General features: G+C 39.7%; 2 protein-coding genes across 2 annotated transcripts; one reads left to right on the plus strand and one right to left on the minus strand.

The window, feature by feature from the left end:
• Positions 1 to 19,837: 19,837 nt before the first annotated feature.
• On the minus strand, positions 19,838 to 103,996 carry LOC307259041 (contactin-associated protein-like 5; the record flags this gene model as incomplete). Its single annotated transcript, XM_080038764.1, has 24 exons — positions 19,838 to 20,046; positions 21,648 to 21,722; positions 24,802 to 25,002; positions 25,445 to 25,532; positions 26,445 to 26,578; positions 28,366 to 28,593; positions 33,570 to 33,809; positions 38,246 to 38,464; positions 39,841 to 40,011; positions 42,363 to 42,490; positions 43,924 to 44,080; positions 47,733 to 47,933; positions 51,642 to 51,761; positions 53,470 to 53,576; positions 57,296 to 57,455; positions 57,698 to 57,841; positions 64,223 to 64,490; positions 67,115 to 67,258; positions 69,539 to 69,735; positions 70,229 to 70,432; positions 74,501 to 74,648; positions 85,744 to 85,937; positions 88,217 to 88,327; positions 103,918 to 103,996. 24 exons carry the CDS (start codon positions 103,994 to 103,996, stop codon positions 19,838 to 19,840), a joined length of 3,927 nt encoding a protein of 1,308 aa, XP_079894890.1.
• LOC307259042 (uncharacterized protein) lies at positions 78,738 to 80,777 on the plus strand. The gene is made up of 2 exons (XM_080038765.1): positions 78,738 to 79,176; positions 79,956 to 80,777. The coding sequence occupies exons 1-2, from the start codon at positions 78,739 to 78,741 to the stop codon at positions 80,553 to 80,555; spliced, it is 1,038 nt and encodes a 345-aa protein (XP_079894891.1). The 5' UTR covers position 78,738; the 3' UTR covers positions 80,556 to 80,777.
• Positions 103,997 to 144,179: the final 40,183 nt, after the last annotated feature.

The raw sequence follows: 144,179 nt of genomic DNA on the forward strand, positions 1-144,179 counted from the left end.
TTTTTTTTCCCCTTACTGATTTTCAAAAGGTATGACTGTGAACAGCTGAAGTGGAAAAAGAAATTGATTGCATTAGTTTGCAACAGCTAACAATATCCAGCAAGCCCGCACACGTACTCGCTGCATCTCCTGGAAAAATCATCTGCTAATTAACGTGTGGGATATAAGGCTTGCGGGGGTACATTTACAATCGGTTCTTGATAAGTCTGCGTGAGGACGATAATGTGAAAAGAAAATTCCCCTCGTTATCTTGTGACTGGTATAAATGGTTGTATAGCAAATGTAATTTCCACGGCTTTTTCCCCCTTATCTTTGCCCTGGCGTTCCTCTTATAAAAAGGCTTGCTGATACTCGTGGAGGCAATGCGATCATGAGATGAATGACAACTATCCCTTCTTTGTTTCATCTCACAATTGTGGCAGGCAGGCAGTGTTATTTCTCTTGCAGCACTAGAACGAAAAAAGGATATTCTCAAGGAGTTCCAAGTGATGGACATGAGTAGGTAGGTGCCCTTTGCATCAGCTCTCAAAGAACAAAGCAATGAGAAAGGACTAGCCCAGACTTGCCTGATTGACAAGCAACAGCCGAGGCCCTCTGTGGGGATGTTAATCTTCCTGTGTGAGAGCTGGAATTATCTTGCTTGGACCCGGTGCCCTATTCACTAAGAATAAGGAAGTCAAGTTTGGGGAATAAGACAGCGACGTGATTTCACTGTGTTAAAAGCGGCACAAAAGGAAGAGTTTTAGGGCCAAATCACATCCGTCTAAAATAACTAAATTGGGCTGAAATTGGTCTACAATTTCCTTCAATCTTGCTAGAGTTTAAACCAACGACTGACGATGCAGTTTATTATAGAGACAATGGTTTCCTGGGGAGAGTTTAGAGGTCAAGCATACGCGAAACTTGAGGACCTCACGAATGAACTGATGCCTGTGTAAAGCCGTCCTTGGACTTAAAAGGAGTCAAAGAGAGACTTATCTAAACACGATAAATAACTAGAATTTCAGCATATTAAAGAGATTTGCATCTGATGCTTAAAGACAAATGGCTACTCAACATTGTGTTTTCTTCACTATGATATTTTTCAGATTCATGTTGTCAGTACGGACAGGTAGCCAGCCGATCGTGAGGAGATATTAAAGGAATTTGACAAAAACTGATTTTGACAACAAGCATTCTTCACAATCGCTGAATAAACCTTTAACAACATATCTTAACACCTTCCCTCTAGCCGCCTGTCTTTCCCTATGATATGTTTATTCAGAAACTTCAAATTGCTCTGTAAATGTTATGTCATGGTCCCTGAAGCTACAAAGCAGTTTAGTGCTAAACCTATTCTAACAGTTCCGGGAAAATAAAATAAATATCTAAGGCCTGTAACTGCTTGTTCCCTATACCCATTGTAATTATTATTAATTGCCATTTTATGAAGGCACCTGCTGCTGTTTGTTGAAGTCATTTCGCAGCTCTACGTAGATTGGTTCAGCTCCCATTTAATTTGTGTCTTTTGGTAAAACAAATTAAAAATTAAAATAAATGTCTTCATTTGTTCTCGTGTCCACTTCCTTGTTATGTCATGACCACAAGAAAAATCAGTCGGGTATTATTTTGAATGAACTAAATAATTATTTTGTGCTTGTGAAACAGAGCTGTGCTGCTTGCTGTGGTGATCACAGAATAATGACTTTCTTATCACATGCCGGCAGCCTTGTTGTGAAGACAAAATGACTTCCTGGTGGACATTTAGAGAAATAAACAGGGAGCTGGGATTGAGCCACATCCTATGCACGAGTGGATGCACAGTAGTTTGCAAATAGTACGTGACTTTTTCACTTCAATCAACCGTTCTCGTTGGATAATTGACTGTTCATTGAATACAGTCATCCAGTAAGCCAGACAGAAGAAAGCAAGACATTAACTAAACATTATGGAATTTTATTATGGAAACAAAAATGAACAAAAACAAATGAAAAAACAGTGTTGTGATAATCAGATATGTGATGATACGATGTCTAGTTTCTCTGCATTATTCAGTTGTTTATGTTCTTTTTTTGTTTTGTCTTATTAGTTTTGTGTTCTGGCTGTAGTGTAGCATTAACTGACATATTTATACCTGACACAATCTGTCAGAGCAATAATTGTTCTTCATAGTCTCTTGAGTTGATATGTGATTTCAAGTTGATCCAGACTTGATACGCCAAAAACACATGAAAACATTACTCTGTACAGGCCAAATCTAAACCCAAGGGGAGATCACTTAGGTACTGTAATTTTAGTTGTTCACTGATTCCTGCATTTACTTGACATTACATTTAGTAGAGCTCCCAGATGCAAACAGTTAGGCCTTTTTCACGGCTCATATGTTGTCACGTCACATGTGAGAAAAGCACAACAGTACAAAACAAAATGAACTGTGTCAGAATGTCTGAATACATTTGGTTTAGTGTCAGGGTCTTGGTATTGTTTGTGTTGGTTCAAGTCCAGACTCGAAGAAAGGAGCCATCGTCGCTATTGTTGAGCTAAAAAAAAATTAATTAGACCGAGGAGGCTTTTTTAATATTTCAAAAGAGTCTCTCCTGCCATCAATACATTCATATTCTGTTAAAATGGAAATGGAAAATAGTTAGGGACCAGCCTGAAATCATTCCCTTGCTCATCCACCACCACTCACCTAATAGGTTCAATTATGAAGTAATAGTGTATATAGTAATTACATCAGCAACATTTGTCATCACTAACGGCTGTTGAGTCGCCCCAACTGTAATTTTCACATCAATGTGAGGCCCATTGTGGGAATGTTTGGTCCATTATGGATTTGTGGAGGGCACTATAGTGGATTGTGGAGATGTTGTCACACTCATTATTTAGTAAATGGTGTGCACTATAAAGTAACTAGGGAGGGATTTGGGACACTGAGGTAAAAACCAAAACTGTTCCAGACGAAAGAAACTATCATGCAATATCCCATTGACATTTGTAAACAACAACAACAACAAATCCAACCATTGAAACTAGCTTTTAACAACATTGTTATGTGATCAACGGCATATCTTCAGAGAAAGACAGTTATGATTAAATATATAAATAAAAATAATGCTGTTTATAAAATATTTAATGGACACCATTTCCCATCAAACTTGGAAGGCATCTAGTTCAGACTTTTCTTTTATAACAGCAGGATAGAGAGGAGTGAACAGTGCAGACATTTTAGGCAGCAGAGATAACAGTTAACACTAACAGTTATCACTGCCAATGTCACAGTTGAATAGTCGCTAAATTTTACATTACATTTTCGTTTAGCTGTCGCTTCTATCCAAAGCGACTTCCAATAAGTTAATTCAACCTTGAAGGTACCAAGTCAGAAAAGCAAGAATCAGACATTTACGGTTATATGGGCTCTTGGTTTCTCCCAATAAATCATAGGTCGCCTATTGTGGTATAAATATCATCCTAGTATAGCCTACAGATAATACAATTTGAAAGCCCATTATCCCGACAGTCTGACCTATTTCCACTGCTGTGAAGTTGGTTTCAAGTTGGATATTTCACAGAAATTCATCAGCATTGTCTCCTTACTTAGTTTCAACCTCAGTAGGCAGCAGGATGACTGTTATTGCACCCACCAGCCCTCACATGTAACCAGCATATTTGTATAGGGATGTCAATAATATAGTCTTTAGTTTACCCAAAACCAGTATGGTCGCTGAAAAATGTCTGTCGAACATCCAACTTAAAGCTAACTTCACCTTTCGTTTCAATGGGAAATATGTCAGAATGTTGAACTTTCAGATGATGGGGTGTTAGATTGATTCCCTTGATTCAGCTAGTCTATCCTGCTACTGTTGGTGCTTGGCTTGCTGTTTTTTTTTCCCCAATTAGCTTTGCTTTGAACACACACCCCATTATCCAGTCATCCATCACAGCACACATTACCGATTTTAATGATTTAAATAAATCACATTGTTCTACTTAACTTATCTTTAATTAAATAAATGTAAATTAAATTCTCAGTCATGTATGGTGTTCCTTTGTCTCTCCCTTGAGCCGGGCTGTGGCAATATACAGCTCTGGAAATAAATAATGAAGACACCAGCGTGTTAGGATAGTGTGGAGTGGAAGGAGGAGAATAAGATGGAGGAAGAAGAAAAGCAAAATGTGGAAGAGGAGGAGTGAAATTCAGGGATCACAAACTGTTTTAGTTTTTTTTTTTATACATTTTTTTGCCATTGTGCTTTTACATTTCCCATCCAGAGGTTGTCAAACATTTATATTATCAGAAATCTATCCATTTGTTCCAGTAACAGCTGAAGCAAGCAAGGCAACAGGAATAGAACCCAATGATGAGGCCAGAACTGATGCAGTTTGATGATTTATTTACAGAAAATATGATGCAAAGGCTTACAGTTACAGGACCATGTTATGTGCATCATGGACCTGCAAGCCTTTTGCATTATACCTAAAGCGTGAGTCCAGAACAGGCAAACACATCCAATAAGAGCAACGCAGGAATCCAGACAATCACACATTAGGTCCAAAAGACAGCAACAGGCATATAGAAGGCAATAGGCAGGACACACAACACAATCTGGCTGGGCGAACAATGTATCTTGGTCGGTCAATCATTATACATAGTGAGTTTCTGATGAGGGAATGCAGTGCAGGTGGAAAGATTGGTGAGAAAAGGACTGTTGATGGATAGAATGTGATTGCAGGGCAGATGGGAGGGCAGGATCTGAATTCTGGACGGAAAGGAAGAAAGAAAATTGCTGTGAGGAGGCATCTGGTGCACAGATAAAGAATAATTTTGACAGGGCTTGGGCATGTAGAAAGTCTTGTAGCGAGGGACGGAGAGGCGGAATGGGGCCGGAATACATTTAAATGAGGCGGACATTGTGACAAGAAGTGCTGCATGATTGAATTAGTTTGTGTGCGGGAGACATAACAGGAAGTCAGCCAGCAGAAGTCTCAGATGTGCATGCTCGTTAATATGCTAAATTAATATTTCCATGATAGATACAGCCAGATGACAAGGAGCAGCACTGTGGCATTCATTTGGAGTTTTGCTTGTGGTCCAATATTCACTCACCCCTTTTATCTCTTCTTCTCCAGCTACCCAGGGAAATATCCGGGCGTTCAGCTACTAAATGCTAATACTAAATGTTTTTTTTTTTCCGTTGGCCACTAAACCAAACAGTAGAACAATGAAAAAGGCTCAAGGATGCAAATACCCTTCAAATACAATGTCATAAATAGGGGTAAAGTTGAAGTTCATTGTTGTCCTCCATGGTACAAACGTCACTAATATATCCCCTATAGGGCATTTATTGGAATTCAACCTCTAGAATGAACACAAATGTGTTCACAAGTACGCTCTTTCTAAATGTTAAGGTAGAAAGACTGTTTTGTGCCCCACAAAAAAGTTTAGCAAATATCAATTGTATTTCAAGATTTGAAGGTTTGACTGTTTCCTCCTTTTTTAAGGTCGATTTTTAAGTGTAGGCGATAGATGGGGAGTTTTTAAAAACCAGAAATAAACAGTTAGCAAGTAGATTTGTGGATATGAAAGACAATGGTACAAATAAGCACCTAACTTCAAGGGTGCACCGTTGTACCTTATATGGTACTGCCCCAGTGACCCTGAAGGTACAATAATGTGCCTTATTTTCTGAGAGTGTATAGCTGAGTAGATTTCAGTAGCTTTGTCTTGCATTTGTTGGTTTGCAATGAACCTTTTTCATATTATCTTTTTTCCATTGTTCATATAAAATATTACATGCAGCATTACTGACAATATTGTGATTATTATACACAGCTATTGTCAGAACAGGTTACATTTTTCTTTTAGTGCCTGCCAGGTAAATAATGCTTGAATGAAATGTCTCGTAGCTCCAACATTTCTTCCCAATGATCCGCATTGTTATTCTGGTCTGTTCTGTGCCTATGCTTTTGTCTGAGTTTCTCAATCTCTCACTTTCACTTGAGAGCAAGCTGTTGGTTAATTGGATTTTTTTTTTCACCCTCGGCTCGTGAAAGGAGACGTGCTGTGACAGGGGTAGGGCACACATTCACACGTACACTCCCAAACACACATGCACACACACACATACACACATGCACACTCGCCCACACATGCAGACATACACTGGCACAAACACACACACACACACACACACACACACACACACGCACATGCACACACTGAGCGGAACACACAGAAAGTAAGACGCACACCCACACCCACCCAGATACACACAGGCACACAGACACACACACACACACACACACACACACACACACACACACAAACATGCACATGCACATACACTCATACACACACACACACACACGCACATACACAGACACACACACACACACACACACACACACACACACACACACACACACACACGGCACTCTCACACACAAACCCAATGCCTGCGGATCCATTAGTATTTGGCTTTCAGAATATGCTAATTATCATTGTTGTCCACTCTGTACTTGTAATTACTATCATTATGGCGATGGAGTTGATGGAGGGCTAAATGTGAGGGTGAGAGAACCAGAACCATTAAAACCATTCACTGATTTTTGCAGTAAATATGCTCCATGCTCTCGAGCATTTAGATATGCTCCCTTTCAGAGAGGCACATACATGGGGAAATTAAAAGGGAACATTTTTAAAAATCGGCCATCCTGTTTGCTGATGTTGTGCGAAAACTTTTGCAGCTCCATTTTGTGTGAGGCTTTCATGCAATAATAAGATTACTGTAAAACATAGTTAATTAGGATGTAAATTCCCTTTTACTATTTTTAAAATGTACGTACAATGATGTGGAAAAGTATGTATCAATCTAAATGTATACGATGACCAACAACGTACAATGTCAAAAAATACAAATAGTGCAGATACATTAATATTAGCAGCTAGTAAGATACGATAAGATAAGACAAGAACATCTTTATTGTCTGTCACAAGTGACAGAAATTCATCTTTGATAGGGCAGGTTCAATTTACACAAAATAAATACATACAAGACAGAGACAGTCCAAACAATGACAATAAATGTACGCCAAAACATGCAACCAGTGCAAAGGGATGACTGAATGGAGTGAGATATGTTGCCTATTTGTGACTGTTGAACTGTTCAGTGTGGTGATGGCAGTGGGGATAACATATTTTTTGTAGATGTTTATTCGTGCCAACAGGACTGTAGGTGTAGACTTCTGTTAGGGGGGTTTGAGGAGAGCCAATTATTTTGCCGGCCTGATTTAGTAGTAGATTATTTTACTAATCCACTAACTTCAGTTTTTCATAACCTTACCTTTCATTACTCTTCTTGATATCTTCATTGTGCACCTATGGCATGAGTAAAAAAATAAATAATTGGACCTTAGTATTGCCTTCCTTGAGCCAGTCCAATCAGATGCAGCTCCTGCATAAGACTGTTTTCAGTATGAGCTGAAAACAAAAAAAAATGAAAACTGTGAAAGCGGAGTGCATTTGGATTGACAGCTCTATTGATCTGCCCACAGGCGGCCGAGTGTAGGAGTATAGTGGAACGCTCCACGGTGTCCCTCACAGCGTTCCGTGTATTTCTGAGTGAATTTCTGATTCTCCACGGGGAATTTTTTCGTGCATGGAAGTTTTGCAGGCATACTCTACTATATACCAACAAGTTCTATCCTGTCACTTGGCTATAGACTCAGTTATACCTTGCATTAATATATTGAAACATGTATATTGCCATTCTCCCTGAACAGAACGGAAATATAATCCGTGTAATTTTCAACCTGTCCGTGTGTATGACAATTCAGACACCCACATGAGCCTGAATTAGTTGTACTTGGTGTTGCATATTTTAAAATATAGACTTATAAGTTTCAAAAAGTTGTCCTCACCCTCAACCCTTGCTCGAACACTACCCACAGCCTGTCATGATACATACAACGAGTATGGACAGCCTTGGAATAATTTTTGCACACTAGCAATCCCCCAGATCCTTGCTTAATTATGTGAGTCACAAACCTCTCCATGATCTAGCACACACATATGCTCCAACTGAATTATACAGTATCTGTGTAGCTGTGAAACTACAAGCAGTGTTTCTGTAATTATACACATCATTACATTGAATCCTCTTAATATTTGACTTTTCAAACTCAGTGGGCTTTTGTACAGGAAGTTGAAAGTGTGCATAAAAAAGTGTTTCCCATACACCACAGCACACACACAGCTCATTAACTCTGAAGTTTTGGAAAGAAGAAGCTTGTCTTGTCTCCAACTTTTTCTTAATGTTAAAAAAATACCTGGCCTCCCCGGGGTTTGTGTGTAGGTGGCCCTGAAGTTAAAACAGAAAAAGTGTGGAAATCTAATGAATGTGATTCTCACCACTTCATCTAACTTTTCTGGTGTGTGAGACAAGTGTGTCTATTTGTGTGTGTATTTGTGTGCTTGTACAGGCATCTTTGTGTGGACCAGTTTTACCTTTTAACCATCGGAGTGAGGACATATGGAAAATGAGGACATTTTGCCCGTTCCTCACTTCTTCAAAGGCAGGTTTGGGGGTAAATACTTGGGTTTAGGTTAAGTTCAGTGTGTAGGTTGGGGTACGGCATTTATTTAGTGGGGATGGTTAGGGTTAGGGTTACGGTAGGGTTGCTATCTCCCACAAGGAAAGTCTGACACCCATGAAATGTACTCCACTTACTAGGATCAGACCTACAACTAAACCCACCAAAGCATTTGATTCTGGGATTAAGATAAATATATTTTAGTGGGGGTGCTCTTCACAGCACTTTTTTTTGTTGGGGGGGGGGGGGTGCATTTCACAGCAAGCCAGTTATTTACATTGACTTCGATTCATTTCTCTGAGGGTTAGGCTAGGATCGCTATCTCCCACATACAAAGTCTTACGTCCATGAAACTTACTCCCCTTACTGGAATCAGTCCTGCAACTATACCCACCAAAGGATTTGAGTCTGGGATGAGCAGAAACATATTATTAAGGTGGTGCTTTTCACGGCAAACTAGTCTGCCAGAAAGTGCACCCGTCGCTATCTTCCACCAAGAAAGGCTCACGTCAATGAAACTTACCCACCAAAGTATGTGATGCTGTCTTAAACAGAAACAGATTTTTAGGTGTGTGTGTGTGTGGGGGGGGGTACTTTTCACAGCAAGCCAGTCCATTTTTGGTTTAGGGTTAGGGTTGGGGTTACTCTACAGTATTAATGTCCTCTCAAGTGATGAAAACACAACGTCTGGGTGTGTTTGTATATTTCAGGGGCAAAGGAAGACGAAATTCAAATACACTGAGGGCACCATTCAGCGGATGTGATACATGTGAATCTGCCGGGATGATATGAAATGAGCACCAGCTGTGAGGATGATCCCAAACATATCATTAGTTTACTTCTATCATTTTTATGTTTACTTCTTGTTCTTTTCTCACAACGGGTGTCTGCGATTGTATACTCTCTGCTCAATTTAGCATAATAGATATGGATAACTATGCATAGTAACATGTTTAACAAGTGGAGTCAGTGATTCTGGAGAATGCCAATGTCAAAATCAGTGAATACCTCCTCTTGATCCGCCAACTGTCTGCACTGTATGTGAACTGAAACTGGTAATTAATACACAGCCTAGGCTCTGTAAACTAGTATGTTAACAAAGGTTATGAACACAAAAGGTTACGAAGCTAGCAACAAATCCGTTTACAGAGCCTTATCTGTGTACTAACACTGGGTTTTTCTTTTTAGCGCACATACATACAGACAGGTAGCGGATCGGGAGAAGATATTCACTGATTTTAAGAAAGTGAATATCAGATAAAAGACAACCATAAATATTAAGAAGTGTGTTGGAAACGGCTTTAACTCACTAAATAATGCAGAGTTCATGGTAATTTCTGGCAACCTCAGGCTACAGCCGAGCAACTCTGCCAGTGTCTCTCAATCATGTAATTTCAGCAGACAAACATAGAAAGCTGTTTTAGTCTGCTTGTATTCTATTTTATATGTTGTATTTAATTTGTGCAGTTGAATTATTTGCTATTCACTTGTACATCTCTTTGTATGTGTCAGTTGATTTTATTGTGATGTGAGCATAATACATAAATGAAATCATATATTTATTGTGTCCTCCTTAACTTGCGAACTTGAGATGTGCTACCATTTTCTTTTAATTTTTGGAACAAGCCTATTGGAGTTGGGGGTTTAGCACTCCACTGAGAATCTCAACTGTTGAAGATTGACCTCCTTTTTCAACTGATGTCTTTGCACCATTCGTCTTTGATATGTCTTGGATTCTTGTGTGTGTTTTTTCTTAATATTTTTGTTTTCATAGCTTACATTGTTGGAAGAAGCCTGGGATATGAGCATTTCATAGCCAACGACTGGGCCTGTATTTGTGCACATGATAGATGGATAAATAAAACTTAAGACTTGAGATGCCATGCTGAAATGCACAGCTAGATAGTGACTAAGTGGATGGCTATATATAAAACAAATATATATATATATATATATATATATATATATATATATATATATATATATATATCATAATTAAATATGATCCTGAGGGACCAACGAAAAATTGAATAAATAAACATAATGTAAAAAGGGTAGGCGCAATAAGCTAAGGCTTCAGCCTACACCTTTTCGATCAATACTATTTATAAGAAATTAATATATAAATTACGATGACAACTTTGTGTTATTTTGTGTGTTTTTTATTAATTTATTTTTTTAACTTGTGTAAGTGATGTTGTGAATATGTTTTGATCGAAATAAATAAACTAAACTAAACTAAACTCTTTATTCTATAGGTCAATGTGACTGTAAGATAATGGTTAAATAATAATACTTTCAACAATGATATTTTGTGATCGGATGTTAAAGCTATAGTGTGTAACTTCTGCTGCCACATCAGGAATTCTGAGTAATTACAACACTGCCAGTGCATCTAAATTACATGAGGTAAGCTTTTGGTGATCGTGCATGGATTTGATTCCTATGCTGTACTTCCAAGTTTTTTACAAGCAGTAGAATCAACAACTTGATTTCTTGGGATCTTCTTGGGATTTTTTTTGAGCTCTTGCGCCAGTGTCAGACTAGAAACCAGTGTTTGAAAAACCCTGCCATACCGAGGAATACAGAAATAGTTGGTTGGAGCTTTGTCAACTCGCTTGATGACGGCTTGAATGTTACCGACATTCATTCATATGAAAAAGTGACACTACTATAGCTTTAACCTGAGTGTGACAGAGTTGCAAGTAAACCCATTTCTTGCCTCAGCTTCCACAACCCTCCCGATGTTGCCACATTTAACCTAATTAATAATGCAGAAAAGCTGCATGCTAACGTAATTAGTAGCAGGTTGCTCTGTTTCAACAGCAACATGTCATGCTGCTAAAATGGCCCCCAGGGGGATACTAGTTTGACAGGAGGAGAGATAGAGTGAGGGAGAGAGAGAGAGAGAGAGAGAGAGAGAGTGTGTTACATGTACACAGTACACAGCCCATCAACACTTGTGGTGGGGTGCAGCAGGTGGAAGGCACAGTGTGACACCAGCGGCAGAACAAACCCACACATCAAATCTGTCACACCTGCAGAGAACCAGCAGCTTATCAACGCTGCCTTAGAGGGAAAGAACAGTGTACAAGACTTAAAGGTGGAGTCAGTGATTCTGGAGAAGGCTTGTTGCCAAAATCAGTTTTCTTCTAAATCAGTGAATACCTCCTCACGATACGCTACTTATCTACTGTGTGTGTGCTGATTAAACACATCTGGTGTTAATACACAGACTATAGGCTCTGTAAACTGGTATGTTAACAAAGGATAGTTAAACAAAAGGGGGCCCATCGTAGCTAGCAACATGCCAGTTTTGGAGCCTAGGCTGTGTATTAACACTGGATTTTTTTTCAGTGCACACACAGTTGGGCGATCGTGAGGAGATACACTGATTTTGACGAAAACTTATTTTAACTACAAGCATCCTCCAGAATCACTGACTCCACCTTTAAAAAATGTAATTATAATGTAGTGTCGTAGGCTACAGTCTTGGTCACTGTTTAAACTATGCTGCTAACAAGGTTTACTCACACAGAACATGCTGTACACTTACTATTTCTTCTAAATTATGATGCAGAGCTGTATCCTTGAGACCAAATACCTCTTGGACTTGTGTGAATGAGAACTTGCCAACCTTTCACAGACTCTTCCGTATTGAGACTTGAAGACTCAAATTGTCTCGAGGGCTTTGAGCTGAGTAGACTTGACCTTGGATCGATAAATATTGAAATATTCCGGTACGTGCATAGTTTTGCCTCTTGCAGCGCTTGCCAAACTGCCATGAATATTTAATAAAGTGGGAGGAATACACATGCAATGTTTCCGTAATGGTGTTTGTAATGTTATGTATGCGTAGTGCATTTTATGCTTGTCGTCTTAGAGATTGCAGCATACTTAATCCAATGAACCCACATGTCAATACACTGTGTGCCCTTGTATAATTGTTCCAGGAGCTTAGAAACATCCTGTTACTGTAACTGTGAGTGAACAGGGACGGGAAAAGCTATCAACTGATGATGATCACTTCGTCTTGAGTTGCAACTACTTGACTTGACAGCAGTATATGAATGCCATGTTGAACAAACAAGATCGGTGCCAATGGAAATATGTACAATATATCAAATATATTTATCATAAAAAAATGTGTTTTAAGATTCTGCCACCAAGATTGTTCAAACAAGTTTTGTTGTATATCATGCATTATCAAATAAAGATTACATCTATCTATCTATCTATCTATCTATCTATCTATCTATCTATCTATCTATCTATCTATCTATCTATCTATCTATCTATCTATCTATCTATCTATCTATCTATCTATCTAGTTCCTTGACTCTTGTTTGAACAGAAGTTTTACTTTTACTATCATCTTGTTTTACATAAACTGGAATCCTAGTGGTTTAGTCATGAGGTCCACAGTATACAGTACATGGTTATACCTGTATATACTGTATACTAAATTTGTCTTGAGAGCTGCTTTCAAAAAGGCCATTAGATTAGTTGACAGTCTGTCATGTGCAATGAGAGAGGGTACATTGGTTCTATGGTATAATTCCTACTGACACTAATAGTACAAACTGCTGAACCTGCCAAGTTTGGATCTGTAGTTGCATTTTCCCCCTGCTGAGGTACAAAGTGCCCTGCGTGTTGGAGACAAGTTTAATGTCACAGAGTACTCCAAGCCTTCACTATAACATAGCTCACGGCCATTTAGTGCCAAAGTGCAGCCAACTGCAGTCTTGCATTCAAGTAAGTTCATACTGTGTGTGCTGAAAATAAGTGGTTGATGGGAATATATATTTGTATGAAAGCAAAATGGTGACTCACTTATACCTCTTATCATTCTCAATGATAAATAACCACAAGACCTCCACCAGAGAAATAAAGATATTTCCATTTGGAGTTATGTATTTATAACGTGTTCAGTGTTTTGATTATTTTAACTTTGACTATGTATACAATTGAATTTACATATTTCAGCTCGTCAGTTCATTAGAATGCATTTAAAAAGCTACTCAGAGCCTGGTCACAGTCTGATGACAGGGGAAACACATGCTGCATTTTTACTTTGTTAATCAAAACACACTGATTTGATGATACAAATGCAGCTGTTTTGTCACTGTCATATATGGTATAGTCCAGTAATAATGTCACTTGACCGTACACAAATGGCAACACAATCTAACTCCACTGATATTGTATCCTCAATATGGCCTGAATGAGGACATTTTTTAAAGGAAATTGTATGAGGGGAAAGTCTTGAAAATAGCCTAAATATGATCCTACCAAAATACAGCCTTTTTTTGGCCATTTCTACTACAGTAGATATGCCAAATATGAAGATCACTTCGTCATAAAAGCATGAAAACGTCTGTCATATATTATACTTCTCATCAATGTTGGTTATAATTTCAAGCACAAAGGAAGCTGTTATTTGTAAAATGCAGAATAAAACCTTGCAGGAGGTAACAAATGCACTAGAATACTTTTTTTTTAAATTTAGCCTCCATCTATATTATAAATTAAAGACGCAGTACATCCAACATGATTAAAAGTGATACTTTGACATTGTGTGACCATGTAAGATGACTGTGTACAGCACAACTTGTGCATCCAATCCCAAGACAATGCTTTGCAAAAAAAAAAAAAACCCGCTTCTAAAACTGGAAGACCCAACGACTTGACACAAAAACAGTCAAATGGAAAGTAGGTCAGCAAATGAAAAATGAAAGAAGTAAGCCAATAAATGCAAAACATGTGCCATTGTATTTGTTTTTGTGTGTGTGCATTGAGCACAGGCACTAAGAGGCGTACAGAGGAGGCTTTGGGTGGCAGATACTGAGAGGCACTGCACACCAAATAGTTTTGTTTGAATATATCTGCACAGACAGTGTTGAATGGACGAGCGCTACAACATGAATACATTTACATAAGCTGTACACATTTTGCCTGCATAGTTCAGTGGGATGCTTTTCAAAGTCCCTCTGTGCCTTAAACTCTTGACATCCTGCACACAATTGATTGCCATGTTATTTCTCGTATTAAAACATTGTGCTCTTTCAACTTACAAGAATTAAGGCATCTATTTGCATAAGATTATTATGGACAGTAAATCATGCCAGACTAGTTATTGTATGAACTACATCATTTCTTAATGCAATAAATAGATGTTGCAAGTAAGGTCAACTTTATTTACCAGGCAACTTAATTTTACAAGGAAAGTTGACTTTATCTACACAATGTATTTCTTAAATTCAATCATGTATGTAGTAGGTAATACAAAGACTGGACTAGCTTGGTATACATAGTAATTTGATGCAAAAAAGTTCCATTATTTTTTTAAAGTAGATCAAGCAGGATAGTTTTATCATTGTCAAGCTACAGTATATGTGTAATCAAATGTTTTTGATGGCTGCTTTTATAAAGTCATTAAATAATTTGCCGGTCCGTCATTTTCACTAAGTGGACACTACAGTATAATCGCCCCAGGCTCTATAAGCTGTTGAGTGTGGCAAATTAGGAGTTGTAGCTGCTTGAACTTTATCAGTATGTGCCTCTCTCTATTGGGGGCAATGAATAATTAATGTTGTCATTATAGTACTCAGAAAAAATGACTTATGAAAGAGTTCATTTTAATTTCACGTGAAGAGCAGTCAAGATCATGTAAAAGCCTGCAGCTAATTTCTTGCAATTAAAGTGTGATGTCTTTTACTGTGACATCACAGTAATATTTACAAAGTACGTTTTTTTTAACCCTATATTTCTCTTTCTGTGATGTCACGAGAAAGAGAAATATAGGGTTAAAAAAAACACTCTTTCTGCCTTTTCTCAGGCTAGGATGAACCGATTTCAATTTTTTTTGCACATTTATACTACATAGGATCTCAGAATTCAATACACCTTCATATTCAAACCGGTGAAGTAGGCCTTTAAGTAAGTTCATATGTGCTGAATATGAGTTGAATGGTGGAAATTGTACAGTATTATGACAAAAGAAATATACTGGCCTACATGAATAAAATAGGTTCATGAGCACTGACAGGAAGTCAAGGAAAGTGGCATGGCTGCAAAACAATAAAGAAATTAAAAACGTATTTACTGTTGATCGTGTAGTTAATTCTCTTACTGGGTTTGGTGGTATGGTAGGATGAAAGAAGAAACAGGTTGACGCAGTCGAGGAGGTTTCCAGGAACGATTCTCTTTATTTTAAAACAACAAGCTCACACTGCAGTCAAACGAAGCCAATGAAAAGTCAAAGTATTTTAGCCAAATTAAAACAGAGGAAGATACATAGGACTAGCTAAGTAGAGAGTTCCTTGTCAGATGGAAAAACCTGTCTCAGACCTGTTTGGTGGCTGCTTTTAACCTGAGGTCTACGTAAGCTGATTGGTCGTCAAGGTCAGGCCTCCTTGTCTCTAATTGGTGAGTTTTGGCTATTGCACAATTACTCCTACTGAACATCTGTGGAATACGTTACCAGAGGGACTGTCCGGCCTGGCGCCTGTAAGTCTCCACCTGACCATTAGACCAGCAATATTAGACAGTGGCCCGTAAATTATCCCCTCTTCCTAGGGTTTGGGAAAACCCGAACCAGACTGTGCTAATTCAAACCTATCAAACAGTCACCCTATAATAATAAATATTTTTATTTTTTAATAAATATTTTTATTTTGTAATAAATATTTTTATTTTTTAATAAATATTTTTATTTTTTATTTTTTCACTGTGGAAAAGGGGTAGGATTAAATAAGTGTATACTTCTTCCTGCTCCTTTTCAGGCATATCTCAGCAATACATATAATTTGTTTTCTTTTATTTTATTTTTTTTGTGAAAACATAATTTTTGTTTATTGTATTTCCATGCTTTTCATTTTGTTTTGTATGTTTGATATGTCTGAAATAAATTGAATCAAATCAAATCAAAAATCACCCTTGAGTCTGCCTTAACTTAAACAAAGATAAGATGATTTACAGAAGTTCAGTTCTCACAGCCAACCGTCCCACATTCCTATCGAATGGGGGTTGGTCAGTATCTTAAGCCAGTCTCCAAAAATGTGTTAGGAAAATAATACACCACAATCGGTACCTATGTCTATCAACTTACCTCTTTTAACTTATTTTAGGAGTGTTGTAGCACCCAATAATGTGATAATTGGCACTGAACTTGATGGAAAATGCAAAAAAAATCAATAATGCAATAACATATTATGTAATAAAAGGTCCTGATTGATACTGTAAAAATACATTTTTATCTTATTACAAATGTATTCCATTTTCATGTTTTTCTTTGAAAACTGGTGATGATAATTGTGGCCATGTTTTATTTTCACCTGTTCACTTCAAGATACCTCAATTTGATGGTTCACATCCATTTAGTCAACAAATGTGTTATACCTAAAATTCTATTACAATATCAGTCATCGTTATTACATTATTGGATTTTATAACATGTTCAAGTTAAAAATGTTAACGCTACTCACCTGCAGTGTATCCCATTAAGAGCAACTCTCACGGGACCCTGTTTAAAATTCCTTGAAGACAAACCACTTTCACAACCGAGGATGAACAATATATTCACTTTTATTATTAAATTATACATCTGTACAATATATCCTTAATAAAACTGCAGCTATACAAATCATTTAAGAATAAATAACCACGTGATATTATAACCCATTGCAATATAACCAAAACACTCCGAGAGGGTTATGTATTCTTTCACCGATACTGGAGATCAACATACTTTAGATTGAAGGACATGCACAGATGGGCTCCAAAGGTATGGGGGCCCTATCCTTTGACCATGCCACTCTCCTCTGTCACTTTCAGTCCATATCTTTCTTAGTGGGGCTCCATCCAACCGTCCATCCATCACTCCACTGATCCAAAAATCTGTTGCGAAATATTTTCACAAATTTTCCGATTTTTTGACACTTTTCTCGAAAAATTTATGTTTCCAAGAAGACAAATTATAATGACCTGTCCAACACTTCAGCTCAGGACAACACACTAAAAAAAAACAAAAAAACAAAAAACATATTTTTCTTTGTGCTCATCCCCTTATGTTTAGCACATTTAGCTCAAAATGCTACTGATGTTGATAGAGACAGCTGACCCTGTGCTGACCCCATAGATAATGAGCTGTATGTGATATTGTGTAGCTGAGCTTGACAAGCTGATTTCAGAATGTAGGTAACATCTATTTCACTCTGGTAGCAGCCTTGAATAGTTTTACTCCACTGTTGTAGTGAAAGAAAAGACGAATAGCGAATCTGTTTTCTAATTTTTCATCCATGATTTAAATTTGCTTTGATTGTGTAGTCGATGCTCACACAACCACTAGGTTTTCTTCAGACTGGTCTTGGGTTTATGTGTATGGAAATTATGAGAGAGACGCCGAGATCGTTTTCCCGTTTACTGAACGGCTCAAGCCATGGTATGGCAGTGGTCGCCGTGGTACTGCCAAATGCCGGAAAACGATCTTGGCGCACCTGAATTATGATCTTAAATCAACCAGGGTGAGGTACATATACAAAGTATAATGATTGATATGAGAACACACCACTTATCCCCATAGTCAAAATGATATAAAAAAATAAAAATACACTTTTTTTGGTTGGAAAAAGCTATAAGTATGTCCGAGATGTTTTTTGAGTTTCACATCAGCCTTGCATTCAGGCGCCACCTACAATCTTTTGCCTTCTTCGCTTTTGCGCCAAGCGACCAATTGGGTTAAAATCCTCACACCTTATATGGAGCGGTACAGGCTCACCCAAACACTGTGACATATTGGATTGGAGTTGGATGTGAATGACCGTTTTACCCCAGAGTGTAGCTGTAATAGTTTGATACTATTGCACTTGACTCCACTCACAAAAGCAGTTTCTGTGAGCACTTTCTGAACTCAACACACCAACCTGCTGCCCTTACGCCCTAGAACACCAAAGTGACTGCTGTGTGGTTCCCCAGATTTCTACATAGACCAGGATATGATTATGTTCTGTTAAGCTATTGGATAATATAACTTTACGCCTGCAAAGTTTGGCGAGACTCTTGACACAGTTCGGTTCATAGTTTCACCCCTAACTGAACTTGAATGTAGATGCTTTGTTGAAATCTTCAGTAAATATTATAATCCTCTCCGTTATTTTTGCTACTCTCATGATACAATATACACAAGCGTTTCTTGTTTTTTATGTTCCCTAAAAAGGGTCACCAAAATAGAATGTGCACAAAATGTTTTAAAATAAATCCATGATTTCCCGAGACATCAGTTAAATATAACCTTCAACTACATACTGTACCTGTATGGTGCTAAATGCTTTCTAAGTGTTGAGAAAAACGCACCCAAGTTATTAAAGATTTCAACTTATTGGATTTCATTGACTTTTTTAACTTTTTTTTTGGCAATTTTCAGAGAAAAACTGCTAAATAAACTTTAGATTCACTCTTTGCTAAAGGTCAACTGGTACATGACTGGGAAACTGTCCTTTAATTGTATGTATTGTGGGCGGGTTACAGAGCTGAATGACAGCAAGCTCCTCTCTATGTGAATGTGACATGAATTGTGCAAAAAACTCCTAACTAAAAATATTTCGATAAAAACTTTTATGCAAATTAGGCACTCATACAGTATAGGCAGTATACACTTCCCTTTGTATCGTCTTCTAACAACATTCACCACCACTGGGAAAAACAAAGACATCAGCAAACGTGCGCATATCTTACAGGCCTGGCCTAAACATTTTCCTGACTCGCGAGTTCAATATAGTGAGTCCCACTGAAAAAAATGTGGACATCATCATTTGAAGGTTTCAAATAAAATAAAATAAAGTTTTTTTTATTTATGCACATTCAGGATGGACAACAGCTTATCCCACACTGCACTTTGTCCCTCCGTCCGTCTTCATCTGGTTGCTTTACACATTTTTGCAATGACCATAACAGCTGATAAAGCTATAGTGCATAACTTTTTCATATAGTTGAATGTCTGTTACATTCAAGCCATTGCCAACGTTCAGCCACTTTGCTTTGCACACAGATCGTTTGTTGTAGGAAATCCCGGAGCGGCAAAAGCAGCATGACGTCCATCCAACTGCTAGTCCCTTTGTAAGCGGTAAAAGAGGTAAGTTTGTAGCTCAGGGTCCATACACACACACATACACACACACACACACACACACACACACACACACACACACACACACACACACACACACACACACACACACACACACACACACACACAGACACACTGCAGTCAGATGTAGTACTCCTTCATGTTGTCCCTGACTGAGTTGTGGAGATGTAGCTCTGTCCTGTAGTCTGTGTATACGCTGCTATGTCTGTCGTCCTCTTTGATTGCGTTGCCGTTGCCATGGCTCCTCTGGGCGCGCCGCTGTTGGTAGAGGAGGCGGCTTATCACGGCCAGAGCGCACGCCGCGATGAACACCACCGCTGTTACCACACCTGGGAAACAGTAATGTTAAGTTAGTCAAGTTCCTTCTTTGTATGGAGGGTGGGGGCATTTCTCCAAGCTTCATTGACAGTTTGTAGAGACTGAAATGAAATTGGGGGCAGAGAGGGGAATGACATGCAGAGAACGACCAAGGGTCAGATTCCAACCCGGGGTTATAAATGTTTGTGTGTTTGTATAGAACATTTAATAAAAATCATTTATGGAAAAAAAAATATGTTGGTCGGCCGACTCAGGCTATAGCACAGTTGAAGCAGAGCCATGAGTCCATTTTGAGTGATGATTAGACAGCTGAAATAGCCATGGTTACAGTCAATATGTGCAATATCCTCTTTTTACAGCTTTGAAGATGCATTACTATGCACCAGGGAACACTGCTGTCAAACATGGCCGCCTTCTTCTACTGAACTATGATCCTGACCTAAGGTAGTGACAGTAATGTCCATTAGCTTTGACTCTATTGTCACAGAGATGATTTGTTAACTACGGTGGCCCTGAGAGTTCAACACTGCAACTTAAGAAAACAAATGCAGTTGACAACACAACAGCAAATTAAGAAACTATCTTCATCAAATTGACAACACGTGCAGTATTTCGAAAACTGTGCTGTGGTATTTGCAGTGCTATTTCTAAATGATGTACATGTGTTGTAGCTGAGGGACAGGAGGGTTAAATACATCTTACCTTTAAACCAAACTGTTGTGTTTGGATACAGTTCAGAACACTACACACAGTGACCTAATATAGCACAGTTTAGCAGTGGAGGTACGAATCACTAAATCACTATTAAGTATTGTTTCTTTGACAGCACTGCCCTGCTGAGCAGCATAATAAGGTCATACACCCACTAATGCACTCAGGTTCTATTAGTGTATTTAAAGTGGAGGCTTATTTCTTAGGCTCACAATGTTATTGCAGTGTCCATAATTGTTTTGTGTTTGCCAGTGTGAGTTCTTATGTATCATAGTTAAGATGATTACAGCAGATTAAAATATTTAACTGGTTGTAAAAACTGCAACTTTGTTTTAGTCGCGGCCGATTTGTTGCATTGAAGGACCAATGAAAACAGTATTTTACCAAGAGTAACGTGTATTTAGGATTTACTGCAGGACCACCGTAGCTAGCTACATGCCCTTTTACAGAGCCTAGGCTGTGTATTAACACTGGCTTTTTTTGTACCTAAATGTAGCGAATTATGATTTGGAGAAACAGGCGTTCTCCAGAAACACAGACTACACCTTTAAATGATTTTCTTTGTCTCATACTCATTGTGCAGATCAGCTTTGAGCATTTCTACTGTCAACAAACAATATAGAATAAGTGTGAGGAAAAATGCACTCCAAAGGGTCCCTGTTTAGAAAAGTCCATAGAAATGCTTTAACATCATCACCATCAAATGTAAGTGTAATTTCAAGCCGTATAAGAGAGAGTAATGAAAATGAGCGTGACAGAGTTATCGGGAACCCGTAACAAAACAAAGAATTAGGACGGAGACAAATGGAGAGAATGACAAATAACGGACAGCTGGGACTCATCCTCGATTAGGCAAAGAAAAATAAAGCAAAACAGTCGAGAGAGAAACACAAACACAGACCTGCTATAACTGCTAAGTCCTGCTGGGTGCCTCCGCCGTGCTGCTCCTTATCTTTGTTTGCTGTTACAGTTTGATCTGGAAAAGCAGAGATGAGAAAACAGAAAGTTTTAATTTTGGAAAGTGTGTTGTTGGTATCACTAGAATCAGTGCTCGAAGTGGGCTAGTACACACAGGTATGCAGTAGTGTTCACATCTTACCCCTTTGGTGTACCGTGTCTTTTACTTGCATACCGGCTGCAGGTACTCACGTTCTCTTATATCTCTAATTAGGACCCTTTTGTCGTTAACAGAAAAAACTGCGTTACCCGCACTCTTTCAGAATGTAACAATGGTTTACTGATGTGCATGATAATATGTGAACAAGGAAGTACTAGTATCTTTTCCCCAAATTCAAGCACTGTCTAGAATTAAACAGAATTATTGTCACCTGAGGAATACTTCAAGTTTAGGCTCAGTTTTGCTTCGATACAAAACGTGGTAGGAACAGGGCATTTTTCCACATGAATGTACATTTGTATTTGGTACAATATGATTCAAATGTCATCAACATAATTTCATCTTAAGATAAGATCAAATAAGATAATCATTTCCTTTATTCGTCCCATAGTGCGGACATGTACATTGTTACAGCAGCACATGCTTTTACTATCCTAGTAAGAAGTGACCTAGATTGTTGATGCCAGAAAAGCGCAGAAAAAGCTTTTCTTTATAGTGCAGGCCCCGGACTTTCACCAAATGAACAACTCAACTCAAAGCATACAAATGAGTCTTACGGTCCTCCTGTTAAACTGTCACTGTTTTTAAAAATGATAAAACTCACGTTTTGTTAAATTGCAGTCTGTCTCATTCAGACACACACCAGCTGTGCTTTCCCATCGTCTGTCTGACATTAGCATCTTAACTGTGAGGCAAATGTCTTTTTCCACTTTAAATCTTCCAATTGTGTGAGTGTGTGAGTGTGTGTGTGTGTGTGTGTGTGTGTGTGTGTGTGTGTGTGTGTGTGTGTGTGTGTGTGTGTGTGTGTGTGTGTGTGTGTGTGTGTGTGTGTGTGTGTGAACAGATGCACCATAATGGCGCTTGTTATTAAGCTGCAGTAACTAATGTTTTGACACAAACAGTGAAGTCTTCTTCAGTGAAAGCAGAAGTAGTGCCAGTATTTCTTATAGACACAAATAGGTTCTTACTGTTGCTTTTATCTAGCCAATGCAATATTGCCAATAAATATAGAAACATACAGTATGTAGCGCTGGTGTATACACCTAGGTGTTCAAACAGGTTTGTATACATTTTAACTAACTTATTTAATTGATATTGTTTACTAGAGCTGTCCTTGTAAGGAAATATAGTTTGATACTATGCCCCCCATGTCTAATTAAATGATGTTATAACCCCCCCTCATTAATTTGCATTACTCATATATAATCAATAGAACAATCGATATATTCTTAACTTGATCTAAACTTCTCTCACTCCAGAACCCGTGAGGAGGAAAGGAGGAGAGATGAATTTGCAACAAAAAGCCCCTTTGAGAACTTTACGATGCGTTTCCCATAAAGATAGCGATAGAACTAGGCGCGAGGTATCGTTTTAAAACAAAGGCCTTCTGTAATTCCGTTTTCTCAGCTGAGCAAGCCATTGATACATTCAAGGACATAGGCATAGTCATATTTCTATCCCATAATGCAGGAGATGACGTCAGCCAGAAGACGAACCATATGAAACACATGACACAAGTTATCCAATGATCAGTCTTGTTAAGTTTTGTATACAGATCTTGCTGTTGAGAGGATCTTCACTTTCTTCTTGCTTTTTGTCCTGTCAACCTGCCTTGTCAATTTACTTAAATAAATACTGAGGCCGAGATCCCGAATTTTACACCTTTCTCCATGGTTATTTTTCCTTCATAAATAAGGCTAAAAGAACACATATATTTTTATTTCTAACATCCTCGACATGGACTTTTTAAAATGTTAAGTTGTTTTTAAGTTGCGATCCGACTCCGGATAAGAGTTTGAAGATGATGATGTTTTTAAGGTATTTCCAGGTGTTGTTTGTGAACCAAAGTTTGCCAGCCAAAAGTCTGGTAAGAAATGATTCACATTGCACAGGTTGTAATTGTTCTTATGTGGCAGCTAACAGGGACATATCAAGCTATAATCAGACGTCAACAAAGACACTATCAAAACAATGATATGCAGATGCACGTACATGCATCACAACATAATCTCATAATATATACATTATAACACGAGCCTTTTACTAATTAAGAGAAAATCCGATGAGATTGAAACGTACAAGCTTTGTGTTGATATTCATGAATTTAAATTGAATTGTACTGTTTCAGAAAGGCATTTTGCATTTTATATTTCTTATTTTGCATTGCACATTTCCGGATAGAAACATGGTGCCTTGACCTCTGTCTATTGTGGGGCGTCCCATACGTTCTGACCCATGACCAAATGACTAGGTTTCATTTGTTCCATATTTAAGTGAAGCAGAGAGAAGCAGAGACGTTTTAAAAAAGCCAAAGCAAATCTTGGCACAGGCCCAAAAGACAGAAACATTTATTACAGCTGCTGCTATCTTTTTAGATCTTTTTTTAATTAATGTCAGTTATTATTTAATTAATCATTAAGTCTATGCAATAGGCTACCAGTTAATAGTGGATACATTCCCTTCCTTAATTTACCATAGCCCACAGTGACAACTTAAAATAACTTATGTTGTCAGTCATTCAGTGGACGGATAATACATGTGCAGAGATAGAAAAAAAATCAGCATAGCACACTATTAGGAAGATGAAGCTGGAAAATGGGTTTGCTGAATAAAAAATTGGAAAGATTAATTGATTAACAAAAGAGTAGAATACCCATTATTCCTCATAATAAATCAGTTTGAGAATCTTAACTAAACCTTCAAACACTGGTTTACACATCAACCACACCATGTCCACTATTTTAGAGTATTGTTGATCCCAGCATTTTTTGCTTAGCATGTAGCTACATTAGCTCAGCCTGGACAATTCTCTTTTAGTGGACTGTGTGTGTGTGTGTGTGTGTGTGAGTGAGTGAGTGAGTGAGTGAGTGAGTGAGTGAGTGAGTGTGTGTGTGCGTGCTTGCGTGTGTGTGTGTGTGTGTGTGTGTGAGTGTTTCACCTTGCTGCGTGTGTGAGGTGGACTCTGCCAGCGCTCCACAGTTTGATTGGACCAGCGGACCGCGAATTGTGACCAATGAGCTTCCTCGGTTTGTCAGCGCTGCCTTCAGCGGAGCCACGTGGTTGAACTGGACTGAGGAGAGGCAGCCCAGGAAACCTTTAGAGGACGCCTGCATTACCTCCTCATGGAAGTTCTCCCTCCCTACAGACACACAGTGGAGGGGTTAAACAATATATGTGTATGTGTTTATGACTGGTGACATTCTTAATTTTTTAGTTTTGAAGGCAAGGCACTACAGGCAAATAGGTTAACATGTTTAAGTTGTTGATATCATGCTATAGTTGTCCGGTTGATAACTTACATTAAAACTATTATTTTTTGTATTACACATTTTAAGATTTTTTCTTAAATGTTTTCATAAATATGCAAATATGGCAAACTCTTACTAACCATGCATACACTTCAGCGTAAAATAAGGTTTTAGGATACATTTGAAAATAATGGCCGTTAAAGGTGATTGTATAGGATAAATCTACAGATAAACACCTGTACTTTGTTTCTACTAGTATGAAAGAAGACACGCTATGGAAGCAAAACATCACGAAAACAGCAATCTCTCTGCACCGTGATGGGAAAGACTTACTGGTGACTTTGCCCAATGTCAGGGATCTGATTAAGATCAGCTCTGCATCGGATGACAGTGTGTACTTTGTGTGGATGTCCTGGTCGATCTGGTTGAGTGGAGAGAAATCAAATAACAAGCCAATTACAGGAACTCTAAACCCAAGTAACACCAGCAGCGCCAGCACATTCCAATACATTATAGATTGTAGAGTTGTGTTCTCTCTTTAGCCCCGCATGCACACAAAAACCATATCCGCCCACAGAACGCTTTTGAACTGAAGTGATCTCAACCTTTTTCACTTGTGCACCACCGTACCATGCTGACTCAGTCACATCACTTAACTTGATGATGTGCAATAAAACACTGCAGCATTTCAATGAGGTCCTATGTGCTTTATAAAAAAGCTATATAGACCAGCTGGTGGTACGGCAATGCAGAGAAAACATTGATTGGCACCATCTGTCTATTGTTAATTGTTAGTGCGTAGAAGGTAGAACATGTAATCGTGTTGCCTTGGTGACATAATTAATTGTGTCATTGTACAGAATTTAATTAATTACTATGTGTTACACATTGTTTGTTCGTTTATTGTGATATATTTATACAGCTATGTCAGTTTTCTTGTGGTAATTTCTCATATATTGATTGTAATGCTGACAAACGTGCTCATAGCTGGAGATGGATTATGAGTCAACACAGGTGGTGGTAATTGTGGCATGCATCAACAGTCATGTCGTATGTAAGGAGGATTTTTCTTAATTATCAAAGCAAATGCTGTTCTATTCCATACGCCAAAGAAGGATGTTAGATGAAACAATAAGTGGGAAGTAAATTAAAATTGTCAAACTACAAATAAAAAGGTTTAAATGTTAACTTTTATGATCATCAGAGGAAACATTAGACTTTTTCATGAACATTAAAAAGTTACGCATATTCTCTTTAAATTGAGTTCGTCTAAAGGGTTTGAAATGTATGATACTTCCTTATGTATTTTGAGATTTCAATTCACAGCGCTCACCTGGACATAGAGGTTGTTTCCTACTCGGTGGATCCTGATTCGATGGAGTCGTGCGTCGGCCAGGTTACCGAGGGCGGGGCTAAAGACGTCTGGACTCCTGTCTGTCTGAAGGTGATACCAGATCTGCAGGCTCCCTGCACACAAAGCATTAACACACATGTAGTGCTCTTCCTTTGAACACAGCGCTGGAGAAAATCCCCATCCAAGCACTTTACGCACTCGCTGCTGAATGCAAATTTAAAGGCCTCAAAAAGGTCTAAAAAAACAAGTCGACTGATATGAAAAGTTCATCTTTCATGAAACCTATTCTGTGTACTTTGGCTTCAAGCATATACACATTGCAATAAAACGCCAAATAGAAGCAGAGAACTCATAAAATCATGTGGGCGCCTATTTATAAATATGCTGGCCCATCTAAACTTCTTCAATTGCCTTTATGAGATCTCTATCTCAGAGCTCTTTCGCTCCCACACTGAATAAGTCAATATGTGCTCAGTGTTCCAGCCCACACACACAATTGCTGGCGGATCAGAGAGTCAGAGAGATATGCATTGTCAAGTGGAGCTTGGGTCAATATTACAATTCCCTGGTCTGTAAGGTGAAGGGCTTTGTGTTCCTATGGATGAAGGTCACTGTGGATGGAGTGTCTCCTCTGCCCTGCACTGTTTACAGAGACTAGGAGAACACAACAGGCGTTCTGATCTAACAAGAAGACAGAGTGTATTGGGACACTGACTCTGACTAACAACTGCACATGAGGAGTGGGTTGGAGCCACTGACTAGGACACTCCAAAGTTTAGGAACATCTCAAAGCTATATTGCGTAACTTCAAGCCATCGCCAAACAAGTTGACAAAAAGTTAATTAAGTTGATTCAGCTCCACAACATTTTTAATCAGAATTGCAGCGTTTACAAACTGGTGTCAATCCCTGACACAGGCTATTGTCTACACACGGTACTATTAATCTTGTTGGACTTTGGCCTTTCAAAGTTGCAGAGGAGGATAAGAATCACATGAGGTTAAATATATTCATTAGCCTATAATCAGTTTGCAAAACGTTTTGGGGCCGGCCCTCCATTATATTCATGCTCTCAGCTGTGGCACTTGTACCATATATTAAGCTGCCTGTTCTCTGTCAGACTCATTTTCTGTTCTGCTCAACACCTTTCCGCAACCCCAAAAAAGACTTGAGACTTCCATACAAAAAGTTTGGTTGTTAGGTGTTAATTACGGTGCCTAACTCACTCTCTCCCCTTGAGGCACAATGTTTGACATGCACATCTGCACGCCCTGCAGTTTAAAGACTACTGCTATGGTAAGGGGAGCGCCATGGGATTATGATTAAATCCTTTAAGTAGATTCAATTTGATTATGTTCGATCTCTGTGGGCTTCCAGTGTGAGTCACCACCGGCCGAGTTCCATGAATGCTGGAGACTAGTTGTTCACCTGTCAGGTCTACAGAGTGTTGATACATGATGACAGTTGTACATACTTTCTTGATGACTTAACAATGACAGTGTCTGAATAGTCACACCTCTGTTGATGCGTTTGCACTAACTCGGTGTGAACAGTTTTAATTAGAACCAAGGGCGCTTTCACACCTGCCTGGTTTGGTTTCGATTGAATACTCGGATTTGTTTCCACCTTTGATGACTTGTATAGTACATTCGGGCAGAGACCAGCCGTGATTGGTTCAAAATACTTACTGTGTCATAAGAACCAGAGCATAGCCTGCCTCATCTAAACCACATTTCTGTAAAGTTGATCAAACTTAAATGACAATATCTTTCATTTGGATTGATGAATATGCCTAACTATTTTCAGATGCTTATTATCATGCAACTAATTCCCCAAATGACCTAACTCCTCAAAGTGTTTTGTGGCTTTGGATAAACAGGGGGCTTTAAAGCAGTGTGTACCGTTGTTGGCGAGGATGACTGCGATGTACTGCTGGTTGAAGGTGCTGACGCTCAGCAACATGGCGGGTCTCTGTGAGGTGACGAAGCTAAACGCTACGTCCTCTCTGGCCCGGCTGCTGGTCTCCGTGGAAACACTGGAGGGGGCGGAGCTTGTGTTCTGCATGACGGAGAAGGGCTCCTGGAAGGTGTAGGTCACCGAGGACGACGGCTCAAAGGACACAGACACCTCTGGAGACACACGGACACAAGGGGAGGAAAGGTTTAGTAAAGGGTGGTGTTCTAACTGTTTCTGAGACAAGATTCAAGCGGTATACACTGTAGGTGAATAGGGTGAACAAATGTAATGTATAGCTATCGTCATGACACTTTGCCATTTGAGTACTGACATTAAACTAATTATATATTTTTTTATAACAATTTCAAATCAGAAACGTGTGAATAATTATACATATTTTTCAATATCTAACTGATACGTAATAGGGAAATTTAGATATATTTAATAACGTAAACTAGATGTTGATAAAGCCCTATTTTTTTTACATATCACTGTCCAAAGTTTTCACAGAGCATATTTGGAAAACAGCTTTTTTCATTTTATGAATCAATGAATACTATGTACTGGTCTTAAAAATGCATTTTCTACATGTTTTTAAGAAGAACATGTATACAACATCAGACAACTAGCAACATATGCAGGAATCATCTGTAATAACCCTTAGAATAGTGCTAAGAAAGATTATGGAAAAATAGCCAAACATCTATAAAATTGCCCAATGCTTGAAAAAAACAAAACAATGTTTTTGCCTGCTTTGTTTCGCCTTGAAGACTAAAAAGCAGCTAATTGCCTGAAACATTCATTACATTTCACATTATGAAATACAGAAAAATCAACACTCCCTTATCAAAAGTCTGGTTTTCACACTCAATTAAAATGTAGTTTGCCCAAATAGAGCCAGAAGGAAGTCACTGCTTTAAATGAACATCTGTCCAAATACATAATTATGCTCATGCACGACTACAAATATGAAACCAACACATCAAAGCAAATGACTTCATTATAACAAAAAGGAAAAAATAATATATTCTGGAGCTAGCAGTGGTAGCATCTCCATGAGGACCAGGTAACACAGACATACTGTAATGTTGACAACAAACCAGTAGCTGCTACATCACCACAGGGACTTAGGAGTTTGTCAATCAATGCCATTCAGACCTCTGTCAACTCAACCGCTACTGACAACTGAGATGTAAAACGTCCCTCAACAACAAAGCGTTCTATTCCTCTGTGTGTTGATGTCATAAAAAGCCAGATTTCTTCACTTTCAAATTAAAAGCCTGGCTCCTGGAGTTAAGGGAAGGGTAGAAGAAGGCAATGGAAGCCACAGGGTGCCAACATAAAAAGACATCCTTACATCACTGACTTCTTTCATATTGCACCAGCGTTTACAATGAGAGTGATTGCGTAGTGTCACTGTGTCTGCCAGCAGCACAGCCAACTGAAGCAGGTAATCTCCTGGATGAGGCTGTGCAGATGCATTTCATTGTCTGGTGCCTTGTTTTCACCCTGAACGACCAATGTTGTGTTATCCACTAAATTAAAAGTGACAGTTTGATTTGCAAAGAGGCAATGCTCATTGCTTAAAGGTGGAGCCAGTCATTCTGGAGAATGCTTGTTGTCAAAAATGTGTTTTTATCAAAATGAGTGAATATCTCCTCATGACCAATACGTACTGAAAAATAAATCTAGTGTTAATACACAGCCTAGGTTCTGTAAATGTGCATGTTGCTAGCTACATTGGGCCCTATTAATTACATACCCGTTTAATAACACTCTTGTTCTTACACACAGTACAGACAGGTAGCAGATGTGAGGAGATATGCACAGAGCTGACTCCACCTTTAATCATACATTTGCTTTTACAGTGGACTGCTTCCATGATGTTAAAAAATTCAGAGTTTTGGAGAAAAAATCGGCCATTGTACTATTATGCAGCTGAAAAAACATTGATATATACGAGCTGCATTCTACTGCCAGAAAGACTTGGATCAAAGTGAGGCGTCCATAACTTACAGGTGACATAAGCTCTTCACCACGGCAACAGTGATATAAGATCCAAGTTGTAATAAAACCTGGAATATGACTGAACAGCAGTGGGATTAGCTGTACCCTGGCATGAGACACTTTAATATGTGACACACTGAGCCAGAGGAAACAGTGCATACAGTGCAGTGTGCTGGGCCACATTCTGAAGCCAGAATTTCAATCTCTCGTCATTGAGAATAATGCCTCGTTTCCACCGAGTAGAGCGGGTCGGATCGGAGCGGCTCAGAGCGGGACAGCTCACTTTTAAGAATCTCGGTGTTGTTTCCACCGCCGACCCTACCCTTACTGGTAGGGCGGGGTTTAGGCTGGACTGCGATAGCCGACGCCAGAATGTGGGTCAAACTATCGGGCTGTGGGAACAACTGTGGTCAAGCCAGCGGTCCAGGGCCGCCGCTCCCTATACGCAGAGTACGCAGACTGCGTAGGGCACCAAGTTCCTGGGGGGGCACCCCAAAAAAAAAAAATTATAATTTTTTTTTTTTTTTTTTTTTTTTTTTTAATTAAAAAGGAAAAAGAGATGGTCCGGGGGCCCCCCAAAATACTTTTTTATTTTTTTAAAGTTCATGATCATTACATTACAAAAAATATATAAATTAGTTATGAACAGGCCCATCGTTGTTTTTTCTTAATTGTGTAACCTATCCAGGGGTGGATTACTGCACAGGCACACCGGGCACAGGCCCAGGGGCCCAAGGGCTCAGGGGGGCCCTTAGCCAGAGATACTGATAGTAACTTTTCATGTTGCATAGTCAAAGAGCTCAGTCACTGATGTCAATAACAGGGTCCAAAAAGGAATAGCCTAAATATAAGTATACTCATCAGAATGTAACAAGATAGAAATCATCATGGGCCCCTCAACTAGTAGGGGAGAAATACAAAAGCAAGTTAAAAACAACAGCATTAGTAGCTCTGTCTAAGGGGGTTGAAGGCCCCCTCACACATACACAAATAAGCTTTATATGTGTGAATTCTAAATTGTTCATATCCACCCTTTATCTGTTGAAATGGGCCCCTCCATCATAGAACATGGGTCTGCAGACCAATCTACTGTTTTTACAGTTGCAGAGTAAAGAGTGCTACCTGTTTAAGAAAAATCTGAAAAATAATGTTCCTTCTGCATCTCAGGATTTGATATCTCTCTAGTCTCTAAAATGTCCTCACAAAGTGCACCAGATTGATGCATTTTACTTTAAAAAGGTAAAAAAAATTCCGGGGGGGCATACCCCCGGACCCCCCAACAAGGTACAGGGTCCCTCCAACAATACCCCAAAATCCTGTGGGAAACACTGACTTCCTTAATATGTTTTTGCCATTAATTGTATGTATCCGTGTAGAAAATTCAGTGTACCTGACTGGATAGGGACAAGTGGGGGGCCCTTTAAGAGTGTAAGCCCAGGGGCCCATTATCTCATAATCAGTCTATGATCCTATCACTCAATTCCTTTGCAAAGGCAGTTTTTTCACAAGTTAAGCTGTTAGTAAATGCTGGCAAATGTGCCAAAAAGCAGTCGCAGAGATCTTGCAAGACCAAAAAATTTCCGCTCGCGCCCTGCGGACGCGAGCTTATTGGTGTTTTTTTTTTTTTTTGGGGGGGGGGGGGGGGGGCACCACTGACAATTTCAGCTTAGGGCACCCAAAAGCTTAGCAGCGGCCCTGCAGCGGTCTCTTGTTTTTGCTTGGTCAAACCAGCCGCTTCTTTATTTATTCCCCCCGTGTTGTTGTGAGCACAGAGACGGCTCGGTGCAACTGATAGAGACAGTGAGCGAACAGCACTGGCTGCGGCAGCTACGTGACATCGTAGCAGTGGGACACAGTGTAGCCAACTGATTCATTTAATGACGAGGAAAAACACCACACAATAAACAGTGCCGCGCTCACATTTTCGCCAAAACTCTCTTCACTCTAGCCGAGGTGACTACAAACGGCGGAGATGATTCAAACCAGCCGCTTCTTTATGTATTCCCCCCGTGTTGTTGTGAGCGTGTATTTTACTACTATCTATGGCGTAAACACACAGAGACCGCTCGGCGCAACTCATAGAGACAGTGAGCGAACAGTGCTGGCTGCAGCAGCTACGTGACTATGGGACACAGTGTAACCAACTGATTAATTTATTGACGAGGAAAAACACCACACAATAAACATTGCTGTGCTCACATTTTCGCCAAAACACAAGACTCTCTTCACTCTTGCCGAGATCTACACATGGCGGAAATGATTCTTTCCACCAATCAAATGACGGCAGTGTGTAGCTCCGCCTTCTCATGCATTTTCGGCCCGCTTTCAGGCCGCTAGTACCCCTACGGAGGAGTACTGAGATCGGGAGCGGCTCAGAGCGGTTAGGTGCGCTTAAACCGTACCCTACCCAACTTTTGGCAAATGAAAAGCCAAACTACCCGGACCGAACCGCTCCGACCCGACCCGCTCTACTCGGTGGAAACGAGGCATAAGTCTCTCTGAAAAAGTCTCAGCCATGGCTATACACTGCTCTTCTTTACTGGTTGTGTTTGTGTCTGCGCTCTGTCCGGCGCTCACATACCGCCAGAGATCATTTGGTCTAATGGATTTTAAATGTTCTAAGAGTCAGCAGCCAGGACAAGTATTAATTGCCTCTTGCAGTTCTCGCATTTTTCATTGGTGAGCTGCAATGGAATAACCTCGGCAGTGATGGATTGTTTGTTTGCCTCCATCAACATTAATCTATAAAAAAAGAATTACATTAGGTGTGAAGGTTTGTGCCGTTGATCAGCACTCAATTTGTTTGCACTGGTCAATATGAGATTATTGGCTATTTTGCTTTTTCTTGTCTTTTTGTCTTTCATACTAGTATAAATAAAAGGTTCCAAAATTAACATTTAAGTGTTAATTTCATTAAGCCTTGTCTGTTTGTGTCTGTATATTTCCCCTATACAACTTTTATGTGAAAACTTTGGAAACTAATATATTGTTGAAGAAAACAAGATTTGAACTTTTTGTACAAATGTATACATGCCCAAACACACACACACACACACACACACACCTACGCACACACACCCACACTCACACTCACACCTAAACCCACACCCACACCTACACCTACACCCACACACACACCCACCTTGGTCACAGGCGCTGCCTCCGTAGGCGGATTGGGAGCAGTCACACACGTAGCCGTTGCTCTTCTCCACACACCTCCCTCTGTTGTGACAGAGGCTGCTGGAGCCGCTGCAGTAACCGGGGCAACCAGAGCTGACCCCGGGCGTCATACGGGCCCTCTCCTCCAGGTCCACACTCCCTCCGTTCACAGTCAGAGCCCGAATGCAGCCCAGGAAGCCCCGGAGCTGGGACGCTGTGCCTCCTGGAGGGGGGTGGATGGATGGAAGGAATAGGTCAACCAGAGTGCCCACCACATACATAGACAGACGGAATGATGTGTGTACAATGTATTGACCTTTTGTTCAGAACAGACTTGGTAGAAATGGAATATCATTTCCGTAAGTATGTTTTAAAGCTTAAGTGTGTAAATTCTGTCTCCCCCATGCTGTGCCTCCTTAACAGGGGGGTTAAAGGAATAGTTCAACAAGGGTGCCCAAGCATTTTTACCAGTGAATTGTTTCAACTGTTCCATGACTATTCCATGACATTTTATCCCATTTCCATAAACTCTTTTTAAGTAGCTTAAAGTAGGTTGGCCTGATTTAGAATCCTAAGGCCACACATACATAGAGAGACGGAATAATGTGTGTAACATGTATTGACCTTTTGTTCAGAACAGACTTGGTAGAAATGGAACATATTATGCACAAGTATGTTTTAAAGCTATAGTGCGTAACTTCTGTGTCCCCCATGAGGAATTCTGAGTCATCAAAACAACACTGTCGGTGAATCTGCTGTGCATGAGGTAAGCCTTTGGTGGCCTTGCAAGGATCTACTAACTTCTACTGTATGTTCAGGATTTTTCTTAGCAGTAGAATCAACAGCTGAAACATTTCTTGTGCTCTTCTTGGGATTTTTCTGAGCTCCTTACGCCGGTGTCGGGGGGCTTACAACAGTTAATAAACGCTGCCATGCTGAGAAATACAGATAGAGTGTTGTGGAGCTGATGGGCTTAATCAACTTTGTGTCAACTCATTTGGCGATGGCTTAAATGTAGCTAATTATGTGAAAAAGTTACACATTAAAGCTTTAAATGCCATCTAATGCTCAACGGCTGTGAGGAAGCGATCCTTGATGACTTTATTACCATGATCCACCCTCAAGGCTGATGAGGATTTACGACTAACATTTACCTAATGCCAGCGCACAGCTCTGGCAGCTCTGCAGCCACTTAAGCAAGTGAAACCTCATCAAAGCTAAACATTCAGAGTAATGGACAAGACACGTTCCCTGTTGACACCACTGTGAGATGATTTAGAAATATACATGCAGAGAAGAAAAGGCTTGTGACATGGTGACAGCTGTGGATTCACACTCTAAGGAGATGGGAGACTGAGGACTTGATGGAAATGTATCACGCTGTTATGGGTCTAATTGATCTGGGGATACAATGCACAAACAGGTGGTTATTCTCTCATTGTATTACCCCCCGTGGCTAAGAAATGATACTGGTTTAATCCTGTACTGTTTCTTGTGGAGTGAAGTATGTACTTTTCAAACGTTAATTGGCATATGCCTAGAGTTAGTAACAATTTGATGGGAGAAAACAGCAGGGATTTTATAACACTAATTATTCTCGTGTTGAGCAGGAGAGAACCACCTATCGGTTTCACATGCTACTAGAAGTGAAGTGTGCAACTTGTGGTTGTCTAGGAAACACACACGTTGGTATTTCTATTCAACAAATTAAAAAGTCAATTAAAGCGGCTACGAGTAACATTTAAATATCTTTTAAACAGCCTCATGTTTCCTCTGATAATCATAAATTACCTTTAACAGCAAACGAGACCATCAGTGCAAAGAAAGACGTTTTTATATAGTTTTTATTACTGCTTTTGGTCTGGTCGAGAGTGATATAGGCTACGGGCGGGACGAGGGCGTTGCCAAGCAACGTGTATACAATTTCACGAGAGCGAAACTAGACTGCAGTGTTTACTCCTAAATGAATGAGCGGTTGGTACTAACACAAAGTTTGCTTTGCTTCACCATCATCAGATAACCATTATCTGAAATAGTCATTATTTACATCAACAACACAAACACATTACCTCATCGTGATCCATACTAACTGCCGTCTCTCGTTCATTCGCTTTCTGTGAGGACATGTAATCTTTCAGCTCCGTGAGAGAGAGTAGTTAGGTGACGCTGCTGCATCAACTCATTGCAATCAGGTGTGTGTAGCAGTGACTGACATTAGTTGATGCAGTGTCAAAACCACTCTCACGGAGCCGAAAAGAGTCCTCACACTTTCAACACACGGACATGCACTATATTGCGCCCTTCTCAGTTCACACTTGCACGCCTGGCACAAGCTAGAAAACAGCTTTGCGACAGCGGGCATCATAAAAATACTACCGCTTTTGTCCAAAGGGGACGCCAACGTGCCATGTTACTCGTAGTGGCTTTAAGTGTAGTGTTTAGTGTTATTAATGCTGCATCATCATTGGTTGTTTGCAAACAAGGAATCGGTCTATTTGTGTTCAAGTTCACTATCTTTAAAGGCGAGACACAGCATGCAAATGTACTGGTCAATTTAAAGATGTTTGGCTAGTTTGCCATAACATGTTTTCTTTCATACTTTCTGTAAAGATTGTGGACATTTATATGTTGTAAAAATTAAACAGATTTAATTAAATGTCAGTAATCTACTGGTAAAGACCCATGGTAATATCTTAGTAAAACATTTGACTCTATTCACCTGCAGTGTCTTGCCGTAACATTTTAACAGACAGAAAATGTATATGATAAAAAATGTAACTCATGCTACTTAAAACAAAGATGTATCTGTCACTGTTCATAATACAATCTATAATAAAAGACACAATAGAAGCCTTCAGATAAATAATTAACCTCTGTGCTGTGTTATATAAGATACCGTAGAGCTATTGCATATTTGAAACACATTTTCACAGTTATACTCCTGTGTGTGGAGTAGGTGAGAAAATTCAACATTCACTTGAGTGTAGTGCACTTCTATATTCCATTATAACCCGTCACAACAGTTGTTTGTGACCAGCAAGCTGCATCTGTCTTCAGTCAAACGCTGCTCTATTCAAGGGCGTTTTAAATGTGTCGACACAAGTGCACTAATATAATGCTGTTATTATTTAACTTGCTTTTGCATAATACAGATATAGAGTGCCATGTAGCAGTATGCCAGTATGCAGTGTGGTTTCTTCTTGCATGATTTCTACAGTGTGAACTTTTATTTGTGAACTGCATACTTCGGAAATGAAAGATTCTGTGATGTATTCCCACTCACTATTTGATAAATTGTTCATTTTCGTATCTAATTTTCAAAACAAGCAATTATTTGAAGTATTAAAAAGACTGTGAAAGCCTTTATATAAATGACATAATCACACATGCATAATAACTTTGCTTTCAGAGAGAATGGAGGCGTCGTCCTTTGATAGAAAAATGACACGTTTGATCCTCCAATTAAAATATTAATGACACAAAGTCCTTTTGAGGTCCAGAGAGGATTATTGCTTCTATTTGTCATTTCGCTCGTCTGATAAATTACTCCTAAAACTAAATGGCCCATTAAGAGCATGAGCTGAGGCCTAAAATGGAGAAGACAAGGAAAACACACACACACACACACACACACACACACACAGACACTCTCTCTGTCCCGTCCAGAGGAAAGGTGTATTATTAAAAAGACACATTAAAATGTCAGAGGGGACAATTCTGCTAGAGAAATGTGGGTTCGGAGGCGTTGAGGGGGCTGAACCTGAACCGTAATGAAAACATAATAAAATATATTAGTTTTTCTCAGTAGCTAACAGGGCAGCTTAGGTCTATATTAGTCCCGTACCCATAGGACTAGTGTTTAGACAGTAATTGTTGGGCTTGGCTGAAATCACTTCTCGTCTCCAATCTAGCAGTGAACAGATACCTTTGTGTAGCGGCTACATTGGAAGAGATATGGAGGAAAAAAATAGCAGTCCTTTCTGTGGGCACAAAATAATGCACTTTGATGTTCAGGCCAAACACTATTATGAGACGTCTGTAGTCTGAGTTGGTCCAATTACCAAGCTTCAAGAGGAGAAATCTGTTGAAGACGCCACTTCATTAGGCTAACTCTGTACATTAGAAAACATTTTGAGATGGACTCTGTCTTTGCCATTTCTTCCAGTGAAGCTGTGCCATTAAAATAAAAACAGCTCAAGGCCAGTTTGGAAAGGATTAAGACGACCAATAACTATTTCAGAAAAGATGTTTTAAGATAAACACATCTTTAGAAACACTTTACTTTAAGGCTGCACTCACTTTCACCCTTTCAGATTTAAAGGAGCAGTGTGTAATGTCGGACTATTCAGCAGCAAATAGTTGCACTTGCACTTTTATTTCAAATATTCACTTTGAAAAACCTTTTGAAGGTGTCAATCAATCTGCCTTTACCTGCTTTGATATCCTGTTATTATGCTTTTGAACTCAAGCGTGGAAACACTTCAAAACAGTTCAAATAAAATACTCTGATACGTTAGAATTTGATGCATTTTGTATATTGTAAAAACCGTGAACCGTCAACTGCTTTCACACTTGCCAGCCATATCATTTTTAATGTGTGATAATAATCTGGTGGAGATAGTATATGTTATATTCAGTGTGATGGCTCTAGCCCCTTACCCACAAACAGCTGACTGCTGAGTCTGAGGCGCGGTTGTCCGTCCTTGGGGGCCTCCAGGAAGCGTGTGGGAAGCTGGTTGACCTGCAGCGAGGCCTCCTTCACGTTGCGCTCTGCTCTCACATAGTGCCACTGTCTGTCATTCAGAGGGAGGTGGGACTTGACTGACAACAGCACCGGACCACTGCCCACATCAAAGGAGAACGTCACCACCGAGGGAGCTGGAGGACAGAGAGAGTGAATAAGTAATAGGCCAGACACAATACATAGAATAATACATTTAAAGAGACACACAATTAAATTTTTTTTTACAAAATGATGTAAAAATATACGGACAATAGTGAGTTAAAACAATGACACTGTATGAATTAAGATGACACCTAATTTTTTTTTATATTTATGTTATGTAGGTTATGTTGTCCAAATAAACTAAACAAAAAACAAGGCACACAAACACACACACAGAAATACAGACACTAACACACACACACACACACACACACACACACACACACACACACACATACGTTAATTTAACATCAACCTGCCTGGGACTAAAGATGTAAATCAGCCACCAGCTGTAATGTTGCATATTTACATAGATGTTCATCAATATGCACCATCCCCCATTTTAAATAATACATATATAGTCAAACACACACACACACACACACACACACATACACACACACACATACACACACACACACACACACACACACACACAGACACACACACACACACACACACACACACACACACACACACACAGACACACACGACAGCCAGGTCAGACCGCATGAAACATTAGTGTTTTCATGTGTCTTCCTCCCTTTCTGATGCAACAGGATACAATGCTACTGGGAGAACTTGATGACCCTGAATAGATTTATGATGGGGCTCATCTGACAGCTCCTCAATATTTCACAGTGTCTGTCATGCCGCAGTAATATATAAAGGATTCAAATATCCTGACAACTCCTGAGGAAGGTTTGCCAACAAAACACACCACAATCAACAATCTCACTTCTTTTTTAACACCTAAAATAATAACAAAAATATAAAACACTTTTACTTGAAGTACCTCTCTGCTGACAGGATATGTACTGATCTATCCAATCTGCTGTTTGATAAGTAAGCTCACCTGAAATGAATTCTTGTAATCCTACAAAAAATATATCTGTATCGGTGCTGTCGTAAACACGTCAATCTTGTAGGTAAATATATCTGATTTGACAAGGTCATTCCTATGAATACATGGCTGTCCATTTGGCTGTGTATTCATGAAAAAGGAGTTGGGCTTCACTACACTGGTAATAGGGAAATGCTTGTAATGACTCCCATGACATGACTGCTGTTGACTGTGTGTCATTAGGGTTACATCACACTGTGCAGACTTGACAGCTTTGCTTCTGGGGGGAAAAATTAAACTGTCAACTACACTACAGCTGGCATTTCCATTTTGAGAAAGACAACAAAAAAAATAAAAAAATAATATGCTGACAGCTTTTTGTGGGTATTCTTATGTATGGTTGTTATTTTTTGTGCATGTCCTTGTGCTGCCTCTGTTTATTGTGCTGTTGGAGCGTTGACTCACAGCTTAGCTCCACTCTGATGAAGTCCTTGAGGCCCAGGTTCTCCAGAAAGACCCCTGAAGGAGCACTAGACTTGAAGTAGAAGGAGATATCTGAGGCCAGCTCCGCCTGTAACGTGGGGAAGTAGAGGTAGGAGGACTCCTGGTAGAAAGACGCAGCGTTCCAGATGGACTCTGAGGGGAAACACAGCAAATGAAAGAGAGGGATCGTTAAAGGGACAGGAACAGTAAAGTAAGGCAGGGTCATTTACATAGCACATGTCAAATACAAAGACCATTTGAGGCTTTAAAGGTGCAGTGTGTAGTATTAGCAGTATGTTGATGTAATCTTTGGGGAAAAATCTAGATTTTAAAGCTCCTTCTCTACCCCCATCCGTTTGGATAATTTACAGAAGCTACGGTGGCCTTCAAGGACAAGAAGCTAGTTACTGAATATGGCATCATCCACCACTGCCTCAAGTCTTTCCACAATATCAAGTGATGAGGTGAAGATGTATTTAGTTATTTACAGTATTTCTATAGTACTTCTTCTTTGTCTCCCAACAGGTTTATTTCTCGCAGACACCAACTATATATAAAAAATGGCCTGGAAGCTTGTCTGTGTCTGTTCTGTGCTACTCTGTTCAAGTCCAATGTGTCTTAAGTGTCTCCATGTTTCCCTCACTTGCACATTTCCCTCACAAACCAAAATGCAAGAGATTTAATGAATCATGACATTTGATCCGTCCCTCAGATCCAGTGTTGACTTGGGGCGAGGAAACAGGAAGCAGAGAGCTGTGGTCTCCGGTGTCAAGATTCACACGTTTTATTTTTTCTCAACTTCCTCCCTGAGAGGTTTTCACATCACTACGACAACATCACACTATTTCCTTATGCAGTGAAAGAGCTGAGCTGTTTCACACAGACGGGGTCCAAATATAAAAGCTGTAATATTAAAGAAGAAACATTCAGTATTTGGCTTTAATGAGCTGTTTTATTGGAGCACATAAACAAGTTCAATGACTTTTGTTAGTCGGCTGAAGCTCTGCGCTGCGGGAGGCTGTGGTGACACGGTTAAGTTATACTGTTAAAAATACACATAAAAGTAAATCAGTTTTTCATATAAAAATGACAATGGCTGAGATTGTTTTTATTAAAAAGAACAAATGACTACTATTGAGGGTATACTATTGTCTTTAGTTTTACTGCATTATTTGGTCTGTTTTCTCCAGTTCTTGTCATGGGAATGTCCTCCAATGTTTCTTAAGTAAATGACCACACAGCTATTTGGAATATCACGTTGGTTATTATATTTTCAATAGTCTAGAAATGTTTTGATATTTGAACAGCTCCAGAAAGCATGTTTGCCCACATACTTACCAGCATGGTTGTAGGATCGTTAGCTGTTAGCTGTTATAGCTGAGGTGTTATAAAGGACCTAGTCAAATTAATTCAGCCAAATCCATATCTATGAGCTCATCTAATTTAAGGAATTATACTAGGGTCAGATCACCATTGATTTACCCTAAAACTGCAGCTATGCATCTACAATCATTTTGATTATACCATTTCATTCAGTTTAAGGATCAATTTCAACCACTTTCTAAAATAAATCTTCAATTTGTAAAGAATCTTGTTATTCAAATCCACATTTCCCATTTGTCTTGAAAGCTCATAGTAGAGCAGTGAAGCCTTTCTCTGTCCATTGTATGAAGCCTAAGTCACATTTAAATTGTTATTTATATCTATCTCTTTAGTATTCTAAGCTTGTTCTTTACAGTGTATGTTACATGAATTCATTGCACAACAGTCCATATTAAGATGACATACTGGTGACATACTCCAGTGTGACATCTCTGACGCCTGTAGAAAAGGTTCATAATCACAGAGGGGTTTTGAACTAGGTTTGACTGCAGATGAGCTGCTCAACATTCCCTGCCCTGTGTGCACCGCTCACTCTGGGACACCAGGCAGAAACATAGTATCTACCAGTCTCTTTCATGATCCAGTGCTGCTGTCCAGCTCTGATCACTAGCACACACACACACACACACACACACACACACACACACACACACACACACACACACACACACACACACACACACACACACAGAGTTTATAGTCCACGCAGCCAGTTGTCTAACTTGTAACAGAACGGACAAAAACATAAAACTCTCTCTCTCTCTCTCTCTCTCTCTCTCTCTCTCTCTCTCCATCTCCCCCTTCTCTCCATCTCTCTCTCTCTCTCTCTCTCTCTTTCTCTTTCTCTTTCTCTCTCTCTCTCTCTCTCTCTCTCTCTCTCTCTCTCTCTTTCTCTTTCTCTCTCTCTCTCTCTCTCTCTCTCTCTCTCTCTCTCTCTCTCTCTCTCTCTCTCTCTCTCTCTCTCTCTCTCTCTCTCTCTGTATAAACCAATGAGGCCTAAAGACATCAACAGAATCCCTGATTCAACACACAGTAAGCCAAGGGGGAATCAAGGCGTCCCATCTGCAGCCATGTAAAACCTGTTCACACAGTCACTTCAACACACTGGGGTGATCACCTACTGTCTCCATAACAACGCAGGGGGCCAACGTGGTAGACGGCCTCCGAGCCCGTTCGGTTGGTGTCTCCAATCACCATCTGACTGACTGGGAGGTGCTCTTTATAGGAGAGGAGGCCTGTGTCATTAGCCCTGTGGAGAGAGAGAGAGAGACACACACACACACACACACACACACACACACACACACACACACACACACACACACACACACACACACACACACACACACACACATACATAGAAACACACACACACACACACACACACAAAATAGATAAATAAATGGCACACACACATACCCACACACACAAAATAGATAAATAAATGGCACACACATACACACACACACACACACACACACATACGCAGAGAGACACACATGCACACACACAAAATAGATAAATAAATGGTAGCACACACAGGCCCTGGGGTGCTGGATGCCTTTACGGGAGTCCAGATAAAGCCCTCCATTCTTTAGCATTAGCACAGAACGCAGAGTAAACACATTAAAAAGAGGGCAATCCATCACATTGGAGACAACTGCCCCTGGAAATATGCAAGCTGAGCTGATTCAAGAGCAGCTCTGGGAGTGGATTAACATACCGTAAACAAACACACACTGTGAACAATCTAACACAAACCCAAACTATAAAAACAGCCTTTGTCTTTTCATCCAGGCCTTTGGAAATGATAGTTATAGTCCAATCATGATTGTGATATTATGTGTATGAGCTGTAATTAACTGTTTGAGAGTAAAATCTGGTTTTATAGCCAGTAATGCTGACACACATCTAAAAAGAGAATTCAGCTCCGGAAAAAATCAGAGTAAGGAAAAAAAATGCGGAAAAAATAAAAAAAAATTCTGGACTGTGAGCTGCTCTTGGGGCTCTGTGAGTGGTTTCAGCAATTTAAAAACTAATATTCTCACTGAATTGATTTTTTTTTGTTGCTTAATTATTTATCAGCCATGCATCCTCTCTGCAGTCTTTCTTTCTGTGGAATATCTCTGGGTGGTAGTTGAATATGGTGAATATACCACAGACGGAGATGATAACTTTGATTATTGTAATTCATATGTGGAACCTTATATAAAGATTAGGACTGAGCTCCTTTCAATCTAGGGTAGATCCACTACACAGAGGCTTAGGACACCTGGATCCACCTGCATGAACGTAACACAGATCATGTCTTACGTTTATTACTGAAGAATTCAGCACCAGGGACAGCGCCACACCATGCCTTTGTTGTGTTTGGCTGTTGCTATGTCCGTTGCACTTATACGTTGAATACTCTTTGGCAAAACTCATTTAAAACTACATGTATACTATATATGCTATGTGCAATATCTGCTTTGAATGAAATTAAGGAAATAACCTACTTATAATGTAACTGCAGTCATGAAACTCCACTATTTTCTTAGCAGCCCCACTTATTGGTCAAGCCCCTTCAAAGCCCCATCCTACCCTTGTTGATTTAAAAGGTTTGGACAACATTGAAGTTCCTTTGTTGACATTTTAAGACTGTGGTGTGTGTGTGTGTGTGTGTGTGTGATCACTCCGTACCATGAGTTAGTATCAGCGTCACAGTTGCAGAAGTAGTTCATGTCGATGCAGTTTTCCTCCAGGCTGCAGGAGCACTGCTGCACCCCGGGCAGGAAGCCTCCCCAGTAGCTCCGCCTCTCTCCCTCCCGGTCCAGCCACCAGGACAGAGGGCTGCCGTCTGACACACAACACACACAGACAGACAGTTTTCTATAAGTCAATTTACACAAGGCACATTGAAATTTGTCTCTTCGCATATCCCATCTCAAGTTACCACACTCCAGAGGGGGTCCTCGCACAGGGTCAGCCATGGGGGTGTAAATCGCTGGTTCATCACACAACCATATTAGATCAATTCATTAGTCAACAATAAGATATGTGTCGACATCACAACGTCTGTCGCTGTACTACCTCCATTCCATTCCGATTCAGGGGCCTACGACCATGAGCCCATTTAACAAAACTATTTTACATTTATATCAACTCACGGACAACAATGAAAATATTTAATTTAGCGTTTAATTTCCAAATATTTAAATATAAAAACAATGATTTACTTTTCTATTTAATATTATAAGGGATACGTTTGGAATCAAGCAAAACAAATAAAGAATTTGCTTTACTTTCCCCAAAAGTAACAAAAAGCAAAACGTTCCATTGGATTTTTCAGAAGGAACACACACGTGTGTTCCTTCTGATTGATCCACTGCAGTCTTTTCATAACACTCTGTCAGTGAGTGTCAGTGAAGCTACAGCAGAAAACCCCACAAAGGCACGATCCCCCAGCTCCTCTCTGGGGTTAAGTGGTCCAGCTTCAATCATCTGTCACACAGCGTGACCCTGCATTGACGATGCCAGCCAGCCGGGAGGAGACTATTAAGCTACATGTCACAATGCATAATCAAGTGTCTCCTGCCTAGGCCCTCCCTCACCCGCCTAGCATACATTACGGCCGCATTAGCCGAGGCTTTTATGTATGGATATACACGTAGCATATTAGCTTGAGTCACAGAATGGCTCTGAGACGTGTCTGTCCACTCTCCATCAATTCACTGTGTTTTGCTCCACGTCTAGTTCTGCTCTTGTGTAGATAAGACTCCTTGGGGATCTGCTAACACACTGATGCCACAGGCTGAAGTGGAAAAGACAAAAGCAAACAGTGAAACAAAAACAGGATTGTAGTTCCAGTTTGGATCAACAGTGGCCGGCCAGCCCTCCTGTTTCTATAGAAAGAGAGACTGTCCTAATGACCTCACCTTATTATATTAGAATGGAACTCTAGAGCCTATCATACACGATCCAACAACTGGCTCACATTCAAAGTGCCTAGAGCTTCAACTGTAGTTGGTAGATCTGCCTTTGGCTTCTGTGCCTCGTAGAAATACCCTGCAAGATAATCTCAAATGAAATACTTTTGTGTCCATGGGTCGATTTAGAACCTTGGTTACAGAACAGAGCACCACGATATGCACCTGTTTTTAAATTAGGTTTGTATCTCACTCTTGTTCTTATCCTATTGTTGGTTGATTTTATTCTTTATATATTTATTTATGTTTCATTGAAATGAATTAATTGTTTGTATTGACTGACTTGTTTGTTTCACTTGTGTATTATGTAATTGTAACATGCTGTGCTCTCAACGATTTATCGAGATTAAATAAAGCTTGAGAGAATGAATGAATTTGCATGACAAAAGTTTGAGAATAACACGCGCTCCATTGTCTTTACCCTCCATCTCTGTCCTTGTCCTCACCACATGTCTTCTCCCATAGTGTTCTAGCTGCTTCTTTAAACCCTAAACTCAGACACTGAACAACAGGTGCACAAATAAGAACAAGCAGCAATCAATACTTCCCGAAGGAGAGGTGAGCCTCACTCTCTCTCTCTCACATTGTCTATTGTATTGACGAGAGCTGTTCCCGAACACATCTTAACTATCCGCTTCACTGCAAACGTGTGGAAGTCAGAGTTCTGACAGTAACGCTGCACAAACCCCCACCGGCAAACCACCTGGGTCTGCAATATTCATCACAGACACAATACAGAAGAGCTGCTAGCAAACGGAGTGCTCCTGCAGGATATTCTCAGACTAGGCCAACATTGAAAATGTTAATAAAAAGTTTCAGTTGGCAGTAAGACTCTGGTGGCGGTGATATTAGATAACATGACATTCATTTGGCAGGCGCTTTCTGACTAAAAGCCATTTACCGTAATAACAAGAGCAAGGTGTCAGCAACCATTTGAATTGCATCAATCTCAAGCAGTCAACAAGAGTGTCACAGTACAAGGGTTTTCTTTAATTGGAAAAGGAAAAACAGATCTCAACAGCTACTGGCTAGATAGGCCAAACGTATGGTTCACTTTCTAGCAGGGTAACAAATAAACACTCTCTTCTCAACTTGCCAACACATGATATGACCTTGTGCTTGTTGCTGTTCTACATCACATTAGAACAGCATTCTAATGTAATAAGAATGCCCCTACATTAGCATAAGTGCAGTTTTGTCCAACAATGAATATGAATATTCCTTAATGTGTGTTTGTTGTCAACAGTGTGTTCAGTGTAGAAGCTCAGCAAAGTGAAGCACAATGACACATTTCACCTTCCACGGGAGATGTCTTTTTGCTCAAACAACAAAGGCAAAAACCATCAGAAAATTCAGGCTATTTCTGAAAGTGTTTATGCAACTGTTAAATAGGCCTGTGTGTTGTGTGTCCTTTTGATGTCTGGTGTGATAATGAACTTGTTTGTTTGCAACACGCGTGGCGCCCAGGGGGACGGCACAGAATCTGGGCCTTCATGAATGTTTCATGTTTTTAAGAGCAAACGTTTGAATCTCGGGATACCATAGGTGCCAGAGCGGTTCAAGATGAATGCACACAGAGAGATTGGAGCCTTGCCTTGCTTCGCCTTTCCAGCTATTGTGAAAATATAATAAGGGGAGCCAAGCAGAAGGCAAGGGTGTTGGAGAGGGCAGCAGCAAGCTCCCAACATGACAAAGCACGGACAGCCTGACTTTCAATTCACAATGTATCAAGAAATGCCCCACCCCCCCCCCCCCCCCCGATGCTACACAAGTACAGGACAATCAACACACAACAACAACATCCACGGCAATGTTCAGATGAACTTTTAGCCCTGTGGGAAAGACGCAGCCCGCCTCTTTCATTTTGAGGACAGTGGAAGTAGGGGAGCCAACTTAAGCACCAAACACAATGTGACGTCCTCTGGCAAGGCGCTGCATTGGACAATCAACTACAGAGCACATTCCTGGAAGAAAGCATTGTAACATTTATATAGAGCTTTTCTCCAAAGCATTTCATGATTAGCCTCTAGTTCATCCATTCAGACAGACACACACAGAAACACATTGATGGCAGGGAGCTACCACCCAAGGTGAAGGCTGACCATGGGGAGTGATTTGTGGGTCAACCTTTTATATACAGTCTATTGGTTCAACATGTGAACATTATTAGTGGATGACCGGCTCTACAGGCACTAGTGTTCCTACTGTTGCTTTGCGATCGCCTCGACTTAAAGGTGGAGTCAGCAATTCTGGAGAACGCTTGTTGTCAAATTCATTTTTTTTTCAAAATCGTTGAATATCTCCTCACAATCTGCCAACAAAAATCCTCTTTTTTATTTTGCACTTCAAATTTTGTACAGCCTAGGCTCTGTAAATAGGTATGTAAACAAAGGGTAACAAAACACAGGGGGGGGGGGGGGGCACTGTAGCTAGCAATATGCATGTCACTGTATATGTTTCAATGCTTTTGTTGGCATAAAACAATGATTGATCTCAGTTCATTTATTGAAAATTAATCCCCACCTTTAGTATTGAAGAGATGGGATTTCTTGCAGTTGTAAACCACTTCCTGTTGGCACTGCTCTGAGCCCGACACGATGGCGTGCAGCTGTTGTGGCGAGGCGCTGTAGTTGAACGTCATGACGTGAGGTTTGTGAACAGACGTTCCCCGGACTGTCACTGGAGCTGTGCTGTTGTGAGTCAACACCGTCCACACCTTTTCATCTGAATGAAGAGAAGTTCATGTGTTAGCATGAAGCCACAGTGAGAACCATAGACTGTTAACATGATCTCATCCACACCTTTCTCTGTGCATACACACACATCTATGTAAAGGAGAGAATGTAGGCTCTGTCTCACTTCTATGAAATATGTCACTGTTCTCAATTGTCACTCTACATACAGAAAAGTTTGTTATAATGTACTGTGGACATGAACCTAATGTCCTCATTCTGAACAACATGTTAATCTGTTGTTCCAAACTTCCTAGACCTTCTATAGAGAATAACCCGTCAACATTGGCACATTAACATTTCAGTATTTCCTCTTAATACAAAATTCATATTTTTTCTAAGTAAATGTAGTAATTCTAATTGACAGAAATGAGAAAAAGTGTGATTTATGATTTTCAAAAGACTTTATTACACCTAATCATTTAATCTCACACCCAGGGTTGACAGAATATAATAGGTTTTAATATAGGTAAAAGCTTGTTGTTGACTGCATTCATTGGGATGAGATGAGACGGGACTATTGTGCACTTACAGAAAATAATATTTAAAAAATAAACATATTTCCATTAATGACTCAATGCAGAAATGCATTAGTATTAGCACATGGCAAAATACAGCAGCATGCTTAACGAGAATGGGGATATAAACAAAACAGGCGAGTCTGAAGCTGCTTTCCAATGTGCACAAATAAGCCTCTGTGTGTGTGGCATTTGAATGTACATCTCAGTGGGCTACGTTCATTAGCGGGTTAGCGATGTGTTCCGTGTTGTTGGGCTGAAGCATCAGTGATGCTCGTGACATTTCAAATCACTTTGCAGTGTTGAATAACTGAAAACATAATGAGTCCACTTGTTCCCACACAACACATGGATGACCTTTTCCATCCGCCCAACCTGTCAATCTAAAACGCCGTTAACATCCAGAAGATATACCATTACAGATCTGATCTTATCACTGAGGAAGGACTCTTACTGCTGAAGCTTGTGAATACATTTGATACACTTTTTTAATCCTTTCTTTATCCCATGTGCAGGATGCAAACAGTGTGTAAAATTCACATTCACAACTATAGATATACATGTACAACATATGCGCATATATACCTCCACATACACAGTAATATATGCAATGCACTTACATACACAAAGAATTCTTAATATTTAATATATATATTTAAATACAGGGAGTCAAAGGGAGTCAAGGGTTTGTCCAGTAAAAATCAGAAGAGAAATCCATCCCATTTCCAATCCTCCGTTTACATAATGTGGATTTCATGTTTACTCTGCACCAGAGAAAATCCCTTTTCCACTTTGAGATTATTCACGTCAGGTTGGCGGGCTTAGAGTTATTTACATATCTAATAGAATCCTTAATTGAGGTCAAGATGAGGCACTTCTACCGGCGAACGATTTGGATTTGTGTGTGTGCGTGTGTGTGTGTGATTGTGTGTGTGTGTGTATGTGTGTGGGAGGACACACACACAAAATGCCAGAAGCAGCCTGACATTAACCTTACAAAAGGACAAAATGGCGGTATCAAGTTGTGACAGTGCGGTGATGAATCCTGTCTCCTGTGTCTTGTCCTGTGTGTGGCGCAGACTGTGGATCAGGTTGTGTCCCTCTCCCTGTCTGTCACATGTCAAATCCCAGGAGACAGTTCAGACGGGAGACGGAGACACATATTGCTCTCGCCATCAAAAGATCAAACTGACACTGGGTCTCAAGGGGCGATAATATAAAAAGAAAGGTCCATGTCTCCAAATTCAAAATATCACATCGCTTCTAGGCTATAAAACATGTGAAAGATGTTACACAAAGCCAACTGTGCTGTCAATAATGATATTTATTGTTTCAATTAAATATGGTATGGCTATTTGTGATGCCCAGCGCTTGTTTTTCAATACCCCTTAACCTTCGTTAACAGCTTTTCCCTGAGCAATTTATAAATACATGCCATTACAAAAATCGATGGGACAATTTCTGGTTAATTTGATGTGGATATTCATGGTCTCCAGTAGATGTAGGTCAGATTACATTAGAATTTCTTGAGAAACTTATTTACATGTTGCTCACTTTTCCACAGCAGACCTCCACAGTTTAAAAACCTAATACCTAATCATTTAATGGCAGAAGGCCATGAAATGTACTGAGCAGATTAGCGCTCCCAAGGGAAGGAACCCTTTTGACTTTAATGACCCAACGCTCTAATGGAAATGGCCGCCTCTAGAGACTTGTAATCTGGTGAAGCTTTAATCTTGACATGTCACTTTTTCATCTCATAAACCATGGCTTCAAATGATTTAAGGGGAAAACTGAAAAGCAGAAGAATTTTAATTCCAGTTTTTAAGACGGGATAATGCAGGATGTTAACACTTATGACTTGTCATGATTAAGCTGGAAGGATATTTTTATGAGAAACATAAGAGTTTAGGAACAAATCATAGATTAAATGACTGTGTAACTGTGCTTTAGCTTATGCAATGTAGTTCACTTGGACTCAGACCAAAATATAGTCTTGCCGTGTTCACACAACATCTTTACAAAATAACTTAACTCCACAAACGACTCCACTAACTAATATATTTTTCCCTTTAATTATCAACTTGCTAGTTCTAACCATATTTGCCTGTTTTAACTGTATTTTTGCTTCTCTTAACTGTACGGTGTCCTTGAGTGTTATTGAAGATGCCCATAAATAAGATGAATTACTATTATTATTATCAAACATTGATTTCACTTATTGGTTGGATAGTGTTGTTGATAGTCATCATGCATCATAAGGACATCGTCAGGGCCAGTAAGGGGAATAAAATGATGTCAACCGACAGCAGGTGATGCAGCATTTTAATGTAATAACTTATCATAACCATTTTAGTATTATGAGGCCACAGCTCAACTGCATGTATTGTACATCGACGGAGACAGGGATGAAAAAGCATCGTACAGAAATACTTGCACAAAGCACAAAAACACTGCAATCATACCATTTGCTATTGACCGACTGATTGATTTGGTAAAACCCCCTACACTCAAGAGCTGAACAGCTCACAATCAAAATATAGATTTAATAGTAGGTTATAGCTTTCAAAATATTCTAAAATCACATACAGTGTGGAATAATGCTATGGGTTTTCCCTTTTGCTTTAAACACCACAAACGAACAGTGTCAGAGTATACGCTTAAAAGTGGATCGAAAGTCAAGATTTTCAAGTGATCTCTGCTCTGTAGTTTGGTCTACTCCAGGGTTTGATTGACAGCTCTTACACCAGTCTAAACTAACTGGATGAAATCACCCTGAGATACTCAATAGTGGCACTGTAACTGTGTAGGCATTTTACGAAAGATATTGACTTCCAACAGCAATGTTCTTGACTCTGAGGAACTGTCCTGAGTGGCAATAATGATGTAATAATGGATACACACACACACACACACACACACACACAATGATTTATTACTGGATATACACACACACATAATGATTTATTGCCTGACGGTCATCTGTCAGATAGCCGTTGTGGTTTGGATCAATGCAGTGTGTTCTCTATGTGAGTGGACCCTTCACTCACACTCTCTCTCTCACACACACACACACACACACACACACACACACACACACACACACACACACACACACACACACACACACACACACACACACACACACACACACACACACACACACACACACACACACACACCTGTCATGTTGCAGTACACCTGTGCGGGCCCCAGGGGACCACTCCCGTCTGGATCGATGGAGTAGAAGCCGGAGGAGCTGCCAATCAGCTTGTAGGCCTCACATGATGACTCGTAGATGGCTGGGTGAAGCAGAGAGCACACAGGAGTCAGTTGTGTTTTTATCCAATAACAAACACCCACACACTTCAACAGCTTTCTACTGGCTCAGTCCTCTGCACACACACACAACCAAAAATCTATCTTTATTTATGAACTGTTTATCAGTTATTGTTCTCATGTTTCAGACAAAATGGAAGTGTCAGCTTTTGGAGACACAGCGTGTTTTCCAATATGTTTTACAAATCCTCAACATGTCTGAGATACACAGTTTCAACCGGAGCTCGTGGTAATAGTGAGGTGTGTTCATTGTTACCACTGTAGGGAGGATTTGAACAGGGAGAGTGAACTGAATGTCTTTTGATGTATTTTCTTAGAGAACATGTAATGCTTTCACATTAACAGTAACTGATACTAATCAAAACTGACCGCCGCCAGTTACTATAGCTTATTGTTCTTGCACAGCACATTATGCAGTTTACAGATTTGGTTAAAAAAAATGTAATCAAAAAATCTGTCCCCTGGTTTAGTTTTTGATGTTTCCACCTGACCCTCTAAAATAAGAACCCTACACAAAGGCTTTTGAATATTCACTTGATGAAAACGGTTGCATTCTCTTGATAACTCTGTTTTGATGATCCATACTTAGACTAAATAGTTTGTTTGTAATTTCAAATAATACATTTCCATTATAATGCATTAAGAAAAGCCTAACACCAAGGCTTTTAGGATGAGGACTGACACAGTGGTATGCTATTGTATTCTTTAGTTTATGTAACCGCACAAAGTCATTAAGAATGTAATCCTACTTAGCTTCTGAAGTGATGACTGCTTAGGTTACTGCTGTAGGTAGTAAGCTGGGGAGCTATAGGCTAATACTTTGCAGCTTATAGGGGAAACAATATTGTTAATCCATTCCTCACACTTGTGTTTTTATCTTGTATTGAACGGCTACATAAGACACAATACTCAACATGTTACAAACATATTATCATATTAGTACAGCGTCTATGAGTTATTGCAAGTTTCAGATAGCCAAGTTTGAGCTGCAGATGTACAGTTGACTTTATGGGTTTTGGAGAAAGTTGATCACGATTGTGTTCATAACAAAATCTAATTCTAATCAGTGGGTCTAAATCTGTCATGTTCCCCGCTGACTTGCAAAGGCAACTGTGTCTGTCTGCTGCATACAAACAAGAAATCAGTATTCTGCAGCAGGGGAATTTCACACAGAGTTCCCAACAGCCGTCACACATGGCAGGTGTCAGAAAGAGATGACACCATCATGAAAAAATCCCTCATGAATCTAAATTCGGCAAGTCTGGGCTATATATCTGTCTATATACTGTATATGGATACACCCTGGCGAAAAATCTCCCTCATGTATCTAAAGTCAGCAAGTATAGAGCTATTTGCTATATATCTATCTACTGTATATAAGGTCATGTCAGGTTGAGGACAAGTGAAGAAAAGCTACGAGCAAGAAGAGAGCTGAAGATGAGTGTGCATGTGTGTGTGTGTGTGTGTGTGTGTGTGTGTGTGTGTGTGTGTGTGTGTGTGTGTGTGTGTGTGTGTGTGTGTGTGTGTGTGTGTGTGTGTGTGCGTGGTTGTGTGTCTGAATCAAATGACACAGCTCAGTGGACCTAGAATCTCTCCGTGTTGGTGCAGAGGGTGTAATAGCAGGTCTGAGACCAGTTTGACAGAAAAGTAAAGTGAAGATGAACTGCTCACAGTTGTGACAAGTGGCTCCGGAGTATCCCGTTCCTGAACAGTCACAAGAGAAGGAGCCCCATGTCTGAGAGCAGCGGCCTCCGTGTTCACACAGGTTAGGAAGGCATCTGGACAGGAGATAACAAAGATGGTTTACAGCATATTTAACATAGACCTATACTGTATTTAAATTTTATTTTGTACAGGTTTGATAGATAGATAGATAGATAGATAGATAGATAGATAGATAGATAGATAGATAGATAGATAGATAGATAGATAGATAGATAGATAGATAGATAGATAGATAGATAGATAGATAGATAGATAGATAGATAGATAGATAGATAGATAGATAGAAGTTAAATTCCAGTTTTTAGGTTTTGTGTACTAACCATTTTCAATATTGATTATAATCAATTACAAAAGTTATCTTTAGAACGTGAGGATATAACACATTAAAAAAGGCCATGTTAGTTCAGCCTAACCAGCAGTTGAATTAAAACAATCGTTTTTAATTCAGAGGCAAATTAACACATTTAAAAAGCTGGAGCCAGAGAATTGATAATCAAAATAATTTGCTAACAGTTGCTAATTATGTGTGATGACATATCTTTTTTTTTCACTTTAAGCCTCTGCAATCAGTAGCAGAGGAAAACAAAAACACATTTCTTGGCAGCGAAACACGAGCTCATTCAAAACCTCTGAGGCTTTTCATATTAGGAAACCAGAGGAGACACTGCTTTTGTTCATTTCTGTGAAAACTGATCTTTTATTTATCAGGTAGACGAGACCCCAGTTCACTGCTCCCTTTAGTCTGGTGTTTATGCAATTAAGAACATCAGCCCTGGAACAAACCCAATAGACTCACTTTCCGGTAAAACAATTAAAATTAAAATCCAAACAGAATTTAAACGATGCTGTCTCACACTGTGCCCTTCTCCATATAAAAAGATGGATCAAATACACATTTCTATTTTATTTTTATTTTTTTAATATAGTTTTGTTTATTTTAGTAATTTTTCAACTTATATAGTATACACTTAGTCATAAGATAAACAATAAATAAACATTAAATTAATGCTTCCAGAGACTTCAAAGAAAGGAAGAAAAAAAGTGCCGGAATGTATATATATATATATTTATTGCATCAATCATGTAAATTAAATTCCTTCATGTTATAGCATTCATTGGATACGATAAGTGCCTGCATTGTACAGTGGCTATTAATCGTCATCAAAAAATAAAACAAATAAAAAATACATTAAAATGGTTTGTAACACTTCATAGCAAGATGTCATAGTTATTTTATGGAACAAACCCAATAGACTAATTTAATTCTTGTTCACGTTCCGGTAAAAAAATAATAAAAATCCAAATAGCTGTTGAATGATGCTGTCTGACACTGTGCCCTTGTCTGTATATACAAAATGGCTGACACGTCAAAGGTGTTTGTCTAAAAATAAAAGCATTACTGTCACCTTCAAGACTAAGAATGGCCGTTAATGGGATTTTGACACAATGAGTGCTTCACAGAACTTTCAAACCCTCTCTCTCTCCTGATTAATAGTCCCTTCCTAAAGCCTGCTTCAGTTTCACATAATTGCCGGCCTTTCAAGCGTGCATCTATAATTTCATACACTTTCCTCTCCCACCTATTAACTGCAGCGGAGCAGGGCTGCAGCCGCAACACGGATAAGGTTGCAGTCACTGCTTTAATTACAATCAAGCTATTTTCTGTTGTTGTTCATGTGTGCCCTTCCAAGTCATGGAATTACAGAAGCCGGCACAGTTAAGTGCACACTGACTGACCACAAATCCAGTCACAAGGTTTTAATTTCACACTAAGAAAACGCGATTAATTCTGCTAAAAACACATTTCCTTATACGCAAGGGGTCATTGAATTGGCCCCAGTAAGAGAAATTAAAGTTAACATTAATGCAATGTACAGCAGCCTCACGTCAAGTCTTGCAAATTGATTACAGCGGCTACTGTTTCGAAGACTTCAAAGAAAGAACGGCTAATAAAGTGAAAAGTGTGGGTCATTGTACCAAGTCACAAATTGTATTGGAGCTCTGCATACGTTTATTTTGTTTCTATGTACATTTATTGCATAACTTATGATTATTTGTATAATGTAAATCAGTTATAGAACAATTCCTATGCTGGCATTATACATTTCCTATTCATGATTATCGGAAACTAATCAACAAATAATACATCACACTCTTTTGTAACATTTCATAGTAAGATGTCATAGCTATATTTGTTGCTCGAACAGTAAACTAAAGTGGTGTTCTTCTCCATAATCAATACTGTTTATATTACCCATGAGTGATATGACATTTAATTCAAACACTGTCATTTTCAGTGACAAACCCACACAGAGCTATCAATCACTACAGCAGCTTTAGACAACTTCTCATCTCTATTTGCTCATGGGTTTGGTTCTATGACACATTCACTGTTGTGGTTCTGGCTCACTGTCCTTACCAACCTTGTTGCTATGCACCAAGGGTGAACTGCCCTAAGAGCTGCACTGCCAAGCAGAAAGTGTCCTGGGTACACAACATTGCCATATTCCTAAGCAAATAAGCCTTGTTGCCACAGGCAGTTATAGTGGTGCCCCCGGGCCAGGCCCAGCAGCAGACCTGGGTTCGATTCCAGCCCGCGGTCGCTCTCTGCATGTCACTCCCCTCTCTGCCCCATTTCACCTCTGTCTCTCTGCACTATCAATAAAGCATAACAATGCCCAAAAAATATCTTAAAAAAAAAATAAAAAAAAATAAAACTAAACAATATTGCCAAAGCATTATTGGCAATAGATTGACAATATGTCTACTCCGCTCACTCAATTAAACGTAAAAGGAGGGCAAATTTGGCTCAGCTGAAAATGTTGTGTACAAAACAGTATATAAATAGTGCAAATTATTTTGTGAAAAAAGTGCTAAAACAGGGCAGATTGCAGGTGCTAATTCCAGGCAAACCATAGCGCTGGCACGAGCCATTATTTGTGGATCTGGCCTTAAGTGTGGAAGATTAGTATGCAACTCAGCTGTTGAATAAGAAAACATCTCATTCTATCGTTGTGTCACTTCCTACAGTGCCCCCCCCCCCCCCCCCTCTCTGTCCACTGACATCACAGACTGACAGCGCTGTTGTGTTTGCACGTCCTCTGACAGCCAACAATCTGGACTAGAAAGCAGGTAGTATGAAACCTGACACATCTCCTCAGGGTGAATACAACGTAGGAGGGAGAAGAGAAAAACATATACAGTTTACACATGTTTGTCTCTTTCCATATAAACGTTCCCAGCCACATGCAGACATCCATTGAGCTGGTAGGTCCATACTGTCAATCCCCGTTCACAGAGCCCACAGCTGTGTGCAGTAATGAGGGATAGGGAGAGGGAGGGATGCAACACATAGGCCAGTATAGGGAGCAGCTTGTTAGCATAGTCCTCTAGCCTGGGAAGGTGTTGCTCACATTCTGCTGAGACTTAATTGGATGATCCTGTCAGCATGTTTGTCTCTATAGGACAAGATGTCAGGGACTTGCAGAGACAACACACAGCGCGCGCACACACACACACACACACACACACACACACACACACACACACACACAAACACACAAACACACACACACACACACATGCGGGCTCACAATCACACACACACTGCCATCGACAAATTAGCAATGTGAAGATGAAGAACTCCCTCCTGCTAACTTGGATAATGTCTAACAGATTTCCACGTCAGACACATTTTGACTGGTGGATGTCAACGTTCTCTGTAAGAACTGTCCACTAATTAAATAACAAGGTAAATCAGAACCCACTTTACCTGTCTCTTATATTGCAGGTGTCAAACTGAAGATCCTTGTAATTTCCCATCAGCCCTTGCTGCACATGGTTGATGTTGATTGGCTGGCTGTTGATGAAGAGGAGCCTCATACACCCCTGGAAGCCTGGAGTCAGGGACTGGCAGTCCGTGGTGGAACAGCCTGGATGGGAATGACACATGATGAGACCATTCACTTTACTATACAAGCTCTACACACAATCAAGGCATGTTAAGGGTACACTGCAGGGAGGAACATTGCTTTTTCAAGCACTGGTGAATTTTGTAGATTTTTGTCTATTTTGCTTCAATAACATGTCTTATTTTATACTAGTTAAATAAAAAGGTCCAACTTGTACATATAGGTGTTCATGTGACTTAAACACATGGCAATAATCCACACACCTCCAAAATAAAAGCTTCCTCTTGCTTCCAGCTGGTCCCACAGTTCGATGGTAGTGGCCGGTTCACTGTCCACAGTCAAAGTAATTTGTAGATTCTTTCCCTCCAGACTCACAGAATGCCACAAGCCGTCGTTGACCCGCTGACCTGCAGAAGAACATTTCACATTAAAAGCCTCAAATAGAACAAACTGTTAATAGCCTGTCGCACAGAAAGAGATATTTATTTGTCGGGTCCATTTCTCTGTAGACCCAGAGGCTGTGCAGACTTTCTCATGTGTGATATAGTCACAGTCAGTGGTTCAGTCAACAGCCACCATTAACTGTGTTACCATGGCAGCATGAAAAATACACAGAACAACCTAGAAACGTTAGCACTGTATTCATTTAACTTAAGGTTGGGATAAGTTAAAGGTGCAGTCAGCGATTATGGAGAACGCTTGCTGTGGAAATCACTCTTGGTCAAAATCTGTGAATATCTTCTCACAATTTGCTACCTGTCCGTACTGTGTGTGCCCTGAAGAAAAGCCTAGGCTCTGTAAACTGGTAGGCTATGTAAACAAAGAGGCCCACCGTAGATAGCCAAATGCCCGTCTACAGAGCCTAGGCTGTGTATTAACACTGCATTTTTTTCACAAGCACACACACAGTACGGAGAGGCAGCGGATCGTGAGGAGATATTCAATGATTTTGACAAAAAGGGGATTTTGACAACAAGCGTTCTCCAGGAATGCATAATCCGCCATTAGAGATAGACATCTGATGCTATTTTAATTTGAATGAGCTGCCAATGCTGCCTTCATATCCACAGATTTCTCCTCTCAGCGTGGTTCTTCAGTTTCCGCTCCACTGACGCACGAGACAGTCACAGGCCTTCAAGCTCCGAGCCTCAGAACTAAAAAAACTCTCTCTCCTGCGCTCAGTCACGTCAAAGAAAATCTTACTGCAGATTCTATAGTTTAGACGAAGATTAGATGGGAATTATGAGAGAAAAATCTGACGTCAATGTTTTTGTGTTTCTTAATATATTCTAAAAAATACAGCAGGTGCATCCCAAGTTAGAATTCAGCATCAACTACTGAATGTTATAATGTTATACTGTATACTGAGTGGGAAAATAATACTCTTTTTACTTCAGTTTTGTTGTGCCTTTTTATGCCCCTGTAAAATACTTTGAATTACCTTGTGTCTGAATTGTGCTATTAATACACCTGCCTTACCTGTCAGAGACATGACACCATTACCATGCAGGTGATATGCATGTCACCAAATCACCTTTAACCATTAGTGCCCCATATATAACCACTCTGATTCTCATTAGGTAAATTACCTGCCAGGTTGCTAAGAAATAAAATAAAAAAAAGAACTGCTAACATACAGTATTCTCATTATAAGTTGTGATATTTCAGCCAACTTTGTCCCCTCGAGCCATATTTCCCCTTTCTATTAAAACCTGTTCTGTCCTTGTTTCAAACAATAGACAGTTGACCCAATATTCTGATACCTGTGAAGAGAAATCCAACGGAATATCAGTAAACCCATTCAGTTAAAACATATAATAAATGTACAAAGCCAAAATCGTAATGAGCCAACTAAATTCCCAACTCATGTCACATAGCTGTGAGCTGTGCCCTCTCAACATGGCAGCTGTGAATGAAAGCTACTCTGCGTTCCAATTCCCATACTTCCATACTATTAACTATGCCAAAAAAGATTTAGAATGTCCCAATACATGCACATCAATTGTAGTATGCTGAAAATACATAAATGGCCCACTAACTCCAATAGCATTTTGGAGTATTTGTCTTTATTCTTGACATTTCTCAACATAATGAAAAAAAATCTTCCTTATCTGATTTTTTGTCTCTCCTGTGGCCCTCACACTCATCTGTACTTTAGTATGTAGTGTATTAAAGTATGTGATTTGGAACGCAGGGCTACTGAGCCAGCCACACCTCTCTCTCCTCACTACATTGGCCTGTTCCCAGACTACATTAGCATCCAGCCTGCTCTGTGCTGTGGCTTGGGACCAGACACTGGTCATGCAGAGTGAACACACTGGGACTTATTTTAGTTAGGAGTCTAACAATCACATGAACTCGTTCCAATGATGCCTTCGCTTACGGCACAAGCTTTTATCCCCAAAGACTGTGAATGCCACGGGCGCTTTGTCCTCCAGTCCATTGACTGTTTCATGGAATAAGAAGCAGTGTAGCCACGAGGGACACACACACACACACACACACACACACACACACACACACACACACACACACACACACACACACACACGCCAACACACACACACAAACTCTTGCACTTTCTATCTTTGTGAAGATGCTCATTTACTTAAGGACCTATGATACTTTTCGACTTTTATGACCTATAAACGTTGTTATAATGATTTATAGTCATGTTTAACCATACTAGAGTATCAAATAATTACGTACATGCATTTCGACGTATTCCCTGCTGACCGTCTGGGGTGGCTATGCAGAGCACTAAAAACTATGGCAGCCGGTCGAGCCGAACTTGGTCAAATTTCCGGGTTTTCTCTGTCACGCTCGGGTCGTTTCTGTCATGTCTCCATGCATGGTAATCCTGCCGCTCAGGCAAGCTCCGGCTGCAGGCCCCCACCTTCCTGGAAAATGTCCCGCCGCTGGAAGGAAGGTAACCAATCACAACGGAGTGGGGTTTGCAGCAGGGGGGGAGGGGCGGAGAAGCTCAAGGCAGTGTGTGGAGCAGACTGCTGTGCTCGCTAGGGTAAGAGGAAGAGTGTCCCGAAAATCTACATAGTTTTTTGTGATGTGATTCGTGTCAGGTTGCTCTATAGCAGTTTTTAACAAGAAATTAAGACCAGAAAAGTAGTATAATAGGATCTCTTTAAAGCTGGGTTATATGATTTCTGATTGGTCAAAGTTAACATGAGCTGTACACTTTGACCAATCAGAGCGAGGCTCCGATTCTCTGTTCCTATTGGCTGTTGGGACTGTCCATTCACTTTGGCACAACTTTGTTGGTGTAGAGCGTGTCAGGGAGGGACCATAGGGGAGGGACCAAAGAGAACAAGTGGAGCGGTTGAGGTATTTGGATTTGAATCTCTATCCCAACTGCCATTGTCTCCCCAAATCCTCCACCCCAGCTTTAATGCCTTCCTTAGCCCTTTCCCCTCACCGTAACCATCTGAACTAAATGCCTAACCCTAACCCTGACACTATACATAACCTAAACCTCATTCTAGCCTGAACCTTAAAATCTTAGCACTCAAAAGGGTTTTTGAAGAAGTGAGGGCAAGGCAAACTATTCTGCCTTTCCAAAAATGCCCTCACTCCGATGGTAAAAAGCTAAACGTGGTCCTCACAAAGATTCTTGTTCAAGTACACACAGACACACACAGACACACACACACACACACTCCACCTTTCAGCTCATATATACTGTATATCTCATCATCAACTTGCTGTTCGGCTGCTGGCCAAGCTTGAGGTGTCAAAGTGCTATCTAGGACACAGATCTTGTGTGTGTGTGACTGTTGCTGTTAAGAAAACATTTGCACATTTTTCTTCTGTCTGTCACTTTACCTATGAGCCCACTGCTGCCTCCAGGAAATACACATGCAGACTGGGCTCCAATACCCATACCTGCTATTTAGTAAGGTAGAAAATGTTTTAGGATGTCACAATACATGTGGTCAGATGCATGCTTAAAAATACACAACATCTGGACGTGATATTTAGTGTGGAAATCAGCAGCTTGTTTGGGCAATTCTGACCCATAATCCACTGCACACCGGAAGTGATGTCTCATCGACAGAGGCTGCGTATGAAAACAACCAGCAATGAGATGGATATAAAAGCAAGAGGCAAGATCAAGGTGTGATGTTATGATGAAATCAATAAGTAAAAGTGTGTCCCGATTGTAGCCTATTGCATGCACACTACATACTTGTTATGATCAGCTGTAGTACGTAGAATAGTAAAAAGAAAGTATATGATTTGGAACGCAGTAGTTGACAACCCCCAAAGTGGCCACATGCGAGAGGGGTGAATGATAACTGAAAAGGCTCATTTGAGATGTGGTTAGCCATTATAGACACAAATGTATCTCCCCTTTCAACACTGAGACAATGAGGGTTTTGCTTGTGTGAAAATGAGGCCCGTAGCGTGGGAGCAAATCATCCCTGGGATGAACAGAAGAAGATTGAGATCAATATTCTTTCCACATTAACGCTCTCATGCACTTAGCTCAAGTACACACTTTATCAAACAGGGGCCCAATTGCATTTCTCCTCCAGCTATTCTGCTTTCCATTTGTCAAACCAGAAAATAAAGAGTTTTTAAACAACGAGGGGATGTTTCTAATAAAAGTTGGAGATAGTGGGGAAGAACAGGACGTTACAGTTAGGAAATTTTGTCATGGTTTAAAATACAACTTTGCGGAGCCCTGCAGCATGCTTTAATGATTGCACTGAGGCACCTCTGCTGCGCCACGTTTTGACATTGCCGGGAGGCATGTGACACTGTTTTACCTTTGGAGGAGAGTGGAGAGAAAAGGTGCATATACTCTTTATTCTTTCTACTATAATCTGTGAAGTTGATTTACCTTTAATTAAAATGTAAGAAACATTTCTATTTTTTCTGGTTATTAACAGGGTTTGGAATATCTATAGAAATGCATGAATTTTGACTTCTAAAAAAGCGATTTCATGTAACCAATGATTATGGTAATGTTGCAGTTTGAAAAGGTACTGTTGCTCACTGTGGTTTAGCACTATCTATCAAAGAGGAGATTTCCAACAGCTCCAGGCAGCCAGCACTCTTTTCACACGGGGCTAGCATTACACTTTGATCCAAATTAAATTAAGGAATTTACAACACACACACACACACACACACACACACACACACACACACACACACACACACACACACCCCACCCTCCCAATGTCTGTGTTTGATGCGGCACAATCACACGGGGCGAATCTGCGTCTTACACACATTTGCAGACTAGATCCCAGGGATTATTGTTTTTTTTCTTTAATTGCTGCTAAGCAATGAATGTTGCTTAGCAGCTGGATGAGCCCTCCAATACATTTGCAACCAAGATGCTATCAGAGCTTTAAGCTCAATAACCATTTCAGCTGCAACCTCCAAAAATCCACCCAAGGAGGAGGAAAATGAAATATGAAAATAAGTAGATACAATTAATATACCTTATTACTGACAAGTCAATCCATATCAAACTTATTCCAGTCTACCTCTGTACTCTGTTAAGTTCATTTTCCGTCAAACTTTTACTTACTCTGGTTGTGTGTTATTTCAAAAGACAAGACGCCTGTAGGTCATACGCCTCGTGTGTTGCAGCTCTGAGGCAACTTGTGCAGATGGGTAATTTAATGCAGCCTGAGGTAAATGATATAAAAGGGAATACTGTCCCTTAGCTGTGGTTCTATCTTTATTTCCCTGAAGCCCACTGTCTGCTGAAAGCTCTGCCTTCCCTTAAAGAATCACCGTCGCCTGTGTTATCTTTGATAAGCAATCCAATATGGAGGATTGAATGATATGTTTCTCAGAATTATTCCACATTTTTTTTTAGTTTGTTTGGAAGACAGAGGTGATAAAAGTCAAAGTAAGTCAGATGAAATGACTTGAACTTGCTAACGTGTCCTGTCCCCACATTGTGTGTAAGGTCAGCACTGTCTTTTCTTTCATACTTTGTCTCTGTAAAAAGGTGAAGCAGACAAACAAGCAGCCAGGTGGAGTTGGTGCAGTCCAGATTGTGAACAAAGGGCATCTTGGGGTCAGCACGCTCCTGTGTATGTGTGTGTCTATAACGTTGCCCGCAAAGTCAGATGAAAAAAAAAAAACGGCCCATCTGTTTTCATGTCTAAGGTCAAGTTTAAGGTTAAAGCAGGTCTATGAATTTGGATTAAAGTTGCATTGCAGACCATGTGTATGTAAAGCCTTTGCTTGATTCCCACTCTTTCTTTCCTTAGAAGGTGTATTAATGAATGCAGAAAACAGCAGTTCACTGGGAGTCAGTGGTTCACTTAAAGAGGCCCTGTGGAGTTTTCTTGTCAACAAACAGAAGTTGTGTTTACATTCAGCGAGTGAGTCCTTGAGCTCTATAAGGAACGTGCTGAATGCATTTTCTCCCTAATAAAACATTTACAACGCTGACGTTTAAGGTATTCCATATCTAACATTGTTTACTTAATTGTTTTCTTGCCTGAGGTATCCTTCTTCACTGTCTTTGCTGATGCATTGCTGCATATTTAAGAAAAAAAACTTGGGATAGTGTGAAAACATTAGAAGGGCTGTGTAGCACCAAACAGGGGCCTACTCATAGAAAAACACCTCTATAGCACTAGTAGAGGCCAAACAGTATGTGGGAAACCATTGTTAACCTCCATTGCTAACCTCTCCTGTTCCCAGAATTGAGAGTGAAGAAAATCCTGCAATGTCCTTAAAACCATTCTGTAGTTATTCAATCCATGTATCCATTTTCTCTGTGTGTCCGGTGGACTCACCAGCGGAGACCTCTGACTTCTGCCTGCCCTCTCTGTGGAGGGTGAGACGCAGGCGGCTGTTGCTGATGTGCAGCGTCAGCCTCTGGGGCTGGGGCTCCAGCGTAACAAAGAGCAGCAGCCCGTCTGTGTTCCACGTCCTGAACTGGAGGCGCACAGAGAATCCCCCCTTGGCCCACGCTGAGGACGGCACAGACAGGAAGCTGCTGCTGGAGCTCAGGAAGGTGCAGGACACCAGCTGGGGCTGGGAGCACCAGTAGCTCACGTTGCCCTGGAGGACGACAGAACAAAAGAAAAATAATAAACACTTATATTTTTTTATCAAGTATTCTGTACATGTATGACATTGCCAGTTATTTCTTGTTGTCGATTACAGAAAATGAAAACAGAACACTCAACACAAGCAATAATGTTTTTAACAAAAAAAAAACAATTGCACACACGAGAAGGTCAAGTTGCCATGGAGGACAAAAAATATATATAAATGTATTTATATGAATTGTACCATGTATATTTATTGCTATATTTTTGTATAGGTATAAAGTACGCTCAACAGGATCAAAACTGTTCGTAACAAAAAATATATATATATCGGCTATTTAGAAAACTTCCACATAATTACATGCATCATCTGCTACATGTAAGGGCAATCTGGTCTCATGAATACATTAATTGTGATATGTCAGAAATTAAATGGCATATTGTGTGTGCACAAAAGCGGGACAGATGGTTAGAAGAAGCAAGAGCAAGACCGTGTCGTAACCCCAAGTGAATTAAATGTGACCTTTAATCAGTTAATGTGAATCATTCATCATCTATTGTCAACTGGTCATCAGCATTATGTTTGTCCTACTGTGGTTAAAATATGAATTCATAATAAGGGCCGTAGCATGTTAAAGTTTATGATAGTAAAACCTAATTCAATTAAAAACATTCAAAGCAATGGTTGGACATTTCATTTTTGGGTTGCACAGCTGATACTTAGATGAGAAATATACCACTGTCATGTTATCTATTTTTAACCAGGAGAATATTTCATAAGCTTATCATTAATACTGGAAACAGCTGGGACAACATCTAGTATGGCTCAGTCCAAAGCTTTCTAAATCAGCCTACCAGCTCCTCTAAAGCTCTCTAATTAAAAGGGGATATCTCAAACAACATAGAGTGTTAGTGAGCTTATGAGGTTTTTCCATTACATGACAGCGGCTCAACTGTACTTGTTTTTTTGGTTTTCCATAATGTTAAATAAGTACCTGGTACCAATTCCATCAAAGTTCCGAAGAAGTACCGTGTTCCCCTCTGTCTTTATGCTTAGCTAATACAACTGGCTTGCTGGTCGTAGCGTCCTATTTACCCTCCATGTATGAGAGTGGCATCAATCCTCATGTCACTTTTGGCAAATAAAGAATTTCCCATGATATTGAATAATAGTGATACGGTTCATATGGTCCAGAGGCTGTTTTAACTCCAAAGCAGAACTGTAGAAAAAGACCATATAGATCCAATCCAACATGGATCCGTGACATGCAGCCTATTTGCTCTAAACCAATATGGCTTTTGTACACATTACATTTCAGTGTAATTCCGTGCAGTTCAAAAGGTTTAGGTTTGGACGCGGTGGTGTCTGCTAAGGTCAGAGTCCTATCAGTGCCGGAGCCTCCAGGGCAGCAGCAGCAATCACGGCTCTTTGACTCTCAATGTGATTCTCTCCCTTCAACCTCAGACGCTCCCATTGAAACTCCATTACGGCTCTCATCATGACAGTCTCTTTCTCCACCTCTGTGATTCTGTTGTCAGTAAAGGCCTTTTTAATGCAGCAATCAGGTTTTAATGGCAGTGGGTGTCGACGGTGAGATGGGGCTTGTGGGTATATTCAAAGTCCAATCTGATTTTTGTGTGAAGTTGACTCTTCAAATGAATCCATTCACACACTTGGACTTAATGATATGCTGTAGTTAGGCTCACAATGGATGGTGTGATTGTTTGTGGCAGTATTATCTCCTGAGCAGAATACCTTAAACCTGACCAGTCAAATGTGGTCACAAATCAACACGGAGAAAACATTTGAAACCTCACACCAAGCACAGGGGAAACTACATTTTATCATGACACTAGGGGCACTGCTCTGAGGGTCGGTCAGTCCACCATTTTTGTTTCTGACAGTAACATCTTAACGAGTGCTAGGCATCCATTCACAGCACCCATATGATGAATCTTAATGACTTTGATAAACCTGACTTTTTAACCACGGCCATCATCAGGTTAACATGTTCAAATGAGAGAATTACTGCAAAGCTATTTATGTTTGCAGCAGCAGCAGTTGTACGAGCTAATCAGCTAATTCTAGCTAAAAGGCTAAACAAAGAAGCCAAACATAATAAACATCATTTGAATATTTTCCTGCAGCTAGATGATTTCCTAAACTGAGTTGACCACCTCAGTTAAAGGAGCATGTGTATGCCTCTCCAGTGAGCGCTGTAGCTCTATACTAAACCACAGAATAATACTGAAATTCAATAAATGCAATTCAGTATGCTTGCCCACTGTCCCTCTCTTTAAATAACATTGGATCAATTTCGGTCCCTACCACATACTTGGATTTTCTGTACGAGGGATTATAATCTTTCATCTCCAAGTGTTTAAACACTGCAGTAAATATTATGTTCTGCAAAGACAGTCAGAGCCCACCTCAAGTTCAATAGCCTATCATGGACATACCATCCAAAAAGTTGCTGTTAAGTAAAAAAAACAAAACTTAATATACAAATGCAAAATATTAGTTTGAAGTACTTGACAGCAAACAATCAGATCAATTTGAATGCAGGTAAAAGCAGCTGACTTACAAAAATAAACATGTTGTCTGATATGCTGACACTGAACCTTGCAACTTACCACGCTGTGTATCTGTGGCTTGCGTCTCTTGGCCAGGTCTATGATGTTGATCCCGTTGTAGTAAAGGTTCTCCACACAGCCGTGGAAGTTCTTCCTCACAAAGGTTCCGGGTTTACCAGGAAGTGGGATGCCTCCGAAACTCAGCTGTGAAGAAACAGAAGAGGTAGAAGCCCTTAGCACCAGAGACAGACATTAATCCCATTTAAACAAGAACAAACATGTATATGTATGAGTTCTATTTTCACACCAGTTACCGCATGACCATCTGAGCCAGTGATTCAGCCTCATGAACAACACCCACTCACCACATTCAAACATACACAGTACAGCCCCTGTATATAGACAGTATGTGCACTTATATCACTGTATGTATTATCACTGCACAATTAAACACCTGAAATGCATCACACCAACCTGGCCTCGGTGTCAACTGGTTAAATATTTATATTTACATATTTTTAATAACTTTTATACCTTTTTAAATTTCAACTTATTCTTAATTTGTTTTGTTTTATAAAAGATGCACTGCATATGAGAGCTTCTATCTCAATTGTGTTATACTTTGTGCAATGAAAGTAAAGAGAGATTCTGATTTATACAATAATACAACACATCTTTATTCTACAACAGTTTGGGTCACAGTGGTCTATAGAAGAATGGCATTTCCAATATTGGTATGGAAGAGCCTGCACACAGAGCCCTGACCTCAGCCTTATCAAACCCCCTGGGGAGGGATCTGAACCCCTGACTGTGAGCCAGACCTTATCATTCCATCAGTGTTGGACCTCACTAAGTCTCTGCTCTGGCTGGATGGAGCAAACCCCTGCAGCATCGCTCCAAAAGCCTTTTGACAGCCGGCCCAGAAGAGCTGAGGCTGTTACAGCAGCAAACGAATGACCATCATGGAATTACATTATGGTGCATTACAGGTTGGACATGTTGGTATATTGTTAAGGAGTCCACATGCATGTTGGTGTAAGCATGTTTGTTGTATTTTAAGAAGAGACACTGCAGGAAAAAACATTGTTTTATCAAGCACTGGTCAGTTTTTGCTATTTTGCTTCCGTAACATGGCTTCTTTCAAACTTGTAAATACGATGTCCGAAATATACATAAATATGTGTCTTTGACTAATCCTTGTCAGTTTGCGTCTATATATTTCTCCTATGCAACCATCTTTATTGGTCATAATCTAAAAAAAAAAAAATCCCAATACTCAACTCAAAAATCTCAACTTCTAAAGCACTGCCATCAACAAAACTTCCATAATCAAGTGCTAGAATATTTTGTTCAGCTTTTGCTAGATAGCTGGGTAGTTAATCTAAGCTCCTTGAGTTGTTTGAAAACAGTGAGTCAGAATGATTAATTCTGAAGGGGAAACCATGTAAAAAGACTGTTATTTATGCACTTAATGGCTACATCAATTATTTAATGTTAAAAGACGAAGCTGAGTTTTTGGTTTTTTGAAATACTGATAAAAAGCCATCCTTTAAACCCTTTATGCACAGAATATTGCTTTTAGAGCCAATTTGAGCCATCCACCTCTGTGGAGGAATATAGAGCTTGACAGCCCTACCATGCTTAGTTACCGTTGCTAAACTAGGACTGGCCGACCACTGTGTGTGGGAGTGAGAGTGTTCAATCAATTCACTGGTCTCTGAATTGCTGTAAAAAGGCAAATCTCCTAATCTCCTGTTAACATATGGTTTCAATGTGTTGTTAATGTGTCATGGCTTAAAGCAAAATGGACACATTTCCACAGCAGACAATGTAGTGTCACACAGTGTTAGATGCTGTGCAAAGGTCAACACCCAGGTTGACAGCCCTCTTGGCAGTTAGTCCTTTGAGTACAGACATACACACACACACACACACACACACACACACACACACACACACACACACACACACACACACACACACACACACACACATACACACACACACACACACACACACACACACCCACACACACACACACACACACACACACACACACACACACACACACACACACACACACACACACACACACACACATACACACACTAGACTGTTTAACACATAGCTCCAAGGCTTATTACTCACTTCACAGCTCATTGTTGTGTAATAGGTGATAAGGTTGTCTGGCCATCAAAAGGTAAACCCACCATACAATAGCATTTCCAAAGCTGCATTTGCTATATAATTTAATTCATCCAATGGCTTCACCTCACCTCTTCTTCTCACCCCTTTTCAAACATGTAAACCAAGTGTTGGACAGTTCATTTCCATTGGTGTATTTCATTGTTTGTAAATATGACTTTATGTCTGTCCTCTGGTTTGATCATTTTCATTAATTGTTTTTATGTTCCTTTATTTTCTTAACTTGTTTAGAAATAAACACATGTTCATCTCAATTTAATTCCAGTTCAGTGTCCTCACCTCGTAGTCCACCTCCAGCGAGTGTCCTTCTCCTTTGGTCTGGAAGTGTTGTGTGTGGGAGTCCACAGTGAAGTTAACCTGCTTGTTGAAACGTTCTATTTGAACAGAGTGCCAGTGCTGGTCGTCAAGCAGGCTGCCCACGGTTACGGCAACGCGCTCACTGCTGCTGCTGCTGCTGAACCTCGGTCTGCTGTCGTCTGGACAAACACAGAGAAATAAAGAGTGAGAAGCTTCACCTCTTCAACACTTCTTTTTACTGGGAGTTTGTCCCTCAGTCGATGCTAAGGGTCTAAGGGCAGAGGGTGTCATACTGTGTGTACATACAGACTGTGAAGCCCACTGAGACAAAAGGGCTAGCTGTGATACTGGTCTTTACAAATAAAACTGATTTGATTTGACAGTGAACCAGTAAACTGTGTGAAGGCAGAAAGAGAAAAGCCATCTCCCCGATGATATGAAGGTAAGTTCTGCTTTTAACGGTTTTTCGCATTAATTTGTCAACCAAAAAAATATATATACCCAATAAATTGTCATTTATCCACATACAATGTCAATGATTTTCTGATTAAAATGTTAAAGGTGACTATTTCCCTATTATTTGACTTGAACACAATTTTTTTTTTTACTTTTCTTCTAACACATTAGAAAACAGAAGTGTAGGTTTGTGTATGTGGTGAATACTCAGTGTACCCAGGTTGAGGTAGAGGTCCAGTCTGCCCCTGTGCAGCTCCAGAGTGATGTAATCCCCTCTCTGTCCCTCTCCGTGCAGTAGAACGCCCTCGGCCTGATGGCTCCTGAACCGCAGAGAAATCACGTCTTTCACCGTCGACATGGACTTCTGGTTGAACCGATACAGCAAGGAGCTTCTGCCGTCAAAGTCTGCCACATAGGACTCTGGAAGGAAAGCAGAATAAACAATGAACACAGTGCTATAAATGAATTAGAAGATGCTTTACCTGCTTGGCAATATTGCACTTTTTAAGATGTACTTACTATAGTGTTGTATATTCCATATAGTGCATTGACTGAACAAGTAATGGTTGAAAGTCAAAATTGGACAAAACCAGAAAAAATATATAAATGTATGAATATTATATTTAATATTGTCAGTCAATACAAATCTTTATTAATACAAATTAAGTGTACTTAGCGCACAATTTTTTTGAGGACTTTCATGTTTTTAACTTTAATTAACGACATGTTTTTGAATTAACAAATATGTTTTGCATGTTACAGGCTGAAATTGTGTATTGTGATTAATGGTTGCTGGAGTGGTTGGTTTAATCTTATAAGAATTCCTAATTTAATGAAATCCAAACAATCAATACAAATAAAATAAATTGTGTGTAATTACACTGAGAAGAGGCACAAAGAAACAAGACCAGGACAATAAATAGACACTAATTATATGAAATGATAAAGAGAAAATTGGTTTCGATCTGATATCAAGAAATACCACGGCACAAATGATAATGTATCATTATGTGGGAGGGAGGAAACATGTCAAGATGCATTATCTAAATACATCATCAAGAAAAGGATTTAAATTTCCAACAAATCACTTGCTAAACAAACACAGCATTTTCATTTAATTGTTCATAACTCAAAACCAGATTAAGTATCAGTGGTATCGACACTATTGGGATTGATCCGCCCGCCCATAGCGACATCAGATTCAAGGCATAACAAAGCCACTGGCAGCAACAATAACTATCAAATTCAATCAAATGAACTGCAATAACCCCTTTGGTATTATTGCTATCAAAACAAACAATTTAACATGTAATGTAGTGTCAGTAACAGTTGGCACAGTCTGTCCACAGTGGAGATAACTGTGCAGGTTAATCAGTCTTAGTACAGTGTGTGGTGAGACGTGCAGCTGTTGCAACATGTTGTTACTGTTTGAAAGTGGCGTGGCGTTGTGTGGTGTCACTGCTGGGAGCCCGGCTGTTAGACTTCATATGGGGGAGAAGAATTATGAGGAAGGGTCTGTTTGGTTCCGCTAATGGCACAAAGGCTGGACCAATATGGTAAGAATCTTGATTCTGATTATTTTTGATGAATATTGAGATCACAATTTTTTAGCAATACATACATTGACTTTGTAAACATCACGCATTTAGTTACGTTTTCTGAAAGATATTGGAAAAGCAGCTGTCTTTTTAACAGTAGATTTTGAGTTTAAATATAGACTATGAAAATAAACCATGAACAAACTCAAATGCCTGATAAAGCTTGGTAAAAACATTATCTTGTAAAAGTGGACTATCTTATTTTCGTCATTTTTGAAGTATGAATTATACTTGCTATTTAAAATTCACTGAATTGCACAGCCCTAAATGACATCCAAACCAGCTACCACCCTGTGAGTTTGGACAGAATGCCAATCTGTATTACTCTCTCCCTGAGCGAAGACATGTTATGGAAGCTAAATAGCCAAAAATCGGAAAATTGACCAGTGCTTGAAAAAAAAACAATGTTTTTGCCTGCAGTGTCTCACCTTGAACGAGCTGCATAGCAATTTAACACAACATGCATCTCTCACTCAGTCTGTTCTGGTAGATCAGTAGTGTCATTTAAGTCACTCATCATTTATATTGTAATTAACTTGGTATTTAGTAGTTGATACACGTAGGCAGACCCGTGGATCTGGCACCATATTGACCAATGTACCAGCAAAGACTATATTAGGGCCACTTTAGTTTTATACCTGATTATCCAGCATTAACACACCTCACTACTGTGTGGTTGCTATGGGCATAGAAAGTGATCACGGTGAGATATTCAGCCTGTGTTGTAAGGTGCATTAATCCACTGGCTCATCTAGTTAGTACTGCTTAACAATGCGTGGGAGAGGCGTGTCAGTGAATTCCCATTCCATGTAATTTATTGATGATTGCTCCACATATTGATGTTGAAGCATGTCTTTTTGTATCATGTACGATACCAGTCACATACGCCCAGGATGATTCTGCATCTCAATACAATTATAAATATGGAATAATGTTAATCAGTCATATGGTATGAAATGTTATTAGCATGTTATCCTGAGATAATGAAGTAGTCAAGTTGTGCCAACCTGAAAACACAATGAATACAATTTAAATTGGTGAGATTTTAATATGAACCACATTTCATTTTAATGAGACAAGGAGATGATTAAATATTGATAAACAAGTAAACAAAATTATATTTTAGAAATAAATGATTATGAGTGTGTAAGCATTGTATCAACATCAATATTAACAAACTGTTCTACATTGGGCACATTTTCTAATTATCTTCTTCCACTGTGTGCCTTTGTGAGTCATTATAGTTCTAAGCAGCAGATTCATTAAGACAATAAGCTCCAATCAACACATAGCTGCTACAGAGTCAACAACGCTATAACGGTATTAACACATGTGTAATCTAATAAAGACCCGCCAGAAATCTAGGAAAAAAACAACGAAAAATAGTCTAAAAAAGTACCGACATTTTGAAAATTATTCTATAACTGCAAATCATATTTACCCACGGGTATAAATAAATTAACTTGAACTAGAATTGTTTGTTTTGTATGTTTTTTTTTTCAGTATGCATACGACTAGCATTTTGAACATACATTGTCTTCACCCTGCATGCTCAAAATAACATCTCCTTTCATAGTGCAACGATGACACCAATGCTGATTGTGCTAGCGCCTCGCTAACTGCATCCCAAAAGCCGTCTCATATTGTGTTCCAACACCAGTGTGCCTATAGATTCTACACCCATGCTGTGTTGTTTTTTGACTCATTAGTTCAACGCTATCTGAAGGATCAAACCGAGTGTTACAACCACATGAAGAGAACACTGCTCATTAGAGCTGTACCTGTGAAGCCGGGGAAATGAATGAACAAATCCTTCTAGGAGGTGACATTGCAGAGGTGGATGAATAGGTTGACTGTGTTCAGAGAATAGTATTAACCCTCATCCTACCGTCACATTTTACATGGAACACTGACTGGGGTTGCTAGAGACCCATAAGCATAGAAATACTGGAAGAAACAAATCAACAGATCATTATCATTTGAGAATAGCTAAAGTTCAAATGTGTTTTTGCGTAACTTCTGTCGCCCCCGTTTGGAATTCTGTCAGCGCATCTTCATGAGGTGTGATCGCGCTTTGATTTTTCACCTTCTGCTGTACGTCCAGGTTTTTCAGCAGTAGAATCAAAACCTGAAGCATATCTTGGGCGCTTCTAGGGAATTCCCTGAGCTCCTGTGCTACTGTTGTGGTGCGACACCAGTTTGTAAACGCTGCCATATGTTAGAAAAATAAACTCTGATTTTAATGATATTATGCCCCCCCCTCTTTAATTGGCATTTACCAATATATAATCATTTAAACAAGTGTATATTCTTCACATTTTACTCTAATAAAGCTCTCCTTCCAGTCTGGGTGCTTGGGACCAATAGTAAGACACTAAGCCATAAAACTGAAGCTGATCTCCCAGAGATAAGATACATTCCTAAGTTAGAACAAAGACTTGGTAACTTCTCAGGGCCGGGGGAGGAAAGCATCCATGGTCTCTGGTTTCGGTCAGAGAACAAGAGGACAGACTCTGAGATCTGCCTGACAACAAGATCCAACCAATCAGAAGACATGTTAAACAATATAATACTGTCATGTGGGGAAAATCGTCTCTTCTTCCTGCTTTCCTGTCCTGTCAACATGCCCTGTCAATTTACTCAAATAAATACTGAGGCTGAGATCCCGGATTTTTACACATTTCTCCATGGTCTTTTTTCCTTCATAAATAGGCATTTTTACACGTACCTTTCACATACTTAGAAATACAGAGAGTTTTGTGTAGATGATCGGCTTAATCACCTTCGTCTCATCTCATTTGGTGATGGTTTGAATATCAAAAACATTCAGTAATATGAAAGAGTTACGCACTAAAGCTTTAACTGCAGGGCGTGTGTGTGTGTTACTCACTGTAGGAGCAGCCGTACACCTCCACTCTGAGGCCCATCCAGCCGCTGGGGTTCCAGTCCAGAGGGACAAACCTCAGGAAGCGCGTCCTCACCGGATGGGACAGCTTGTTCTGGACAACAGACTCTGAATTCACATTCCCCGCAAATCTCTGAAGGAAACAAACAAGGGACAAAGAATAAGATTATAACGATGGCCGTGTGATGGTAAGTTTAAGTTTGAGTTTGTTTGTCACATACACAATTGCACAGGACAATGTGCAGTGACATGCTTATGTACCTGTCCTGCTGTACACAATTAATGACGGAGACAACAGGATAAACTAACAGTGACAGAAACATAACCATATCAATGATGCAACTAACAAATACACAAGTTCAACTATATAAAGTGTAAGACTCAACTAATGGTTGGTTTTGGTGGGCTAAGTGACATTCTCAGTCTCATAGATATAAAGCAGGTGACCAAAGCTTCCACTGAGAGAGAACATCTGACCTCCAGATCTGAAATGAATAGTTTCATCAGGGAGTCGGAATAAAATGCTTCTTCTAAGCTGAATACTTGAAATATAAGCAGAATTTAAAAAAAAACATCAAAAATCCTTGAATAGCACAATACAGGCAACAACAAAGTGCTGTCGAGGCAAACCCAAGGGCAGCGTCTTCTCCCCTGGCCCTGGAACATACTATTTGATGTTAAGTGATAAGAATCATTGGTGCGGTGTGGAAATATGAGAATATCCGTTCAAACAAAACAAAAAAAATCTCCGGTGAGGTAGCTAGTGGTGAAATAAGGGGGGGGGCTCTCTTGTATTGTATTTCCTCCCCTGTGGAGCTAAGAACAAAACAACCTCAGAGTACAACTGTGAGATGTCATTCTTCTCTTCCTTTTCCAGCCCTCTTCCACTTTCACTCGCTCCCAGACAAAGCCAGGGGACATAAAAAGAAAGAAAACTGAGAGAGTGAAAGAGAGAGAGTGAGAGATGGAGACAGCGTACAGAGACAAACAACCTCTCCTCTCAAATGACTGATTACCAGCGTCTTCATAACCCATTCTAGGCAGGTGACACATCAAATCAATAAGTAGCCGTACTATCAGGAGCCCGAAAAAATACATCATTGACAGAGGAGCTCCGGGCTTTTGTAAATAGTTCAACACAGCCGGACAGGGGCCAATAACTCAGACTCTCCACAACACAACAGTAACACAATGACCACAGGCACAGAATGGCCGACCCACGCTTCCAATGCCTTTTAAGACCCTGCAAAAAAAAAAAAAAGCCCAAGCTTCATTAAACTGCACCAGGATGCTAGCTGCCTCTTGGTAGATAATCAAAGCAACGGTTGCCACTGTTAAGGTTGTTATTATGGTGATTTATGGCATCGTTTAAGCTGTTTCAAGCAATTTACCGAGCGGAGAATCTTAAAACACGTCCGAGTTTGGCTTATTTACACATGCATCGTAATTCACATATGCACACGGAGCGGATTAACAAATGATACAAGGGCTCGCACTGTTTGGTCAGCGCCAATGTATCACTTTGGTGCTGTGAACAGAACAGCTTTTAGAGCAAATGAAATAAGAGGAATGGTTGCCTCTGTGACATACACATTCATGGAGATATTTAGTGTTTGAATGGGAATCAGGCTGATGGAAAAATGCTACTAGGCAAGATATACAGGGCCAGGGCCATAACATTGTTATTTTCAGTCGCTACTGCAGTATAAGACTAGTTTGATTGATTTGCATTCAAAAGCTGTAATTGAAAGACCCTGAACTTGTGATTTGAAGCTTACGGCTTGTAGCTATTAATAACATTTGAATTAAATAACATTTTAAGATAAGCAACACTCACATTTAATGTTTTGAATAAAGAGGAGCCCCTTTGTAATTGCAGCTCTTGTGACCACTGCAAATGTTTCTTAAATTGGCAGCTTCATAAATACTAAAATAAATATTAAAATAAAGATAAGGACATCACTCAAAGTTGACACATTGAATGAATTGCCACACACACATTTCGGGCCAGACACCCTTCCTTAGCGTGAATTGGCAATCTCTATATACATGGCAATATTTGATTTGGAATTGGGAGACACCTTTTCAGTAGTCTCTTATATAGTATGTCCGAAAATGTTTAATTATTTTTCCAGAGCTGTATTTTGTCCATCAAAAACAGGGAAATAGTTGTCAGACCTTCTTCATCATGACTGTGTGTCTGTGGTCTGATCTGATTGGACTGATAGTAGAAATACAGAACTGTTCAAGCTGAAAACTAGGTGTTTACGTATGACCCCATCTCACACAGAGACAAAGTGATTGAAGTTGGTTTCATTGTTTTTGAATTCATTTCATTGTGTTACATTCTAATGTTCAAATGTTTTTTGGGGGGGTTTTCATATAAGCCTGTGCGCCGCAACCACATGTACTTTTTATGTTTTTTTTATATGTATTGTTATATTGTATTTGAACTAAACAAAGGTAAATGTTTTCGTGCATATGTTTGCTATACAGCTTGTGAAACCCTGCTTCCTCTTTCCACTTGACTCCCCTGTTGACTGTCTGGAAAATCTAACAAACCTCAAATGAATGATTGAGGCTGCAGTTGTTGTTCACTAGCTTGACAACACTCACACATGTCAGCATGAGTCATTAGCAGTCCAGAGCAACAACACTACAACAACTCCACAGGGTCTGTAGCCGGGACTATGACGTCTGTTTTGATTTCCTATTTGGGAAAAAAAAGAAACATGGCGACGGAACATCCTGTGTGTTCCAGCATGGGAGATGAAGTGACGTCTTTGAATTAAGGCCTTGAGGGTCTAGAAGATGTTTCCCCCTGAAAGGCCCAGAGGGGCTGAGGTCGCTCCTTATCCACATAAACAGTCCTAACCCCAGAGTGACTTCATTATTTCTATTTACGTTTATGTCACTGTGGTACAAGTCTATCTCTCTCTCTCTGTCTCTCTCTCTCTCTCTCAATGTATCTCTCTCTCTCTCTCTCTGTCTCTCTCTCTCTCTCAATTTCTCTCTCTCTCTCTCCATTCATTAAGACTTGTTCTCTATCTCTATTACTCTCTATCCTCTCCAGTGATGAGTTCCCCCGGGTGAGTGTTCTTTCTTTCCGATGCATATAGAAGAGACACATGAGTTTATTTTAATCAGTTCACTTGGGGATAAATCCTGCTGCTGGCGATGGAAACACTATAACGCTGTGTGTTAGGAAAGGTTCATTGGTCAGTTAAACAGCCTGAGGGAACTCATAGGAAGAGAAAGCTTATGAATGTGACCTCGCCATGTGAAGAAAATACTATATACTTCAATCCAATGATCGCCAGTCAGTCAGCCAGACAAGGAAGTCCCCGGACAAGGCACTGCAAAGCCCTGGGCATTTCTACAATACAATGGAGCAAAGGGTCTTGGATATTTATGTTATGGGGGGGGGGGGGGGGGGGGGAAGATTGTATGTTGTGAGTTAAATTCACAGTTAAAGATGTTGTGCATTACTATGTAACATAGGGCTGGGCAGTAAGGACCAAATCTTATGTCACGGTATATTATGTTTCCTTTAAATTGAGTGGATTACAATAACCATACTGTACTTTAATCAAATTAGATTATTTTCATCTTTTACTTGGAACTTACATTTCCATACAAAAGAGAAACTGGTGCCAAATGCCACACCAGTCTGTCTTTAGTCAGTCAGTGCAAAATAAAAATGAAAGAATCAACCAAATGTGTAGCCTACATTTTTCAATATCAAAATAATGAAAGATTTGAATTTTCCTGCACTATTTGCTCATCTTCATTTAATTTCAAAAAGTCATAACAATGAACTAGTGTGCAAATGTCTGGGAATAATTTCACTCCAGCTTCAACACAAATCATATTTTCTAGTTTGACACGTTTTAAAGTTAACATGAAACTGTCTCCACCTATAACAGCACACAGGTTAAGCCGTGAATAGACGCTAAAGATGTCAGTGTCAAGTGACAGACAGGCAGTGAAGGCACCATGGAGCTAACAGCTAGAGCCAACAGGTGAGGCTTCTTCTGTGAGGGAAGTGAAGCTGTCTTCCAGCCCATCACTCCATGCCTGGTCTTATACCAGACATGATACTCTGGATCTGCCATAACCAATCACATTCACATAACGTTTTGTCGACTCATGACGTATATCCGCCCGGAAACCACGTTGCTCGAGTCGTTTGCGCGCCGCTCAGGCTGTACACAAACAAAACCATGGAACAAACCCAGGGTTGCGTGAAGTTGCCTGTCAACGATAGCTGCAGGTTTTGTTCGTCTAATTTAAGAATTAATGGAACACTTGGAAGTTGTAAATTAATATTCGATAGTAGGGACAAAGATAATGTGTGCAGTCAACTGTCGAAGCTGGGTCTTGCCATTGACAATACGTCGTTTCGGTCGTATCGTATTTGCCGGAGATGCTGTACAACGATCACCAGGCTAATGCGCGATACAGAAGTGCTTCAGAAGTGGAAGAACGCGGAGAGAGAGATAGAGATCGAGATAGAGACAGAGACATGCCCTGGGGAAGATGACAGTTCCGCTGACGAGAGAGACAGAGAACCTACGGAAACTCCACCGTCGGAAACTCCACCGCCCGCTAAAAAGTCCAGGAAATCCACTGGAATGCCGTCGAGAAGCAGTGTGACCAAGGTAAGGAAACCAAACAAGTTGTTGTGTATCTGTCATGCTGTTTTGTCTTTGCCTTGCATTGCCTCAGATACACATCCATGTAATTGTTAACAGTGACATACCCTAGTTGAAACGAAACCTAACTAGTCTACATCAGGAATCTCCAACTTATCCCCCTGTCAGGGCTGTAAAGCTAACTGTTGCTAACATAGACATAATAAAGGATTATTTATTATCCTTTATTATGTCTATGGTTGCTAACCCTCCCCAATTCAACATGCCATAGACAACATGTGTCAAAAGCAAGGCTCGCGGGCCAAACCTGGCCCGTTTCAATTCCTGAACAGGCCCGTGCCGTGTATCAATTTAGGTGATGCAAAATACATAATTTGTTTCTCTCTTTCTCAGCCTGTGCTGTATCTGCATGTGGCTAACGCTCACGGTTAGGACAGTAGCGCAACTAACAGCTAGGAATGTCTGCTAAAAGTGCTACAAATGTCAGTTTTCTTTTCTGATGGCTGTAAATAGACCATGCTGTGAGACTAAAATAGCATGATAATATTGATGGTTGGTGGTCAAGTGTCTAAGGATGACATTATCTGGTTTCTACCTAATTGTTTCACACCCCTGCCATAGACATATGTATAGCTAGTCTGTAAAGCTAACTGTTGTTTACTCCTCCCTCCCCCCCCCATTCAACACACCATAGACCTACTCCTCTAGTTATGTAGATCTGTCATGTGAATGTGAGATTTTCAAATTTAATTTTCATGCACAATTCCCAATTGTTTTTATTTCAGGTTATGATCACCTATGACAAACAAAACGAAAACATACTGAAATGCCAATCTGACACGGCCGGCATTGTTGAGAATGTGGCAAAAAGGAAGTTTGCCAGAGCTGCCAATCTCATGTCAAGACACAGAGAGCTGAAGGAGCATTTAAAAGCCAGTATGTTGGATGTGGTGGAGGCTGACTGTGTGACCCTGTGTAAACAACAGAACCAGTTCATGCTGTGGAGGACGAGTGCTGAAGAGCTGCAATCATTCTCATTCCAGGAGTTACACGACGACCTGAAGCGACTGTCCCCGTTCCTGTTTAACATTTTATCAAAAATCACCAACGACTCTCTGCCTCACATCTGTGCTGCAGCCTCAGTGGCTCTGAGAGGGAGAGAAAACCGTCTAGCAGCCCTATCGTACTACATCAACTCTGTACTATTGAATGGTGGTGGGCCCAAAAAGGAGGTTTTCCAGCAACTGGCCAAACTGGGCATCACTACAACAAAAGACAATGCAGTTAGCAAACAGCAAGAAATGGCCAACTACTGGACGGCTCCTCTGAATCATATTGCAGATCCCCCGTCAATATCCCCCAAACACATCACTGATGATAGTTAACATCTACTTTGCATGGTCCAATGTAACACAGGATGGGTTAATGATAAGGTATGACAGGTCAAATATGTATTGACTGTGTGTCAATACTGCATCAACCAAGTTGCTGACTGAATCCAGTGCAGGCTGTATGTGAGGTGTACAGTGGATTGAATACAGTAATGTGTAGTCTTTCTGTTGTCTGCTCTGCCATGTCTAAATAACTAGCCAAGCTGTTATCCAAAGAGTGTTTTTGTTTGTAATGTTGTCGCTAGTAATACATTTCTGATGTGTGTTTCTTGCTGAGTGCCTGTGTGATTCTGGTACGTATGTAAGGGGGGGGGGGGGGGGGGGCAGACAGTAGAGACTGAAAACAGTATTTAGGGAAGAAGTCTAGTCTGGTCACAGTCAAATGAAAGTGGAATGTTTATTGTGGACAGAATGCAAGTGAAAAATAATATATATATTTTTTTTATATAATTGAAAATCTTACATAGTACAGCTTTAAGGTTGGATTGAGGAATGTTGGTGATATGAAGCTACAGACAAATATGTTTTTTTATAATGTCACACTAGAGTCAGCAGCCAGAGCAGCCCTGGTCGGCTGCATAGGAGCTCTGAGCTAAATGTTAACAGCATGGCAGCTGTCCAGGGTGCTGATTCTGCAGCCGTCCTGGGGATTCACTGACATTTTGCACCAGTGGGTTGGATCCTGCTGGCGGGGTGTAATGGCCAGCAGTTTGCCTCCACTGATCACACTCAACATTTGCCTCACCGTTTAATTTCACACTATGTAGGTTGATGTTGCAGAGAGTTATTTTACATGTTGGGTTAGTTCAGTTGTTATTGCCCATTCTGGTAAGAAAGAAATACATATATAAAGTGTTTTGGAAGTTTGGACTTGGTTACTGTCAAACAACTTCACAGTGAGGCAATATTCATCTATCTGAAAAAAAATGTAATTGGAACCTGAAAAGTAATCAAAACGACAAATGAGTCAAGCAAACAGCTTTTAATCCCCGTTAGATCCCATCTACCTGAACATCTAACAAGCGTATAAATGAATGTTTTCAGGAGGGTTCATTAGGGAGATGAATTTGTTTTACACATTTATTCATAGCTGCATCAAAAAACAAGATCCATAAATACGGCTGTTTAAGGATAATGAAGGTAATTTGGACCCCTCTTCCCACCTATGCATATTAGCAAACAGCAACCAAGCTAATTCTCCATGAAGTAGATTGCAAATATTACACAATTAAAATAGGTCAACGCAGGCTTAGTAAAAACAAAGGCTCTGTCGTTTTTTTTTTAACGCTCTACTTTAAAAGTTCCTTCAAGCTTCAAGGTTATTTGTCCACCTTAGTAAAGAAAATGAAGTCCATGTCTCAGTTAATGAGTTGTACTTTGAGGTTAACAGCATTTGAAGGAGATGAAAGTCCACACTTCATCTATTCAAAGCATTCACAGGCAGAAGACATTTTCACAGATTTTCCTTCCTGGGCTTGAACTAATTAGTTTGTTATCAGCTTGTAGAGGACCGGCGCCTTGTTGTTTCACATCTTCATTTATTGTGGCTTTGCTCAGAACGCTTCAGCAGCAATGTGAGAACAGACCGTTATGACAACACTGGAACTAGGGTCAGACTCATATGGAAAGTAGAGGTAGCAAAAAAAAGGGAGAAAATATGTATACCTGTTAACCCTTGCTCAGGAAGAAGAGGTTGAAAAATGTTTTTACTATATGTCAACACCTACATCTGATTGTATTTCCATTTCCAGATATTTTTTTAAACATATTTTAACGATGAAGATGTCCTTTGATCCATATGTCCATAGATAGACAATGGCTGCCATTGATTGCAGTGACTAAATCATCAATGACAATGTTTGCAAGATTATAATGAAAATGGTAGAAAACAGTATATTTACAAAGAAAAATTAGACCATTTCATAAACATTTAAAAATCCCTTGTCTCTTTCAATATCCAAATCATCGCAATTTGTCTGTTGTTCCATACAGTTGCATATATAAACAAAGCAGCATTCATGCTATCACAAAGGGACCTTCAATCTTCTGCAGAGTTTTTTTATTGAGCTAAATTATCCATGGAGCTAATTTGGCTCAACATTAGGTGAGAGTGGCTGAGGGCTAGCAGTCATATCAGCAGCTGCTGGTCTCATCCCTTCAGTTCTGTACCTGGCAGAGTGATGTAACCTTTGAGCCTCTCTTGTTAAAATACCAGATAGATAGAGAGTGAGGTAGAATCAGCAAGGTCCATTTGAAAGCTTTGGTCGACTGAGGTCTGAGTCTCATTAGAGATCGCAGACACATTGGCTTTCCCTCATCCTGCACCATCTTTAAAGCTAGCAACATGCCCATTTACAGAGCCTAGGCTGTGTATTAACACCAGATTGATTTTCAGTCCACTTAAAGGGAGCGGATCGTGAGGAGATATTCTGATTTTGAAAAAAAGTGATTTTCACAACAAGCATTCTCCAGAATCAATGACTTGCACCTTTAAATAAAACCTCACATGATCAGAACAAAGCAGTGGGGAGCGGTAGGGGCTGAAATACTCTGCACTATAGTGTATTTAATACACAGGCCGGTCGTTCCAGGTTTTAATGGTTGCCAAGTTTCAGAGGATGAGATGTTGTATAAATTATAATATCTGAAATGAGGAGAGCGATCTCTTTTCTCTCTCTCTTGTGAGTGGCTTACAAAGGGTAGCTGCAGGTCATGTTGGTAATATCCATACATAATGTCTGGTCTGCCCAGCGCACAGCAGTTTGATTTCCCTTTGCAGACATAATGAGATGGGCTCTGACAGTGTGTTAAAGAAGCTGCAAGCTGTTTATCATGAGATTTGAACAAGTCTGGCACCGGATAACACTTAAAGGACAAGTGTAATTGAAAGTCACTCTGTACATGTCACTGTAAATTTTTTTGGCAGTAATTGGATTTTGTTACAATGTTGTTAAAAATGATTTTAAAAAATGCAACACATTTGCCAGATGGTTTATTAAAGACATTCAGTTACTGGTCAGCAAAGCTTCAGCAGATTGGGCCGCTGATTAAAGTCCTACACCCACCAGGGTCCCCTTACACTGGGCACTGTTTGATAGATTTCAGCCCACCATAATAAAAGGAAGAAATATTGCTTGTATTATACAGTGTAATTTGTTCAAGCAATTTCTATTAAATGAAAGTGAATTACTGTTATTAAAAGTTTGTCCATTCCGTGCCACTGTAGAAACATGGCGATGTGACATGGTGGCACACCCTGCTGCTCCTATGACTCATGATAGGATAATTAAAAAAAAACTTTTAACTTATTTAAACATACTTATGAATATAATATTCCATCTATACTAAGTCAGTTCTGGAAAACGCCAATTACCTTTACACACTGCACCTTAAAAAAGGCTAAGTAGTGTTCACAGCAGTAAACAATACTCAAAGAAAAGTAAATAGTGTTGTTTGTACTCTTTTCAGTATTAATTAAAAAACTTTTTTGTGTTGGTGACACTAACATAATGTAAGATTCTGACCTCTCTCGGAACGTTTCACTTCATGATATTTTCATCTGTAATTCCATCCAGCAGATAATTCATTTTCAGAAGAAAAGATGGAGGAGAGCTATTCATTAAAAACAACACTCTAGTCATTATAATCACCCTCACTTCTCTGTGCTCTTTTAATTTCAACACTATGGAAGAAAGAAAATAGACCACTTTGGAGCAGCAGCGTACCAGTGGGAAACCACGCACTCTGCTAATTGGACTGCCAAGTCGAAAAAGTCACAGAAAAAACAATTTAATATGTTGTCAGCAGACTTTGACATAACTAGGGCAGACATAATAAATAATTAATGACATTCGCTAACACAAGGCTATTTGCTAAGACCTTGAGTCCACGTACCAACTGGCATAACACGTTCTGACATTACGTGGAGGGATTAAATGACAGTATGATAATTGCGTTGACACCAGACACCTCCCACACCTTTAAATGTGTCAGAAAAAAAAAACGTGTGATGATGTGTTATCTGAACCTGAGCTGCAATGTCAGCCATGGTTCACGGAGAACAGCGTTTAAAAAATAGATTAGGGGAGAACGGGGTAAGTAGGCACACTTTTTACTCTAGTGAGAATTGCTTATCACCTAAACATCTTTCAATAGTCATTCCTACATTAAATCGAAGCTTAAGGTGTTGGCTTGAAATATGTACCCCTCACTTTTTCTATCTTATTGTAATAAAGAAGAAAATAATCATCAAAGACACCCTTACACATTGTGACAACCAACCCCTTCATGGGGTTGGTTGTCAAACACTATGGGGTTGTTTGTCACAATGTTATCTTAATGGGAATAATCAATAATTAAAAAGAAGGCAAGAAAGTAGAACTCAATTTGAAAGTTTAATTGCATTGTCAAGTTGAAAAATAGGCCTACATAACTTACTGTAGCCTTGGCAGCTGGTCTAGTTTGGGATGCACTGGGTTGTTTTGAGGTTGTTGCCCTTTTTGCTAGCTGCCTTTTCCTGCTCTATTCTTTCCTTCTCTGGGGTGTCAGTGAGGATACAGCTTGACAATTTATTTCGTTATTGGGTTCCTTTTCTGGCTGCAGCCTTGAGATAACATGTGACAACCAACCCCCCAAAAAATGTGACGACCAACCCCAACTTGAATTTCTTGCTAGCATCAAGGCCAACAACCATCTGACAACTAATTTGCTTGCTAACCACAATCTAAAATATAGTTTACCCTTCACACTTTGTATGGGTAACAAGTGTTTTGTTATAAACCCATTGTGTAAAAGCCTAGAAGAGAAATACTGAGGAGCTAAATATTTCAATTTGACATGAAAAACACAAACGGTCGTCTCACCTCAAATTCAGCAGTCTAACTCCAAGGAAGACTATGTAGGTGATCTCTGATCCCAATTCTGGATATTTACATACCAAAATTTCATAGACAGTGCCTTCTGGTTCCGAGATATAACGATTGTGACAACCAACCCGTGTGACAAATTACCCCGTTCTCCCCTACTGTATAGCTCATGTAACTCGCATGCAAAAAAGTGACTTCCACACCTTTATGCTTTGTTTCCACACATCCCAAACATATAGAACTGCTGTCATGATCATAAATAAACTTATAATTCAGCTTAGTTTCATGTGTAAGCAGCATACAGTGTGTGGACTCACCCCCACTCCGTCCTCATGCCTGTACTGTTTCCATGCGCGGCCCGTGTCGCTGTAGAGCAGAAGGTAACTGCTGACCCAGTCCCAGCTGTCATAGCGACCCTGTGTGGCCACGGCCGTCACCTCCATCTGCTCCCTGAGGTCCACCTGTAACCATGGCTCCTGGTCCGTCACCATGGGAGACCAGCCACCAGCTCCTATGGGGGAGGTGGAGGGGGGGGGGGGATAAGTTAAATTAAGTTAAGTTGCTTTATTTGTCCATTAACAAAAGATTATCCATTCTCAAGTTACCACACTTCAGAGGGGGTCAGAGCGCAGGGTCAGCCATAGTACAGCCGCCCCTGGAGCAGTTTTGAGGTGACAGTAAGTGCCTTGCTCAAGGTCACAATGGTAGAGATGGTGGACACCGTAGATGTAATACCAGCCAGTCACCACTAGTTTTGCAAATAACACCCTGGGATCAAACCAGAGACCTCATGGTAACTGCTCGGCCCCTCTTTCCTCTAGGCCATCCTACCACCCCCACACCCATTCAGGCGGAAAGGGGAACTGATTAAACATCAATACTGTCCATGAACAGTGGATTGTTGTGGTTACTGCTCGGTTGCCTCTGGGCTCAAGAACTCCTAAAGTCCTGATGTGGTCACAGCCAGTGTTTGTACATGAAAGGCTTGGAGGTGAAATCAGTGAATATCACGATCCCTCTACGTGTCCCTACTACTGTGTGTGTACTTAAAAAATCAAGTGTTAATAATACCCTGCCAGCCTAGGCTCTGTAAACGGGTATGTACACAAAGGGTACTTTATGTAAAGAAAGGGTGCCCACCAGCTAGCAACATGCCTGTTCACACCCTGTGTATTAACACTGTTTTGTTTTCAGTGCACACTGTATAGACAGGTAGTGGATCATGAGGAAATATTCACTGGTTTTGACAAAAAACATTCTTGATAATTCCTGACTGCACCTTTAAGTGTCAACAGCTTGAAAACAATATACGGTGTGTCAGTCTTTTGTCTTTCTGGAAAACTGAAACATGAAAGTCCTTCTTCTATTACACCTGCTAGTCAGACTCACAAACCCTTTTATTAAACCTGAAAATGATTGTGTTGTTAGTATTCAGCGACTGTAGCTCTATTCAGGTTGTGATGGCGTATATGAAGTGTGTCTAAAGCTCCTGGGAGCTGGAGCTGTTGAGTGATTTTTATTCAACAGCTTTTTCCTTTTAGCTGAGAGGCTCTAAGACTTATCAGAGGAGGGACTGAGACCAAAGGAGCAAGAGATGAGGACATGACAGGTGTACAATACGCAAGTAAATCACAGGGTTCCCTTTACCTTATAGTAGTGATTTGACATATTCATCTTTCGTTTGTATATTCACTGCAGTTATGATATTTGCTTATGGGCAGTAGACTCCTTTTGCAGTTATGGGGTGGGTCCAAGGGCTGCTATAACCCTGCTATAACCCTGCTATACCCTGCTATAATGCAGTGAATGTGCTCACTATATTCAAAATAAACCAGAGATTGTTTCAGAACTTTCTTATTTTCCAATTCATTTAACAAAGTGACTTTCTTTGCCATATAACAGTATTCTTTTTCATTTATCTTGAATTATGAATAAAAGTAATTTTCCTCATTTTCAGTCTTTCTTGTGACTCACCAGAGATCTGAATAATTTCAACTTGTCCCAAAGACCACTCCATAATTTAACTCAGAAATAATTTAACAGAACTGAAACACAGTCTGTATTTTACATTGTTTCTCACTCTACATGTTTCAAAAATAGACAAACCCTTTTAAATGATAATGTCCTTCTCATGATTTAAAAACAATATTGGATACAAACAGGGATGTATGAGTTTGAATGTAACTGTGAAACTAATTTTAGTTCAGTGTACTAGTAGTGACTTACAGCCACCTCTTCAACATAATGAAACGTGTCTCCTCTGAATTGCAGCAGGTTGCAAACTCAGCAGGTCCTTAAACCTAATAGCTCACATGTGGTCTCCTTAAAACAAACCATATGACCATTAACCAAATGGTTCCTATGAGGATTAGAGCGTATGCTACCTCCCTGGTTTAAATTAAAGGTGGAGTCAGGGATACTGGATAATGTTTGTTGTCAAAATCACTTTTTGTCAAACTCAGTGAATATCTCCTCACAAATCCTCTACCTGTCTGTACTGTGTGTGCTGAAAAAAAATCCAGTGCTAATAAACAGCCTAGGCTCTTTAAAGAGGCATGTTGCTATAACTACGGTGGGACCCATTTATACGCCAATTAACAGAGCCTATGCTGTAAATTAACACCATTTTTTTTCAGGGCACACACAATAGGTAGCGGATCGTGAGGAGATATTCACTGATTTTGACAAAAAGTGATTTTGGCAACAGCTGCTCTCCAGAATGACTGACTCCACCTTTAAACATTCATACAACATGGCCTCCATGCACTAACATCCTCTCTCTGCCCTCACCGTCTCTTCTGTTGAGCTTGGCGTTGTGAGCAGCGTAGCCGACTGAGGACTGGGTGGAGCTCTGGAACGATGACTGGGCTAATGTGGAGACCAGAGGACCGTTGCAATTATCTGTGAGAGAACAAAAACAACAAACACAACAAAAACATGAATAATTCAGAAGTCATTAAACTTCAAAACAACTTTTCGTTGCATATTTTATTTCATATAATATTCCACATGCAAATCTGACTATTAGGGTGCTTTCTAAAGGAGACGTATTCTTTGGATTTTATTCAGCTGACAAAAATAAAAGAATGCCTATATGCTTGAGTAGTTAAAGATGTCGGTTCAGAGTGCATCTTTTACCTGTCAGTGGGAGAGTTTAAAAGCAAGAACGGGGGAAATAACAGGGCTGCCTCACTTATCCACTCCTCAGATACCCCAAACAGTCTATTAACCCATGTGCTGACCCTTGAAAATAGCAGAGAAAAACGCCACGACTCCTTTTGTGTGCTTGCAGGTGTGCGGGTGTGTGTGTGTGTGTGTGTGTGTGTGTGTGTGTGTGTGTGTGTGTGTGTGTGTGTGTGTGTTCCTTTATAATCCCACAGTGTGAGATTACATCACGTCCAACAGATTAAGAGTCCAGTGATCTAAAAACCTGTCAGTCTCAATGTCTTCCTCTGATCCACACACAGCTGCCCGCCACAATAAGAGCAGCCAGTCACACAAGAACAGCCCCTATCACTGTTGTTTGATTTTACTCTGAAAACCTGGTCAACTAAAGGAAAAACAATATATGATATCAGAGTTGGATGTCTTAATAAGCTTTAACTAAAATATGTATGAAAAGAAATTTCCATAGATATTATAAAATTTAGTAATAATTTTTTTTTTGTTGTTGTTGCTGTCTAGAGACTGTTTGAAAGGGCTGTGTGGTTGTGGCCGTATATCAATCAAACTGTTTCCATGGAAATAGTAATTGTTTTAAAGAATGTATTCGGGAGGGGAAATGGTTCATAATACCTACTGGGTCATAATAACCAGAGCATAGCCCGCCTCATCTAAACCAAATTTCTGTAAAGTTTATCAAACTGAAATGACATTATCTCTCATCTGGATTGATGAATATGCCTATAACTCTTTTCAAATGCTTTACTATATCATGCACTAACTCCCCAAATCACATAGTTTGAGGGATTTTGTGGATTTGGGTTTACAGGGGCTTTAACAGCTGGCGTCTGAGGACGTAATGAAAACTGGCACCGGCCTGATTACAATTATCTCCGTATTCTCTCCATCAGCGTGTGGTTCACTCCTCTCCTCGGAGTGCGAGAGGCTTTTTGTTTTTGGATTGCCTTTCTACTTTGGAGTTCACATGGATTCTGGGAACACATCTGGAGCAGTCAATTGGCCGTCCATCTGGTAGACTATAGAGAGCACAGCAGAATTGACAGCGTGATCTCGTCCTTTACCCCTTATTTGGGCGTCCCACCAAATGTTCAGACTGACCTGATTTGACTGCTTTCAGATCGCTGGCCAAGAGATTTCTCTAATCCTGATTTCAAGTGTGACTAAAGTGGATCAAGCTGTCTTGTTCCCAGACTCACATTATGAGCCGAGCTGTGATGCAGTTTGATGCAGATGTTCAAATGAGAAGAGAACAGTGGCATGCCATCGCCATCTTCTCTGACGCTACTGGAACTAGAGGTTATTATGCAAGAACAGCACAGCACCCTTAATCTGTTAACAGTCTCTCAGAGAGTTCCCTTTGATCCCTAAGGATTCTCAATCTATCTCCCTTTCAATCTATGTTCTATCGTTCCTCTCTTGCACGATGCATGACGAATACTCTCTCTGATGTGCTCCTTCATTCAGTCCGCCCTTCACATCACCACAACAATGAGACCTTGAAACCTTGGCTAAGGTGAAACAACCAACAGTATTTTGATGGTTTGAGATTCAAAGTGAGAGGGGATATGAGGTCTCGCTGTGTGAAAGTAGGGCTGCACGCTTTTGAAAAAAAAATCTAATTGCGATTAGTTGGACTGATCTTGCAATTGCAATTTGATATTCAATAATAGAGGGAATGAACATCTTAACATAATTGTTGTCCTTTTTGTAAATGTATTAAAATTATCATGTTGTGATTTTTGCAGTGATCTGTACCAAACAAATATGTTTTCTTAAATCTGTAGAATGTCATGTGTAAGCCAGGACAACTCTGCAGCACCACCACATTAGAATTAAAGTGACAATGACACACACATTTCTCCTTTGATGAATATTGTGCCCCCTGCGATTTAAAAATGGCAGTAGTCTATAATGTGTTTTCGATTAAGTTTCTATTAATTGTATGCAGCCTTTAGTGAGGGCATGCAGAGGCAGTTTCTCTGTGTGCAAAGCCCTGCGTCTCACAGAGCATGTTGTTGTTGTTGTTGTTGTGTAGAGATTTGGTCCAGAGCCAAATGCCTGGCTGTCAGTCACACAGACTTATGGATACAGGATGATGATTTGTCTGTAAATCTGCTTCTTGGCATGAGGGATAACAGACAATCCTCTGGAGCTGACTCACCATCTCTATGCAAGAGGCTCAAAGGCTTGAATCTTAAGAGCCAAATGATGAGCCCAGATGTGCATCTCAACGCATGGACACAACAAGCACATGCCAATGCCAGAGAGATGGAAGACTTAATATCTCTTGACATCATACATCATCAGAGAGAGAGAGAGAGAGAGAGAGAGAGAGAGAGAGAAAGAGAGAGAGAGAGAGAGAGAGAGAGAGAGAGAGAGAGACACATACTTAATATCTCTTGAAATCATAAGAACTATACTCAGCTACTATAGAGCAGGAGCTTTCAGTGTCAGTCAGAGACGTGACTGGATGATGTTTTCCCCTATAGACCAACAGAAGTGTCATGTCAAGTATCTTGGGTTTGTAGCCCACCAGAGTGTATCACTGATTGTGTTTTAGATTAAAAAAAAAAAGCATGGATGTAAAAGGAGGAACGCCTGCACACTCAATCCAAGCTGCACATGTATTTAAGGTTCATTAAGTGGTCGACTGTTGTTGTTATTGTTTTGCATTTGAACATACAACACATTAATGTACTATTAAAAACAAATAAGAGACAAAATTGAACTTAAATGAACAGAATACAGAACATATTTGAAAATAAAATAAATATTGTCTATTGCACTTGCCTTTCCCTGGTGTAAAATATTGCCATAAGGGACTCCTGGATTACTCTCAAACCTGCAATTATTAAGATATACTGTATATCTGGCCGGCAGTGCCTTCTGCAGACATATTTTTTAAAATTTCATAATCGTCCTTGTGAACGCAGATATCAGCCGATTATGTATATTACCTCAGATTATGTCAAAATGCCACTAATCGCCCCGATTAATCCTCTAGTTAAATTTCACTTGATATGGTTGCAACTATAATCATGATCTCTATTCAGAAATGCATTTGCTGTTTGGGGTCAGTGTGGAGTTTCATTAGATGATAAGGAAGGTGTTATGCTTCGTTTTTCATGTCTCATAAAAAGACCATAATGGACCATGTGATAGTTTATCATGTATTTATTTTCTGATTTCCTACTGTCTTTGAGGCACTTACCTAAAAGCTTCTTCTGACAACTGAAAAATATCCTAATAGCCACTCACATTCATAGACACAAAAGGAGAAGTCATTTCCAAAACAGCTAATACCCATGTGGTGTATTAGCTACAGTGAGTATGTACAGCACTAGAACAGTGGCATGTGGGATCAGCTCAAAATAAACGACTCTGCCTTTATTTCCCATAGTGAAGGAAGACGTCACGGTGCAGCTCATTGATGTGCTTTTAATAGTTATTGGAAAACAATAGAGCTTCATGGCACAGAGGACTGAGCTGCAGTGCTTCAGGCTCAGATTCACACACAACTACAGTTACTAAAATTATAAATTCTTTATTGGTATTTGGGTCTTTTCGTGGGATTTCTTGACAATAACAGAAACTTAGAATACTGCCAGACTTATCCTTTAATGCTCCTTTTCAATATCATTGTACCAGTTAAATTCCTATCATCCTTTCAGCTTTCACTCTGCTGTCTAGCCTGTTGGATGTCCATCATTGAATCAAAAACTGTGTCACACGAAATGAAAATGTCTATGATTAAATTTGCAAACAAATAATCTTTTCAATTCCAAGATGTCAGGAATATGAAAAATGTAATAGAAACATTCCCTGCGGGGCAATACCTACAGTATACTTCCCTGTTATTTAATATGGTAGAGAAATGTTTTATTTGTCCCTATACTGTACATGCGGTCAGATGTAGCATGCTGAACAATACCCGGATGCCCTACTACACCCAGTCTTGATTTTTAATGTTGAAATCAGCTATTTTTTCTGCAATTCTGACCTACAATCCACTGCACAACAGAAGTGACGTCACATCAACAGAGCATCCAAGTCTAAATAACCAGCAATGCAACAGATGTATAAGCAAGAGACAAGTTCAAGGTATGATTGTATGATGAAACTAATCATAACTAACTATCTAAAAGTATGTCCCATTTGTAACATAAGGAGCAATGTTATGATGAGATAAAAAGTCAAATGAAGTCCCAATTGTAGCATATGGCATGCTAAGTACATACTTTTGTATGATCAGCTGTAGTATGTAGAATAGAAAAAAGAGGCTATGGGATTTGGAACGTAACCATTGTCTGACTACTGGTTGGCCTTTAATGTCAGGGTAACATGGCATCTCTAAAACAACTCATTCAGCCTCCTCACTATCAGCTAAATATACTGTAAATCCAGCGCCTATTTCCAATGCTCCTTTTTCCTCATCTGCTCATTAGCAAGACCGACTTAACCTGAGCGCACAAAACAGCTTCAGCTCCGCAAAGAAATCCAACTCAATTATCACTACAAAGTGCTATTTGTAGCATGCACAGGGTGAATCCTTTAAGATCTAATTGCAGAGAGGCAAAGCCGCACCTGAATAACAGGCCCGTACCCCATAGACAAGGCTCACGAAAATATATGAGAATTTGCCTCTTGGATATCAAGTATCAGGAAATGTACAATCAGTTGAAAATGAAAAAAATGACAAAATGGATTTCCTAAAAATAGAATGTTCAATAGAGATACTGTAGGCAGAAGGGTTGAGCTGCAGACTAGAGCAAGGCTTCTCAATCAGACCTGATCCTCTTCACTGTGGGGATTCAAAACCATGTGATTTAAGTTACAGCTGCAAAATGAGAACGCAAGACACACACGCACACGTGCACACACACACACACACACACACACACACACACACACACACACACACACACACACGCACGCGCGCGTGGTTCGAATCATACAGATGTACTGAACTCCCAGTCAAATCCCAGCAGACTGTAACTGACACAAACAGCATAGTCCATTGTACACAGAGGCTAGCAATAAAAGCGGCTTATTAGGATAGAGAGATACACTGATTATTGGTTTACTGATTATTGGTTTACAGGTTTGTTGCATGAACTCTATGTGACTTCTGCAACTTCATTATTGTAGGTGTTAAACATGTTGACAACCGGTGCTTAAATATAACTGAGTATTGCACCATGCTGAGGGTATTTTGCATTTACCTTGAGTATTTCTGTTTTATTCAACTTCATATTTCTACTCTAATGTTTATTAATTGATTTGACAGCTGAGATTGTTGGTTATTGGTTAGATTAAGATTGTACACAGATAACTTATGAAAAGGTTTTAAATGATGATGCATTATAAAAGATTAGTTGCACATTATACAGGAACATATGACAGATGATTGACTTGTATTTGACGAAATACAAAATTGAAATGCTGTTTTAACTGCAGGATTGGCACAAGTAAGCCTTGGGCTTCATCTTATTCCCTTTGCAATGGTATGTAATGATAATAAATACAACAGAGTTATACAAATATTGTATAGTTGCATTTTTTACTCTTACCTCAGTAAAGGACTTCTTCAACCACTTGAATAATAAAAGCAGTTGATCTACGACACAAAGGTGTTTATGTTGGAAATATTCAACAACTAAATCATCTCCTTAGAAATAAATGTAATTCTTCCAAGGTTTGAATAATTGTAGGTCTATTCATGTTTTTCTAAATTTTCTGAAGAACAGTACATTCTCAGAACATGATGTTTGAATAATGAATGACTACAGTACAATGGATCTCTGAAAGTGCACGTCTGTCCTTGTACATTAAGACCTCCATCAGCGAAATGCTGAAAAAGCATTTGGTGTATGTGTGTGTGAGCGTGTGTGTGTGTGTGTGTGTGTGTGTGTGTGTGTGTGTGTGTGTGTGTATGTGTGTGTGTGTGTGTGTGTGTAGGCAGCTACTGTAATCAGCAGGCAGTTAATGTTCCCACAACTGCGGCTGCAAAGTATGCTGTTTTTTTCTTCTTTTAACAACAGATCAATATATATTTTAGCAGAGAAATTAGCAGCTAAATCATCCATTAATGTTTTTAAATGGGTCTGTCCAATGAGAGCAACTCAGCAGGTTTTGAATAGACGTCCTGTGTTGCAGTGTGTACAAGGCCATAAAAGAAAAAGCATAAATCCACCATTTAGACAAACTCCAAAACTGCAAATAAACGATTAGAATCAAATCAAAAGAGCTTGTAACCAAATCTGCCATACAACAATAACCGATAAACGTTTAGATTATAAAACCTCAAATGCCTTTCACAAGTCCTCACCACAGCCTAGTTTTCAAATGGTTCCATTATTCTGAAACCCAATCCCCCCACAACACTAAATGAACACAAAATAAACTGTATTTTACACTTGATAAATGAGTTAAGCCATGTATCAAAGTTGTCGTTTCATTAGGTTTTCTGTGAGTGATTACTTTGACTAATGTGACAGAGAAGAAAGTCTGCCGGCCTCAAAGAGATAATTAAAAAACAAGAAAATGAGTTACTTAGCCGTTCTCCATGCACTTGTAAAAATGTGTCTCCAGTCCAGCCATTACTTCACTGGGTATTGATCGACAAGATATACACTCCGTTGCTATTGCTAATTATGCTATATATACATCATGATGATTTTCTGCTTTTGCTGCAATAAAGAACCCACACGTATAGCACCTTTTATGGGCAGTGATAAACCCCCAGCAGAGGAAAGCCTGGACGCTGCATCTACATTCAGACAACACAGACCACATAGTCAATAATATCAAAAGGCTACAGCGATAGCATCTGGTAACGTTAGCGGTTTGAGCCCTTTGTGTGGTATTGATAAAGCTTCATATGATACCACGCATGGAATAACAGGCATTTTTTTTTTATGACCTCTGCTATGAGCCCGAGTATTGGGCCGATCGGTTGACAATTAGTCCTGAATTCAAGGAAGCACACGTCAATACAAATGATGGAGATAGATAGAGATGGCCTGGTTTACAGTAGCACTACTTCATGTATTTTGAACACTGTGTGATCTAAAGGGAACAGTAAGTATTTACAGGCCGTCTGGTCTGGCTGTGATGTCTTACTATCGACAGCTTTAGTGATTATACACATCTCGTCGGACAAACATTAATTATTCAACCCTCGTTCAAGGGGAATGTAGTGAAAAGGGATTTGTGTTAATATACAGGAATGCCGGGAGCGTTTAAAATAATAGCTACGTAAAGACAAGCAATGATGATTTGGGATATCTTGTTAACAATGACGCATTAATAGGTAATTATGGATACTGCAGTGCTGTGGTACAAACATATTTGAATAGACATGGCAGGCAAAAACATTCTTTTTCACAAGCACTGGTTAATTTTAAGAATGTTTTTGGCTATTATGTTTCTAAAACATGTCTTCTTCCATATAGTATAAATAAAAGGTCCAAAATGTACATTTATTTTTTTATTTTTTTACCAAACCTTTTCTGTTTGCGTCTCTATATTTCGCCATTGACTCAACATTACTTTTTTTTTTACAATTCTCTGAACCAAATATCTCAACTTCTAAAGCACTTACATCAACTACATTTCCCAAAATCATTCTTAGCACTATTCTAAAGGTTATTCCAGTTTCATGATGCTATCTATAAGTTTAAAGTTTTGCCTTATATACCTGCAATGTCTCGCCTTAAATTATAGGGTAATATGAGGTAGTGAAGAGCTTAGTTTCAACATCAATATACTGTTTGAGAATTCTCTGTTATTGCATGATTTTGATTGCTTTTGCTTCTATCAAACAGTGGGTGAAACTGAGGAGGCGTTTTCATTGAAATGACATCTTCTATGGAGTATCATTTGGGTATAACGGTGTCCACAAAACCACGATTCAGTTCAGAATAAAAAGCAGCAGTATTGATTCAGTAGTCTGGCTTTAGTTGAGAGAAAAGAGGAAAACATGTTTGGAGAGAGTGATTCCCACAGAGCGGTAATGGATGAAGAGAATAAAATAAAGAAATAAAAGGCTTTTGTAAGCAGAAGTTTTGTCTTGGAGGAATTGGTTGATAGAGGTTCAGGGACTTTTCACAGCACTGCCAGAAGTCTTCTATCTTTACATAGATTTGTTGAATGTGCTCGGGCAGTCACTCAAGACAAGATGCATTTATAGATATGATGCCTCCTCCGTCGCTCTGCTTTGAAATATTTACTGCTTCAAAGCTGCTGCCACAGGCTGAAAGAGCCACCAGGAGGACACACAGTGGAATCCATATCTGCACAATGTGAGAATCTAGATTGCAGGGTGAACTTGAATGGCTTAAAATCCTAAAAATGAACTGAAAAATAAGTTGTTGGTTGGCTTAAAGCTGTACTATGTAAAAACAAATATATATATATATATTATTTTTCACTAGCATTTTGTCCACAATAGCCATTCTACTCATATTTGACCTTGACTAGACAAGACTTCTTCTCTAAATACTTTTTGGAGTCTCTACCGTCTGCCCCATATTCACATCAGAATCACGCCGGCTCTCAGGAAGTTACATCAAATCAGGAATGAATTTACTGTATTATCGACAAAAATAAAAACAAAAAAATATGCTTTGCATCCTATATGGACATGGCAGAGCAGTCAATAGAAAGACTACACATTCCAAAGATGATGAAAGTCGACATAAGGAACAGAAAAAACACATTGATTTTGAATCTGTTAATATCTTGACCAATGTACAGTAGTCCATAGGCATTTGGATGTTGTGTATATGTTGCATTGGAATACTTGGACTGGAGACACTGCTGTACATATTTAAAATGTTGTGTGTTTTTGCCGATATGAATTGAACCCTTTTATGTAACATTGCAGTTTTATAAAAGCTCCTTCCTCGTCTTTGAACTCTCCTTGTTGATCCTTTCACACCTGCGCCTCCAGATTACAAAGCTTTGTTTTCACTTCCCCGTGAACACATCTTAAATCAATATCATATCACACAGTGTGACCACGCAGGCCTCTGTCTGATTCATAACCACACAATGCAATTACATCAAATAATAAACCGCTATTCAGAGTGTGAAATCTGGCTAGGGCCAATATGAATTTTTCTCCTTCAATGTAACACCTTATTACTTTCATGTCTGAGTCCTCATGTTCAAAACAGAATCATTTTTCTGGCCTAATTTTTCATCACTGATTCATCCCTTGCTGAATATTGCATCAATCTTATTGGCACAGTCGATAGAAAGTGGGTGTTGATAATCCTACTGAACCCCTCTTGCCAGTAACACTATATTAATGAATAGAGGATAAAAACCCTATACAGCCCCTACAGCCATTTGAAGCATATTCATTGCACTCTATAGACTGGACATTGGTGCACTGTCACTGTGTGACCGGCACAGCTGGAAATGGAAAGGCCTCCACTGGCGCCACATTCATCACAATGGATTTTTTTATTCTTCTCCTGAGAGAGCGGGCAGAAATAATTCCTCTAAATAGTTCTTAGATCAAGTGTCCATTTTATATTTTCTCCTCACAATCAAAAAGCATTTTGTTCTGTCGACTAAATCTGCAGTGGACAATGGTTTAAAAAGCTTCCCCCGAACCATTAGAATTCTAGAGACTGGCTCCAGACATAATAATTATTCTAAATAAAGGTATCATGTGAAGATATACAGTATGGTGCTATAAAATGGCATATGTTTCGACAAAACACTTGGGGTGTAAAAGTAAATCACTTTTCACACATTCAAACAATGAGTAGCAAAACCTGAAATAGCAGTGTGAAGGACAGCATCTGTGCATCGACTCCACACACACACACACACACACACACACACACACACACACACACACACACACACACACACACACACACACACACACACACACACACACAATGGAAGAACTCAGTAATTCAATAGGAATGCATCAGAAGGAAATGCTATGATCAAGATAAAACAAAGGCTGTAAAAGTTTCTTATTTTCCGTCTCTCTGCAAAGTCACAGTCAGTCAGTTTGAGATCACGCAGAGAACTTTCAAACGTTTCATTTGCTCAATTTAACTGAACAAACACACAGTCATCTGTTACTGCTCTCCATTCAACGTCTACTGAAGTCAATATGATGGAGATGGATGGGTTGGAGGTAGAAATACTTCATAAATATACAAGTACATACCAAATATTTTACATATCAAAATACATAATTATGACAACAGTGAGAATGTACTTCCCAAATTGGAACTGTATAGAAATGTGTCACCTGCCCAGGAAATTAGTGAAATAGTTGCTTGTTTTTTTTTTGTTTTTTTTACAAGTTTGTATAAAAATGCTGCCACTACTTATTTATTTCATATAAAGTTTGGTTAGGTTCATTTGAGAGCAACATTCAGAAGATTATTTACTACGAAATATAAAATTGTGATAAAAGAATCATAATGTACACCTAATTTAAGACACCATGTCAAGCATATTGGACAAAACTGATTTTCTAAAAGTCCACCCTGAAGGTTCAGAATGATGTCATTGGGACATAATCATATACGATCTCTGTTCATACTGTCAACACGTTGCATCATATGTCAAGCAATGTAAAGCCAACTATAGAACAGTGTGAAGCCAGGGCCTGTGGATGTTTACCCTGCACATTGCTCACAGTTGGTGTTTCATCTAAAAAGTAAATCTACTGTATGTTTGAACATGAGGAGAAAGTGGCTGTGCCGTCGCACCGCAGTGTTCTGCCTCATTTAGCTTCTGATAGATTCATCAGGCCTTGAATGTGTACAGCGAGAGGTGTGTGAGCCTCGAGTGCCCGCTTCTCATTCATTAGATGACCAATTCTGCAGCTCTCTCACACACACACACATTCCTGTAATTGTATCTTTTGAGGACACATGCTGGCGTAATACATTTCCTAGCTCCTTAGCCTAACCTTAACCATCACAACTATATCCCTAACTCCAACCCTTAAACCTTAAAACCAAGTCTTAACCCTCAAACAGGCCTTTGAAGAAGTGAGGACAGGGCAATTTGTCCTCACTTTCCAAAAATGTCCTCACTCCGATGGTTAAAAGCTACACACACACAAACACACACACACACACACACACCAGGGCATCCCTTCTGCTGCGATGCTTAGCTCCTCTACAGCATGTTTCCAGGTGCTTCGGACGGGAAATAATTAGTTTTGAAGTATCTGCGCGCTGAGCGAAAGCTGGAGCATGGAATTTTAAGTAAATACGTATATGTGTGTGGTGTTCTCTCTGTCACAGGAAACACATTCTAGCTTATGAAAGATGGATGCCTGATGCAGCGCTCTCCACCTGCTGTGAGGGAATCACTCAGAGCGGATAGCAATATATTCCTCCGACAGACCTGTGGGGAAGAGTGTCATTTATTATATTAACTATAACACAGAAGCCCTATACGAGAATGCTGCTACAACAGTGTATTGGAAAATTACAGTTATCACGTCACCTCAATAATTACTCAACAGCGAAAGCCTTGAGCTGCATTATTTATTGAAGTACTTTCCCTTACTTAGCCCATTCTGTTGTCAAGTTGCCTTCCAACAGCTCTGAAGCTGCCCCACACCAGCATGCTACATCTCTGTATTAAAGTGGTGTAGAAACAGTAAACAAGACATCTGGGTTTGCCAAGCAGTCAGCCTGATGTGATAGTTTGGAGGTATAGCTTCAACAGCTAGCTTAGCCCCAACCTGCACATTCACAGTTCACATGCCTTCCAACCAAGGCCAGCCCTAGACTTTACAAAATCCAAATTAGAAATAAAGTGAAATTTAGAGCCCTGCCGTATTTTAAGGGGTTTTATTTGAAGCTCACATATGTTCTAAATCAGCCAATAAAGACTTGCAATTAATTTAGTGATATCCCCTTGATATTTCTTCTGAGGAACTTGTAAATCTAATCACTTGTATTAACACAGTACATTCCAAACTGGTGTAAACACCCACCATGCAGCCTGATTGTTTCATTGCTACCCATTCAGCCGTATGCATAAATATATTCTCCGGATGGCTCAGAAACCAGGGACTTTAGCAGCTGCTTATATCCCCTGATTATAATACATTGGTTGGGCTGGATAAGGTTTCAACTGTGAACATACCTCCATTCAAGCTCAGAACATCAACAAGACATCTTTGGAATTATAGGAAGGCATGTTTCTTCTTTTCAGCCCAATATCCAATCTAAGCTAAGCTACTGTATGTTCACTGACTGGTCTACAACCTTAAATATGTTTGTGTAACCAATTGTTACTGGTCTAAGTAACTGTGATGTAATTCATGACCTTCAAATTGTGACCCCTTACACTACTTATATATAATATATTGTAGTGATGCTCATGTCTTCAGTGTTAGCCATACTATTCTTATCATCGTTGTCAACCTAGATGTCTACATACATGGCATACAGGACATCTCAGTTGTGAATCTAAAACCACAGTGGTCAACACTGGTGCAGAGAACTCAATACAATGCTCACCTTATCTTAAGACAAAGCACTCAACCCTTCCTTATCAGTTTCCTCTCTTGCCATTACTGATATTGGAGAGCAGCTTGTGGTTTGCTGTTGTCAGGACAAATTTCCACTTATGGATGAAAAAAAAATTGTATTTTGCTGCATTAATAAAATAATTGATAACAGAAAAAAGCCATTTTGATGGGCTACATTTGTGAAAAGCTCCTGTGTTGCCTCATGTCATTTGGCCATTCTTAAAGGTCAAGCCGATACATTATCAATTATCTCCTGCTGAAAAGTGTTAAATCGAATAGCTGACGTATTGGATGACGTACTTGTCATTGTCTTGCTTTTAAAAGCCTTAGAAAGGGCAAAAGGGAAGAAGGTGGCCACCAACTTACAAAGGCCACACACACACACACACACACACACACACACACACACACACACTTCCCTCTACTTTAGTTTCTCTGTGGTTAACACTAGACCGGCCTCTTTGACCTCCAGGAACATCTGCCCCATGTCATCTGAACACAGCACGTCTCAGCCCATCACTGCAACACATCTGAGCAGCACGGGGACTGTGTCATAAATGAGTGATGCAGCCGTCAGTTTAGCTCAGTTCCTCACCTTAATATAAACGGCTTAAAGCCTCAACACAGGCCCGGTGTCACACTCGCCCTCAGAGAGCAAAGACAAACAAGGAGAGCACCATGATGTCACATCGAGGGTGGATTCCTTCACTGGGGAGACTCACTTTTATAAACATGTTTAACACAAAATAAAGCTCTAAAGCATGAGATAGACGGCTCCATTGAGTTTTTTCAACAACATGCAAATGTATGAAATAAAAACTAATTGCATTTTTTTGTGATTATTTTCGCATTCATTCACTATTTGTATTGCCGTTGCTTTTGAACTGTTTTGTCGATCTATTTTATATTATCTGAGCCTTTAAAGATGCATTTCTCTTACTCATGACAGATAAAGTTTTTCTCATCCTATTTGATCACATCTTAATGACTGTTACTGTTATGTACTGATCATTTCTTCACAGATGAGTTCTAAAAACGTAAACTTAATGAAATCATAAGTTGTATGTATCTTCTGTGGAAAGCTGACGTGTTTGCCTAAGTGTGTAAGGAGCGAGACTCATAGAGAATCCAAGTGGAAAGGTTAATCCTCTGGGGAGCGTGAGCATCCTTAGAAAAATATCCCTGTGGACCAATTAGATTCAGTGTTACAGTGGAAATATGGGCCTGAATACCCACAGGAAAGAATACAGTGACTCGTAAAATGGTTTAATGATGCCATTACATTCCAGATTATGCTATTTGCCTCTTTTTGAACATCAAACATTTACTGTAAATTCAACCATCAAAGTCCAATCAGTTGCCATGTCATGGCACTAATGCAGGCTAACTAAACCCTACAGTGAGGAATGGTATAGTTTTTAGTCTGTGTTGAACCTTCTTTAGTGATATGTTCATTTAACTGCATTGTCAGTTTGGAGGCTGTATTGTAGTTTATGGTGCTATGTGCTTATTCTTAGAGGTGTTTCTAATATTTTGAACCAGCAACTTACATTACCACTTTGAGGATATAGACAACATGTTTTGAACAGCTCAGCTAGATGTGTGCCAACTGAATGTATTCAGTATGAACACACATTTTGCCTTAACAGTGGCCTGTGTTTATAAGAGGTGTCTATAGTTTGGGATTTGCAGACCTCTGAAACTGTTTCTAGAACATCATGGAATTAACTAAAATAGACAAAAACATACATGTGTCTGAAATGACCAAATCTCCATAGGGTTAAAACCAGTAGAGGTGGATCTAGTATTTTCACAATGTATTGCACTTCTTAATATATTTTATTAATTATTCAATCGACCATTCGCTATAGGATATAACTAGTATAACAACAACTATGTATAATTTGACTTCAAATGGCTTGTGAAGTCCATCCAAGAATAGTCAAACCCAATACTATTCACTAGTCAAAACATCAGCTCAAAACTGAAGTCTTAACATTTCATAAACTGGAAAACCGTCAATGTATGGGTATATTTCGCCTAAAAACCGACTCAAAGGATTGAGGCTTTATCCAAAGTGTTCTCACTCCTCCGCGTATTATTGGATCCCCCCTCGTGCCATTAGACACGGAGCAAAAAAACTGCACAGCTCCAAATGTTAAAATGAAAAACACCCTTGGGTGAAAGCAATCTGTCTTTATAGTGGGAGATTCAGCAGGGCTGGTGTGACGGTATATTGGCTGCTATATTCACGTAGGAGTCGAGACCGATAACAGCAGCAGCCGTAACATCTGTGGCCAGTCAGCAGTTTGTCACACACACACACACACACACACGCGCGCGCGCGCGCGCGAGACAGCATGCCCAAAAAAACACCACTGACCCTTAGAAATAATAGCATGTAGCATATAGGAATTGATTGACGCATGTCTCCACTCTCCAGACACCGTTTGACTTGTGAGTGAACACAAATGAACCTGTTTGTTTGACCTTCAGTGGAAACACAACAACTTGCTCATTTGCGTAATTCCGTACCGACACAGCCGTAATAAAGTAGCCTATAGTCTACGCGTCAAAGTGGTCAACAACAGCACATTCACATCTCTCTAACAGTCACGAGCCTCCCAATGCAACAGCAAAAGGACAAAGGTAGCAGCCAGCCGTGTAAACTTGGCCAGTGTGTATGGTGTGAACAGCTCCCTGTCTGACTGTGTGCCTCAGCGTTCACTTGAGGATCAGAGAAGAGAAGAGAGGCGCTCACAGGTGAAATACTTACAATGAGTGGCGGCGGTCGCTCCACTGAAGACGCTCAGAGTATAAAAAAGGGTAATAACCATATGCGATAGAAAAACCATCTTCCCAGCCGTGGTGTGGTAGTATCCGTGTATTCAGAGAGATGGAGAGAAAGAGAGAGATGGAGAGAATAACTGACAAGAAACGAGGTTGTCCTCCTCCTGCATGGAGGGATAGAAGTAGACTGATGAGGAAAAAGCAAACCGCTCCCACGACGAGTCGCGCTCTCTCTCTCTCACTGTGAGGTACAGCCCAACCCTCTCTCTCTCTCTCTGTCTGTCTTTCTGTGTGTGTGTGTGTGTGTGTGTGTGTGTGTGTGTGTGTGTGTGTGTGTGTGTGTCTCTCTCTCTCTCTCTCTCTCTCCCCCTATCCCTCTCTCTCTCTCTCTCTCTGTATAAGCACATTGGAGATTCGGAATGTTGTCTGTTCTGTTATTGATGAATATTTTTCAAGTTTGAACTCGATATATATTTGTTTTTGACAAATTGTCAAATCTAGAGATTATAAATATGTTAATAAAGTGTTTTTTGAACAATTCTTAAAAAAATATATTTATGATGTATATCTATTGCTATAAAAATGCAGAGAACAATACCAAAGATCCAGAGAGAAGCTGCTGTGTGTGTGTGCAGCATCTTCATACTGCTGCTGTACATGCACCTGTGAAGTCTTAATAACTGTATTGTGTATCAAAATCAGATTTATTGCATGGCACGTTCTCACACAAGGAGCTCCTTAAGTTTCTGTGGTCAGGCCGAGCACACAGTAAACATAGAATTAACATTAACTTGGAGAATATAAGTAAAAGCTATCATACATAATGTGAATAGAATATTTACAATAAAACTGCATAAGAGAGAAATATGTGCAGTTGCCCATTGCAGTACACTTGTGGAGAGTGAACAAGATCAAAGGTCTGCATGGAATACAAATTGGATATAAAATATAGATTTGTAAAACATAAAGCAGGTATGGTGTAGCAGAGTGACAGGTTGGTATTCAGTTCACTCTCATAGCACAGCACATTGGTAACTGATGTATGTGTGTTCATATGAAGCTTCTGCTTAGAGGAAGCCTTTTGTCTTGTCATATTTTGAGCTAAGAGAAGAAAGATAATGCACCGCTCTTTCCACCTCAAATTGAGATTTGTTTTACAGGCATGACCATAATTAATTACAGAACCGCTTAATATTTTGGCAAAAGCTTCATAAGATTTGTGTAAACGAGACTAAGAGAGAGGATTTCATAAGATAACATCCTAAATTTAGCATAAAAATTGATTTTAAAGTGTATTTATATACTGATTTAAAGCAGTTGCCACTGTGAGGAGATAGATAGATAGATAGATAGATAGATAGATAGATAGATAGATAGATAGATAGATAGATAGATAGATAGATAGATAGATAGATAGATAGATAGATAGATAGATAGATAGATAGATATATAGATAGATAGTCATATTTCTGCCGACGTTGCAGTGTTCCTACAGTGTTGTCTGTCAGCTACTCTCTGAAGGCTTCCCCTGACCTTCATGTTGCTTTGCTGTTTTAGTGGACGTTGTGGTCTTTAACATTTTTTTTTGAAAACAGGGTTTGTAAAGATATTGCAAAGTTACTTGGCAATGTATTTGACAGATATTGAGATGCCAGCCCGAGAGCCAAGCCTGTAGCACGGGTAATAATATGAATATTAAAAAAATAGGCTACAAATGGTACGTTACGTCACTGCATACACTATACAATGACATTACCCTTTATAAGTAAACTATAATATTAAGATGATAAAAAGGTGTAAAAAAACACTTTAATTGACTGATAAATACGTTAACGATATAGATTAAGTGATGTAATAGTGAGAACATAATCACAGCAGGAGGCAGATTTGGAATCAGTTTATTTCAGCTAATTGTCTGCATGTAAACTGCAATTCATTCTGGTCTGAGAGAGTTTTAATGTTCTTAGTATTTGCTGGAGACATTCATTCTTCAGTCTGTTTTTTCCCTGCGTTGCCAGATTTGTCCCTGACAGCCAGCTTCTCTCAATAGTCAATGTGTGGCCACTTGTGTGGTCTCTCACTCTTTTTTGATTAATGTCTTTCTGGGTTTCTGGTTCCTAACGCGGCCCAGATAATCTCCCACTCTGTGCTGTCTGATCACTGCCAAATAGCATTAGAGGCTTTTTCTGCTGTAGATTTCCAGGGACTGCAGAGGGGCTGAGCCGCATGGACAGCTGCTGAGGGGAACTTCTGTCCAGCTTTTTCATCCTTTGGCAACAGACAGCATTGTAATGGTATAGTCCACTGTTCTGTTTATGTGTGCATACAGCATACAACTAGAACAGTTCTAGGGATGTGCTAAAAAAATCAATATGGTAATATATAAAGGATATTTATTTTTGTGATATATGTATTGATTACAACCTCCAACGGCTAGTTGCGACCCCTTCCAAACACGAAGCTGAATATCGCGATATGCGTCCTATAGCAATGTATCGTGATATATCATATCGTGATGCGTATCGTACCGTGAAGTCTTTGCCAACACCTAGCGCTCAACAGTTCGACGATTTTGAAGCAGTTCGACACACTTTCATGAGGTGTTTGTTTAGTCGTCCCTCAGGCTCTGGCACATATTCCTGCTTCCCTGGCAGTTCATTCCTAAAGTAAATGTTTGTGGCGTTTCCTGGTAAACATAACATGGTAGAAACTGATCCTAAAAGAAAAAAAATATTAATAAGATAATAAAAAGTCTCAAATTTGAAAAACATGGCAATGCTGTAAAACCATGGAAGTGAAGACCATGAAAAGACCTCTGCATATCTCTCCCCCGATCACAGCCCTTTCGCCCTACACAATAGAAAATAATTATTCTCACTCTGACATATTATCTTTTGGATTCAGTGTGTGTTGTAGATTTATCAGCGATTATCGGATTAGTTCCAATTTGCTCCAGTGTGACCCAGAGAGTCATTATTCAATACCCGGAACGTCGAGGGCTGAACGGGGGAAAGAATGGGAAGGTTTTCCATCAGTAAGCAAACAAATCCAACATACATCAAGATTATTGTCAAAGAGACAATTTCTCTGGAAATCTAATTTGGAAATTCCTGTGACTCAACACTCAGAACTTTGTATTCTCTATTTTTTTCATACATATATTTACTATATTAATGTATCACTCGCTTCCATAACAAATGCACACACACTAGCAATGATCTTTAGGACAGCAGGTGCTGGTGTTGTACAAACACTACCGCTTTTTGTCCAAAGGGGGCGCTAGAATCAACAAAACATGAACGTTCCTCAAGTTTCTTTCTGTACATTATCCCTGTTCAAATAAAGTTACATTTAATTAAATCCATGCATCTTGTTTTGAACATGCAAGACTTCTGCTTTCTCTGTAATACTGTTATTTTGTATTCACTGTGAAATATGATATATTTATGTCTGAGTGTCTGTGTGTGTGCATGTTGCTGACGCTGTGAGATACACCTTGATAGCATGCTGTGCTGATAAAACAATCCACTATTAAAGTAAAGGTGAAACTGACATTTACATAGTAACTGTACTGGTGATTTCAGGAGGTGTAACAAATTAATTTGCAATGAATTATTTTAACACTCATCCTATGGAGACCCCAATAGGTTTACTCTCTGTTATATCTTACAGGTTATTTATGATATCATTGCAAAAGTTCACAACTTTGTTCCTAAGAAATATGTTGTCAGGATGAGGGTAAAAGTGACACAATGCAACCTTTGTAAGAAGAAATAACTTCTTATTTCACTACCTTACTTGATCTGGTTTGAGCAGCAGCTTGTGGTGGCTAGTGTTAGCAAACTTTAGATAGATCCTGCTGTGTAAGTGACAAAGGGGAGTCAGTTTGATGACTTTGAGATACTTCTAAAAAAATGAATTTAAAGAAATTACATCTGCTTCTTATTTCCTCCTGATACATTTGTTTCATTTGTGTTTTATCGTCGGATATTGTGTGAAATAGTTTGTTAACTTCCTTTGTGACAAATGTGTCTGGCCCACAATTTAATATGCACGGTGTACTGTATATATAACATTGGGATAATGGGTCCACTTAGGTGGGGTGGGAGGCAAGGCAATACTGGTTTCATTTCCGTTTTTATTGTCTGGTATTGCGTGAAATATATTTTTAACTGTGTGACAAATGTGTTAACGGCAACATTTTATATGAATGTTTTATAACTACAGTAGTCCTTGTAGCCGGGGAGAAGGCAGATGTCTACCTTCCTTAAAGGTGGGGTAAGCATGTTTGATGACAAAATCACTTTTTGTCAAATCAGACAAAGTGTGCCCCCTATATATTGTTTACATACCAGTTTACAGAGTCTAGGCTGTGTATCAACACCAGAATGTTTGCAGTGCACTCACATTACGGAGAGGAGGCAGACTGTGAGGAGAAATTCAATGATTTTACAAAAAATTTATTTTTTTCCAACAAACATTCTCCCAGAATCCCTTACCCCATCTTTAAATGGTAAAGTCTGCCCTTGGTCTCAGGAAAAGATTTTCATCCCAGACCTGAAAGTGTAATTGTAACTTTCTTCACCTGTTTTCTGGTTAGTTAGACACCGATTGTTGTGAAGGAGAATCACTTTGCTCAAGGACAACAGGAGCGCTCACTCGGACCTAAATGTGAGAATTCTTTGCATCCGAAAAAAAAAACCTCCTGCTCATCCATCATCCGGAAGAGTGAAACTCTAGACAGCATCTGTGTTTCCCAAATGAAATTCTCCACAGTGGCTTCAGACAGAGGACCATCCACTCAGTGAGTTTGGGTCAGAGAGAGGAAGCTGCAATCAGAAAGAGGGCCACAGGCTCAGCTGATCTGTGACCCCAATAGAATATGGACATCTATACTTTAATTTTAATTTTTATGTATTCATCAAAAATCAAAATTTGAATAATAGTCAGATGCATACAAATACACAATGTAATGTCAGAGAGCAAAACACATTTCTCATAAAACACAGTACATTCACATAAGGAACAATTAAAAGCATATTGTAAGGGATGATGTAAAGCAAATGGGTCACTCTTGAGAAATAAAAAACGTCAAGGTGAACAGGAGCCCGACGCACAGTGCTCCTTAACAGCATTATCCAGTAATAATTGCCGGTAGAATGTGCATATTGACCAATCAGAACACAGGATTTATCATGGCCTATACTGCTCTCCCTCAGATAGCCTTAGTGACACCATTACAAAGCTGCCAAGTGGACAATTCCAGCATCAGTCTCATATTAAACAGTCCTAATGTGTTTTTTTCTCTGTCTTTATGCAGACCTGTATGTCCACGTAATGCAAACAGTTTTTTTCATATTCAAATAGCCTCCAGCTGTAGTCCCTGAAACAAATGTTCTTGAATGTCCCCCTCCCTCTGTATGGAACTCTAGAGAGTCGTGGAAGGATCAAAGGAGCGTGTCTCTGTGAGTAGCCCGACATGAGCCAGTGCTACAATGGAGGAACACAGTGGCCCACTGACTGTTTTAATTGCCTGGATTATAGAGCTTGTTTCCAAAGCTAATGTTTCTGGTTTCATTGCCTTTTCACTTTCTGTCTGGCTTTATCACTCGTTCATAGCTTTAGTTTCAACCCAAAAAGCCAATTAAAAGTCCCTTCATGCTTTTCATTTGAATCACATGGCGTTTTACTTTTTGTTCACCACAAGACAAGCGGTCACACAGGAAATGTGAGAATGGTCGTCGTTACTGACTAGAATCCACTGACTAGAGGTCAGCAGAACAATATTGATGTAAAGTAATTGCAAGGATTTCTTTTAAAGCCCCTGTTAACCCAAATCCACAAATATTATAACCTAATCATTTGTGGAGTTAGTTGCATGATAGTAAGCAACTGAACTGAGTTTGATGCTTATTTATCCGAACTGAATATATTGTTGTTTAAGTTTTGATCAACTTTGCAGAAATTAGGTTTTGATGAGGCGGGCTATGCTCTGGTTCTTATGACACAATAAGTATTTTGAACCAGTGAATGGTCGTCATCACTCACTAGCATCCAGTGACTAGAGGTTAGAGGTATCTCAAGATAAAGTTGTTGGAATACTTCTTGTGTAATGTGAGGGTTTGATGTTAGGTGGTTAGATCACTCTTAATACTCAGAAACAGCAGGATGGAGACATATCGATTTGCTAAGCCAAACTTTACTCCTCTTTCCACTTAATCAACTTGTAATTGTAAAAAAAAACATCGTACATTTATTTTTTTGTAGCGAATTGACTCAGATGGATTAACTAATATTAGAAACCTTACACTTAACAATTAGGTGTGTCCCTCTATCACATGGTTCCCTGGTATTTGCAATGACAGAAGTTTCCCCTTATAACAGAACCTGACAAAACTTTAAATCTAGTTCTATGGTGATAAGACAATATCAACTGTCAAACCAGGCACAGCAGCAAACCGCCTCTGGAAGTGTTTGAAAGGCAAATCAAGTCAAGACTCGCTCTGCAGTCACAAAAGCAACTTTAAGAGAAAAGCAACTAATCAAAATATCACACAGACAAAGGATGCAATACAGCGTGAACACAATGTAACAGAAGGGAAGCGCAAGACACAAGACGGTGCACGGTGGAAGAACATAACAGATGTTATCTCTAAGAAGATGGCTTCACGTTTTCAACAAGGTGGACTGGAAGATGAAAAACAAAAATGATCTACCAATCAGTTGAGTGTGCAGCAAATCAGTGGTTCCAGATGTTAAATCAAATCAAGTCTAACACGTTATTATGTTCAGTCAAAAAGTGTGTCTCAGATTGTATAATTTTAAGATTATTACAAGATTCTGAAAGTCTGGACCTACTGTACAATCATACAGTTTAAAAAGAAATAGCAAAGGTCACATAAACACAAAACAACAACTATTTTCTGAAGCAGTATAACCTCTATATTCTCCCCTATCCCTTCAGTCATGTTACATCTCCTTGGTAACAACTGTATTCAATGCCAGGGCTGCAATAAAAAAAAATCTATAACATAACATAAATCATTGTTGGATAGTAAATACAAAAACGTCTGTACTAAATTAGAGAGGGGACCAAGCCAAAGCATTATGGGATATTGTGCTGACGTCACTGATCCATATTCCACAGGCTGACCAGTTAATCCAGGTCCATTTTCACCACATAATCTTGGATTTCAATAATGCTTTGGTTTCCGTACATTATGATAAAGCCAGACCCGATTTGTCCTGTTCATATAAGAAGCAGCCATTTTTGTTTTTAACTCATATCATCATGTTGGTAGATATTTATTTCTCTGCACGGTTCTTGCACTTTTATTTTTAATATTCACATTGAAAACCTTTTGAAGGAGTTAATGAATATGCCATTGCACTCTTTGAAATTATCTTATTACATGTTTAAACCCATGCATGGAAATAGTTCAAATCAGTTCAAAATAATGATGCATTTCATATGTTCTTAGATTTTCTTTAAAAAAGAGGTGCTGTGTGGTTGACAACAGCCTTACACATAATTCCAAAAAACAATGATAATATTCAAGATAAAAGATCCAAATACAGGTATCGATTTCGGATCAGAAGTTAAATTAAAACATGATTGGTGCATCTCTGTACTAAATCAATACAACCTGACATGACAGCTAAAGCAGAATCTTCATTAAGTGCCACATAAAGTTATTGTGACACATGCCTGAAGTCCCTCTACTTTAAAGTTCCATGGTTTGAATGCAAATTGCATTTAGGTGAAATGCCTGAAATAAGGACTGTAGTTATGACAACCTTAAAGGTCCATTCTGTGATATGAAACAAACCACTATCTGTGTCACTTCACTGGTCTGTGTATTTATTATACTCTCTAGCTAACATGATATCCACCTTCAGCACCTGCGCTGTTGCTTAGCTCCCCTCTATATTGGTTGCACTGCACCCATGACAATATGCCGCTGTACATGGACAGAGGAATCTTATTTAGCAAGGGATTTGCTGGACGTTAGATTTTTCATAACGTTCTATTGTTAGGGCTTACTGTTTGTAAAAGTCAAAGATTTCAGATATTTAATAATCTTCAAATGTGCTTTATGTGTGCTACTGTCCTCTGTTCATTGTTTCATTTATTTTCCTCCTCGACTTCCTCTAATCAATAAGCAGAAAGTCAGACATATTGTTTTATGAACACCACGTCTTTTAGTCTGGTTCACTGCAAACATTCTAAATCTTAGCAAGTATATTGGTATAATTTATATTTAAAATAGCTCATGACATTTTATATAGGACACAATCACCTAACAAGCAACATATTAGTGAGATATAGGGAATTGCAAGTCTAGTCTAGTCTAAAATACACTTCAAAATGAGTTTTTGCTAATTTTAAGATCTCTATTATCTTGGCTTAAATATTTCTCCTATTTTTAAAGACATTTTTACCAAGGCGATTGCACTTGTTCGATTGGCATACTTTTTTGAAATACTGATTTTTGAAGATGCATTTTTCCCTGTGTAATACATTTTTGCAAAACAGTTACGTCACATACTCCAGTCTCACACTCATAATGACAGCTGTGCGTTCATAAAGCAGCTAATTAAAAGGGACACACAGCAGCAAACCTCTCCCTCATTTTGATGGAACAGATATCATTCAGTGTGATAATGATGTGTTGGCATCTCTGTGTTCACTTGTAAAGCACATTAAACCTCCCATTAAAAACCCATTATCAGCCATCCAATGAGTCTCCTTGTCATCAGGAAACATTCTTCAACCATTTTCATCATTGCAAGTCACTGTTTTTTAGTCTGCTTTGAGTGACAACAATGAGGCTGTTACTTGTTTAAAGCTATAGTGCGTAAATTATGTTGCCCCCATGAGCAATTCTGAATGATTACAACAACACGTTTGGCGCATCTACACGAGGTAAGCCTTCGGTGATTTTAGCAGTAGAACCAACGACTGAAACATTTCTTGGGCGCTTCTTGGAATTTTTCTGAGCTCCTGCACCAGTGTCAGGGAAGTGACACCAGTTTGTAAGCGCTGCAATACTGAGAAATACAGAGAGAGTTTGGAGCTGATCGGCTCAATCAACTTTGTGTCAACTCATTTGGGGATGTCTTGAATTTGCCCAACATTCATTTATATGAAAAAAAGTTACACACCATAGCTTCAGGTTGTGACAAATGAGTGAATCTAAAAGATAAAAAACATAAATTAATATCTGCCATTTTAAGCGTATTTTCCGGTCTGTGGTTTGGAATTACAGCAGTTTCTAATACATTCATGCATCACTTCCGTATCTCCTCAGAAGCAGTGAACGGCTCTAACAGCCTGTGAGATAGGATCAGCTATTTTGCAGTCTGAAAAGCTGAATAAATGCTATCACACTTGAATGAATACTTTTGAATTCCTCGTTTTGGCTAAAGGAAAGAAAAAACCTCGATGCATCTGGGTAAATAAGAAAAACTCCAGACAAGGCTCAAGGTTGACTTTTTTTCATCTATTAAAATATGGAAATTTCAGTCATTTCACTTCTTAATCTCACATCAATGATGAAGACATACAATACATACAATCCCATACATTAAAACCAGAAATACATACTAAAATCAAGACATACATAATACAACATAATGGAACATATTTTTTTTATTATAACAAAAATTCAATCTCCAAACACTTATACTGTAGCTATAACTCCAGGGTTTCCTAGATGGAGTTTTTTGTATCACCAAACAAACATACGTTGCAACTTGCTACACACAAATAAGTGCTAACATTGTAATCAATGTTGATGTTAGCTGATAGTCTTAATCAATTTTGTGTCAACTCATTTTGCTATGGCTTGAATGTATACCCGTCATTCATATATTGGAAAAGTTACGCACTATTACTTTTAACATTACACTTTAGAATCCTTGTCTCAGTATACTGTACCATACCAGTCACCTACAGTGTGTGGAGACATTGGTATAGCTGCCTTTTTGAATTTGTATGTGTGCTGCTGTACAGTTTGTCTTTTAAATGGACCTTGAGTCTCTTCAATTAAGCCCATCGATTGATTGTTAACTTCTTTAAGCAGCATAAACACAGAAGGAGAAGGTATACATATATAAACTGTATATTGAATGAAGAGACTATCCTCCGGAGCAGAACTACAGCATCAGCTGTTTCAGCCTGAAAAAAAGACATCCAAGTGACAAGGGCCTTTTAGTGGCTGCAGGAATTATGACTCTGTTTCACCGGGAGCAAAAGCTCTTATATAGCCACAGAGAAAAGATCAAGGCAAACCCATTTCCCACTGATAGTCAATGTTGGTTTCTTTTTAACTGTGGCTGTGAGCGTTCTCCAAGGTTACCACACATGGAACTACAGACTTTTGGTAAATCAATATGACTGCATTGCTTTTCCCAGAGCGCCTTTGCTTTGGGAGGGAAATATGACCCGAGGCTGGATGGACTGTTACCCAAAATTGCTACCGACCTAAAAATTAAGTGTTTGGAATGAAGTGATTATGAGAGACTAAAAGGCATTAATTAAAGCAGCCACACCAATGTTAGTGTTTAGATTAGAGGTTTTAAAAGACAGATTTAGACCTGAATAGGAGAGTGTTGTTAAAGGGGCAATATGCAGATTTCAAGGGATTTGTTCACATTTGCAGAGCATGCACTCAACAAAAATATAAACGCAACACTTTTGTTTTTGCTCCCATTTTTCATGAGATGGACTTAAAGATCTAAAATTCATTCCAGATACACAATTGTACCATTTCTCTCAAACATTGTTCACAAATCTGTCTAAATGTGTGATAGTGAGCACTTCTGCTTTGCTGAGATAATCCATCCCACCTCACAGGTGTGCCACATCAAGATGCTGATCTGACATCATGATTAGTGCACAGGTGTGCCTTAGACTGTCCACAATAACAGGCCACTCTGGAATGTGAATTTTTTTGCTTTATTGGGGGTCTGGGGACTCAGAACCAGTCAGTATCTGGTGTGACCACCATTTGCCTCATGCAGTGCAACACATCTTCTTCGCATAGAGTTTATCAGATTGTCAATTGTGGCCTGTGGAATGTTGGTCCACTCCTCTTCAATGGCTGTGCGAAGTTGCTGGAGACGGCTTATGGTGGAGAAATGAACATTCAATGCACGAGCAACAGATCTGGTTGACATTCTGGTTGACATGTCAGCATGCCAATTGCACGCTCCCTCAATGCTTGTGGCATCTGTGGCATTTTGCTGTGAGACAAAACTGCACATTTCAGGGTGGCCTTTTATTGTGGACAGTCTAAGGCACACCTGTGCACTAATCATGATGTCAGATCAGCATCTTGATGTGGCACACCTGTGAGGTGGGATGGATTATCTCAGCAAAGCAGAAGTGCTCACTATCACACATTTAGACAGATTTGTGAACAATGTTTGAGAGAAATGGTACAATTGTGTATCTGGAATGAATTTTAGATCTTTAAGTCCATCTCATGAAAAATGGGAGCAAAAACAAAAGTGTTGTGTTTATATTTTTGTTGAGTGTAGTATACAAAACTAATTTTCTTTACATGTAAGTCTTAGTGTTGGATAATTATATTCATCATAAATCAAGCTTTTCAAACTCCAACAGTGTTCCAGTCATCTATTCTGAAGGGGTCGTGGTTCATTTTGTACCAAAGTCTGTTTTTATTTGCCTTCCACTTTCTTTTCTAAGATTAAAAAATGAATCCCTTGATTGCCTGCTGGGAGAAAAACAACCTATTCAGTCATACTGTGTGACCTTTTCCTCCATCATTTTCTCAAGCAGATGATGGGAGAGGCAGGTAGACGCAGCTGAATCATTGTGGGCCACGGGGCTCCCATCCAGCATTGTAATATATTGCAGCATGCTCTCATTTTGAGGGAGATTTGTCATAATACCAAGCCGGTCCAGATGCGTTCCCCGAGCTTTCCCCTGGCTCACTGGGTCACCCTGTCACACACAGGGACACACACTGTTTGTCATACTCGGGCTCACCACCATCTCACATTACAGAGAAGGGAGGGAGTGAAAAAGACCTTGGCTGGAAATCGCACAGCTGAAACGCTGCAGATTTAGTGTACCGGCGTGTGTGTGTGAGTGAAAGAGTGTGTGCGCGAGAGAGTGTGAGCTTGTGTGCGCGTGTGTGTGTGTGGTTGAGGGACTGAGTGTGTGTGTGTGTGTGTGTGTGTGTGTGTGTGTGTGTGTGTGTGTGTGTGTGTGTGCGGTAGGTGCAGGGAAACTAAACAAACACCTAGTGAATCATGAGCTGTGTTCACAAAGTATCTTATCTTTGTGAAGGGCGATAACTTAGATAACAGTCTCCTCTTACAACTTAATGCTGCTGAAAGCAAATTTAATTGTAGAAGGGAGAGAGCTGCTGAGCTAAGACTAAAGCTAAAGAGATTCACTGTGATTAGTTGACAGGGGAAATAAAATCAAAGTTTATTAATATGGGCTGTGCTACTGAAGTGGGAGTTACATTTTACCAGCTACAACAACACAGGTTGAGTGATGGATAGACTTGATATAATGGATTTGTTGAGTAACACATAGACACCTGTGTCACATCCACTAATGGCCATAACATTTCATGGAGATCCCAGATCCCAGCCTTTACAATTTGCATATCGTATTCTTTCAAATTGCAATTCTGATTTGAAAAAGTTAATAATCTTTCATCCCTTAGTGGCGGATAAATAAAGATTTATCACAGCCTTTATTTCCAGCGTTACAGTAATTTGGTTCAGCTTGTTGTAAATCCACAACTGTCGAACCAGCCTTTTGTGAAGGAGTCAGGGCCTCTTTAAAAGCTCTGTGAAGCTTTCTAATTACTGTTCCGCCCGCTGACTTATCCCCAAGCTCCCCAATAGGAGCAGGTTTTTGTGTTGGAAATGCTTTGTTAACTACACTCATAGACCAAGGAGCTCCATAAGTTTCTCTCATTGTGCCATAAAGGTTAAAAGCTTATTTCAGTCACTGGGTGTTTTGTGGTAACACCTCCGGCCCTTGAGCTGTTTGTTTTTTAATTATCACTTAGACTGTGGAGCCATGCCTAGCAATGAGCTGCTCTATTCTTCCTCACACAGATTCAGGAGGCCTTGCTTTGTATTCTCTTCTATTTGCACTTTCGCTTTTAGTTTCTCTAATGAAAATTCTCCCTGTGTCATTGCTGATTATTGATGCGACATTGCGAGGCCCTTTCTCTAACATGCTGACTGACTCACAATAACAAACACAGTGTTTTGTCACTGGTTTCATAAACAGTTTAAAACTATAGTGTGTAACTTTTTTCATATTAATGGATGTCGATTACATTTGAGCCGTCGCCACACAAGTTGACGCAAAGTTGATGAAGCCATATCAGCTCCACACAAATCTCTCTACTGTATTTCTCAGTATGGGAGCATTAAGACATATGGTTAGTATTCCTCATGGGGGTAACATAAGTTAGTTCTAAAAGTTCAAAGAAATTCACATTTAGCCTAGCTGAACTGCAAGAGCTCTGCTATAAGTATAACCTTTGTGTAGCTTCTAAATGTTCAGTTTTTTTGTTGATACAGCTCTTTGGTCATTTCAGTTTTATAGTCAGTAGGTGTTAAATTGCAGAAACAGACTGCAACGGTGGAAGCATGGGTGTCAGGTGGTGATACATACATTCTATAAAGGAAATAGAAGGTAAAAAATGCTGCCAACGTTTTACCTCAGTTGAGTGGAATAACCTTTTATCCATGCATTTTGTTTGTTTTTTGACATTGTTGGCATAACCACGTTTTCATCATCATTAATATATGTTTTATTATCTGAATACTCATCCATCCATCCATCCATCCATCCATCCATCTATTCAGTTATTTACTTTGACTTACCTAGCTTCTGATTCACAATGGAAGCTCAGTTTGAATGTGATTATCTGTTGGTGAGTTGTTGTACAGTATTGAAGGCAGAACCCCAGGCTGTCAAAACCCAAGCGACAACAACACCCGGTCCCCAAACCTCAAACCTATACAGAGTACAGTGTGTTCAAAACATTATTTGTGTTTCCTGACAGGACTGTAAATTGCCTCCGTGATGTTGGAATAATGCAGATGCAAAAGCCTTGTGTATTGTTTGAAAGTGACTGGGTGGAAGTGGAAGAAAATGTAAGAGGCAAATAAAATAAAACTAATTCTGTACTGTGTACCCCATAGTCATCTGGGTATGTTTGATGGATTTGCACTATAGCACAACATATGGTACAATCACTCCTTTACCTGACAAACTGGTGGAAACAAATAAATCAGTTTCCCTGAAAGACAACATACATACAGACGAAAAGAAAGGGGAATTTCAGTGGTATCCTAAAATGGTTAGACAGTACATTTCTTGCAGATTAAATCTAGATTCCAAAGGCCCTTTTTGAATGTCTAAATAATGTACTCTGACAATGTGCTGTAGGTGTATTCAGTCAGCACACACTGGCTGGCTGAGTGCCCTGGGACTTCATAGCGGTAATTAAGAAAGTTCACCACCGTTGCTGTAGAAACCTACTCGCTGATTGACAACTTTCCGGATGGCATCAGGGCTTTATAAAGGAAAAGGCAGTGTGCTGTAATTTACTTTAGCTTTTACCGTCTCTGGGTTGCAGGAGGAGGAGTGACACCGTCGCCTTATCATTATAATTTTCTATGTCTTTGCTCGAGGACAGGGAAGAGGTCGGAGCGAGTGCACTCAGCCAGTGGTGGAGATACAAAAGCTTCTCACACACACACATACACACACACACACACACACACACACACACACACACACACACACACACACACACACACACACACACACGCGCACACACACACACACACACACACACACACACACACAGGCTAATTCACAGTGCAGCCCCTTCCACCATCACAGTGTCCGCTTGTGGATTTAATTGAGAGCGAATAAGCTCCCAACTGGGGATTCTACAGCACGGCCAGCTGACACGGGCAAATCATACCACCTTGTCATGACTGAAGCTCTGCCTTTTCTGCTGAGACAAAAAAAACTGAGTTTATAGCGACAATTACTCTCTTCTCTCTCATGACCACCACAATTATTCTGTAATGGACATCTAAAGAAACTGGGAAACTGCTGCGCTGCAAATCACAATGTCCTACTTTGAAAAGAGTACATTTTCTTTTATCCCCAAAGTGAGTGTTGTATTGCCATGCCTTAGGGACAAACCCCCCTCATCACTGCCAGATCGCCAGTTTAAAATCTGCCTTGCAGATGAGATTATTAATCAAGCAACTTAAAGAAACTCAAACACTTAATAGAATAGTTTGCAAAGACACCGACATGTCTGAGAGACTTACAAAGTTCAACAATGGTTCAGCCCTCTTCATTTAGGATTCTACATAATGCAATAGACCTCCCTGTACTGTGACAGCTGCCCTGGCTGCTGCTGTTTCCTGCTTCCTAAGCTTAGGATATGAACAGGCAGAGGTGAGAGCCATAAACTGGTGTAATTGTCTCAATTATACACTCCATGGCTGCAGGCACATTTTAATTCAACAATATATATTTCTGACTTTGCATGTAGCACAGACATTTCCAATACAACAATCTTGTGTCTATTTGTAACCTCAGGCTCCTTTGTTCTTTTATCATCTAACACAATATGTATTAGAACATCTACCCACCACTGTCTCACAAAGGCATGGTGTCCAAGTCTAAGTGAAGCACCTGCAGTTTGATATCTCTGAAGCTGCCAGCTGACTGTGTCAATTTGCACATTATTCTGGATGAATCACCTGAACAGTCGTTCTTTTTATTTATAAACTCTGTTAAATCACTTGACACAGTCGGTTTCTCCTCAGAGACTCTCAGATTTCATCAAGAATTACCTGCAAAGTGTCGTTCAGTCACCTTCAACAATTCCCGTTCCAACTTCACAATGAGCAATTCAAGCTACGCAATGTCAAGAATAAATGTGAGAAGACCTCGAAAAAGAACCAGCATAAAAAGTTGTGTTGAGACGAAGGACGTTTTAGACTAGGATTTCTTGAGGCTTGTTAAGCTTCTCTTGATCAAGACCAGGTGCACAGTAAGGCACTGGTACCTGCTGTGTTCTGCTCATTACTGGATAAAAATGGCCTCAATCAGCGTGTACACCCGTTAAAAATGTCCCTGTCAGTGGGTCCACCTGTCACAGATATCACACATTCACATGTTAAAAAGGTGCGGACGTGATGAGATGTGAGTTCAAATTATAATGCAACATACCAGGATAATTAAAGAGGAAAGGCAAGTGTATATATAAGGCACAAACAAGTGCTGTACAGGGGCGTAAAAATACATCGAGATCAGACATAAGAAAATGTTATTATATTTAAGAGATAGTAAAAGCGAAAACATTCACACAAATTGTTGAAAATGAATAAAATTAATAAAATGAATACATTGCATTTAAAAGCATTTTGCTATGTTCTAACTCACTGGGAACATTTTCTCTTTCTAGTAAGTGTTACTTCATCTTAGAGAGTGGGTTGGTTGTAATTGAGCTGTAGATAAAATGGTGGATCTGTTTGCAGTAGATGGAATTACTGGGCCTGTCCTGTGTCCAGCTGTATAGAGAATGTGCTTTAATGTGTCCTGGTGCCTTTTCCATTACAGGGGGGTGGGGGGGGGGGGAATGGAGGAGGACATTGAGGACGTCTGGCTTTGACTCCTGCAGACTTTAAGACTAAAAACTGAATGAGTACTTTACTTTTATTTTTTCAAGATATTTTTTGGCATTTTTAATGCTGTATTGACAGTTTGTAGAGACAGCGGTGAAATGGGGCAGAGAGGGGAAGACATGCAGAGAACTGGCCTGGGCGGGATTCGAACCTGGATCTGCTGCGGGGCCTTGGCCCGGGGGACGACACCTTTACCCACTGCGCCCCAGAATACTTTAATTTTGAAGGGATTTTAAATGTTGAATGAAGTCGATCAGTTAAAGTGCTCATTTTGGCTACTTCATTGTGGAAGTGATAATTTAACATTTCTATGAATTTTACGTTTTGATCTGAATTTGAAGGACATTTGCTTTAGGTGGTTGAGATGTTTGGTTTACAGTATTGAAAAATAAACAATTTAAATATTGAAGAAGTTTGTATGCGATGCAAACAAATAAGGTTTAGTAAAATAAACACCTAAATGTACACGGACCTTTTATTTATACTGGTATCGTATGAAAGAAGACATGTGAGGGAAGCAAAAAAGCCTAAATATGTCAAAATTTACCAGTGCTTGAAACATGTTTTGCCCGCAGTGTCTGGTCTTAAGAGGAAAGTTTTCCGTTGCCAGGTGATAGAGTAGACAGACACTTTTGCTCCTTGTCATCTGAGGAATAATGGTGTTTACTTCAGCACAGTGGGTCATTACAGGATTAATGTGTGTGTTGGCTGCCTGAGGGTTTTTCTGATCTGATCTCTCTCCTCCTATAATTTCTTAATGCTGAAGAAAGCAAAAACTCATCCACACAAGGAATGGTGCTGACTGAACAAGTCTAAAACTGAAAATAACAACTCTGTGTAGACAAGTAGTTTAAGGATGGCGTCGAAATGCTTGTCAAAATCACTTTGTCTAAATCAGTGAATATCTCCTCACGATCTGCTACCTGTCTGCACTGTGTGTGCGCTGAAAAAAAGATGGTTTTAATCATAGATAGTATATACAAGGTTTTAATACACAGCCGTAGCAATCCTGCAAACAAAGGATGCCCGTCTAGCTAGCATGCAAGTCTATTTACAGAGCCTAGGCTATGTATTAACACTGGCTTTCTTTCAGTGCAGTCACTGATTTTGACAAAAAGTCATTTAAAAAAAACAAACAGGAGTATACACCACCACACAATCATGACTGACTTCCTGTATTTGTCTGATTCTTTCTTTCTGAAATAGACACAGAACCACACGGAGCATCTGATCTGAATAACCCACCGTTACACACAATGAACAAATGGATGCTGTCCTCATTAGAGCAAATGCATTGCTATTTTCAGAGTGTGATTACCACAGACAGTAGCCAGACGAAGACAGCCCTCACTGAGCCAAGAATGAGGTCATTTTCAATAGAGACCTATTAAAACAATATTTAAAAAATCCTTCAACTATTCTATACATTTGATAAAGAACAGAAAAAGACCCTCAGGAATGTGGTTTATGGCTGGTATTATAGTTAATATTATTCAGTCTGGTGTGTGACGCTGGCTTTACTTGAGTGTTTGATGACTCCTCTCTCTCCCCTAAGCCCCTCTGTTCTCCTGCTCACATGCCTATTGATCTCACAGCCTGTGCTATGTTTGCATAATGCTTTGCTAAGGTGTTTACATCATAACAAGGAAGACAAATGTCAGCACGGATTTTTGATGTACACAAACAAAACGGTGAACAATCAAAGGACAACTGGAGTCAAAGTTGGCCCGGAAGGAGATGTTTCAATCATCCTTATAAGATGTGAAAAGCTGAAAAAAGAAAAGGTATCCCGCTTCTTTCACTACACCCCTAGGAATGAGTCTTTAAAAAAACATATACCCATTTCTAGTAACACGGACAGTAAAGTTTAAAGCCCTCCTAAATGCCCCCAGAGGCTATGATGAGAGTATAAATAGACACTAACAATGAAGGTACTCAGTAAGTTTAATTGCAATCTGTCCATTAGATCAAGTCTGCAGCCATGCTGGCAGCTCTGTGAGGCTGCACTCAGGCACTGCGGTGCCTCCTGGTAAATGCTAGTGTCAGCATGCTAACATGCTCACAGTGACACAATTAACAAGTTTAATGTTTCCTGTCTGGGGATCAATAAAGGTTTATCTCTTCTAATGCTTAAAGGTACAGTGTGCTTTATTGAATATATCCCTTGCCAACCCCTCCCGTTTAGGAAAATGCACAGATGCTACAGTGGCCTTCAAGGACGAGATCATGGTGTCATTTTATTTTCAAGTGATTACACACTAATCAAAACATACTGTATGTATTTCTATTACTTTTATACGAAGTCTGTTCTGAAAATGCCAAACCTTTCTGTACCTTTCACAGGCATAACCTTAGACATATTATGAATCCTAGTGTATTGTGCTGAATGCATATATCTGCTAATTATCAATAACCCAAGGACAGCCAAGGCATTGACATACACATTCTAGAAACACATGGATATTTGAAGAGTTGAGGAGACATTCCAGTCTGGACTAAAGTTGCAGACCAACAGAGAGACAGAGCCACTCATGCCACACTAACGGCCTTTCTCCCAATCCACAGCATTTGTGTTTAAAGCTGAACACTTTCTTTTGAGCTGACAGCTTCTCTTTTCCTATAATCTGCTGCTCCACTAGCGTTCAGATTGTTTTCCATCCATGAGTGGCTCCCTCATCTCCACTGTGAACTGTGAAGAGAGACAAAAAGATTCAGCCTCACACACACAATCACAAATATAGAAATATAGGGATTTCAGTCTACATACATAATATGCAGCTGCTGGCACATCGGGCTGAAATGCAACTTTTCTGTGTCATTAATGTATGATGTGTATGCCCGCTTGTGATTGAGGACATGCACACACACACACACACACACACACACACACACACACACACACACACACACACACACACACACACACACACACACACACACACACACACACACACACACACACACACACACACACACAATCAAAGCCACCTCAAAAAGGCAAAGTAAAACAAAAAAAAACATGGCCAGCCTATAGAGAAAGTGGATCTTCAGGAGTCCCTCTAACCCAAGAGATGGGACTGGTTTCCTCCAGAAGGCAAACTCTAAAGAATCACAAGAATGCTTCATCTCCCTTTGAGGTCTTTCAGTGATGAGATATATAAACCCTGATGGCAACAGCAGAACCTCTTTGAACAATGAAAAAATCCAATCTGGGCGTAACGGCACCAAAGGCACAGAGAGGCTGTGCTTCTGTAAACAAGCTGTTGTCTCCAGTGGATGAGGCTGATGTGTCTGTGGGCTCATTGGGACAAAACTGGAACCTCCCCCTGCCCTGTAGCAACACACTACATCACTGTGTTCCCTTATCAGGAGAACAAGGCTTTTAATAACACTTCATGTTTGAATTAAGCAACAGTGGAAGGTGTTTAAAAAAGATGTGTCTCTTGATTGATGACTCATTTGACAAGTATGAGCCAGTGGATATCAGGCAGGGTGTGGTGTGATGTACTGAGTGTCTCATAGTTATTTCTCAGACAAGGGATTGTTAAACACATAATGTAAAATTGTCAAAATCACTTTTTATCAAAATCAATTAATATCTCCTAAAGATGCCCCATCTATCCCTACTGAAACAAATCTAGCATAACGTGAGGAGATTTGCACTGATTTTGACTGCTGACTCCACCTTTAAGTCAGACAATTTGGAACTATTTTATGATATTTCATGCTGAACCAGTGCAGTGACAGCTAAGCTTGACTTGAGGCATATTCTCAGAAGTGGATCAGAACAGTCTGACAGGATTTGGTTTCCATAGTAACTTATCTGAAGTTGCTTTGTGGAACTGAACATTATGTAAATCTAGTCAGTCTTCTCTGACTGGGTTCCAACCAACACAAACCCCCTGTAACCACGCCAACACAGAGACAAGGCACACAGGCCTCACCCCAGTGATCACACTCAATGTCTGCTCTCATGCAACAGTGGTGATAACAATCCTCGGCCCTCCTGGGGGAGGGGGGCGGGGGGGGGGGGATACAGGGCGGAATGGAACCTTTCCATGAACACAGACCCTGCGTTCCAATACCTTCACGCTATTTAGTATGGCAGAAAAAGATTAAGGATGTCCGGATACATGATGCTGAATGCATTATGCCAAAAAAATACCAGGGAGGTACCCAGATGTCCTAATACACCCGGTGGCATTTTGTAGTATGCAAACAAGTGTGCTTTTTTGGTTGTTCTGACCCAAAACATTACATCACATTGACTGGGCCATGGAGAGAGAACAACTGGCCAAGCAACATGTATATAGAGGCAAACGTTTCAAGGTGCGATATTATGACAAAGTAGTACGTCTCTATTGAATGCATACTGCATGCAAACTACATGGACAGCTTCGGTATTTAGTATAGTTAAAAGTACGTGATTTGGAACACAGAACATTTTTATGCATATGATATGTCAGCCATTGTTGTTTTGAGTAGAAGGGAAACTAAAAACAAAGTAGGGTAGCAGTTTTCTGCTGCTGGCTCGTGGTATAGTGCCCCTAGTGGCAAATTCAATACTTAGACTGTAGCTACAGTTTGTATTGCGTTAAGATTTTTTCAGGGAGAAACGTGTCAAATCAAGCTTGCGTAGGTCGTAGGGTCTGTATTGTATGTGGGATGTGTTCAAAGCCTAAGGAATGTTCTAAGACACTCTGTAGGTGTTGTCAGAGTATTGATTTTCATAATATTACATTTGGAAGTTAAGTGCGGATGGTACAATGGACTGACAGTGAGTTTACTTTTGAAGAGCAACAATGTTGTGAATATGTGTGTTGTCTATAATACAGCTGAACTCAACCGTTTGAAGTCAAATCTGAGAATAATGTGGAGAGCGTTCAGTTAGCTGTCATTGTATCACTGTGCTCATTTCATCTGAAAATAACAGTCCCAGAGGTTGATGCTTTGTGTTGAATATTTAATATTGTATCAAACAAATGCTTTTTGTAGATCTGCTGTACCTGTATCTACAATGGTTAGATCAGAGTGATTGTGCAATAGGTCTTTTGGGGTTAACTGGCATTGACTCACTGTTTGAATGTTCTATTGTCAGTGTGATAATTTTTTTCCTTTTGGTTTTATATTTCTTTGTTGCATGTTTTCCGTGACTGTTTTATACCTTTTTGGTTATTCAAATTTTTAATGTAATATTTCTGCTTTGAATGGCTTGTCTATGGAGGGTCCTTGTGCAGAAGACCTCTAACAAATGTAATGTCAGCTCCAAATAAAGGCTGAATGTATGAATAGAGAAATCAAATAAAGGACACTTTAGAACACATTAACGTTGCCTTCCTGTCCGGTTTGTTCTAGCCTCGTTACAGACCTGTGATTTGTCTCCTACATTTCTGATTTGTTCAGAACTAATTCCAAAGCAATCGCTATTTGCTCTGAATTTCTATTTTGATTAAAGCTAGAGTGTGTAACTTCTGTCACCCCCACGAGGAATTCTGAGTAAATAGCACAAGACTGTTGGCTCCTCTACATGAGGTGAGCCTTTGGTGATTGAACATGGATTTCATTCCTTATGCTGTACGTCCAGGTGTTTTCTTAGCAGTAGAATCAACAACTGAAGCCTTTCTTGGGCGCATCTTGTTTTTTTTCTGAGCCAGGGGGTGACACCTGTTTACCTGTTTGTAAAATCTGAGAAATACAGAGAGAGTTTTGTGGAGCTGATAGGCTTAATCAACTGTATGTCAACCCGTTTGGCGATGGCTTTAATGTAACCAACATTAATTTATATCAAATGGTACTCACTTTAGCTTTCAGGCAGTTATATATGGATTTCCCTTCATTTTGATATACAACATAGTCAAAGGGACTTCATGCAGACATAGTGCCTTACCAAGTGCATTATTTGTGTAGAAAATGCCCCCATGCAGGCACAAATAGAGATTGATTTAATTACGTGTTGCTGTGTGATCTAATATAGAGGTTTGTTGCACAACTCAGCACTCCCGGCATTCAGTGAGAATGATGAGTGCCAAGAGTGCAGCAGCTCTCCCCCAGCTCACTGCCAGCTGTAACTGTGTCACAGCCTCTTGCTCTGTCAACAGGCCTGCCTTCCAGTATCAATATTTATCAGTGTGTTTGGAGGGAGGGAGGGGGGGGGGGTTCATAACCTGCATACTACACTGGGTCCATACGTCTACATATTGTAACTTTGTAAGAAGAGTCTCCTGAGCTGATGCTGCATGCTGCTCATACAGAGAGACTCTCCACCATGGTCCATGCCAAGAGAATAAGCTAGAAGGCTGTGGAAGGCTTAGCATGCCGGGCCAGAGCCAAGCCAAATTACCACTGACTGTTAGATGATTAGTTTATCAGTTTAACCAATTGGCAAACAAGCCAATAATACATTCAGGTCAGAATATATGAAACATAAAGGCTCATCATAACTAGTTATTACCTTTTTACATTGGCATTGGAATATGTCCAAACCTAAGATAAACTAGCATTGTTAGTCCACTCGACTAGTTTGAACCAACCCGGCATGAACAAGTTGGTCAATTGTATCGTATGGAATGGTAAAATAAATATATATGGTCATGGTACCCTATCATATATCCTCATGTGAGTATCATACAGCTCTTCTTTCAGTGTTGAAAGAAGCATATCGAGTACATGTGATGTCTAGTTCTCATTTCATTTCAAAAGGGAACCTGGGTTGGTTTTTATATTATTTTATAGTTGAAGGGGTTAATCTCCCGTGGCTTACCCAGCCCGTTACTTCAGAGCAGCTCTCCTTTCCTTGTGTTCCCCGTGACCTTGATTTGTGAGCGCTGTCGGGCTGAACTCAAGCTGCTGTGTTCATGGGAGAAGTGTCTTGGAGAGAAGCTGGCACCGCTGCACCAATGAGCAGATGTCTGGGAGAATAAATTGGCTGGAGAAAGTTTTTTTTTTTTTTTAAAGGCACCTGTTCAATCCATCCTGGTCACAGACATCAGACAAGACTGTGAAAGAGCAGCCGGAATAGGATGGGATGATTTAGAAGACAGAGTGGGGTTTCTGTGCGGTGACTATAAAGTTGATCATCAATGAAATATATAATAAACCAAGAGGCAAGAGGGCAACAGCAATCTGATTATTGGTTAGGGATCACTACCTTCTTGATGTCTCTCCATTAGCGCCTTACCTCAAAGTATTCTGCATAACAGGTATTTGAATATACTGTATATACAATGCTATATTGTAGTTGTACTAGCACAATGAGATGCAGTGTGCTCTCTTTATCAATGCTAGTAGAAAAACACAGATACAATACAATAAAATAAAAACAATAAAAAGGTACTTATATCACACATAGCAATAACACAATGACTACTTACTGTACATTGAGTGCAAATGGTTCTAATTGCAATAGATACAGTACGTAGTGCAATTTTTTAGGTATTTTGCCAGGTTATTGTCAATGCACATGTTAATAAGGGACACATAGGACTGATTTTGTGAATGTATGGCTCTTAGGATGTCTTGTGGTGTGTGCATGGAATGCTCTGTAGAGTCTAACTCTCAGTAACTCCCCCAAAGAGAGAGAGTATACTGTATAGATTCACATATAACACATAGACATACGTTTTGTATCAGTCCTCCAATCTAACTCTCAGCAAGAAGTTGAGTAAACATATTTCCCAGAATATCCTTTCACATTGCTTATCTTGATGAGAAAACATGTCAAAGAGACTAAAGATGGTGTGAGGAAGTCCTCTAATTTTAGATGCGGTAGCTCATTTATTTTTAGTACTTGTAATCCCGAGGTGGCAACTTAATTATTTTGTGGCTTTTCTCATCATTATAAAATTTCAAGAAGAACATGTTTATAGCTTAAATTTAAAAGTATGACTTCCCTCATTATCACGTTATCAATAGTTCTATGAATGGAATATGTTCACATGATTTCCACCTTGACAATTCTCATATTGCAGGATACAGTATGTGTTAATTGCTGTACTGTTACAGCCACATGTAGACCTTGCTTCTTAACTCTCTTGCATTCCTGCTTCTTTCTCCTCTCTGGGGATGTCTCTCTCTCTCTCTCTCTCTCTCTCTCTCAAGGCGCAGAGGAACAACTACAATATGTTACCGACCTGCATGAATACAGGAGCTCATTATCTCAAGTTGAGGCCCAATATGTGGTCTGGATGTTAACAGATGTTTGGCACAAACTCAAAAGGATCCAGATAAATACAGGTGCTACCACTGCACAACAACAAAAAGCTAAATTCTCCCATCTCATACTGATACAGGTTTTGTGTACATCCATAACATTCATACAGGGAAATAACACCTTCTTGTGCCTGATCTTGGCCAGGTGTTGTTGGCATCAGACCAAGCAAGACGCCCCCTCTCCACTGCAACCTTCCCAGCTGTTCCTGGGGGATCCTGAGGCGTTCCCAAGCCAGATGAGATATATAATCTCAGCAGCATGTTCTGGTTCTACCCCGGAGTCTCCTTCCCACAAGATGGACATGCTCAGAAAAAAAACCTCCACAAGGAAAGATATGAGCCCAGGAGGAATCATGATAAGATGCCTGGAACTACTCAACTGGACTCAGAGTTCCCTCTGTACACCTGAGCTCCTCACCCCATCCTCTAAAGGCCCGGACACACCGGCCCGATAATCGCCGTCGGAGAGTCTGGAGGGGGCGGGGCCACAAATCTGTTTTGTGTGTGCCGTGAAATCCTTTTAGCAACCCTACAGAGAAAACGTAGCTGCCCACATGTATCAAACACACACACTTTGTGATTTAGGAGAAGTATCATCACATGACCCTACTATGGACAACTGAGTGATGGCCCTGCCTGTATTTATTGATTAAAAATATAAAATAAAATTGAAAGCTGTGGAAGAAAAGTTTTGTCACACGTAATGTTCCCAAGATCCTGGTAAACAAGAAGTGTCCTTCCAAGAAAAATGACAGCAGCAGCCTTTTCAGTAAATGCCCAAATAGAGCATCCGTCCATCCGATCCCATTACATTGACATAGAGATTAAGATTCCTGTCAGTCAGAAGTAAAAGGAGGACATAGTGAGAAATTGTCGAGTTGTTTGGATGTGTCAAAAAAAAATCTGATTTTCACAGAGGAGATCAATTTTCGCTTCACATTTTCTACAGAAAGTGAGCACTCGTTTGCCTCACCTGAACAAAGTAGACATTTATCCTCAATGGCTGTCCAACCAAGTCATTTTTTGTGGCTTTCTTTATGCTTTTTAAAGGCATTGACAAATGATGTCATCTTGCCAATTGGAACCTCGGATCGGAATACACATTAGTTATGAAGGACAATAACAAACAATGTAAGTTCATAATTTTACATAATCTTTTAATTACACAGAAATGTGAAGTAATTCCACGCTACATAACCACAACTTGAAAAGCAATGTGTACTCATGTTAGCAGGCGCAATTTTTTTTAGCTTTATCAACTAAATTAATATAGATATCAGAATAATACTAGCCTACTTCTAGTACTTTTTAATGTGATTGAGGGGAAAAAAATCCTAAAAAGCTATCTGAATGTTATATTCCCTTTAGGCGCTCTGAGATAGTTATGACCGCTGTCCATGGTGCTGAATCCGGAGCTGTCCTGCACATTGCGGCCATTCCTTTGCCACAACAATAGAGTAATGTAGTTAGTTTAGTGCAACTGTCTGTGGCTAGTTCAGTAAGGGTTAATTGCCTATTCTGGCTGAAGATTGTCTCGTTGTGTAGTGCCCTAAACAAAGAGAAGAAAAGAGAATATATGAAGTTGGAAGTCAGAGAATGCATCTGGGGACTGTTCTCTGCACTTGGGTCGAGTTAAGGAACAATACAGAGATATACCAGCAGTTGCACCACTCCCCTTTGTCTGGCAGTATACATAAACATCAAACAGATAAATTGAGCTAATGACTTTATATAGCTGAACAAATGTTCTCAATGTCAGCAGAAGGCCCCTTCACTTTGTATAACATTAGATGATGTCATTTAGCTCATTGAAGCAGTAATCTGAATTTAGACGTTCAGTTCTAAGTGTCCCAGAAGACAGACAGCACACAGACACGTAACCTTTTTGAAATGTGGATGACACTGAAGTGGTTTAGGAAGTTATTGGCATGCTAGCTCGCCTCTCATTCACACAAATCATTCCTCAACCATTTCCACTTCCCTGTCTTTACGAATAAGAAAAAACATCCAACCCGGGCTTCTCTTCATCTCCATTTCTAAAGGCTCGGCAGCATGTGTGTGTGTGTGTGTGTGTGTGTGTGTGTGTGTGTGTGTGTGTGTGTGTGTGTGTGTGTGTGTGTGTGTGTGTGTGTGTGTGTGTGTGTGTGTGTGTGTGTGTGTGTGTGTGTGTGTGTGTGTGTGGACCATGAATAATGCAAACCTGTCAGCCGGCGTTGTGTCTGCTCTGTGTGCTTCAAGTGTGTAGCTTAGCCCAGTTTAAAAGTCAGCTTTGAGTCCTCTATTATTTATTCTATTACTCTGCTATTGTCCTGCACTTCTGCTAAATTCTCTGCTCGCATTATCATCGTCGTGAAATGTGTTTTCAAAAAGTGTGCAGCCTGCCTGGTAAATATGCAAATGCCTGACAGCCAGTGTTTTGACCACTGTGCTGTGAATGCAAATAGTGTTTGTGCTTTAGATCATTGCCACATACGCACCATGCAATATGCAATATATAATTGAAAGTAATTCATAATTAAACATGGACTTGTCAGATTGTTTATGTGCTGCCCTTTACAGTACATGACCTGGTACATGTCTTCACACATGTAGCCTACTACCAAGCTAATATAAAGTGTGTTAAGGCCTATTGTGCCTGTCCAACAGCATTCGGTCTTGGTCATTTCATGCTTTCTGTCTGCATTGTGATCAAATCTGTGTTATGTTCTCTATGGAAATGAGACCGTGATCATGCTGTGAAAGTTACCATATTGCTTCATTATGTCTCAGAGAAAGGTATACGTCTCGGCTACAGCGGTGTGTGATTAATATGAAATACAAACCCACACAGCATGGTGTCGTAGTAATGGGGGAAACCTGGAAAGAAATAACTCCGAATAACTGACAATGTTTTGATGTTTGCAGCTATTTAAAGACAGAAGAGTCAGCTGCAGTCTCTTTACCAGGATGTCAGGAGAAAGCCTTTACATTGATTGAGTTTCATTGATTCAATACAGTGAATTAACAGTTTTCAAGAACACCACATGAGTACACAGGAAGAAGAAGGCTGTGTCTATGTAACACCCCCTAAAGCTACATATCAATAAACCGGAAAGCTCTAAGAGAAACTGGGGATCGATCACTGTCGATAGGATAAAAGGAAATGGAAGCCTATCGTTCCTGTGAGACAGACAAGTGATAACTTCTGTCGCAATTCTGAGTAATGACAACAACACTGTCGGTGCATTTACATGAGGTAAGCCTTCAGTGCATTGTGCATGGATTTTATACCTTCTGCTTTACGTCCAGGTTTTTTCTTAGCATTAGAATAATCAACAACTAAAACATTTCTTGAGCTCTTCTTGGGATTTTTCCAATTTGTAAATGTTGCCATACTGAGAAATACAGAGAGAGTTGTGTGGAGCTGATAGGCTTAATCAACTTTGTGTCAACTCGTCTGGCAATGGCTTGAATGTAACCAACATTCATTTAGATCAAAAAAGTTCCAAAATATAGCTTGAAAATTAAAGTTAATTATTATATGTTCCTTGACAGATATGATATATTTATATTGTCATTTCTTATCGGGGCATTTCCAATATCAAGTGTTTTAAGTAAAAAAAATATATTTTCAGGTTCAAGAGTTAATTAGGCTGTTACTAATGGCCTTGTGATATATTTCATGGCTGGTTAGTTGGTCTGTACTTTACTAATGAGAACATAAGGGTTATGAGTGGGAGGCGTTCTCACGGCCCATTACCCAACAGATTAGTTTGTGATTGTCAAACTAAACTTCTGCCTGGTGTCTGACCAGCACCAGATGGTGATACAGTAGATTGTGTCTCACTACTTTTCACAACTTCTTTAGACTACAGACAGACAGACAGACAGACAGACAGACAGACAGACAGACAGACAGACAGACAGACAGACAGACAGACAGACAGACAGACAGACAGACAGACAGACAGACAGACAGACAGACAGACAGACAGACAGACAGACAGACAGACAGACAGACAGATAGATAGATAGATAGATAGATAGATAGATAGATAGATAGATAGATAGATAGATAGATAGATAGATAGATAGATAGATAGATAGATAGATAGATAGATAGATAGATAGATAGATAGATAGATAGATAGATAGATAGATAGATAGATAGATAGATAGATAGATAGATAGATAGATAGATAGATAGATAGATAGATAGATAGATAGATAGATAGATAGATAGATAGATAGATAGATAGATAGATAGATAGATAGATAGATAGATAGATAGATAGATAGATAGATAGACTTTATTGTCCCTGGCATTAAAACAAAAAAGCTTTCCATCTGAACTTGTTCTTCTGTGTCCCTTTATTTATTTATTTTAAAAGTGTGAGGGCACAATATGAGTGAGTATGTCTGTCATCAGAAATGTTAAATATTAAAATTAACCAAGTATACTTTTGGCCTGGACTGATGGCATCCGTGTTTTGGAGAGAGTGTGTGCTAAAAGCCTGCTGTGTCCTGGGAGAAGTTGGATATGACCTGATTATGGAATGAACTTGTAGGTTTCAACAGGCACGGCATGTCAGCCAACCACGTGGAAGGGTTGTACATCAGGAAATATCCTGGTTCAACCCAATTCCAAAAGAGTTTTTTTTTTTTCTAAATCCTTCTAGTGTTGTAAAACATGTGATATTTTTCAATGTCATATTTGAAAGCTTTGAAACGCACACACACTAAATTGAATTCACCTCAAATGTTGAGGAATACATCTCAAGGGAAACACTTCACCACACCTGGTCAAATAAAACCAGAATTATCTTGGCTGGATAGACTCTACTTCTGGGAATTGAGAATTATATTTATTTTTTCCATTATTAGGGTGAGGGAACTCTTCAACTCTCTCAGCTGTTTTTTGACACTGTAGGAAGATTTTCTCATACATAATAACTCCTGCAGCCTGGTGGATGGCTCATTCATATTTATGTATTTGTATTTCTTTCCCAGAAAATGCATCACTGACAACATATAGTGCAAACTAAATATTTTTTTTCTGCACGAGCCTGACTTTGGATGCTGAGGGTGCTGTTGTTGGGCTGTATTGGCAAACTCAAATATGACACTCCTCTTTAAATTGGATTGTATAACTTATTCTATTTTAAATTAAAACTTTTAATGGAGAATCCAAGCTTTTTTCTTTAATAGCTTCCATGTCATTTCACACATTGTTTAATCCATATTTATTTTGATTAAAATAAATCTAAAAAATAAATGAATTATACACTATCAATCAAATGATGGTATTACATGAGTCTAATTTAACAAAATATATATTTTTCTATGAGCCTGACTTGAAGGCTGAGGGTGTTGGACACATTGTTGGGCTGAGTTGGCCGACACGCCTCCTCAATGTCGATTGGAGGTCGGGGGCGTTGCCGTAGGAACAGCAGATGGCGGTTGGCGGTGGCAGCCATTTTTAAAATTGTATTTAAACAGGAGGACTGGAGGGTGTGTTCCAGTTATTGGGGTTTCACATCACTCAGCCTTCCTCAGCTAAGATTGTACCAGGATCATGGAAGACTGGAAATGGCAAATACATTAGATAGAATTGATTTTACTGGTGATTTTGTATTCCAAGCAACTTTCAATAAATACATTAAACCATGCACATCCACTTTATTAAAATGAGATCAAATGTTTCTTGCTACATTTAGAATTAGGATAGAGAAAAATTTCAAGAGATTGTTTTGTATTATTACTACAGACCACAGTGCAGTCTGGTGAGTTTTAAATCTGCAACAAAAAATATGTGGAGTTTGTTCTGGCCCAATGTCAATCGCTTAAATTGTAAAGCTGAGTTTTTGGGCACATTGGGAAGGCCTAATTTGTTTAAAAACATTGTTATTATGATTTTGTAGTAGTCTCATAGTTTGTTATCCATGCTATTACAGCATGAAATGTATGTTATGACTTTTGGTCTGTTTAGATACCATTTCTTACTGAAGGAGGTTGTTGCTCTTTTGGAATCAGGTCCTGACATGTGATATGTATATTGTGCTAATGTGCATTTGTAACAATTAATTATGTTTATAATTATTTTCTCTGTTTTGAGGTTTGAGATGGATATGTCTTCTCTGTTTAGTTCATCAGATTAGTGAAGCTCTGACATGGGTAAAATAACCATCAAAGCAAACGTGATTATATCAACCAAACACTAATAAAGGAATACATATTGAAAGCACACAACCAGAAGATATTTCTAATGGACATATTATTGAAGACAGACAGACCGCTGTATAGATCCTCCGTCAAAACATCATAAGTGGACGTTCAATTGGAAACTTCCGCTCGGTATCTTAATTAGAGGAACTGTCGGCTAATCAGGTTCAATCATGTGACTGAAGTGTCTGCGAGCTCGCTTAATTCAATTAATTTGTCTACTTAATTCATTTACAAGGTGAAATACAAATTATTTCCCCCTGTCTGTACAATAGCAAAGTGATGTTCAAATCACGACAGCTCAACAGAGCCTAATAAGGACCTTCAGCCAGTGTCTCTGGAGACGATCATTTAATGCAAGAGAGAGCGTGTACTTCACTGTTTGTTTTTTCTGCTCACAAATAACAAGTATATTAACTGTATATGTGTGGTGATTTTGAGCTCTGTAAATGTGGTCCTCATAAATTGCTGGAGTTTTGCCCCTTGATGTATCATTATTTTCAGTATGATGTCTTTGGGAGCAAATTTCTAGAGTCAGTATAGTCAAGATGTTAGTTACCAGTAGTAAATCCATGTAGGCCACTTTCACAGGAAACAAATATTTGAAAACCTAGCATGAAGACCTGCAGAATTCACAAGAAAAACAGTACAAGCTTAGCAGGCATTCAGGTTTTCAATTGCATGCTACTGCAACACAACAGTATCCCCCCATGATAATGTACAGTAGCTTCAGTAAGGCTGCGATTTAGGAATATTTTCATTATTGGTTTGGAACTATCACATCTTCCTATAAATCCAATTAGGTCTTTACAATGTCTTTCTATCTTTTTTTCTGACCATACTTTTAATTTCTTATCAAATTAGAGAAGCAAAACGTAGCAAATTCTTTTTGTTTTATGAAGTTGACACCAGGGAAATGTTATTGTTGCTTCATTAAGATGCTTTGATTGAAATAGGTGAAGCTGAACTTTCTGTTGATTGGCAAATCATTCCAACAGTGTCAGCGCTAATGTAAAGTAATGCAGATAAACAGAGACAGTCCAGTGAGCTACCAGGGGCTTCACATCAGTCTGACCTGAGATCACACAGCTGGAACTGATCCACACTGTACATGATGTCAACACACTTTAGACATGTTTCTCCTCTTCTGTCATGGATGACTCTGATCAGTTAACTGGGTCATCAACTTATCTCCAAGGTCAACAGACAGGACAGGAGCCTCAGGTAAGATTCACTCATATGAAATGAAAAATATATTTAGCATCTGGTATCGTCAACAACTTGGAAATATGACATATGATATCTAGGACAAGGCTGAGTGTAAGGAAAATGCCAAAATGTATTATTAGCTGCCAATGCAACAATGAATAACACAAATATGTAAACATATGCCCAGTGTAATATTTAAAGGTGGTGTCCGTGAATCTGGAGAATGCTTTTTTTGTCAAAATCACCTGTGTTTACTGTGTGGACACTGGAGACAAATCTAGTGTTAATACACACCTACAGTACATGCTCTGTAAACGGGCATGTTGCTAGCTACGGTGGTTCCCTTTTGTTTGAATACCCTTTGTTTACATACCAGTTTACAGAGCCTAGGCTGTGTATTAGCACTGGAAAACAGAATCCCTGAGTCCAACTTTAATCTATTATGACCAAAGCGCCGCTGCCCACTGTAATTGAACCCAGATCAGTTCATTTCAATCACTCCCTTTATCTCTTCAAACAGCGCTGGGCATCTGTCCATGAGGTCCCTATAGTCTTGGTTCTTTGTTAACCAGCGCCAAACGTACGTATATGCAAATGTCTAAGCCATAGTCATGTAAAGGCAAGTCAATTTTACCTTCATAACAATTTGCCTCAGGGGGAGAAAAACAATTTTGAATGCAATAAACCTTCCATTGTTCCCTTTCCCGGTGTCTGTCAGACGTATTTATCTAGTCTCAACAAGATGGATGAACTAAAGTTAGCTTTGGGATATTTGGCTTGTTATATTGTATCCATAGCACTGTATTATAATAAGGATAATAGAAATAATAATGATAATGATACAATGGTTCTGTACTATGTGTTCTGCACTGCCAAAGGGAGAGGGCGAGCAGAGATTGTCATTTCAATACACAGCCTTAGTTCTGTAAACAGGTATGTAAACAAAGGGTATGTAAAAAAAAAAGGGGGCCAACTGTAGCTAGTACCATGTCTGTTTACAGAGCCATGGCTGTGTAATGACACTGTATGTTTTTTTTTTCACTGTACAGACACAAAGCGATTCAGACACAAAGCGATTTGTGAGGAAATATTCACTGATTTTGACAACAAGCATTCTCCAGAATCACTGACTCCACCTTTAAAAGGAGAATGCTGTTAATATTCTATATTTTGTTTACTGTTAACAAATCCCAATGACCAAAACCAATTATTCGTGCTTGTGTATATCTTATTCCTCTGTGCCATAGAGTTCCATGGTTGCCACATTATTAAAACACATCACAGCTCCACTGGTGCACTGGTTGACATGTTGCTTCATTATAATGACAAACACGTGCGCTGTAGTTCATCCTGAGTCAATATCACACACACAGCGCTGTGCTGCCGTCAATACTCACGTGTGCGTGTTCTTCCACGGCTTAAAATAGTCCCCAACAAATGCTCCTGTTTGAGTTATGTTTGCTCAAACAGTACAGTGCCCAGATGTTTGAGGACATTACCTAAGCTATAAATATAGGGCTGGAACAAATGGGCTTGTGGTAGGGTAGGGAAGTCAGACAGTGTTGATGGATGGACTAGCATATTGTTGGTGTTTGGGAGTTGTTGACAATAAAAACATTTAAAAAGCAACATATCCAGCTTTATATTTTGAACTGCGACCCTCTTTGTTCATTTTTCCTCTACATGGCTGTGATCTGAAGCAAACTTAAAAAAAAAAGACTGGCCATTTTGTTTTACTGTTGTTGTTGTTTTACTTTTTTATTTCCTGACTTTGTGTAGTCAGGGCTCTCAGGAGTATGCACTCAGAGCTTTTTGTCCGTCACAGGCCTTTGACAATACACACTACAACTCTGGTTCTGAGTGAATGTAACCACCATGCTGTGCTTTCACTTACTAAAAACACAGCACGATATCAAGTCCTGTAGATTTAAAACATGTCATTTCATGAAGTGGAAGTAAAATGTGCCAAAGCACAAGCATGAACTGAGATCTCAAGGTACATTTCCATGTTAGCTAAAATGCCTGACTGCAACATTGCACAAATCTTATAACCTTTGTTTATCTATTTGTACACAGATTTACCATTTTATTTGACATATATATTTTTAAAAAGTGGCAGCAATGTGCAGAGAAAAACTGCTACAGTGACAAACAGACTACAATGAACAATTTGTTTTAAAAATTAATTTTCTTGGGGGTGCCCTTAGCTCAGTTGGTAGGGCGTCCCCCCCCCCATGGGCCTCGGCCAGCAGCGGACCCGGGTTCGATTCCAGCCCGCGGTCGTTCTCTGCATGTCACTCCCCTCTCTGCCCCATTTCAACTCTGTCTCTACACTATCATAAAGCATAAAAATAAAATGCCCAAAAATATCTTAAAAAAATAAAAATAATTTTCTTTTTGCCACTGGGTGAGCTCTATAACGCCAAACAAGCTGACAGAAGTGTAGCCCAGGTTTGTATCATTATTAAGTTACTTAATAATCAATACTTAATAATTAACTCATCCAGCTTCACTTTCAAAAATGCGCGGTAACTGTTGAGCGGCTGCATTGACGTATTACGTAGGCCTACGTAGCCTTACTTTCTTTTCAGTAAGGCCGTGATAGGCTGTTGCAGTGTAGATAGACTCCCATCAATCAAACAAAATCACACCATTGTTTATTTATATTTTAAATGTTTTGATGATAAAGAATGCAACATTAGTATTTATCAACACAATGAGCTACTATGATCGTATAGAATAAAAATTAAAGTAATTTTTTTTTGGAGAGATCTGTGCCCCAAGTGGGGGGGCACAAGCATTTCTGGGGGCGGGCCCGGCCCCCTAGGGCCCGCCCATAGCGACGGGTATGATTAAGTACACATTTTAGCAAACTGTTGACACAGAACAATACTGGCCGCGTTTCCCAGATGCGATCGTTCTTTGGGGCCAAAGAAGGGTCGAAAGAAGGGTTCGCCAAAGAAAGAAGGGTTCGCCAAAGAAGGAGCGTTAAGATACGGGTGTTTCCCAGATGGCTTCTTAAGTCCCTTCTTTGGAGAGCCGTAAGATGAAGCGAAAGAAGCATCGAAAGAAGTACTTTGGTGGGAGCTGTCCACCGCGGTCGTGCTGAAACTGAATAAATCGATGCCAGGCGAATCGATCACCCACCTCTTTATCAGCGCATAAGTCACACACAGCGCCCCGTGGTCTCCCCCACACAGGTGGAATTAGGCTACGCATGTAGGCTAACGTGTGTGTGGGTGCGGGTGTGTGTGGCAACAAGTGTATCAAAGTAGTAATCAAGCCCATTAGCGCATATATACCCCGTGGATATAGGCACACACATGTGATGTGAGAATGGAAGAAAGCGGCAGCAAAATAAACAAGCGGGCACCGTCGTTTACCGCGGAGGAGTTGGGCGTCTTAGTGGACGAGGTCTGGCAGCACCGGGCAGTTTTATTCGGGGGAACAAGGGGCAAAAAGAACATCACGGTGAAGAACCGTGTTAGGCAGGCCATAGCCGAAAATATGTCCCCCTCCAGCCCATGTGGCCTGCGTGACAGGCGTGCTGTGAGGAAGAAGTGGCAGGAGTTCCAGAACCAAACAAAAAGGAAGAGTGAGAAGGTTTCACTAATCAATCTCCCTTCGTTGCAGGTGATGCAGACGCAGTAAAGACAGCGCGGAGTAACCCCTCCCCCATATGGTTTCAATAAACTATTTTGGTTTCTTTTCAACCATGTATTGTGTGGATCATTTTGCATTGAAATGAGGGTGTCAAACCTAGCAACAAAAAGTCCCAGGCAATTTGTAATGTATCTAAGCGTAGGTTAATGACGTGTGCGTATTGTGCAACAGCAACAGCATTCCAGTGCCAGACTTTCAGGTAAAGCACCGGACAGTGCAGCAATAATCATAGTGTGCAGGACGTTACATGTAGCCTACATCTGCTGGTTCTGTTTATTTATTCCAGCCTTCAGGCCTGAGAGTTGATATGGATGATGTGTGGTGGTTGTGGGTTTATGGTTTAGTGCTTGGTGACTGGTGGTGAAGAGGTAGGGGCTGCGGGTTGTTGGACCGGGCTGAAGGCAAAATTGCAGCGGGTTGCTCTGGATGTGTGGAGACACCAGAGAGATCAGCCGTTGGATCTCCGCACGGGGCAGCCGGTACTTTGCCTGGACGGCCCGGTCTGATAGCACGTCCAGTGGGGAGAAGTGCCGACGCACGTATGCATTTATGTAAACCGTCTGGCTTCGCGCACGGCGAGGCTGTTGGTTCGCAGCGAGAAGGTGTTGTATTGCAGCCATGGTTTCTCACACGCGCGGACTTTGGCAACGCCTTTAGCAGGTGGAGCCGCTCTGAATGAGGTTCAGCTGAGTTCAATTAAATCTGTTTCTTTGATATCTGTGAAATGCTGTTGTTGAAGGGTTGTTGATGATTTTTTTGTATGTGTAGTAGTACTATAAACTCACATGTGTGTGGAAAACGTAAACGTCTGATTCATTAAAACATTTTTTTTCTCTACTATTAGTCTATGTTTCTTGCGCCAGTGGTCCGCATTGAGCATTGTTTTATTATTTCGAAAAGTGGAGGAAATAAATTTCCCTGACGCGGCATGATCACTGACGATTTGGTCGCTAAGAAAGGTTGAAAGAGTGGGTCAGCTCCGTCTTTCAGTTCCATCTTAGTGAAAGTACTACTTTCGCTAAGAAGGAATCTGGGAAACGCATTCTTCTTTCACAGCGTTCTTAAGTGCGCTCCAAAGAAGAACTCTGCCCAAAGAGGCTCTTTGGGATTCTGGGAAACGCGGCCACTAGCATTAATCTGAAGACATTTCTCTCCAGTTGATGAATACTTCCATTAACTCTTCTTTAGTTTCTATCCATTCCTGAGCAAAAACATGTTTATCTCCTCATTAAGTTTGTTTTTGTTTTGTTTGATTATGTCTTTCTTTACAACCTTGCTCATTTATTTCCCTGGGCTATCTCATTTGGCTGTAACAATTTGCTTACAATGTCATAAACAACTTCTAAATTTCCGTATTAAAAGGGATTTGGGATTTTAAAGTGAGTTTTCCCTTAGAGAGAGAGCTGTGGTGTGCTGTTAGTGGAGTATCAACGACAGTGGTGAAATCTATTTTCCTCATCACTGGATATGACCAGAGGAAATGTCCCTGACCCAGCGACAGTCGGCTCAACAGCAGATGCTCGTGAGTCATTTATCTCACTTTGCACTTTCACACCCGGGCCGTTATTGTCTGGCTGCTGCACAGAACAGCTCAAAGCCTCCACATTAAAACAGCTGCACCAAACAACTCATAAATGGAGCCATTTTGAAAAATCAGAGTGTGATTTATGAATGGACGTTGCTCCCCTTTAAAATGAATTGAAAGGTTCAGGTCTTCAAATAATTTTTTTCCATTATTATTATAATTTAATAAAGTCATTGTGTCAGAAAGGCAAATGCCATCCTCTGAAAATGGCATCTGTCATAGAACTTGTTATCACACTTATTAGTGGTGTAAAAATGGAACGCTTAGACTTATCTAGTGAAGGACTGACAGTTGATAAAGTGCAGCTGCGTAGGTGTCTCAAGAAAATTAACGTCAGTTATTTTTGACACTTGCCCGGCCGGGCATCTCTCTCTCTCTTACTCTCTCACCTCTATCTCTATCTCTCTCTCCCCCTCTCTCTCTCCCTCTCTTTCTCTCTCTTTCGTGAAAATATGGCGGTATAAGGATGACATGTGGAGACAATTAGAGGATTTGACATGTACTTGTGTCACCAGCAGCTTTTTCCATTTGCCAGCTAATAGCTTCACTCCCTAACATCCCCAGGTGAATACACTGGCCCTCTATGACTTAATGTGTTCAAAGCTAATAGCACTGCAACAACAAAAGGCCAGTAACAGGCTGATTTCTAAAGGGATATACACAGGTAAAACTAGGTAAGTTCATTTACTAGACAAATGACAAAGCTACTCCACACACAACTTACCGCCATGGCAGAATAATCAATTCACACGCGCCATTGGGCACAGGGCAAGGATGAAGACAGAGAAACAAACAAGTTGGTGTATAAGAGAAAGATTTTACAAATACTGATGGATTACATTGAAGTGGACAACAGCATGCATCGGCCCCCAGACTAAAATAAGTAATTCAAAAATAATGGGTGCAGTACCGACCTAGACGTCAATATATACAGACAACCAATCAAATAATTTGATCCTGATGTGTCAATCGATGTGATGGGCACTGCCATACGATAACAATGAATAATTGGTTGAAAACAATGAAAAAAGCTACCAGAGATTGGACACGAATATGAACCTGTAGAATTGTAAAATTGGAGCAGCACCCAGTGGTACAAAAATGTGAAATAATCCGACTCATGACAATGGCAGAGGAAATATTAAATAAGGAATTTGTATTGAGTAAATCACACAGTTCTCCATGTGAAGGTGGATATGTTGTTCATACAGGAATCATTTGTGTCCTATACTGTTAAATCCATTGATAGCCAGTGCTAAGAACAGAATGTGTGGAAATTAGGGCTGTCAATCAATTAAAAAAAATAATCTAATTAATTACAGGCTCTGTGATTAATTAATCTAAATCAATCGCATATTTATATGACACTTATGCCTGTTTATAAACAACTGTATAGGCTACCGTTCGTCTCTCTCTCTCCCTCGTAACTTCTGTCTCCTCCTCTCAGCCAGGTTACTACATTAAATAAATTTAGGAACTACTAGCGCCGAAAAAAAACAAGCAGGCTAAATGACTGTCTATCTCCCACAACAGACAGCGCTGCACTGCCACAGGTGCGGTGCGCATAGCCTATGCCGACTCATTCACCGTTCTTCTCATAGCCAAACATATTGACACACACACACACACACACACACACACACACACACACACACCTACACACACAAAGGAGGAAAAAAGACAGGCATATGCTGGGAAGAGTGAGAGGGGGCGGGTGTCCGTTTGAAGGAGACGATCGCAGCTAGCAAACAAAAGTGAGACACAGAGGAAGATTGAGAGACACTGTTTTGAACCTATTGTTAATTAGGCACCCACTAAATCAATAATGCACAGACACTGCGGAGAATAACACAAGACGTATTCCTACCTTCATGCTTATTTGCCCGGAGCTTCCCATAAAACGTCCCTCTCTATGCTTCTTTCTTTACTCTTTAAGCCCGTGCGGGCCGTGTCAGCAAGCTACAGGTGCAGCTCCGCTATCGCCTCACCTCTTTTGCACCGGGTCAAAGGGCAATATAGAAGTGCGATTAATCTGCGTTAATTTGTTTAATCGCGTTCATTTTTCTGTGATTAATTAATCGAAATGAACGCGTTAATTTGACAGCCCTAGTGGAAATCTAGCAAAAGACAACAAACGACAAACAAAATATCTTTAGCTAAGCAATTCAAAGCTTGTATTTTACCTCTGGACATTGATTTTTTTACTTCACATTATGATGATGAGACCATGACATATTCTGGTGCACAGATGATTTAGTATTGGATGAGCTTTGGACTAACTTTGTCTCAAAAGCCTGGAAAAGCAGGCAAGGTTAATTAACTATTCAGATTGTTGCCGTGCCTGTGATTTATGAATTGTGTTGCTCTCAATGATTAAACTGAAATATGCTTGAGCTTTTCATTTAATTCTTGATTTCCTCTGTTGTTTAAAAGTGCGTACGCTGCACTCTGCTCACATTCTATGAATTTATGAGAAGCTGTAAGCCCACGTTGGCTCGGGATAATTATATGCATGACACAATGATGAAAATTTCACCCATTCATTAATTCAGTATGCTATTATCCCTGAGTACCCACTTCATTGTAAAGTGCCAACGTTCTAAAGTAGTAATCATGGTTAAGGCATAGTCCAAGTGAATGCTTTGCCAGATTTTGGCAGT

The sequence above is a fragment of the Ammodytes marinus genome, assembly GCF_949987685.1.
Source record: "Ammodytes marinus genome assembly, chromosome: 12".
Classification (NCBI taxonomy): domain Eukaryota; kingdom Metazoa; phylum Chordata; class Actinopteri; order Uranoscopiformes; family Ammodytidae; genus Ammodytes; species Ammodytes marinus.

What these genes read in the sequence shown, in the direction of transcription:
- LOC307259042 (XM_080038765.1), top strand. Translation starts at nt 78,739, where the DNA reads ATGGAACAAACCCAGGGTTGCGTGAAGTTGCCTGTCAACGATAGCTGC. An exon ending in CGAGAAGCAGTGTGACCAAG is followed by an intron (nt 79,177 to 79,955) that starts GTAAGGAAACCA and finishes TTTTTATTTCAG; the next exon opens with GTTATGATCACCTATGACAA.